The following is a 144,179-nucleotide window of genomic DNA, read 5'->3' as shown; positions in this document are numbered from 1 at the left end:
ACCAGGAGCTCCATCCGGGTCTCCCACACAGGTGGTGGGAACCCAAGCATGTGGAACATTTTCTGCTGCCTTCTAAGGTACAATAGCTGGAAACTTGATGAGAAATGGAAGTAACCAGAATTTGAACAGGAGCTCCAGTATGGGACATAGACATTATAATTGCCAACTCAGTCTTGTGCCACCTCACCCACCCCTAGCCTTGTGATCTTGAAACTGTGAAAGGAAAATAATGATGGAAACTTTAGGTGAGTGATAGGGCTATGTAAAGGGAAATAAGAGTATTCAAAGGGATAAAAGATCTTTTTATTCCTCAAATCCAGAAGTGGATTTACTATGAGGTAAATGAAGCAATTACTCCAAAACACCCCTAACACACACACACACACATCTCTTCAAAGCCTATCTCTTTAATTTCGAATTCATAATTTTGTACTCTTTTTCTTAGAAGGTCCACTAATTTTCTGGTTTCAAATCCTACCAAACCTAGATCCACTATTGCCAAAGTACTAGAATATTCTGTTGTATACATTTTTGTTTTAAAGGTGGATCTGCAGAGAGGAGAAACTAAAAGAAAGATTCTCTATCCACTGGTTCACTCTCCAACTGGCCTCAGTGGCTGGCACTTAGCTGATCCAAAGCCAGGGCCCTCTATAACTCCTACCTGTGTACAAGGCCCTAAGGCCTTGGGCAATCTTCCTCTGCTTTCCCAGCCCATATGCAGGGAGCTGGGTTGGGAAGTGGAGCAACAAGGACCTGATCGAGCACCGTTGTGCTGCCCCTCTGATGACTTTTTAAATGTCTTTAGCTAAGATGATCTGATTCAGGGTTGGTATTGTGGCGTGGCAAATAAAGCTACCGTTTGTGACACCAGCATCCCTTGTTGAGTTCTGGATGCTCCACTTCCAATCCAGCTTCCTGACAATGTGCTTGGAAAATCTGTGGAAGACAGCCCAAATGCTTGAGCTACTGTACCCACCCATTTGAAAAACCCTGAAGAAGCTCCAGGTTGCAATCCAGCCCAGTTCTGGCCTATTTAACCATTTGATGAGTGAACCAGCAGATGGAAGATCTCTATCTCACCATTCATCTCTCTCTATATAACTCTGCATTTCAAATAAATAAATCTTAAGGGAAAAAAAAGGAAGGTGACCTAATTTTAGCTCACGTGTTAACGAGGTGTGGAGAAATGCCTGCAAGCACGCTGCTAAACTTATTTCCTTCAGCCCAGGGCACCAAACATCACACCTTCTTGGGCCCCACACACCTGACACCACACTCCAGGTGTGCAAAAGAATTTGTAGAACAGTTGAGTAGCATTGAGTGTCCATGGAAAGCTGAAGGTCTCCCTGTTTCCTTATTCATGAAGCAGTTGAGAGAAAGCTGTTGGAGAATGCTATGATGCCTGACAGAAAGGATACTCTTCACTTAAATAAATGGTCCCAGAGGAGCCTTGAACTCCTGCCAGGTCTACCTCAAAGGATGACTCTGGGTTGACAGAGTGAGAAAGAGGACTCTGTCTCCCTGCCTTGAAAACATGCAGCAGCAGAATTGGCTGTACAACAAAAGGAAATAAATAGGGTGAGTGATTCATAAATCCCTAGGACAGGAATGGCAAACTGGTCTGGCACTCCAAATGATAAGAAAGAGAATTTGAGACCAGGTGTCACGATCTGGCAATTCTGCTTTTGGGTAGAGTCTCAGATAAAGATAGGGGCTTCAACTGATACCTGAATGCCTGTGTTCATAACAGCCTTGCACAGAATAGCCAAAAGGTAGAAGCCACCCAAGTGTCCATGGACAGGCAAAACTATGAGCAAAATTCAGTGCATACATACAACAGAATATTATTCAAAAATATTATTCAAAAAGCATTGAAAAGATAGCACAAGCTTACTATACCTTTGCAGAGCCGCCTGCAATGTTTAAAGGGGTCAGAGTTTCAGTATTGCAAGTGGAGAAGAATTCTGGAGACCGCCTGTGGTAATGGTTGCACAACAGTGCGAACGCACTTCATGTCATTGACCTGGACACTTAAAAAGATCAACATGGCAAATGTTACGTGCTGTGTTTTTTACTACAACAAAAAAATACCAATTGGTGCCAAAAAAAGAAAAGTCCAGTGGTGACCAGGGATCAGAGAGTATTTCTCTATTTTGCCAATATCTTAAATGACACAGCCTTAAAATTGGATGCTTGTTCTGTATCTATTGTGTAGTATAGATGTGAGTTATTTGCAAGTCTAAATAATAACTGAGGACTTATTGCCTGCCAGGAACTGTTAAGATACATTATTTTCATGTCCAAAGTTGTATTGTGAGGATAGTACCATTATGATGATCATTTCATGTCTCAGAAAACAGAGGCTTTGAAAATCTAAGCCTTTTGACCATGGCCACTAGGTTAATGAGCAGTCCACCCAAGACATGACCTTGGGTTTATTAACTTGTGCCACATCAGTTATTGTTTTTGTTCACTGCAAAGCTTGAGTTTTGTGTTATATAATCAAAACGTTTGTGGTTGGCTTTGTTTTATAAGTTGAATACTCATTTAAGCAGTTCCTAAGAACAGAAATCTGAATTAGGAGAATTGAAATGGCATTTACATGCCCAGAGACTGTCGGACTTATGTAACACTTCCTGCAGAATTATACCTTTAGAAAATGCCTTGGCAAGTAGTCCCTCCCCTTAAATGTAGAATTGGAGTCCACAAGTTTAAATCTTGAGGTAAAGGAGGCTGAAAAAACAACTAGTAACATCAAGCAAATCTGCCTTTTCAAACACTCCTCTACAATAACCTGAAAAATACCACCTTATATTTTCTGGGGGTTAGGCGCTATGTTGTAGCTTAGCTAGTAAAGTCTTCTGCTGCAATGCCACCCCATATGGGTGCGGGGTTGACTCCCAGCTCTTCCATTTCCCATTAGCTCCCTGCTAATGCCTGGGAAAGCAATGGGGGATAGTCCAAGTGCTTGGGACCCTGTACCCACTTGGGAGCCCAGGATGAAGCTCCTGGCTTCTGATGTTGGCCTGGCACAGCCCTGGTTGTTCTAACCATTTGGGGAGTGAGCCAATGGATGAAAGATCTCTCTCCATCTCTCTGTCTCTCCTTCGCTGTAATTCTTAGAAATAAATAAATTTTAAAAATTAAATTTTTTTCTCAAACTTGATCATTGTAACTCCTGAACTGTTATTCAGTATTACTTTTTTAAAAGAGACATAAATTGGGCACAATATTGGAACCAATCAATAAATTCAGAAACAACATTCACATGGTTAACAGAAATCCATGTTCCCCCAATGGCTGAGACAGATTCCTTATTATATTTGCTTCTCAGATGTGTGTTTTACTTTGTGTGCCTATGACATCACAGCTACAAGCTGGTGGGTGAGCTTATGCCATGGCCTCACCCAGTGTCACATTCCAATGTGACAGAAAAGATCTTCTAAAGAAAATGAGATCATTACAGCAAAAAGAAACTAGAGTGTCATCAGCATAGCACCTGAGACGTTTCTGGAAGATGTGAAACAGACAGAGCACACCAGAGTACATATCTTTCCAAAGGGACCGGGGAAAGCCCCATACTTCATCAACAGTGCAGTGAAGGGCTGTGGGGCAATCACCAGTGGCTTCATTAAGGAACTGGATTCCGTGCCTTGGGACAGCTGGGTCCCTTTCCTGTGACCTGTGTAAATAGAGCTTGGCAGCTGAGACTGTTGCCCGCAGGTTACCAGCCAGGGCACAGCCCTTCCAACAGCCAGCCACTCCTTAGAGAGAGTTTCCAGCAAGGGTCTGGAAGCCTAAGGGAAGACAAGAAAGACACCTTGAATCTCTACCATGAGCTCAGAGGAAAATGATCCTAAAAATTCAAAATGCATCTCCACCTCCACTCCCTCCACCTGAAACTCTGGGCTTTGTCAGGCTGCTTGCTCACTTGTTTCACACAGGAAACCCTACGGGAAGCCTTCCTGTGCTCAAGTCCCACCTATTTGCACAGAACAATCATTCCAGGCAAGGGGAAAACTTCCTGGAGAAGCAAATATAAATAGTTGAAGAGAAAATCTGCACATATTACTCATACTAAATCAAACTGTGTTTACCTTTAAATTAAGTCATAGGAAGAGACAATAGGGAACAATAGATTTGCACCAAAAAAGAAGGGAAAACTTTACACAAATAGAGTAACTGATGCGCAAAACTAAAGTTTATCAAAGCAGAGGAAGAGAATTTTTGCTTGCGCTTTTAAATTTTGTTTATCCAAAAGACAGAGGGACAGAGAGAAGAAAGGAGAGAAGTCTTCTGGTTCATTTCTCTGGTTCATTTCCCAAATGGTTGCAACTGTCAGGTCTGGGTGAGGCCAAAGTCAGGAGCCAGGAACTCCATTTGGGTCTCCTATGTAGGTCATAGGATCTTAAGCACTTGAACTATCTTTTGCTGCCTTCCCAGGTGCATTAGCAGGAAGCTAGATCTACAGTAGAGCAGCCAGGACTCTGATATGGCACACTGTGACACAACTCCAGCCAAGAGAAATTTGATTTTAAAGATCTCTCTCTCTCTTTAAAGATTTATTTATTTGAACTGTAAAGACAATTTTACAGAGAGAAGAGGAGACAGAAAGTCTTCTATCCTCTGGTTCACTCCCAAAATGACTGTAATGGCCAGAGCTCAGCTGATTCGAAACCAGGAGCCAGGAGCTTACTCTTAAGTCTCCCATGTAGGAGACTCCCACATGGCTTTGGTCCCTTCTCCACTGCTGTTCCCAAGCCACAAGGAGGGAGCTGGATGGGAAGCAGAGAAGCTGGGACATGAACCAGGGCTCTATGAGATGTGGCACTTGAAGGTAGAGGATTAGCCAGTTGAACAAATGCATAAGCCCCAAGATTTCTTTATTTGAAAGTCAGAGTTACAGAGAGAGAAATCTACTAGTTCATTCCCCAAATGGTTGCAACTGCCAGGGCTGGGTCAAACAAAGCCACAAGCCTAGAATTCCATCTGGGTTTCCCATGTGGATGACAGGAGCCCAAACACTTAACAGGTAGCTGGATCAGAAGTGAAGCACCTGGGACACTTATTTGATCAGCCATATACAAATTAATTCCATTCTTGACATCTGCTTAAAAGGGTCTTTCTTTCTTTTCTTTCTTTTCTTTCTTTTTTTCTTTCTTTCTTTCTTCCTTCCTTCCTTCCTTTTTCTTTCTTTCTTTCTTTTTTCCTCTCTTTCTTTCTTTCTTCCTTTCTTTCCTTCTTTTTCTTTCTTAAACATTTATTATTTACCTGAATGACAGTGATTGAGAAAGAAATACCTCCTATCTGCTATTTTATCCCCTGAATTCCCACAGCAGGAAGTGCAATGCCACACCAAACCTAGGGACCAGGAAATCCACCTGGGTCGTCCCTGTCATGACAGGAGCCTAAGTGCTTGGACCATGATCTGCTGCAACCTAGATGTGTGAACACAACGTTGCAGTTCAAGCATGGAATTGCCCGGATTTGAAACAACACTCTTACGGGATGGGTTGACGCAAGCGGTAGTTCAAATCATCTCACACTACTCATCTAAGGAAAGGTAATGTTTAAAATAATACCAGTGAAAATGTTAATTAGGCTCATCAAAGGGATTTATAATTGGTGCAATCCTAAGAAAATTACTTTTGCTGTGAAAAGTAGCAATCAGGGAACATGAAAGAGTTCTTGGAAATTAAAAAAATATATTGAAGGAATTGTAAAATTATTATGTAGACACAAGTGAAAACCAACTTGGAGGCTCAGCGTGATGGCTCAGTGGCTAAATCCTCACCATGCAAGTGCCAGAAACCCATATGGGTGCTAATTGGTGCCTTGGCTGTTTCACTTCCCTTGCAGCTCCTTGCTTACAGCCTGGGAAAGCAGTAGAGAATGATCTAAACCCTTGAGACCCTCAACTCGCATGGGACACCCCGAAGAAACTCCTGGCTCCTGGCTTTGGATCAGCTCAGCTCCAGCTGCTGCAAGCACATGGGAAATGAACCAGAGGATGGAAAATCTTTTCGTATCTCCTTCTGTCTGTAAATCTGCCTGTCCAAGAAAAATAAATAAATTTTTAGAAAAATGATTTGGTATCTGGAAGATAAACTTAGAGGATTTACATGACCAAAAATCTAAGAGAAAATTAAGATACACAGAAGTTAAATCTGGGAAATCTGATATCTGGTTTGAAAAGAAGTTTTAGAAGGCACAGGGGAATGCAGAGCAAAGTAATAATTCTACTAATAATAAAATAAAATTTCCTTGCATTAAATATTTAGATGATTGAAATTTTTACCATTTAGTAAGTAAGAAGGTAGGGACTAGAGGGGAGACATACCTAAGATCCTGGTAAAATATTGATATTCCAAGGACAAGAAGAAAATTCTAAGGTCAAAAAAGAGGGAGAATAGATATCAGCATTTAACACACAAAGTTGTCTTGGCCTTCAATTCCAGCATCCTGTATGAGCCCTGGTTTGTGTCCCAGCTACTCCACTTCTGATCCAGTTTACTGTTCATGATCTGGGAAAGCAGCTGAGGATGGACCAAGTACCCTTAGGGGGAGGGCACTCAGATGGCATCTCAGGTTGTTCGCTTCAGCCTGGCCAAGCCTTGCTTGTCATGGCTATTTGGTGTGTGAACCAGCAGATGGAAAATCTCTCACTTCCTCTCCATATATGTACGTATGTATGTGTGTATGTCCGTATATATGCATATCTCTCTCCGTATAAGTGTATCTATAAATATATATATATATTTATAACTTTGCCTAAAGCTAATAAGCATTTTTTAAAAAGAAAATACTCTCTGTGTCCCCTCTCTTAACTCTGATTTTCAAATGCATTAATAAGTCTTTAAAAATAAGACAAAAACAGGGCCTGTCATGAAAGTTCAATGGCTAAATACTCCCCTTGTAAACTCCAGGATCCCCCATAGGCACTGATTCATGTCCTGGATGACCCACTTCCCATCTAGCTCCCTGCTTATGGCCTGGGGAAGCAGTGGGGTTGGTCCAAAAAAGCTCCGGCTCCAGACTTTAGATCGGTGCAGCTCTGGCTGATGCAGACATTTGGGGAATGAAACAAAGGATGCAAAATCTTTCTCTCTGTCTTTCCTCCCATAATTCTGATCTGCATTTCCAATAAAAACAAGTAGATCTTAAAAAATAAAATAAGCAAAAACAAAGAAGACCCATCTTGTGGCCAGCAAGTAAGGCCGCCACCTACAACACCCATAGTGACACTGATTTGTGTCTTGCATGATCTATTTCTGAACCAGCTCCCTGAAATGGCCTGGGTAAAGCAGCAGTTGATGGCTTACACGTCTGAAGCCCTATTCCCACATGGGACACCCAGGAAAACCTCCTGATTCCGGCTCCTTGCTTCAGCCTGGTTTCAGCCTGGCTGAGCACTGGTCATTGTGGCCTTTTAAGGAGTGAACCACGAAATGGAAGGCCTCTTTCTTTGTCTCTTCCTCTCTGTGTAACTCTGACTTTCAAATAAATAAGTAAATATTAAAAATAAATAATTAATAAAGAGAAGAAGAAGAATGGGTTTGGCACAATAGCCTAGTGCCTAAAGTCCTGGTCACCTTGCATGCGCCGAGATCCCACGTGGGCACCAGTTCGTATCCCGACTGCTTCACTTCCCTTCCAGCTTCCCTGCTTGTGGCCTGGAAAAGCAGTAGAGGATGGGCCCCTGCCCCTGCCTGGGAGACGTAGAAGAGGCTCCTGGCTTTGGATTGGCTCAGCTCTGGCTGTTGCAACCACTTGGGAAGTGCACCAGTGGAGGGAAGATCTTTCTGTTTCTCCTTCTCTCTGTAAATCTGACTTTCTAATAAAAATAAACAAATCTTTAAAGAATAATTAATAATAATTGATTGTTATTCTTTTTTCTAGTAGCACTGAAGATAACCAGCAGAAGATAACTCATTAGTTTAACAAATGCATATTAAAAGTGTTGTATGCTAGATGTTGTTCTTTTTTATATATATAAGCTAGTGTGTGGTTTTCCTTTCTTTTTTTTTAAGATTTATTTATTTATTGAAAAGTCAGATATACAGAGAAGAGGAGAGACAGAGAGGAAGATCTTCTGTCCGATGATTCACTCCCCAAGTGAGTGCAATGGTCGATGCTATGCCGATCCAAAGCCAGGATCCAGGAACTTCTTCCAGGTATCCCACTCAGGTGCAGGGTCTCAATGCTATGGGCCATCCTCGACTGCTTTCCCAGGCCACAAGCAGGGAGCTGGATGGGACGTGGGGCTGCTGGGATTAGAACCGGCGCCCATATGGGACCCTGGCGCGTTCAAGGCAAGGACTTTAGCCGCTAGGCCACGCCGCTGGACCCCTAGACGTTGTTCTTGACCTTAGGGATACAACTGTGAATCAAAAATTTTGTCCTCTTGGGTATTCTTTTTTATCTTTTCTTTAAAAGATTTTTTTTTTAATTGCAAAGTCAGATATACAGAGAGGAGGAGAGATAGAAAGATCTTCCGTCCAATGACTCACTCTCCAAGTGACCGCAATGGCAGAGCTGAGCTTATCTGAAGCCAGGAGCCTCTTCCGGGCTTCCCACGTGGGTGCTGGGTCCCAAGGCCTTGGGCCATCCTCGACTGCTTTCCCAGGCCACAAGCAGGGAGCTGGATGGGTTGCAGGGCCACCAGGATTAGAACCGGCGCCCATATGGGATCCTGGCTCATTCAAGGTGAGGACTTTTTAACCACTAGGCCACCACCCCAGGCCCTTTTATTTTATCTTTATTTTTTTTTTAAAGATTTATTTTTATTATTTTTTCATTGGAAAGGCGGATATACAGAGAGGAGAGACAGAGAGGAAGATCTTCCGTCCGATGATTCACTCCCCAAGTGAGCGCAACGGGCCGATACTATGCCGATCCGAAGCCAGGAGCCTCTTCTGGGTCTCCCACGCGGGTGCAGGGTCCCAAAGCCTTGGGCCGTTCTCGTCCTCGACTGCTTTCCCGGGCCACAGGCAGGGAGCTGGAAGGGAAGCGGGGCTGCCGGGATTAGAACCGGCGCCCATATGGGATCCCGGGCGTGCTAGGCGAGGACTTAACCACTTGCGCCACCGCGCCGGGCCCTATTTTATCTTTAAAGTATTTATTTAATTAAAAGACAGTTACAGAGAGGTAGAGAGAGTTCTTCTACCCAGCAATTCACTCCCCAAATGATTTCAAGGCAAGGGCCCAGCCAAGTCAAAGCCAGGAGTCAGGAACTCCAGCTCATTTTCCACATGGGTAACAGGGGCTCTAGTACATGGGCCACCTTCCACTGCTCTCCCAGACATGTTAGCAGGAAACTAGATTAGCATTGGAGCAGTTGGGACTCGAATGGTTGCTCATTTGCGATGCTGCATGGCAGGTGGTGGTTTAACCTGCTCCACCACAATGTCTGATCATATGTTCTTCTTGGTAGAATGACCTCAGGAGCAAAAATGAATCCTGGAATGCTAAGCCTGGGAAAAGCTGTCAGTTCACGTTTGAGATAACATTTGAGCTTTCAAGAATCCAGACGGCTTACTTTTCATATGAAACAAAAATTCAAATAATTAGTCTGACATGTTACGCCCAACCCAAGAAAGAAAACAAGTAACGTCATCTGTGATCTAGAAGAAGTGTAGAATCCAGAAAAGGAAGAAAAGAAGGAAGGCAGGAGATAAGGAGGGAGGCAAGCAGGAGGGGAAGAAGAGAGGAAGCAGAATCTGTGAGTCCTCGTAGTTTATAAGAATGTCATTCGAGCTGAAATTTTTCAATTAAATATGATTACACGTTCTTCCAAATGAGAGTGAATTCACTCAGCTCTTAATTACTGGCTCTTCTAGGAGAGCCACATGCCTAGTACCAAGCTGAGTGCTCTATTTGGCTACCACTTTTATTCGACAGAGACTAAATCATAGCTGCAGAGTGGAGTGAGTTTTTTTAAAGATTTACTTTATTTTTATTGGAAAGGTAGATTTACAGAGAGAAGGAGAGATAGAAAGATCTTCTATCTTCTGACTCACTCCCCAAATGATCGAAACAGCCAAAACTGAGCTGATTTGAAGCAGCCAGAAGCCAGGAGCTTCTTCTAGACCTTTCACATAGGTGTACAGGCCCCAGACGCTCAAGGGTCGCCTTCTGCTGCTTTCTCGGGCCATAAGTGGAACCAGTGCTCATATGGGATCTCGGTGCTTGTGAGGAGAGGATTAGCCAATTGATCCATTGTGCCAGGTCCAGAATGGAATGTTATAATGTAATAAACCATTTATATGTACACATCCATACTATATATCATACATAGATACTGTATGAGTACATATCTCTCAATTGTATGTGTATGTATACACACATATATGTAACGTACATACACTGTACAACATAAAATGCAATGTCAACAGTAGCAGTTAGAACAGTACCTATTTCTGAAGACCAGGCCTGGATGGAATGGAGCAAAGATACTCACATGTAAACACCAACGGGAACAAAAAGAGTCCATGTGCTCGGAGTTTGGCACAGTGGTTAAGATGCCACTTGACATGCCTGCATCCTTCATGCACAACAGCTGTTGCTTCAAGTACTTGGGCCCCTGTCACCTCCATAGAAGATCTAGATTGAGTTTTGGGCTCGTGACTTCAACACGGCCCAGCCCCAGTTACTGTGGGCATCTGTGGAGTAAATCAGCAGATGAAAGATCTCTCTCTCTGTTTCTGTCTCTTTGCCTTTCAAAATGTGTGTGTATGTGTGTGTGTGTGTGTGTGTGTGTGATCGAAAGACAAGACACTTAAGTCTTGGCTGCTATCTGTCCTCAACACTTAGCCAAAGGCTGACAGTTTTTACAAAATGTGTTTTAGGCTAAATAATTTAGCATATTAATTACATTTTTTAGGCTCGAAAGACAAAGTAAAACCATCTCAATAGCTCCATGCTGATTTTGAAATTACGAGAAAGTCTGCAGATACTGTGTGTCCTAACCTTTTTGACTCTTCAAAGGACTCAGTATTGTTCAACTAGATTTTGAACTTTTCAGAGAAGGAATTTGTCACTGTGGATTACTCATCTGTCAAGCCAGAATAAAATGTGGTTTTGTCTGAGGCGACCTTCTTCAGCTGTGGATATTCACAGAGGCTGGAAATGCTGCATCACAGACAACAGGGCACAGGTCAGGAGCTTCTGTCCAGCGCTGTCCCCAGCCGGCGCAGCAGTCACAAACCACCCTCTTGGTCCTTAGTCCCTTCATTTGTAGGGTTGAGACAATTTAAGCCTCTTCACCACTTCACATCGTCCCTGTGAGAAACAAAAGGATAAATCACATGAAAGTTCTTAGAAACATTACAAAAGTGCTATGAGATGACAATGCAGTGTTCTTTGGATCATAGCATTTTAAAGTTAGAAACTACCTAGTCAAATTAGTTCACGGTTCCTTTTTCCTAGTCTGTGACTTGCTCGGAGTCACTCCACATATCACTATTAGTCTTACAATAGAAGTTGATCGAAGTTATGTCCGTCTGAACTTTATCCTTTTCTCCACTCACGAACGATCATGAGCTATTCATTCTGGGAGGAACTTCGCCAATCACCTCTAATTATCTTGTTTTAAGCATGAAGCAATAGCACCCAAAGAGGATAACTGGTCCAAGATAAACACAGGGCACAGAACTCAGACCTTGCAATGGAACTTGGATTTACAGATTCCTAGGCACACAGTCCTTTCCCATGTCGTTGGTGAAGCAAGAAAGGAACACCAACTATGGAAAGGCACAGTTAATAAATGTATATGGCCCTGGCCAGATTGTACAATTTTATTCTTTTTGTTACTATGGAAAGATTTGGTTCTCCTCCAAAAGCAATCACACAACAAAAGAAGTAGCGAAAATGTAAAAATAAAAGAAAGACCTTTCAATTTAAAAAATTAAAAAGTAATAATGCTCAAAAAGTGTGTCAATATATGCAGTCAATTCTATTCTTTGAACAAAACTAAGATTTTAATGTTATAAATCAGAATCAATTACCAATGCTTCAGTAAAGCTTGATATTATTTAGTCCTTAATAGAGAAACCCTGAAAGAGAAACAGATTTTAAGTAGTAATACGGGCTTTTAAGAATTAATTTGACAGGCAGAGAAAGTGAGCGAGCATACTCCGATGTACTGGTTCTCTCTTCCAATGCCCTCAAAATACCAGTTGGGACAGGTCAAGGCAAAAGCCAGGAGCCAATAATGCAATGCAGCCTTCCCACGGGGAGGGGCAGGGAGAAACCCAATTGCTTAAACCAACACCATTGCCCTCCAGGTGCACATTAGCAGGAAACTGGAGTTAGAAGCCAGGAATCAAACCCTGGCTTATAGAAGTTTTAACTGCTAGACTAAATGCCTGACCCAGAACACAGGGCTTAAATCAATCATGAATTCAAATTCCAGATCCACCTTTTCTACATACAAAAATCTAGAGATGCACTTGAATTCCTTATGTGTGTTTCCTCTGCATTATGGCAATAGCATTTGCTTCATAGAATTGCTTTGAAAATTAAAAAGTCATATACTAGAGGTCATTGCCATGGCATGTGAGCTAAATGTCTAGCATCCCATATGGATACATACTGCTTAAAGTCCCTACTGCTCCTCTTTCAATCCAGCTCTCTGCTCATGGCCTGGTAAGGCAACAGAGAATGAATCAAGTCCTTGGGACCCTGCACCCACTTGGGAGACCTGGACGAAGCTCCACAATCCTGGCTTCTGATTGTCTCAAACCACTGCAGCCATTAGGGGAGTAAGCCAGTGGATGGGCAATCTCTCTCTCTCTCTCTCTCTTTCTCTCTCTTCTTCTTTCTGTAACTGTGCCTTTCAAATAACAATCCCTTCGTATAATGCTACAAATGGGACCACTCAATGTTATCACTTGATATATTCACAGATGGAGAAACAAGAGCTAACAACAACCATTTGCTCAAGATTGTTGAGCTTGGGAAACATTGGAGCCAGAATGGAACAGCGTTTCTTCTCTTTCTGCAATTTCTGCCACACTGCACTCTTTCTCCCAACTCAGCACTTCATTAACTCATCTTCACATTAAAACTTCTTCTCCACCCCACCGCCCGATTCTACTAAAAGCTCCAGCTCTTTCCAGCACCAAAAGGGAGATTATTTTCCTAAGTGGGACAGCTCTTTGAGCCAGTTTCAGAGCTTATGCCCTCTAACAGGCTGCATCTCTTTTGAGCTGCCAAAGGTAGTCACCTGACTCTTAGGAGTTCACAGATCCCATGTGCTGGGTCCATGCTGAGGGGCAGGCTGCCCATCTGTGTCACACAGCCCTCCATTGTACTCCTCTCCCTGCTTGCTGGCCCTGACCCACGCCCCGGCAGGGAGGCACATGCCTCTGCACCCTTCCCCCATCTTTTTCTGGCAGGAGTGGGAAGGCCTTTTCTTTGCTACATTCTCTTGTCTAAATACTGACCCTTCAGGACTTAAACTCCCCTCCAGCACCCTTCATTCTTCTCAGGGGCCTCCTGCAAATATGACCCTCCCCCTTTCCTAGAAGTTAGAACATCCTGCCTTTTTACCTTTGTTTCTCTCCCAGCCAGGCATGGACTGGCATGGCATTCACACTCCATAAGTGCTTGCTGAACTTGGGAGGAAGGGAAATAAGCAGCAAGGAAAGGAGGGAAGAGAGAGGAAGGGAGAGACGGACAGTTTCAGTTGTCACTCTAGAGTTCCTGAAACAGCCATAACAAAGAGGTCAGCCTACTAGCTCAAAAACATTTCAGCAATATCCATTTATTTTTTATCTACACATCTCTGTAAAAGTATTGACCAAAGAACAAATGTCTTCCATTTAAGGCTTGGAAATCACATTAAATTTTAAGGGAGAGAGAACAGAAAATGAAAAAATAAATTTTGGGCTTGGGCCATGAAAGCCAAGTTGACGGAGTCCAAGATGAGGCCATGGAAAGGGCAATGGCTAATTTCAATGAGTCAGTTTGGCTGGGCTAAGGGATGTTCAGGTAGCTGATGTGGCACTATTTCTGGGTGTGTCTCGGAGGTGTTGCTGGAAGAGCTCAGCATTTGAGCCCCTGGACTGAGTAAACAAGCTCCACCTTCCACTGTGCTGATGGGCACTTCTAATCCCTGGAAGAACCGGGTGCAATAAACCCACAGAACAAGCCCAAGTGTGCTGTCTGTTTTTGAGCTCAGACGCCTGTCTTCTTCTGTCCTGGGACACTGGTGCTCCTAGTTCCCAGGATTTGGACTCCAGCTGAGTGACTTTCCTGGTTCTTTCACCTGCAGGTGGCTGTCTTGGTACTTCCCAACCGCCATAATTGGGTAAGCTAATTCCCATGATAAAAGTCCTCTTGTGTCATCTTTGGGAATCTCTGGGAATTGGTTCCTGTACCCTCCAAACAACAACATCCACCATGCTCAAGTCTCTTATATAAATGGCAAAGTATTTGCACATAAGCTGTTTAATTCTACTTTACATCATCTATACTACATTTAATAAGTAATATGATGTTAATATTATATAAAAACCTGTTTTGTTTAGGATAATAAAACAATCAATGCAAATGTAAAATAATGGTCCTGATTTTCAGTTTGAAAGACAGAGGCAGAAAGAAAGAGTTCCCATTTGACTCATTCCCCAAATGTCTGCAGTTGCTAGGGCTGGGCCAGGCCAAAACTAGGTCCAGGATCTCAATCCTGATGCCCCATGAGATGAGAGGAACCCAATCACTTGAACCATGACTTGATGCTTCTCAGGGTCTGTGTTAGCAGAACGCTGGAGTCAGGAGCTGGAGCTAATTTGAAACTCATGTGCTCTAATACAGAAATGTGAGCATGTTAACCACTAGGACACATACCTGCCTCTATTATTATTATTATTATTATTATTGGTATTCTCCATCTCTGGTTGGCTGTACCTGAAGATGTAGAACTGACTGCATATCCTATTAGATCATTCTCCCTAGGTGATCCTAACAGGAAGCACAAAAGTTTATTTAGATAACTATCTCTAAGTTCCTATGTGAATTATTTTCAGGTTTACTAATATGGAGATAATTCTAAAGGACATTAGCCTTACAGAGTAGTCATGCACAATAAATACAATGCAATGTAAACAGGTTTTTTTAAAGATCTATGGCAGTTACTATTACTATCTGAATTTTCACAACCTTAAAGGCCTAGATTCAATTGTTGACTCAATTATTTGAATTTTTTGGTATGTTTTCTTGAATGTCTCAATTAATACCTTCAGAATTCCTGACTTTCAGCCATCCAGTCATTCATGCCCATTAATTCTGTTTCTGAAATGGTAGAATCTGTTCCTGGTCTTTCTGTTCCCACTGTGGCTCCTCTCCATAATTCTCATTTAAGTACAAGAGTCCCCTAATATTTATGACTACCTCTTTGGACAATCTTTCTCCACTATGTCTACTATATCTTGAACATTTATGTAAATTTAGAATGTCCATGCCATATGTCAATGAGAGCGTACAAAAGCCCTTTTTTTTTGGCTGCAACAATATTGGTTATATCCAATAGTCTCTCTTCTTTAGCCTCTTAGCTTTCTGTTCCTGTTCTTATTACTGGGTACAGATTCTTTTTGTTTCTATCACCTAGATGCACATGGTTTTCTTTCATTTCCTCCATTCTTTCTCTCTTATCTGACACCATTCTTACTCATACATTCCATATATCTGCATCTGTGGGTAAAGACTGTTTTCATTGCCCTGTTTTGTTCACAATTGACTCATTCTAGTCTTTCCATAAAGCCCAGGCAAAATCTGTCATTCAAGTGATTATTCCAAAATTCAAATTATAGCCTGGTAGCCTCTAGTGCCAGTGCCAACAACAGAATGCCATTGTGATTATTCAAGGTTTTGTGACTTGGATGACTAAGAAGCACAAAGAATCTTTGGCAGGAAGGGTTGTGGGGAGGAAAACAGAAGTTTGATTTTTTTGGAAGCGTCCACCGTCGGAATGGAAGGTGACCTGGGAGAGAGTGACCAAGCTGTCCAGGCAGACCATGGAGTTTATGTGGTGAAGCCAAACAATGTGGGTCAGTGGTTTCAGCCGCCAAACCAGAAGTTATTGGCAGGGTCATGGAGGCAGAGATGTAGTGGTGGTTAGCCAGGATGGTAATAATTACACTGTTCATGTTTCCACTTTCATGGGCACACATTTAATCCTGCTTGGCAACTCCATTCATCCCTTCAACAAACAGATACCCTGTGCCAGACACAATGTTAGTCACTGGGTACCCATGGAAAAGGAAGGCAGCCATCAACACCTTGGCAAGCTGTTAAACAGCTTAGTAGGTACTGTTCTTGACCCATTGCACCACAACTGCCACCTTTATCTTTTAAAAGATTTATTTGAAAGACAGAGTACAAAGACAAAGAGAGACAGAATGATATTCCATCTGCTGGTGTACTCCCCAAATGGCCTTAACAGTAAAGGCCAAAGCCAGGAGCCTGGAACTCCATCCAGGTCTCCCACATGGATGCTAGAGACTCAAGTACCCAGGTCATCCTCTACTGCTTTCCCAGAAGTGGAACAGCTAAGACTCAAACTGGTGCTCATATAGGAGGTGACTTAACCTGCTATGCCAGAAAGCTGGCCCCTCCCATTATTCTTTATTGTCATGTCAACATTAGAATAGGTTTTTGAACCAACAGATGTGGCTTCTGGCCAGTGCATTTATTCAAAATATTCCTCAGATGTGCCTCAAATATGCAACCAAGATAACATCAAAGGCCTTTATGAAGGAATAATGCTCAGGGATAATGATAGTGTTTTGATAAATGATATCTTTCACAGGAAAATTACACACTTTTGTGGTTTCTGGGTGCCTTAAATTTTCCAGGCATTTTCTCCAACTGACAGAACCTGTATAGTCAGCTCAAAAAAGAAAAAAAAAATCCCAAACTGGGATTTGGAAGAGTTAATCATTACAGTACAGTTTCAGTAATATACAATAGGTTTATGTTAATTAGTCTGGAGTCCTTGGTGACCTAAAATGAAGTAATTACATTTTATAGACCTTGCTTCTCACAGCAGGATTGGCAGCAAAAGAAAATGTCTCCCAAGAAGAAATTATTTTATATCACTAAGTATCAGCATCCACGAAAAAGAACACTTGCATAAATAAAGAGGCATGTCATTTTTATGGCTTGGAAGGCATCCATTGTAAATATGTCAGTGCTCCCTAAAGCTCATCTGAAAGTTGAGTACAAACAAACAAAAATTTTGACCATTTATTTTTGACAAAAGAAAATTAAACTTTTTTGAAAGGATAAAAGTAAGTAAGAATAATTCAATGGATCCTAAACACCAAACAGCAATAGGAAAAAAATTTGCCAAATATTTAAATATTCAAAATGGTTGGAACTGTATAGGTGACTAGCCAGGAGCCAGGAGCACATGGGTATCTTGGAGACTCCATTTCTTGAACTGCCACTGCTGTCTCCAGGGTGTGTATTAGCAGGAAAATGGAATCAGAAACCAGTGCTGGGAATTCAGCTTGCATACTGAGCATAAGACACAAGCATCTTGGGCCTGGTGCAATAGCATAGCAGCTAAAGTCCTCACCTTGAATGCACCAGGATCCCATATGGGCACCGGTTCTAACCTTGCCTGCCCCTCTTCCCATCCAGCTCCCTGCCTGTGGCCTGGGAAAGCAGTCGAGGATGGCCCAAAGCCTTGGGACCCTGCAACCGCATGGGAGACCTGGAAGAAGCTCCTGGCTCCTAGCTTCGGATTGGCTCAGCTCCAGCTGTGTGGCCACTTAAGGAGTGAATCATAGGACGGAAGTTCTTCCTCTCTCTCTCTCCTCCTCTCTGTATATCTGCCTTTCTAATAAAAATAAATAAATCTTTAAAAAAAAATACACAAGCATCTTAACTGTCAGCTTTAGGGCCTGTGTGGTTTTGAAGTTGAGGAGGCCTTGAATCCCGACATTTGGCAATGCAAGCAGGCGATGTCCCCACCTCCAAGGGAGGAAGTCCCCACTGAGAATGGTCTGGCCGAGACGGAGCACACTGTCTTACTCCCGGAGCCGGCAAGACTCATGTTCCCTAAGTCCACGCGTACAGCCTGTGAGTGACTGAAGCATGAACTGCTCAGGTCTGGTCCTCAGAGAAGCCTTCCCTGGGATAAAGACACTACCAGTCCTAGGATGTCTGTGTTGTCCACCCAGTTATAGAGGTAACCTTGAGGCACACTTGAGAAGGAAAATTGTCAAGGGACAGAAGCAACTGCTCTGATTGTCCATCTTGCTGGCAGGAGAAAGAGCCTTAGATTTCAGAATCCAGGAGAAAAAGCTTTTGCTTTGGGAACGCATGAGCAATTTTACTGAAATGGAATGTGAAACTCTTTGGTGCTTCTTGGTAAACACAAAAAGGGTTTGAATGCAGTCCTGGTAATTAATTCAGAAGAATTGCAGCATAATAGTGTCAGAAGGGTGATGCCTGGATACTACGTCTCATACTCCGTGGTCAGTGTTGGAGCCAGTGGAGGACGCAGGTAGCACAGCACAGGCAGTGCTGCTGCTGAGGGCTCTGTCCCTCTGAAACAAAGGTTGGAGTGGCCCAAAGAAGCAAGAACCCCATTCAGCTAAAGTCAAGGATCACTTCTAGGGATTCAAAGATAATATAAATGTATTTGGACTTATAAATCCAGGAAGCCAACAGATTCATTACGACTTGTCAATATGTCCACCATTTTAAGCACAAGATCTGCTCATGGTTCAGAAGATATGGCTGCTTGTCCACCCAAGGTCTGCGGAGATGTCTAGGTCATCTGCTGTTCTTCATCTTTCTCCTCCTGTTGCCTCCCTCACCCCCTGTCCCCTGTCCCTTGGGAATCTGCGCTATTCTCATTGTTTCTGCTCTAGGATTCTACACCGTTTCCTACTCCTTTAGTAACCCCCTCTCCTTCCACTTGCCCCTGGAGATGCTCCAGCGCTCCCTCCTGCTATGACTGCTCACCCACTACTGCAAAAGCTCCCAAAGCCTCGCATCTAACAGAATAAACCAGCCCCTGCTCCCAAGGCGCAGCCCCATACACCCTCCAGTTTCACATCCACAGACTCAACCAATTGCCAATCAAGCACTTTTGAATTTTATTTTTGATAATGTTTACATAACTGAGGATACATGCTCAAATGGACCACTGATTATGGAGGGAAAGGTTAAGGAATGGAGGAAAGTGGATGAGACCATTGTTTCAAATTTTCTTTTTCTTCTTCCTGTAACTGGACGAAGGGTGGATAGAAGGGGAGAAGCTGCACCCAGTCTCCCAACCACATCAGTACCCAGGGACAAGGGACTGCCACTCCATGTCATCCCAGGGTCCCAGATGTCAAGCATGCTACAAGGGTTCTGTTCAACTGGTTTTGATAGTACTAAAATGCTGTTGATTTCATTGCTCCAAGGATGAGGAAATCTTTCCAAAGTCCATTGGCTGACATAGTCTACCTTAGAGTCTCCATTTGCCCAGATACTGCTGTCAGCACTTGGCTGGGAGAGTTGTCCAACTTGTTCTGCCCTCCATAATCTGCTATGGTACTAGATGTCCTCTGCAGGCCCCAATGGACTGCTGTATCTCCCATGTGTATCTGGGCATGCTGTCCATGGCACCATCTTCAGCAACTGAGGAGTTCCAGTTCTGACACACACATTCCACAGTCAGACTGTAGATTCTGCAATTTTTCCCCATGCTTGGAGTTCTGAGTCCAGCAGTTCAGTTGGGGAATCCCCAAAGAAACTTCAACTGATGTGATCCCAGACCTAACTCCTGTGTGTGCCAGCCAGTATTGGGTCTAGCTCAGTTTGTCATCCATATCCCCTATACACACATTTGTAGTTGCAGTCACCTGGTCAGTTCTGTCTCCAGCCCCATCTCTTATGTGAACCAATGGATGCTGCAGCCCAGCCTAACACTGCCCACCACACACTCAGCCCTCATATACACCAACAGGAACTGCGATCTAGTTGGAGCAACTCCCAATATCCCTCAGCCCATCCTACACCCACCCTGGCTCCCATAAGCCTAACCCAGTCTGGCATACCCCAGACCCAGTGCACACCCATTGCAGGATATACTGCAGCCATGTCCAGATCAGTTTGCTGCCCCCATTCCAGCTCCTGTGCTCACCCAGGGGAACCACAATCCAGCCAGTTCCTCCTCTTAGCTCCCTAAACAGGCCTGTTCCCATCCACAGATCTTGTGCATGCCAGTGGTTATTCTGACCCAGCCCAGCATAGCCCATCCCCCATCTTGGACTTTACCATTGGATGCTGCAGCCTGGCCTGGCATGTCCTGTCCCTAGTCCAAACTCTTGTTGGTGGGTGCTGTAGCCTCTCCCTGCTCAGTCTGCCCATCCCTGGCTTTCAAGTAAACCGGTAAGTGTGATAGCCTAGCTTAGCATCATGGCCCACACTTCATTCTAGCTCAAGCACATGCCAGTATACTAAGGTTTGGCTCATCCCTTGCCTAGTCCATCCTCCAGCCCAGAACCAATCCACTTGCTGCTGTGTCTGGCCTGATCAATATCCAAGCCTGAATCACATGCTCACCAGTAGGAGCTACAGCCCACTAGGGAAGTTTCCAAAGTTCCTGCACCAGCCCACTCCCAGACACAGGTCTCACATGTGCCAGTAGGTGCTAAGCCCTTACCCAGCATAGTCTGACCCCTCTGTCTCTGTCTTTGTATATGTTGCTGGATATGTGGCCCAGTCACCAGGGACCCAAGCTCCTGGCATATACGCTGCTGTGAGCCCTTACCCCTTACCCTCCCCAGCCCTTAAGATCCAAGTACATTCACAGCTCTTCAAGCACAGTCCACCAGTACACCACGCCAGCATGCTCACCTAAGGGTCTCCTTCCCCCATCTCCCCCTCCCCCTGCCAGGTATCAAGCACCTGTGGAAATCCCCAGGCTTGCTCTGCCTGCTGGGCGTGAGCCCCCACGTCCCCACATGACCCTGCCAACATTATCCCCCAGACCTCCTGCAGGCCCACACCCCCACGCCCCCATGAGGCCACCCTTCCTAGTGGAAGCCAGGCACTCCAACAAATATTTCTTTCTTTAATGTGCTCAATATGTATAGACTTCCGTTTGCCATTAGTCCCTAAATCGTATAGTACAATAATTAATTACAGTCTTTATGTTGTATTATGTATGAAATAACCTAGACATAATTTAAAGAGTATGAGGGTATGTGCACAGGTTATATACAGATATTACATCATTTATATATGTCATCCTTGGGCTTGGATATTTACAATGAGGGGGAGGTCTGGAAGCAATGCCCTGTGGATACTGAAGGACAACTGTACCTGTAATATTTTGTTGGCACTAAAAATTTACTTTTTTTTCTTTCAATTTCACAGATCCACTTTTAAGATCCCAGGGCTTGGCTGTAGTACAGCCATTAAGCAGCCATCCACAATATTGGCTATCCCATATGACAATAGTTTGAGATCTAGCTGCTCAACTTCTGATCCAGCTCCCTGTTGACACACCTAGGAAAACAGCAGACCGTAGCCCAATACTTGGGCGCTTACCATCCAGATGGCAGACCCAGATGACTCAGCGTGGGCTTCAGCTGCAGTGGCTATTTGGGCAGTGAATCAGCAGATGGAAGATCATTATCTATCTATCTATCCATCCATCTATCTACCCATCTCTCTCTGTTCCTCCCTTTCTCTCTATAACTCTGAATTTTAAATATATGAAAACATAAATCTTCAGGGCTTAGCACTGTGGCATAATGGATAAAGTTGCTGCCTGCAGTCCCAGCATTCTATATGAGCACAAGTTCAAGTCCCAGCTGCTCCACTTCTGATCCCACTTCATACTGATGTGCCTGGGAAAGCAACAGAAGATAGCCCAAGTGCTTGGGCCCTGCACCCATGTAGGACACCTGGCAGAAGCTCCTGGCTCCTGACTTCCGATCTATCCAGCTCCAGTCACTGTGGCTGTTTGGGCAATGAAGCAGTGGATAGAATACATTCTCCTCTCCCTCTCTCATTTTCTCTCCCCCTCTGTAATTCTGCCTTTGAAATAAACATTTTCTTTCAAAATAAGTAAATAAACCATTTTTAAAAGTCTGAAGGTATTAAGCATGGGACATGTTAAATGATGCTTGTGGAGCGAATCAGTGAGTCACCAGTGTTGGAGGCGGCAGTAGTGACAAGAATGAGTAAATTTCAGAAGCCACAAACTTTAAATGCACCAAATATGACTCTAATTTTATGCTACCCTAGATATCCAAAACTTGTATTCAAAAGTACCCAGAAGGAGCTGGAGCTAATTCTGTTTTCTGGAACAGAATAAAACATAACCATTTGTGAGACCCAATATTTAGGGAAGGATGGTTGGCTAGTTTCCAGGCCTGTGGATCCAAAAATATCAGTGTAAACCCAATCAGTGCTTTTCTAATGGACCAGGCTTATATTACTCTCCTCTTTTCACTCTAAGAGCCAGAGGAACTGGGGCCCGCTGGCATGGCCTAGTGGCTAAAGTCCTCACCTGGAACACACCAGGATCCCATATGAGCACCAGTTCTAATCCCGGCAGCTCCACTTCACATCCAGTTCTCAGCTTGTGGTCTGGGAAAGCAGTGGTCTGGGAATGCAGGAGGGCCCAAAGCCTTGGGACTCTGCACCTGTGTGGGAGACCTGGATCCAGCCATTGCGCTCACTTGGGGAGTAAATCATCGGATGGAAGATCTTTCACTGTCTCTCCTCCTCTCTGTATATCTGACTTTCCAATAAAAATAAAATAAATCTTCAAAAAAAAAAAAAAAGAGCCAGAGGAAGACACACAAGCCCACAACACTAATCCTTGATGCATTTTTCAGTCCCTGCAGCTCCAGTGAGAATTGAGTCATGACGGAGGTAAGTAATGTGGCTGTGTGCCATTACTGCTGCTTTTTATTACAAACCAATCCCTCACACACCAAGTTCTTCCTCTGACACGTCCCTAACATTTTTTCCTAGGTATGATAAATTTGCTTGGTAAACACATTATAAATTAACAGCTGGTAGATTCTAGGAAATTTCCATTTCCTTTCTGTTTTCCGACTCTCTTTCAGGAGGTCCACTTTAATCCCTCTGTCACAGCAGAAGTGTTTTGACTGAGGTATCTGTGAGCTTTCCAAGCAACCCGTGTTTCCTCCTGGGTTTATTTGAATCATTGTTCTATGTGGCCGGCCTGCCTAATGGTGATCATGATTCCACTGGGCAGGTGGTTACCCGTGTCCAGCATTCCGCACTGTGGAGTTACTCACTGAGCTATGTACTCAAAGCAGCTTAGGTGATACATTGAACTACATAAAAGTGTTTGGAATGATAGAAGCTATTTTATGCACTAAGGTTATAATTTGCCAAATGTTGCTTAGTGATCTGAAAAAAAAAATGCTGTGTTTTTCATGGGATTTCATTTGCTTCCAGGAAATCAGGCAAAGGAGGTAGAGGGAAAAGGAAAGACAACTAAGCTGATGTGAACAAACTGGCTGTCTTATTCTTACCTTCCCTAAAATCAATACTATTTTCTAAGTGCATGAACGAAAGTAGGAAACAAGCTTAAAGGTGCAGGCTGAGCTCGCTGAACACTGAAATGCTTCAAGATGGGCTAACGGCAGATACTGTTTCCAACTCATGACTTCTCCCAAAGTAGATTTTTTTTTACATTCGCAGTCACAGTTATAGCCTGCATGTACTCTAACTTGGAGGTTACCAAGTATCCAACACTTCTTGTGTATGCTTACATTGTAGTTTTGAAACACATTTGCTGTTTTAAACTTAGAATGTCGATGCTTATCATAATAAGTATGATTCTTTTATGACTTTATCAAACATCTTCCCACACCACCATATACTCTACAACCTCAAGGGAAGCCCATAGGCATTATTTCAATCCCTTTGAAACAGTCTGAACAGAACAGAGTGTTCCAGAAGTTTCTATGGAGCATTCACTAGGCCAGACAACTAAAATCAAATGTTAACCAAAAAAGTGACATCACCTTTGCTTTCAATATTCTAATATTCAATATTTTATTATACTTGGGTGAATTTTATATACCTGTGTGTATAAATATTTCTTATTAATATTTTCTCAGTGGCTTCCTGTGACACTGAGAATAAAGCCCTCACCTTTTCCTATGAGGCTCTATGTGATCTGCTATTTGGTTGCCTCTCTAATCCCATTCTTCGTACTATCCTTGGCGCTTTCTCCGTACATTGACACCCTGAAAGCCTCAGCACTGTGTCTCTCTGCTCAGAATGTGGTTCATCTAAATATCAGCATGGCTCCTTGCTTTAGTTCATACATGCTTCCATGTAACTACCACATCATCAGAGAGATCTCCCTTCATGCTTCACGACCCAGTATAAAATAGCCCTACAGTGTCTTTATCCTCTTGGCTTGCTTTATTTTTCTTCCAGGTCTTAGTTCTCTCTGACTTTATATTGTGTGTGTGTGTGTGTGTGTGTGTGATGTGTTTCTCCTCTTGGGAAGTAAAACTCCAGGTTTTCAGAACCTGTGTCTCACTTGCTCTTAAAGCTTCAAAAGCTTAGAAGAATGACGATACCTGGCACATTTTAGGTAAATATCAAATACTGGTTGCCTAAAAAAGTGTGGAAGTAAAATTACAGTAAGATATTATACAGGCGATATATGAGTTCATATATTTCGAGGCAGTGAGGGACATATATATGCACTCTGATTAACTTCTTTAAACCAAAAGACAGCAACACAAATGGAGAGAGTTCCGTGACACTGTCAAGACGGCTGCATTCCCTCCTTCTGAGCTGATCCATTGGTGGCAGGTAGAAAAGCCCTAGTGAAAAAAAGTGTTTTTGCATGTATAGTTTGGTTTTACTTTTTCCCAGAGAAATGTGACCAGCAATATCTCATTTATCTATGTAACAGATATGCTAAGTAGTTTGACAAGAGAGATGAAAGGGGAAGGAATAATACCAGTCTTGTCTCAGAAAAAAGCAATGAAATGGAGAAGTCCTGTGGCATTTTCACTGTGATAGCGATGGAGTTTGATGTGTAATTGATCTTCCTAACTCATCTCTGCTTCCAGGACCTGAGATAGGGGAGGAGGGTGAGAGAAGTGTCTGTATATCCATCTAGAGGAGATACATTTTCTCTTAACTCAATTTTTTTTTTTTTTTTTTTTTAGTATTGTAAAGGCAGATTTACAGAAAGGAGAGACAGAAATCTGATCTTCTGTCTGCTGGTTCACTCCCTGAGCGGCCACAACGGCCAAAGCTGAGCCAACCTGAGGCCAGGAACCCACTCTGGGTCTGGGTGCACAATCCCAAGGCTTGGGCCATACGCTACTGCTTATCCAGGCCACAAGCAAAGAGCTGGATGGGAGGTGGAGCAGTCAGGACATGAACTGGTGCCCATGTGGGATCCCAGCATGCGCAAAGCATGGATTTAGTTACTGGGTCATCACACCAGGCCTTTCTCAACTCTAACCATCACCTAAAATAATGATTGTGACACCCTTAAGGTCTGCAGTTGAAGCAGTAGGAATGGTGTGGAAGGAATGGGCCAATAAATACCTGTTGGCATGATAATTTGTTGGTAAGAGAAGAGGGTACAATTAACAGTGTTTTCTTTAAAAAGATTTATTTATTTGAAAGACAGCAACACACATGCAAACACAGATTTACTTTTTTTAAAAAATTTATTTTATTTATATGAAAGGCAGAGTGACACAAAGAAAAAAAATATCCTCCACGCACTGGCTCACTACCTAAATGGCTATTACAATGGGGGCTGGAGCAGACAGGAGCCAAAACCAGGAACTCCATCTGGGCCTCCAAGGTGGGTAGCAGGTGTCCAAGTACTTAAGCCATTCTCTGCCTTCACAGGCTAACCAGCAATAAGCTGTATCCAAAGCAGAGCAACTGGAAACCAAACCACCACTCTGACAATGGATCCAGTATGCAGGCAGTAGTCTTTCTGCACCACAACATCTGTCCAAGAAGGCTTTAAAATATTTTATTTATTTGATAGGCAGAGGCACAGAAAGATAGAAGGAGAGACAGAAAGATCTTGACTCTGCTGGCTCACTCCCCAAATGGCCGTCATGTCTAGGGTTGAGCCAAGCTGAAGCCAGGCGCCAGAAGCTTCTTCCAGGTCTCCCATATGAGTGCACAGCCCCAAGCACTTGGGCTATCTTCTACTGTTTTCCCAGTCAAAACTGGAGCAGGGAAAACTTGAATTTGCATCCATATGGGATGCCGGCATTGCAGATGGCCAGCCCCAAGAAAACAAGTAGTGTGTGTGTGTGTGTGTGTGTGTGTGCACGCACACTTTTATGAGGGTACTTCAAAATTCTGTGGAAAGGAGAATTTAAAGCTAAGTTTATTTTGGTGTATAGTTTTCTCATAATGTATTTTTCTATGAGCTTTTCAAAAACTTACCTATTCACATGCATACACAGTATGGGTCTAATAATTTCAACCTATGTAAAGAAAACAAACTTAGTGGAGAGCATGAAATAATTGTAATTATGGAATTTAGTAGAGAAATGACTGCCTTTACCCTAATCTCTGTGCATTTACTGTCACTAGCCTTTATTAGGTAGTTCTTGTTTAGGGTGTTGGCTTTGCTTCAAAAATATAGTATAAAGGAGCTGTGTCTGCCAAGTGCAGCGTGACTGACACATCAGATTGGATTGTGTAACTTGCATTGTCCAGATATTTGGCAAGTTCAGAATAACAGAAGCAAAGTGGTGTGCACTGAGCTTGGAGGTGGCCATGTCCCAAATCCTTTGTAGGTATGAGTGATTCACAGAGGAACACAAAGTGTGCTGCACCCAATGAGGGCACAATTCCTGAAGAATCCTTTGTGCGCCTTCCTTTGCGAAGTTGTGAGTCCCAGGTCCTTAGGTGTGTTTTATCTTCTCTATGTCAGCCAGTCTGACTTCTCTCCCATTTCTCTCCTATTTTTTTCAGCATTTTTTAACCTGTGGCTACATTCTCCCTTCTCTTAAGCGCAACAGATCTTTCTTGCCTGTGACATTACTGGGTTCTTACCTTCCCCACCAAGACACTGTAACTATGTCTTAAGCTGCTAGAATACAAGTACTCAGATATCAGGTTGAACATTTATTCTGCCTTGTTTTCAACTCATCAGGAAACAATGGGGGGATTATAGAAGATAAGGTTGAATGACTACTTAGAAGCCATTTCTAAACCTCCTATCCATCCACGTGTCTCAGTGTACAGGCTGAAAGCAAAAGATATGTTTTCTGTTTTTCTTTGTATCCAAAGGTGTTCCCCAGGATTGGAATTGGGAAATTCTGGCCAAAAGACATAACTGAAGTTTTTTGGCCAGAGAAGGAGGGTTCTGACAAAGCTTCTGCTTCTCTGAGAAAAACATAGCAAAACAAAACAGACAAGACTGACGGCGCTCCTTCTCCTCTAGCCTGTCCTTTATCTCTTGAGCACAGAACTGATGGCTAGATTCGAAGGGCCAGCTTGTCACCATGACAGGAAGGTTAGGAGAGGCAGAGATAAATGTACCCTGACTTCACTGAGCCTGAGAACCAAAACTCACAAACCGTCTACAGGGAAACTTCCTGCTAAGTGAGAAGATCACCCTCTATCTCCTCAAGTAACTGGAGTGGGTTTTTCTGTTATTTTCAGGTAAAGGAAAATCTAAATAATGCAGTTCCTTCCTTATCACACCGCAGAGGCCCTTAGAGTTAGGACTTCTTGGTTACTGTGGAAGAGTTAAGATGATTTTTATGTTTTGTATTGTTTGCTTTATTTATTTATTTTATTTTTAGTTGAGAGGCAGAGACAGGAATTTCATCGGCTGGTTCACTCCCCAGATGTCTACAATGATAGGCACTAGGCCAGTCAGGAGCCAAGAACTTGATCCAGGTTTCCTATGTGCAATGACGTGGAACAAACTTTTTGGGCCATCACTGCTGACTCTCAGAGTTTGAATGAGCAGGAAGATTAAGTCAGGAAAAGAATTCAGATATTCCAATATGGAACAGCAGCATGTTCACTGGCATCTGAACTAATAGGCGGAATACCTAATCTGCTGTTACTTTTAAACTGAGGTTAAGGGGAGGGTATTACTGAATTACCCAAGAATCTCAAATATAGGAAGGCTGAGGACCAATTAGATGCTACGAGGGCCAGCACTGTGGTATAGCATGTAAAGCTGTGACTTGCAATGCCAGCATTCCATATGGATGCTGACTTCCCTCCCTCAAGTTGCTCTACTTCCAATCCAGTTCCCTGCTAGTGGGCTGGGAAAGCAATGGAGGATAGCCCAAGTGCTTGGGCTGCTGCACCCATGTGGGAGACCCAGAAAAAGATCCTGGTTCCCTAAACACGTTCTTTTCTCTTCTTGAATTCATCGCTGGCTCATGAACTACACAATAGCATCATTTTACCCAAGAGACTTTTATGTTTTCTTTTTGTCACCCATGCATTGGTTATTCAGTGGTATGTTTTTTCGACTACATGGTGTTTTAATTTTGTTGTTGCTGTTGTTGTTATGTTCTAATTTATACCGGTTGTTGACCTTTTTTGTGGCTTCTCATTCAAGGTTAGGTATAGTGATGGAGTAATAGAAACTACCATATCCAGAGGTGGATGTGCAATATGCATTTCTGCTTCCAAATCAAACATGAACTCCCAATGAAACTGTTGGAAATGTGAATTCAATGGGATGCTGGACTGTCTAGCATTGTCTGTACCAGCAATGTTGGGGCACACCTAAAAAAATGGAATCATAACTTATTATGAAAACTATACTACTGTAGCAACATGGGGAAAATCAATTGGGGGGTGGGATTTTGGAGGGACTAAAATTCTAGTCTCTTTGAAATTGTACCATAAAATTCAAAAATTCAAAATAAAAATTTAACAACAACAACAGCAAAAAGATCCTGGTTCTTGGCCTGTGGGAAGTGAATCAGCAGATGGAAAGACCAATTTCTTTACCTTTCTCTGTGAACTCATCTTTCACATAACGAATAAATAAATATGTAAATAATAAAAAAGATTGCACAAATGTTGAGGCCTCGAGTGGTTCTTTCCCCAGGGCCTGAGAGAGGGCAGGATGCAAGAGGGTTGTTGCCTGGATTTCCATGGCTGAGGCCTTCTGGGTAGAGGTGGAGCCCCCTGTGGGGACACAAATCAGCGTCCCTATGGGATGCCAGTCCAGCAGGTGTAGATTTAACCTACTATCCCCATGTGGCAGCTCTGATAAAATGTTTTTAAATGTTTATTTTAATCTCTTTGAAGTGCAGGCTGAGACAGAGTTGGGCCAGCCTGAAGACAGGAGACCAGAGCTCCACTGGATTTTCATATAGGGGGGAAGACCCCAAGGAATTGAGCCATTATCTGTTGACTTCCAGGATGCAGCAGCAAGAAACTGGACGGGGATGGAATGGAATAGAGAGGACTCAAATAAGCATCGCATGATGGAATACAAGCAAGTGGCGACTTAACATGCAGTATCACAATACTCATTCCCCTAGTTTTTCCTCTTTGGGAACTTTTTTTTGGTATTTTCACACATGTGTATGTATTCATGACATTTATATTCATATATATTTACTTATCTAAAATCTTTATATAATATTCTGACTCCTATATATTGTATGACATCATTCTTAAATGTAAACATGATTCAAAACATATTTTGATGACTCCTATGAATCAGACCTTTTGTGATCTGTGTCTAGATCCATAAAAATGATCAATGTAGTGAACTAAAAGTCAAATATGCAGGGAAAAGCATGTAGCATCCTGAAACCCTGAAAATAAACTTTTAGGGCCTGGCACAGTAGCCTTGTTTTGCATATACCAGAATCCCACATGGGCGCTGGTTCATATCCCACACTACTTGTGGCCGGGAAAAGCAATGGAGGATGGACCAGAGCCTTGGTACCCTGCGCCCGTGTGTTTGACCCAGAAGAAGCTCCTGGCTTCAGATCAGCTCAGCTCCGGCCATTGTGGCTACTTGGGCAGTGAACCAGTGGATGGAAGATTTTTCTTTCTCTCTGTAAATCTGACCTTCCAATAAAAATAAATCCTTAAAAAGAAAAATACACTTCTAGACAACAAATGGGATGTTTCATGAAGCTTAGTTTTAAACTACCACCAAAAGTGCAGCATAAGTAAAATTTATGGAAAAGCCAAAGTCTCCCTCATAATCTGCCTTCATGTTTCTCAGTTTCTGGAATGAGAGCAATTCCTTTGGGATATAACTAAAGTAGAAATTAAATAACATCTAACATGCCTTGCTTGTAGTGGTGGCAGGTGGCTGATATATAATTCAGATTCATTTGCATGTATTTATTTGTGGTTTATGTTTCAGTTTCACTTCTATATGTCTTTGTAACTTATTACTCTTACCACAAAGATAATATACATGAGAAAAGGCCGTTATATATTTTTTAAAGGCCATGTCCTAAATTAATATTTCCATGAAGTTTCCAGATTTAAACTAATTTTTTCAAGATTTTTTTTTTTTTGCCCTTGCCATTTTGTGGAAGTTTGTGTTAATGAGGCCAATGTTATAGATGAATATAATTTTCAATAGGCCCATGTTTCAAGTTTTACTTCCTGGGCTCCCTCACCAGTCTTACATAATCACTACTGCACTTCCAAAACCAGCTTAAAGCCTATTGACATGGGCTCAGGAGACAAGGAATTCTTTCAGTATACAAAGATTAGCCTTGTCAACTGTCCCTAGTCCTGCCCCCCAAACAAAAGCCATGACCTAAACTAACAGCAGGGCTATGTGCTCACTCTAGCCTAGCACATAGAAGAATTTCTGATTGTTTCTTTCCACCCCACCTTGGAGGGGTTATGTCACTTCCCCCAAAGAGTGTCCTAAAGAGGAGACCTACAGAGTATAAGAATCCTAGAGGGGAGGTGGCTGTTTGTGGTTAGGTTGTCTCTTGGGATGTGTATGTTCTATGTCAGAGGGCCTGGTGAGAGTCCCAGCTCCTCCACTTCTGATTTAGTGTCCTGCCAGTGGGCACTCTGGGCAGCAATTGGTCCCTGCACCTATGTATGAGACCTGGATTGAGTCCTGAGCTCCTGAGTCCTAGCTGTTGTACACATCTGGAGAGTGAGCCAGCAGATGGAAGATCTCTCTGTTTCTCTGCTTGCTGAATAAATAAAGTGTTTGTTTTTGTTCTTGTTTTTAATACTGAGTATGGGCTCGGCATGGCAGCCAAGTAACTAAAGTCCTTGCCTTGCACGTGCCAGGATCCCATAAGGTGCACTGGTTCTAATCCCGGCAGTCCTGGGACCCTGCACCCATGTGGGAGACCCAGAAGAAACTCCTGGCTCCTGGCTTCAGATTGGCTCCGCACCGACCATTACGGCTACTTGTGGAGTGAAACTGCAGATGGAAGTTCTTCCTCTCTGTCTCTTCTTCACTCCATAAATCTGACTTTCCAATAAAAATAAATAAATCTTTTTAAAAAAAAATATTGAGTATTACCAGAATAATACAGAGTGGTTTATCACAGGCAAAGGGCAGGAAGAGGGAAGGCTACAACAAGATGTTAGAGCACTGGTGCTTAGTAACCAGGGGCTCTCTTTTCGGTCTGCTTTCATGCGCTAAATGTGTTCTTTCCTCGTCTTTTTGTACCTCTTTTGCTATACTCCTTCCCCAGTAAGTTTCACTTAAGCCCTGGGGATGAGCTTCTACAAAGTCCTAGTTTGGGCTTTTGTTTTTGCTCAAAAAGGAGCTCTCTGGTGGCTATCAGAATGATCTTGAGAAACAAAACTGTCCTCCAACTGCCAGTTAGGAACGAAAGGTATATGCGTCAGCTTCTTACTTCTTGCCTCTCTAAGGGAGATCTCCGGGCAGGCTGCCTTAGGAGGACAAGAGGCTTGCTCTGGCTTTTGGTTCTGGAGGTACAAGGCCCAAAGAGCATGACACAGGCATTGACAAGTGTCCCACAGCTCCCAGCTGTAGCATGTAATGAAATGATGAAGCCTGCATGTTCATGTCCGTGTGTATTAATCCATTCTCTCTCTCTCTTTCTCTCTCTCTCCCCAGTAAAGCTACCAAGATTAAGCCATGGGGATTGGACTCTAAATAACCTAATCTAATCACTCACCAAAGACTCCACCTCTATGCACTACAGTAGGATTAAATTTCTACTCTCTTAATACTATTAATTTATGAATTTTGGGCTTCAACTCCTGCCTGAGTTGGAGGTACTTAATCACACTTAAGCCATAGCAAAATGGAAATAGGAAAACCAGAAAATAACACATGAACTCCTGGGGTATAACCTTCCCACAGGAATCTCCCGCTTCCTTCACTGTGGGCTCCTTCTACTCAGCTCTTTAACACAGTTAAGCCTTGGTTTAATCTAACACCTCCCTTGACCCTTCATCTCTCTCACATTACTCTTTCCCAACTTATTCCTTCCCTTTGGTTTTTCAAGTGACATATCTACAACAGTGACCTTCAAACTGGGATACAGGCATGCCTTTAAAGTTTCTCAGAACTTTGAGATTCTCAGTTTAATCTGAGTGCGTCCATATAACCTCATTTCATGTTTCAGGGAGTCATGGTTTACCAGCTAATACCCACCCTCACTTCCACTTGATACCCCGAAGAGGGCTGTGAATTTAACTGATGCTGTCATTCTGCAACTCCAGCTGTGTGTTTCAAGTTCACTAACAGCGAGCCTGTGGTTACAAGAAGTGAGATTATTTCAAAGTTGGTATAACAATTCTATGGTTTTAAGACCATGAGTGTGAACAAAAGTTTAAGAACTAGAGTTTGTCATTTTTCTTCTCTACATGATCCAGTGTCCTGGGAAGAACCCATAATGTTCAAGTGTAGCAGCTGCATGGGTTCCCTCAGCACTCACTTAATTGGTATTACATTGCAATTAACCATAGGTAACAACTTAATTGTAATGTTGCTTTATTCATGGGTTGCTAGCATATAATTCCCATTAGCATAAAGTGCAGTATTTTACTCAACTTCCCAAACCCATCTTTTAGCATCTATTGGCTGGGGCAATTTCAGATACCAGTTCTGCAAGGGACTGAATTCCTGTCAGTAATTTGAACTGAAAAGATTTAAAAGAATTATTCATGGTAAATAAAATTGAGTGAACTACAAAGAGGGACCAAAAGGAACTTGAAAGTGTTGATAAATACCTACTAGAACAAAATGAAGCTATTGCCTGAAGGTGAGAGAAGAATAAGCAATGATGGAACAAGGGACTTAGGACGGTCCATTGCCAGACTTGTACAGAGAGAGCAAAGCTGCCACAGAAATGCCCACTGTGCAGGGCAAAGAAACTTGGCAGGAGGAGCTGGCCTTGACTCAGCCTGCAGAGGGGACTCAACATCCCTGGAAGAGGTGGGTGGAACAGAGATGATCTATGGGAGCAAGCCAAAGAAGAATGTGTCTTGAAGTAAGACACAGAAAGTGATGACTGCTACTTTTAAAAATAAACTCATTCGTGTATTTATTGTACTTCCAAGGCTTGTTACAAAATAAGCTATTTTTAAATTAACTTCTGATATCACATTGTCTTCAAGGCAGTAATTCAGGTTGGCCAATACAAATGGCATTACAGTTAAAATGTGAATAATCACCCACTAGCATACAGTAAGTTATATTTCCCTTTGCTATTCTCTTCCTGTCAAAAAAAAAATTAAGAGTGGACTTGAGACCTAGAGAAAAATATGTCCACCTTAACGAGAAAAGAAAAATAGATGTTATATTCAAAACAGATGATATAGGTTTTATAATCAGGTTCTTTAGTAGCTTAAAAAAAAGTCCCCATATAGCTGACACCTTCCAAAAGGTGAAGCTTAACTCTCATTCCCTCCAATGCAGGCTGGACTTCATTTTACCTAAAAATAGGACTTGATGGAAATGATAGAGTGCAACCTCCCAAGCACGGACAAAAAAAGCATTGCCTCTTTCATCACTTGCTCTTTGGACCACTCTGAGGGAGGCCAGCCAGTGTGGCATAAGGACACTCAGCAGCCTGTGGAGAGGTCCACCTGAGAAGGCACGTAGCCTCCAGCCCCCCGTCAGCACTGCACGACTGTCACCTGGGAGCAGATGCTCTGGCCGTAGGCAACCTTGACTGCAGCTGTGTAAGCTACCCTAAGCCAGAACCACCAGATAAGTCACTCCACAATCCCTGACTCCCAGAAGCTATGAGAATAATTTAAGCTTCCAAATTTGGGGACAAGCTGTCTAGGAACAGACAATGAATGCAAGAAAATACAGTAGTGTCAGGAGGACACAGGACTCTGTAGGAGTCTGTTTACTGTGCAAACGTGAGACATTATTCACACAAGAAACGTCATACCCAAAGCAGAAATCATAAACATGACTAGAAACCACATATACATACACACCCTAAATATGTCCTGCTTGATACATTGTTTGCAATATCATCGATGCCATTTTTCTTCATTAGTGGTAAATATATAAAATATAAAATGCACTATCATACACATTTCTAAGTGTAAAATCTGGTAAAGCATTTTCACCAGTGAATTTGTTGTGCAACAATTCTCAGAACTTGTTCATCTTGCAAAACTGAAATTGCATATCCATTAAGCAATTTCTCATTTCCTCCAAACCCTGGCCCCTGGCAATCAGCATTCTATTTTCTATCTCTATGGATCTGACTGTTTGTTGTATATGGCTCATCGAAATGGAATCCTACAGCTTTTCTTTCTGTGACTTGACTTTACGTCATACCCCAAGTTCATCTGTGTTGTAATTAATAACAATAAACTGAATTATATTTCCTCATATGTATTAGTATATTTTGCTTACACTGGTATTCAAGTAGGTCTTCAAAGTTCCAAGTTTGTTTTTAAAGATTTATTTCTTTTTATTGAAAAGGGGAGGAGAGACAGAGAGAAAGATCCTCAATCCACTGGTTTATTACAGTAATTTACAATGGCTGCAATGGCTAGAGTTAAGCTGATCTGAAGCCAGAAGTCAGGAGCTTCTTCTGGGTCTCCCACACAGGTGCAGGGACCCAAAGTTTGGGCCCTCCCACACTACTTTACCAGACCACAAATAGGGAACTGGATGGGAAATGAAGCAGCCAGGACATGAACTGGCACCCAAATGGGATGCCAGCACTTGCCAGAGGAGGATTAGCCAATTGAGCCATCATGTCAGCTCTTCAAAATTCTATTCTCAATTCCTTTGTTTATATCTAGGAATGGAATTGTTGGATCATACAATAATTCTACTTTTAATTTTTTGAGGAATCACTATTCTGTTTTGCATACTGGCTATAATTTTATATTCCCACTAACCATGTACAAAGGTTTTCCTGTTAACGAATACTTGTTTTCTTCCTGAACAGTAGCCATCCTAAGGAGTGTGTGGCAAAGTATCATCCTATTGTATTTTATGATGTGTAGTTCAAAAGTGAATCTGTAGTAAGAAGAAAAGTCATTGAATTGTAAATTAAGCTACTTTCATAAATATTTAGGTGAACTAAATGCATGAGTGATTGAAAAGACATTTGATGATTCCATTTTCATTTCCTGGTAGGGATTGCTCTCTCCAAGGCGTTGGTGTCTGATATAGGGAAAAGAGTACAACATATTGGAGAACACTTAAGGTGTGCAAGGCATCAGGCTCTCCCCAGCCCAAATGCCCTGCTCACAGTTGTTCACACTTGTCCTTTTGTCAAGCCCAGCCCAAAGCAGACAGGGATTTTGGTGATAACCAAAGACGTTTAGGATAGGAAACTGCCCACTGGGAATCCTAAGTTTGAAACTCTGATATTGAAGTGACATATAGCACTGTGGCTCTTGTTTCTACAACTGATGTCTAACCGTCTACTAGCTTCCCTGGGCCACAAATAAGGCCATTTGCATGTGAACACCTTACAGTTAACCTGAGCGTGTCTCTTAAACTTGGTACATGTCTCAGTCTATGTTCAGAGCCATGAGAAACAGCTAGGTCTGTAGTTTATCAGTCACTTTGCTTTTCATTTGCCCTGACATTTCGCTTGGGATATAAGAGATCTCATTGTTTGTTGAAAAACAAAACAAAACAAAACAAAACCCAATTGATGTCCTGTCTCCAGCCACTGTGACCGTCTCAGTTTGGCCATCTCCGCCTCACTGGCAGCTCCGTTCTCCCCACCACCAATGCCTGTTATCCATGGACTCCAGCAGCCTTGGCTGCTCTTGCCGTTGAATTCACCTCAGAGGTGTGCTGGGCCATGCCATCTATCACCCAGGCTGTCACCATTCTCTGCCATTTCTGCCTCAGTAACTGTCAAGTTTCCCTACCCACATCCACCACTCTCCGAGCAGCAGTCACAAGCCCTGTCAGCAGCCCATGTGGCCATCTCCACAGCCTTCAGGAGCTCTGGCCTACTGTTTAGTAGAATAGAAGAATGACCTTTCTTTCCCCTTCACCAGACAAAGATGAAGTTATTCAAGTCTGAGGATTTGTCTTGCACCAGATAACTATGTTTCAGACACTAGATTTAGCAAAAGTAAACTACATAATGAAAGTTCTTAAATTGGAATAGTAATTTTTTTAAAGATTTATTTATTGGAAAGTCAGATATACAGAGAGGAGGAGAGTCAGAGAAAAAAATCTTCTGTTCGATGATTCACTCCCCAAGTGAGTGCAATGACTGGTGCTATGCCCATCCGGGTATCCCACATGGGTGCAGGGTTCCAAGGCTTTGGGCCGTCCTCGACTGCTTTCCCAGGCCACAAGCAGAGAGCTGGATGGGAAGTGGAGCTACTGGGATTAGAATCGGCGCCCATATGGGATCCTGGGGCGTTAAAGGAGAGAACTTTAACTGATAGGCCATGCTGCCGGGTCCAAAAATAAAATCTTAAAAAAAATAACTTCTAAAGGAAAGGAAATGCATGATTGAATGGTAACACTACACGTAGGAGCAGAATTTTTCAATGACTGGAGCTTACCAGCCCTAAGGTTCCTTCAAGCAATCTCTGTACATAGGCAAAACAAGAACTCCTTCAATTTGATCCAACAGATACAAGTTTGCCTCTTGGAATTCTGAGAGAGGCATAATTTATTATTAGGCCTTCTCCACTGTGCCTGGTGTTACAGAGCTCAAAAATCCCTGGACCAACTTCTGCAGAGAGAAAATGTTGCTTCAACTGTTTGCATATATGAGGGAGGGAACATAGGCTGAAGAGGAAGAGGCTTGAGTGATGTCATTTTAACTTTTAATCAAGCCTCCCTCCTGTGTTCAGTCTTACCAGGTTACTAAGGGTCGCAAACCTAAATATCTCAGAAACTCACACAACTACTGTGGTTCTTGTTACTTCTCTGTTTTGTTACTCAGATAACTTTTTAAAGTGGTCAGCCTATCATATATGCCCAAAAGTCACTTTTTTTTTCTATTCTTTACTTTATGACCTTTCCTATTTTGGTATCAAATATTTATTTGTGTGTGTGACTGGAGATGAGCACATGAGAGGAATCTCATTAAATCTGCCTGAATAACAGAGCCTCATTTGCTCACAGAGCAAGTCGCACATCCTGTGTTTACTGAGTATCCATTCCTTTCCTCTTGCTTGTAACCCACAAGGGAGTATACTTTAACATTTATGAACCAGAAATGCTATCACAAAAACTGTAACTCTTCTCTGGGTCTTAAAAGAAGAGAGGAAGTTTTTGAAGCACAGGAAATGATATGTGATATTGCATAGAAATATGAAAACAGATGAAAAGCAGAAAATTATATAGAACATGAAAATAAGGTTTAAGACCCTAAAGGTTATTTTATGACATTCACAAAAAAAATTGAACTTCATAAGTAAGGCAGCTAGGTCATAGTATGATAAGCTCAGTCTAACGGCTAAGGAGATGTATGTATGCGGGTCACTGGAGTGACATTAGAGGTAAGGTCTTACTCCAACACTGGCATCTCAAACTGGCACCAGTTTGTGCTCCTGCTGTTCTACCTTCTTTTTTTTTTTAAGATTTATTTATTTTTATTGCAAAGTCAGATATACAGAGAGGAGGAGAGACAGAAAGGAAGATCTTCTATCCGATGATTCCCTCCTCAAGTGAGCACAACAGCCAGTACTGAGCCAAACCATAGCCAGGAACCAGGAACTTCCCCCAGGTCTCCCAGGCAGGTGCAGGATCCCTAGGCTTTGGACCATCCTTGACTGCGTTCTAGGCCACAAACAGGAGCTGGATGGGAAGTGGGGTTGCTGGAATTAGAACTGGTGCCTATATGGAATCCCAGCTGGTATGTTCAACGGGGGCACCTTAGCTGCTAGGCTACCATGCCAGGCCCACTGTTCCATTTTCTTTTCTTTTCTTTCTTTCTTTCAAGATTTATTTATTTATTTTTATTGCAAAGTCAGATATACAGAGAGGAGGAGAAACAGAGAGAAAGATCTTCCATCTGATGATTCACTCCCCAAGCAGCTACAACGGCCGGTGCTATGTCCATCCGAAGCCAGGAGCCAATAATATTCCTCCAGGTCTCCCACATGGGTACAGGGTCCCAAGACTTTGAGCTGTCCTCAACTGCTTTCCCAGGCCACAAGCAGGGAGCTGGACGGGAAGTGGAGCTGCCAGGATCAGAACCGGCACCCACATGGGATTTTGGTATGTTCAAGACGAGGACTTTAGCTGCTAGGCCATTGTGCCAGGCCCCACTGGTCCATTTTCAATCCAGGTTCCTGGTAATTACCTAGGAAAACAGAGAAAGATGGCACAAATGGTTGGGCCCTTGCTCCCTGTATGCGAGACCCATGGCCATGATGGCCATGTGAGTTATGTCTCTTTCTGCTTCTCTGACTTCCAAAATAAACAAATAATTTTTTTTAAATCACTACACAGACTCAAAAGCAGATTTGAGAAGGCAGAAGGATGTATCAGTGAACTTCAAACAGAACAGAAAATACTTAGTCTGAAAAGAAAAAAAGCCTTGAATGCCTATGAAATAGCATTAACTATGTAATAAGAGTCCCAGAAAGAGCAGAAAGACAAAAAAACATTGAAGAAACAATGGTCCAATTTTTCTCAAATTTGATGAAAATCATAGATCTACAGAGCAAAAGAATAAACTGGCATAAACAACAACAAAATCTCACATCTACATCAAGAGCAAATCTTGAAAGAAAAAAATGGACAAAAATTTTTTTTCTAAATACATGCATCTTTATGATTTTTAGATTCAAACTTGCGAATATATTCAATATAAAAGATTGTGGAATCACATATAATTTAGCAGGTTCAAGTCCCAGATGCTCCACTTGTGATCCAGCTCCCTGCTATTGTCCCTGTGGAAGCAACAAAATATGGTCCAGGTGTTGGTGCCCCATACCCACATGGAGCAGAGCTCCAGCCTCCTGCTTTGGCCTCACCCAACCCCAGCATCTGTGGCCATTCAGGGAATAAACCAACAGATGGAAAACGTCCCTGTCTCACTTTTTGTCACATCCCTGTCTTACTTTTTGTAACTCTACCTTTCAAATCAAGCAACAAATCCTTTTTTTTTTTTTTTAAAGAAAAGTGTTTCTAGAGACAAAGAACATTTCACAACATTAAAAAGATCAACATATCTGGACAAATTTATAATTAGGAATGGATATATACCTGAAAATAAGCCTTGAATATATAAAGTAAAAACTGTCTCACTTAAAAGCAATACTTAGTAGAAGTAAATGAAATGTTAGGCATCTGTCTCACAGTAAATAGAACTAGACAAAAAAAAGTAATGAGGATACAGAAAACATGAACAGAACCACCAACCAATTTGGCCTTTGTGATAGAGCAAGAACACTCAACTCCTGAGGAACAGCAGCATGCCTGTTATTGGCAATGTGCCTGGAACACTGTTCAGTAGAGATTATTTGCTAAGACAAGTATCAATGAATGTAAATGATTGAAATCCTACAAAGTATGTCATTTAGCCACAATAGAATCAAAGTAAAATCAGTATCAGAAGGAACTTCAAGTAATCTCCTAATACTTAGAAACTGAACAACATGCTTTTTTTTTTTTTGCTTTTATTTTCTTTCTGTGTGTGTGATTTTTCTTTTAATTTTTATTTTTTATGAAACAGTTCTTTAGGCTCAGGGATTTCTTCTTCCACCCTTCCCAATTATCCTTTCCCCCTATTTTTTCCTTTATATTGAAACAATAGTATAGTCCTTCAATTACAGTCACAAATCTTCTTCTACTTAGATGTATGTGACGTTGTAGGTATAGACCGGGATAGAAAATCCAGCACTCTATGAATAGTCAAGATACAGCTAGCAGTTTAGGAATCCATCTTTTTTTTAAAGATTTATTTATTTTTCTTTTTATTGGAAAGGCAGGAGCCAAGAGCTTCATTGGGATCTCTTGTATGGGTGCAAGAGCCCAAACTCTTAGGCCATCATCTTCTGCTGCTTTCCCAGGCACATTAGTAGAGAGCTGCATTGGAAGTGGAGCAGCTGGAATTCAAACTCAAAAGCTGCTGGCTTTTTAGGCCACGCCTTAACCCGTTGTACCACAATGCCAGCACCTGTTTCCTTATTCTCAATTTCTCTATGCTTTAATCGTTATTTTTGCTTTCTTTCTATATTGTGGGTTTGATTCACTCTTTAATTTTAACTTCTTTTCTCTTCCCATTTGAAGATAATTTATTGCTCAATAAATCCATAAAGATCAAAGCTTGTAGATTGTCTAGTCCAGACTGAATGGCTGGGGGAGAACATGTGCTAGTAGCAACATCTGTTCACAGACACTCAGAAAGCAGATCCTCCAGACTCCAGCTTCTGGGGACACCTGCTCATGCAACCTAGTCCAGCTACTGGAAAAGTTACAGAGGCTTTTGGGAGAATTTCTTCTTCTCTATTTTCTTTTGGTTTTTTCCTCATATAAAAAATGAAACTTTCAACTCATTTCTGAAATGTAATTGGGTCAACGAATTAATTTTGCTGTGCTTTTCCTTTACACAAAACTTCAGATTCAAATCGATACTTCTCTAATTACATTTTTCTTTTCTTAGCTTTGTGCAGTGGCAGTATCATAGCCAATGAGGTTTATCTGAGGCGCGATTATTGCTAATTGAAAACATTTTTTTTCTTTTTAAAATTTTATTTATTTGAAAGTCAGAGTTAGAGGGAGAAGAAGACACAGAGAAAGGGAGGCCTTCCATCCACCAGTTTACTCCCCAAATGGCCACAATGGCCAGATCAAAGCCAGAAATCAGGAGTTTCTGTAAGATCCCTCAAGTAGATACAGGGGGCCCAAATACTTGGGCCATGCTTTGCTGCTCTTTCAGGCCATTTGCAGGGGGAGAATCAGAAGTGGAGCAGCTGGGAATTGAACCAGCATCCACACGGGATGCCAGCACTGCAGGCAGTGGCTTTTACGCACTAAGCCACAGTCCTGCCTCTGGCATTTTCTTCTCTGTTCTGAGTACCTGAAGTTGCTGTTGGTCTTCTCTCTGCTTTGCTATAGAGTTGAAAAGTTCGGAACATTAATATTCTTCACAGTTGTGGTTTCTGCTTCCTTTGCACGTTGTTCAACAAGCTCAATTAAACCACCAACTGTTGTCTTAAACAGGTCAATTTTGTCCACAAAGGTCCTACACTCATCCTTTAGCATAGCAGTCTGTTGGGTAACCTCTGGGTTCAACACTCACAGCTTGTTCGGCTCATCAAAGTGTAGTCCTGCGTCCTCCAACAAACTAAGACTTGAAGGAAACTTCCTTAATTTATGAATGGCATTTATAAAAATGTAGCTGGGGGCAGACACAAAGGATTAAGGTGCCCTGCATTAAGTGCACTGCATTAAGGTGCTTGGGATTAAATCCCACCTCTGTTACCACTCTAACTTCCTGTTAATGTGCCCAGAAAGCAGCAGGTGATGATCCAAGAACTTGAGTTCCTACACCTGTGTGGGAGACCTAGCTGCAGTTCCTGTCTTCTGGCTTTGACCTGACCCAGCCCTGGCAGTTGCAGGCATTTGAGGAGTGAACCAGCTGAGAGAAGATCTCTCTCTTTCTTCTTATCCCCCAACCCTCAGATTGTGCAAAAAATAAGACTTTAAAGCAACACAGTGAATGTGATACTTGATGGCACATAAAGTAGGAAGAAGGGAGTAAGGGAAAAGAAAGAGAAACTCGAAAAAGGGGGCGGGGGCGAAAAATAAATGTTTTTAAGTTGATCAAATACTATTCCTTGAAGTGATGCTGAGTGAAGTGGTTTGAGAAGCAGAAAAGGGGCCAATGTTGTGCAACCTGCACTACTGCTTCCTATATGGGCACAAGTTTGAGGGTCTGATATTCCACTTTGCACCCAGCTTGCTGCTAATGTTCATGCCTAGAAAAACAGCAGAACACGCTAATGTCCTTGGGCCCGTCTTGAGTATGTGGGAGACCAAGAAGCAGCTCTGGGCTCCCAGCTGCTGGCTTTGGATTGGTTTAGTTCCAGCTGTTGTGATCATTTGAGGATTGAACCAGCAGATCTCCATCCGTCTCTCTTGCTCTCTCTCTCTCTCCCTGGGTCTCCCTTTCTCTGTGTGTGCAACATTGACTTTCAAATAAATAAACAATAAATCTTTTTAAAAGCAGAAACAATAGATCTTTTGGGAGACCAAGAAATTATGATAACTTTTTCAACCCATAGTTCTACGCTGAGACTGGAAAATAAAGTATGGTAGATAAGAAAAGGGAGAGAAGGGAAAGCTATGGGTAAATGAACAAAATACATTTTTAACAGTATTTATTTATTTTGATTGGATAGGCAGATATACAGAGAGGCAGAGAGGAAGATCTTGTGTCTGATGATTCACTCCACAAGCAATTGCAACACCAGAGCAGAGCCAATCCCAAGCCAGGAGCCAGAAGCTTTTTCTGAGTCTCCCACACATGTGTAGGGTCCCAAGGTTTTGGGCTGTCCTCAACTGCTTTCCCAGGCCACAAGCAGGGAACTGGAAGGGAAGTGGGGCTTCCGGGATTAGAACCGGCGCGCATATGGGCTCCTGGCATGTTCACGGCTTGGATTTAGCCGCTAGGTTACTGTGCTGGGCCCTCTTTACTTCTTTATAGTGGCTGTGGTAATAAGAAAGACACCAGTTCTGTGTGTATGAATGTGTATCAGCCACTATAACTTCTTGGTGTTTTTATTGGAACTTGATTGGCACAACTGATACAATTCATTTAAAGTTACTCATGACGAGGGAAGATCCCTGAGTGATGAGTTGTCTTAGCAACTCTGTTATAAGTTGGTGGAAATGGCAATTGACTTGGCGATTGACTTGTTAGGAATTTGGACTCAATATGCTTCCATCTTAGCCAGCTGTGCTGAAACTGGAAAATGTCATCAAACAGGAAATTGAATTGCCCAGCACAGGATGTATGTTTGCAAAGAGAAAAAGAGAAGGTGACTACTGCTAGTCCTTTGAGGGAGACAAGTTTTGGGGCCAGGGACAACTGAGCTACATAACACAAACCCAGAATATGGCTTAGAGTAAAATACACGGTGGCCTAGTGGCTAAAGTCCTCGCTTTGAACGTGCCAGGGATCCTATATGGGCAGCTCCACTTCCCATCCAGCTCCCTACTTGTGGCCTGTGAAAGCAGTCGAGGATGGCCCAAGGCTTTGGGACCCTGCACCCGTGTGAGGGACCCGGAGGAGGTTCCTGGCTCCTGGCTTCGGATTGGCATAGCACCGGCTGTTGCGTTCACTTGGGGAGTGAATCATCAGACAGATCTTTTTCTCTGTTTTTCCTCCTCTCTGTATATCTGACTTTGTAATAAAAATAAATAAATCTTTTTAAAAAAAGTAAAATGGAGAGGGTACAGCATCAAATGCAGTGGAAAATGAGAAAATGAGCCAAGGGTTTTGACCCATGCCCCCATATGAGAGATTCAGAAGAAGCTCCTAGTTTGCTGGTTTTCAACTGGCCTAGCCCCAACCTTTGGGGCCAATTGGGGAATGAACCAAAGAATGAAATCTCTCTCCCTTTATCTCTCTTGCTGTTTCCTGTTGTCTCTCTGCCTTTCAAATAAAAATGAATAGCTCTTAAAAAAAAAAAAAAGAAGAAGAAGAAAAAGAAACTGTGCTATAACCATAATTTGGTAGATGTAACCTCAAAAAGCTATTTCAGGATTTTCATTAGGTAAACTGAGCAAGTGGAGAAGACAAGGGTTAAAGCAAAAGTAGCATTTCTCAGGACAGCTACCAAGACAGTCATCAGAGCTGAAGCCCGCTGCCGGAAGACCGCAGCAGAACCGCCACAGTGCAGAGAAAACAGGCTGAATTTTTTTTTTTTTTTTGGCTCTTTCTTTTTTTAAAGAAAATCAGAGAACCAAAAGTGTGGTAGTTCTGTGATAAGGACAATCAATGATGCCTCTGAGTTAGCACCAAAGAGCTAGGTAAGGGCAAGTGTCAGGGAATGGACACTGAAGACTGTTCCAGAAGGAATCAAAAATCCTTCTGAGTTTGCAGCACAGATCCTTTTGTTGCAAAGTAATATGGAGGCAGAAATTGGAGCAGCGGAGCCCAAATTCCACCCCATCAGCCCAGACAGTGTGGGAGCCAGTAAAAATAACTGGAGCTGGACAGACTGCCAATCCAACCAGGAGAGAACAAGATCGTGGTGAGACTGTGATTACAAAAAAAAAAGAATCTGGGATTTATAAAACTATCCATTTCTATTCTCTCTCATCTCTGCTTTCTTCCTTCCTTTTTTTAAATTCCAGCTTAGTCCCAGTTGAACTGACAGGAAAATTGACTTATTTGCCACACCTACAGCAGGATAAATAATGGAATTGGCCCTGGCATATAAGGTGGAGAATGTGAGGTTGGGAGGAAAGGGAGGCAGTGGCATGGGGGAGGCCAATACCTTGCTCCCTGATGGATTCCTACCTTATCTTTGCTCTTTTCCCTGAAGTCTGTACTTGCACAGCAGTTTTGGCCTTGAGGTGAAAGAGGTTGTTAGACTTCTCATTGTGAGGGCAGGAGAAACAAATAAAGGATTGCCTCTAAGGAATTGTGGAATGTTTATTATCTTAAAGAAAGCATTTGTCCTCTCCCATAGGGGAAATCCTGTCATCTTATCTTAACACTCCCTCCCTGATCCAAGCATTCTCCCTTGCCTTATTGTAAAGCAAGCAGGACCTGACCACCGGATGGCCAGTCTGTGGGCGTCCATCCAGGAGCGATGGCCGAGTTCAACACCAACGCCTACAACTGCTCCAATGATTAAAATGACCTTGAAACCATGCCTTCTTGTCTGATCCTTGCTCCGATTCCTGCCTTGTCATTTCCTTTCCAGGGAGCAGGATGTCTGATGCTGCAGAGGTCATATCCACAGATGAGGAGTTCTATTTCTAGGATGCTGAGAAGCCACGGGCCACCTGGCTGGCTTTACGGACACAAAGGGGGTGGAGACTTTCATGATCTTGCAAATTACCAATAAATCAAAAGAATTTTTAAAACTTTTCTTATTAAAAAAAGTATATATGTGAATATATATATATACATACACTTTATTTCTTTAAAATTTTATACATGATCTTGTTAATGTCATCTGCAGAATCTACACAAATAAAATCTGACATTAACAAAAATTCATTATGATTTTCTGTGACAAATAAATGCTTTACAATTTTGCTTTCTCTGTTTACTTTTTTTCTGTTGCTTACTTTTAAAAAAATTACTTATTTGAAAGGAGTTATAGAGAAGGATAGAGAACAAGCCCTTCCAGGCCTGGCAGCATGGCCTAACAGCTAAAGTTCTCACCTTGAGTGTGCTGGCATCCCATATGGGCACCGGTTCTAATCCTGGCAGCTCCACTTCCCGTCCAGCTCCCTGCTTGTGGCCTGGGAAAGCAGTCAAGGACAGCCCAAAACCTTGGGACTCTGCACCTGTGTGGGATACCTGGAAGAAGTTCCTGGCTCCCGGCACAGCACTGGCCCTTGGGTTCACTTGGAGAGTGATTCAACCTATGTAAGATCTTCCTCTATTTATAAAATTAAATAAATCTTTAAAAAAAAAGAACAAGGTCTTCCATTCACTGGTTCATTCCCCAAAGACCTCTCTGCAAGGAGCCAGGAGTATGTCAGCCCAAAAACAGGACCCAGGAGTTTCCTCTAGGTCTCCCACAAGGATGCGGGGGCCCAAGCACCTGGGCCACCCCCTTACCCTGCTTTCCAGGCACATTAGCAAGCAGCTGAATAGAAAGTGGAATAGCCTATTTGGAATTTAGGCATTGCAGGCAAAAGCTTTCACAATGCTAGCCCTACCTGCTGCTTACTTTTCAAAATAGTTCTCCAAGGTAAATTTAGTAACAGAATGGCTGGCTTAGGTCTTTTTTTTTTTTAAGTTTATTTTTATTACAAAGTCAGATATACAGAAAGGAAGATCTTCTGTCCGATGATTCACTCCCCAAGTGCACGTAATGGCTGGTGCTGAGCCAATCCGAAGCCAGAAGCCAGGAACTTCTTTCCAGGTCTCCCACTTGGGTGCAGGGTCCCAAGGCTTTGGGCCGTCCTTGACTGCTTTCACAGGCCACAAGCAGGGAGCTGGATGGGAAGTGGGGATCCAAGCACACTCAAGGCGAGGACTTTAGCTGCTAGGCCACTTCACCAGACCCTGCTTCAGGGCTTTGTCTTCCTATTGTCACTGGTCTTTAAAACCTTGTCTGTGATACACGCTCAGTTACCCAAACCAAAAGCAAACATACTCATAAACTTATATATGATAAAAATTGAGCTGATATTGTCTTTGTTTCATTAGCTCACATTTGGAGACTTGTGAAAATGTAGTTTAGTGGGCTTAGAGAATTAGAAAATAGTCTTCAGAACTGCAAGATTTTGTAATTAAAATACAAAAATATATTTTGCTAAAACGAACTTGTAATATTTCTACACCTGTGTGGTGTAGAAATTAGGTAGAGAAACATCAAAACACACAATGAAAGCCTCACCTTTAGTGAAACTAAGTTGGCACTGGAATTGTATGCAAGTTAATTTCTGAATGAAACCAGGTCCTTTTTGGTTTTAAAATGATATCACATTATATGGCACAGTCCCTAACTCTGTCTGCAAGAAAGGTGTTTTTCTAAATATGAATTCCTTGAGGTAAAGAAAAATAATCCTTTTAGTAATAGAAAATACTTATTTTTAATGAAACTGAAAAGCACTCATTAAATCAAAGAATCAAGAAGATAGCTACAGCAAAATAGTTTTTTTTTTTTTTTCTAAAATAATGTGGCTCTACGGAGTTTTAAAACTTACAAATAGTGGAAGTTTACCAACCATTGGTCAACATTGGAAATTTCTAGGAAAGTATGTTTAATAAATAAATGAATTGTTAGTTTAGACAACTGGAATGAGTTTCGAAGCCAGACTTTTGATAAATGGCAGAGGCCCCCATGCCTGGTAAGGGCCAGTCTGACAGCAATCTGCAGTGACAACAAACAGAACAATGAAGGTCTATTATCTTCGAGTTCACAGAGGAGCAACCTGGCCACTTGCCAGACAAGTGCAAACTATGTCAGTGTTTATCACACAAACCCAGGGATTTTTCCAAATAATAGTAAATGAGGTGGGGTTCTTCTCTCTTTTTTTAAAGTAAAAGGATTTCCTGACACTCTGTCTAGAAGTTGAGATAGTATCTTTGTGTATTTTTACAAAAGGGTACAACATGCACCTAGGATAAGAAAAAAAACAAAGAGACAATGGCATTTGCGTATCAGCTTTGTGATTTGTAGACGACGGCAGAATTCTGTTCTCAATGGTTTTCTTTTAATTTTGTTAGCCTGCATCAAAACTGACTTTACTACAGTCCAAATGCCCTGAAACGTGATTTGTGATGCTACCCAATAACAAATGCAGTGGCCCATGCTCCCTGTTCGGCAGACAGGCTTACACTCCTTCAAAGGAAAGTGGCACAGGCAACGATCTCAACCACCCAATCACCAGCAGCCTGGAACACAAGGGTCTCTCTCTCTCTCTCTCAAACACACACACACTCACACACACACACACACACACACACACACACACACACACACACACACACACACACACAGAGGAACCGCTCCCCCAGCCGTTGTAGTAATTGCAGCTTAATTATTTCCAATTTTAACTGTCCCAATTGTCAGAATAAAATAAAATTAACAATCTGCAGGGCTGGTTTTAAAGAGAAAATATTTCCCAAGCTCAAATCAGCTGATTGTACTAATTTTTTAAAAATTTTAAATTAATTTATTTGAAAGAGTTACAAAGATGGAGGCAGAGAAAAAGAGAGAGGTCTTCTATCCGCTGACTCATTCCCCAAATGGCCTCAAAGCTGGAGAGGTAATCCAGTCCAAAGTCAGGAGTCAAGAGCTTACTCCTGGTCTCCCACACAGTTGAGGGGCCCAAGCATTGAGCCACCTCCCCCTGCTTTCCCAGGCACAGTAGTGAGCAGCTGGATTGGAAATGGAGTAGCTGGGACTCCAAGCGGCACCCATATGGACTGCTATTGTTACAGGTGGCTTTGCTAAATAGGCCACAGTACCAGCCCCCTCTGATTCTGTTTATTGCGGAGATTGTAACTTCTACTAATTAGAAAGAAATTCACTGACAAATCTTTAAATGAAAATTAAAATATGATCTTACAGTCTTGAGGGAAATTTTTTAAATTATGCTAAAATGATTGCTGAAACTTCAAATAACAGGGAAATGACTCAGCAGATGAAATAGATTTCTGTCTCTTTTCTTACCCTCAACACACATTTGGAATAAATTTATCTAAAAGAAATTTCAAATAGTGACTTAAACAAACATATTCTCAGCAAAATATGTATAGTAGACAATTCTTTCAATGTGGTAAAGAACACCAGTAAAAATCTTCGAGCTAACATCAATTGTACTCAACAGAAAACTGAATGCTTTTATCCTAAAATTGAATATAATACAAAGGTATCTGTTTTTGCATTGCACTGAATATCTTCTACAATAGAGCAAGGGGGGTGGGAGGCACACAGATTGGAAAGGAAAACTAAAACTTTGTATTTTCAGGCAAAATGGAAGCCTACAGAATATCCTAAGCAATGAAACACTCACCAAAAAAGTTAACAATTTAGCAGAGCAATGCTGCCAGATGTAAGTTCAATATGTAAAACCTATCATCCTTCTGAACTTGAAATTTAGGAATAATAATAAAAAAACAATACTTAGGCTGGTGCCACAGAATAATAGGTTTAGCTTCCATCTGTGGTATTGGCAGCCAATAAGGACACCAGTTTGAGTCCTGGCTGCTCTACCTCCCATCTAGTCCCTGATAATGAGCTTGGGAAAGCAGAGGATGGTCTCGGTCCTTAGGTACCCACATGGGAGACACAAGAGAAGCTCCAGGCTCCTGGCTTTGAACTCATCCAGCTCCAACCACTTGACAGTGAACCAGTAGATAGAAGCTCTGTTTCTCATTCTGTAAATCTGTCTTTCAAATAAAAATAAATAAATCTTTAAAAAATGACTGGACAGATATTTCAACACGTTAAGCCACTTGGGAACCCACATCCCCTATTAGAAGGCCTGGGATCAAATTCTTCCTCTATGTCAGATACATTTGCCTGCTAATGATCCTTTGAGAGAGCAGACGATGGTTCTTAGGTTCCTGCTGTCCATGTGGGAAACCAGGATGGAGTACCTGACCCCTAATTTTGGTATGAGCCAACACTGGTTGTTGCAGGCATTTGGAAAATGATTCAGAAGTCAGAAGATCTCTCTGTCTCTCTCCTCCTTTCCCTTTCATTTCTGTTATTCTCTTCCTCTCTGTCACTTGGCCTTTCAAATAAAATGAATAAATAAATAAATAAATAAAGCAATATTATTTACAATATTTTCAGAAATACAAAATGCTTATAATGCATCTTGTTTTGTTATTCTCATAAACATGCTAATAGTTTTTCTTCTGCTGATATAAAAAGTTCTCTACTGTGAATAATTTCTGTTTCTGATACACTGCCAAGCAAAAATTTTGTGAGATGTTTAAGGCATAGCCTGTGAAACAAATGGCCAATTCATTTTTCCTGTTTAGCTTAATGATTTATTAAGGTTTTCAGTGGAATCAGTCACTTGGTTAGGACTGACAAGAACTTAGCTATAAATATTAAGTTTGATTTTACAGACTATAAATAATTAAAACAGTAAAGAGTCATTCAGGGATCTAGAGTCTAGATAGATTTCCTGTTTTTAACTGTTTCCTATGAGGGACAAACCTAAGCCACATGGCATTATGTGATAGACCTTCATCTCTATGTTCTCTATAGAAGCCTGAATTGTCTGGGTCTTTATTAGATAATCCTGACCTCTGCCCAACTGATTGATGGTCCAGCACCAAAGAATGATATAGCCTTAGTTTGTGAAACGTCAGGCCTGTAGCTCCTAAGAGATCAGGCCAGGGCCAAGGTCCACAGGCCCAATGCTGTATCAGCTTTCAGGGAGCTATTTAGGAAGAAAAATGGTAAGAAACAGACACAATCTTACACTGAGGCCAAACAGTAAATAAATATACCATAAGTGAGGGCTACAGGAAACTCCTCAAAAAGAAGTGTTTCAGAATGTGATTTAGATATTGCAGTATGTCAAGAAAATGTGTTCAAATTGTGAAGGGGAGTACTGAAATGATACATGCAAGGACTTACCAGTAGTGGTGCTTGGCATTTTACAGGTGATAATGAAAGTTTGCTGAGTGAACAAACGGTTCTGATCTAGCATTGCTGAAAGATCAGCGGAGACCAAAACAACTTCAACCAAGGAAAGAGCTTGGGTTCCGATGCCATGCTCAGAATAACCTTCGATATTTTCTGGGTGAAGAAGGAAAATATGAATGTGAATGTGAGCAGTCCAAACTTCTTTCGCATTTAATAGATCATACTTCTCTCTGCTGTTCTTGTTCTTTCCCATATAAACTTATAGAGTAGATTGGATGGGGAGGAAGAGAAATGTCTTCCTTATCAAAGAAAGCAGTCTGAGACAGCTCCAACCCTGGGAGTAAATTACAAATGAAGGAATGGGATTGCCTGGGTCCAACTCTTATCAAAATCATGGGTCAATGGGGAAATGGAATGTCTTCAGAGGCCAAGAACTCTGAAGTTACCCACCCCTATTTGGATCTACCACATTGGATGGAAGAAGCCCAAATCCTGCCTTGCAGGATCCAAGTCATCTGAACGACAACCAGGAGCACTGAGCGGTCCGTAGAAACAGAAGAGCAGTAAACTTCCTTCAGGACTAGGGAGAAGAGCTTTCTCTGGTCCTTGCCTGGTTCCGAATTTGGGTCCCCACCCTCACTGGCAATGACCATCAAGATCGCACCAGAAACCCCTCAAAACTAACAAACAAACAAACAAACAAAAACTAGAATAGATAGAGAACAACAAGGAAAGCTTAGAAACAGACAGGAAATGGTCAGTGGGGATGCACTTATAACTCACTGGGTGGGACACAAAGATTAGTTACTCCTCCTTAGGGTATTGAAGATTTCTCAACACATCCCTCCTAAAACTGTTCACCTAAACTGTTGACATATGTCTTGTTAGAGTTATATAGTTAGACTACCCGAAAAACAGCCAGGCTCAGCAAAAATCATACTTCAATGCTATAAACTGCTAAATGCTAAAATTAAAACAGACATGAGACAGCTGAATAGTAATCTATAGCCATTTTAAGGTGTATAGTTGTATCTAAACTAATAATTGAAATGTCAATGTAGAAGTCACAGGATGTGGTTCAGAACTTGCATTCTTTTTTTTTTTTTCTCTTTTAACATATTAGTTACTCAATACCATGTCAACTAATTCCATAATGTTATAAATTGTTACTGATGTAATGTCGGGGCTTTTAATTGATCGGGATGATACTCTGCCGGCTCTACCTTCAGACCAGAGATGGTCTCCCCAAGAAACCGTTGAACTTATCTGGACATAAGATGCTGGACTTTATACTTGGTAGATGCTTGCAATGCAAGAATCTCAACTGAATTTGAACTGTGGTAATGCAACAAGGTGGAGAAATCCACCATGGGGTGGGTTTGGGGGATGGAATCCTAGGGCCTATAAAACTGTGTCACATAATGCAATGTAATCAATTAAAAATACATATATATATATATATATATATATACATTAAAAAATAATGGGTCAAAGAGAAAAAGGAATGTCGGAAAGCCTGACCTACTTACATTGACATTCCAGGAAAAAAAGGGAGTATGCGTGTAGCGATCCCACTTTTCGGGGTCCTTACAAGTTGGAAATTTCCCTGTGATGCTATTTTAATTTTAAACATAATTTTCCTTTTCTGTCAGCTGCACACTCAAATATACACTCAAATAGGGTCATTTTATGACAGAGAGACAAGGAAGATAGGGAGGAAAACAAAATGATTGTTTCAAAGACAGAAGAAATTCAGGTGGGTATGTGGGGGTGATGCAAGAAGTGAATCAGACTTGGGTCTTCGGGGAAAAAAAGAAAAACAGAGAGACCAGCCTGGGTAGTTGGTATGCCTTCGAGCACTTGCAAGAAGTGGGACATGTGCCACCCAAGGCACTCCTACTTTCTAGGCGAGACTCACCAGGGACTTACTGGCTTTGCCAGTGGGCTTAACCCAGTCATAGAGGAGTATCACTGAGACTGCCAAAGTTCACTACAGCAGGTGGCTCTTGGTGCTACTTTACATCTTTCAACTTTCGACAGTAATTCAAAACTGTTGAACTATCAAAACCTCTTGAGCAGGACCCCCGAGAGCATGCCCCACATTGGGGACCCTGAGGCAATGTGGGTGGCTGTCCTCCATCCCAGGGTGCAGGGGCGTTTGGCAGGCTGAGTGTGGCTTCTCTCCTTATCCACACCTACTTCTCCAAGATACAAGAAGGAAAAAAAGAGAATGTGGAGATGGTAACCTCAACCACCTTCCTATAGCCTTTGACCCTTATCACCCTGATCAATTATGTAAAATTCATCAAAAATAAAAATTTAAAAATAAAAATTTAAAAATTGAAAATTGAAAAATAGCATTAAAGTACAAGCTTCTCTTGATGCAAAATGCTTTGAAATCAATGCATAAATATAAAATATTAAATATTAAACCTGATTGTGGGGGGGTAAAGATTTATTTATCTTTATTACAAAGTCAGATATACAGAGAGGAGGAGAAGCAGAGAGGAAGATTTTCTGTCCATTGATCCACTCCCCAAGCAGCCGCAATGTTTGGCTGGAGCTGAGCCAATCTGAAGGCAGGAGCCTGGAGCCTCTTCTGGATCTCCCACTCAGATATAGGGTCCAAAGGCTTTGGGCCATCCTTGACTGCTTTACCAGGCCACAAGCAGGGAGCTGGAAGGGGAGCAGGCTTGCCGGTATTAGAACCGGTGCCCATATGAGATCCTGGCTGATACAAGGTGAGGACTGTAGCCACTGGGCTAATGTGCTGAGCACTGATTGCTTTGTTTTATTTTGTTTTGTTTTTCTTTTAAGATTTACTTATTTTTATTGGAAAGTCAGATTACAGAGAGAAGGGGAGATAAGGGAAAGAGCTTCCACATTCTGGTTCACTCTCTGATGCCAGGAGGCAGGAGCCAGGAGCCTCCTATGGTTCTCCCATGCAGGTGCAGAGTCCCAAGGCTTTGGACCATCCTAGCTGCTTTCCCAGGCCACAATCAGGGAGATGGATGGGAAGCAGAGTAGCCAAGACATGAACCAGTACACATATGAGGCTGGCGCTTGCAGGAAGATTAACCATCTGAGCTAACACTCTGGGCCCTCCCTGATTAAGTGTTCTAAAAAGAATGGGAATGTTCTGTTTGTCTGCATTCCTCCTCCTGGCTTTATTGTGAATGTGATGCCTGGAACTGGGGTAGCAATTTATGGCTATGCTTGGCAAGTTACATGTTGAAGGTGGTAGGGCACAAAATAGTAGGAGTTGGGGCTCCTGATGATTGGAAAAATACCATATCAGCTCTAGTCTGACTATCGGGATATTATTTTAAAGAAGAAATTAATTTCTATCCTGGAAACAACTATTATTTTGGCCTTTCTGTCACTTTGTGCTGACCTCTATCCTTATTGTTTAAGTAGGAAATTGGCTTTCTATAGGAATGAAGTGAGTGGGCAGGAAGAAAACAAACATCAAGTGGCATTGTGTGGCATTTCATATGGTTGCACTGGAGTTATAACCCAGCCTTGTCCAAATAAAGGCAATATTTTTGTCATTGCATTTTGCCATCTCTCATAAATGTTAATTCTGTAAGCCAGTTATTCTGTGACTTGATCATGCTTGGGTTAACACAATATTGACATTCCACAGTAGCATAGCAAAAGCAAATACAATACTTCACTGGTCAGTAGCTTGGCTTGTCATGGCTTCCCATTTGCATTAACATATACAGTTATCGTAGTATTGATTATGGTCCTCTTAAGCTTTCTAAGCAGACCTTAGGGAGAACATCCTATGAAGAATGGGTTTGTGAGGGCCTAAGCACTGGGCTGGTGTCCAGTCATGAAGCTCGTTGTCATCCTGGCTGAGACGTGGTGGAAAGAAGTGGTGATTTAGAAGACTGGAAGATAAGGGGACTACAACTTGATGACTTACAGAAAGGGAAAGCTGAATGTGTCCATGACTCCTCCTGGGTTTCTAGAATGGGTAATTGGTTAGAAGATGTCTTCTCCAGGGTCCCAGTGCAGTGGCCTAACAACTAAAATCCTCGCCTTGAACGTGCCCAGGATCCCATATGAGCACCAGTTCTAATCCCAGCAGCTCCACTTCCCATCCAGCTCCCTGCTTGTGGTCTGAGAAAGCAGTCAAGACGTCCCAAAGCCTTGGGACCCTGCACTCACGTGGGAGACCTGGAAGAAGCTCCAGGCTCCTAGCTACGAATCAAGTGACCAGCTGTGCGGTCACTTGAGGAGTGACTCAGTGGATGGAAGATTTTTCTCTCTCTTTCCTTCTCTGTGGATTTGACTTTCCAATAAAAATAAATAAATCTTAAAAAAAAAAAAGAAGAAGATGTCTCTTCAAGCTGTGGTGGAATATAAATGGGGTGGGCAGGGCTGGTAGAAGTTTAGTGGAGATGATTATCCCCATCCATGTGTTGGCAGTGAAAATCTGGGCAAGAAGAGACGCTAAGGTGAACTAAGTCAGCCAGTGGATTCTGAAGAGATTTCATCATGCTTGGAATGGTGAGATCGGCAGTAATTCAGAACTGTTGAACTATCTAAACCACTTGAGCAGTGCCCTTGGAGCATGCCCCACACTGGGGACCCTGGGATGGTTGAGAGGATGGGTGGACTTCTCCCTTTGTCTTTCCCCTTCCCCCAGATATAGAAAGAAAAGAAAAATGCGGAAACAATGGTCCTATCTACTTTCCTTGACCCTTTGTGCCCTAATCAACTATGTAAAGATCATTAAAAAAAGGAAAAAAAGATTCCTATACATTAAAGATTTCCTTGGTATGCTCCTACAATTTGTGGCAAAACAAAACAAAACAAAACAACTATTGTTGATGGGATAGTAATAATGATGGAGAAGATATTCGGTGGTCTTTTTGGTTCTCTTCTGGTCCTGAAATCTGTGATGTCTTAAAATAATATTCGGGCAAGGCACAGTAGGTATAACACTTGGCCTCTTCTAACCTGGTTTGTAAGTTAGTTACAGAGTAGCCCATAAGTTTATTATTGCAGAATAGCTCATAAGCCACCTAGTAACTTACTAGACTTGGGAATTGAGCCAAGGATATAGATTCCCTCACTTAGACTCTTTCCAATCTGTTTATTACCTCTGAAATTTTATTGCTGCTTATCACAAACTAAATTGGTTTTATTATACAAGCAAAGAGGATTAAGTAATAACTTTCACCCAGTCTTCCTTGAAGACTAATATGCTCATATCTTTGACCACATTACGAATTATGTACTTAAGCAATTTGATCTTAGATAGGCAGAGAATAAAAGTAGGAGTAGGCCTGTGGTTTCCTGACTTAGTTTAGAGAAATTAGCCATCAAACCCATATTGACTGCACTGAAATTGTATATCTCAAATCAGCAATTACATGGGTATGACTTACTAGACATACAAAGCAACTGATAAGATAGTTGTATTTACTTTGTCTATTTTCACTGAGGGTTATTACATAGGTGAACACATTGGGACATGCTCTTTTTTTTTCTCCCAAAGACTTATTATTTGAAAAGCTGAATTACAGAGAGAAAGGAGAAACAAAGAGAAAGATGCTCCATCCATTGATTCACTCTCTAAATACCACAATGAGCTGGGGTCACTGCTAGAAGCCTGAAATTCCATCAGGGTCTCCCATGTGGGTTGAAAGGGCCTGAGTATTTGCACTGTCTTCTGCTGCCTCCCCAGGTGTGTTAGCAGAAAGCTGGATCAGAAGCAGAACAATTGGGACATTAGTCAGTAATCTGACATCGCAGGTGGAGGTTTTACCTATTGTGCCACAACGCTTGTCCCATTAATATGTTCTTAAACGTGCAAGTCAATGTGAATAGTATAAATTTTCAAGGTCCCTAATAGGAAATTCTTGTGTATTTTTATGTTTGCATTTAACATTTTCTTTTAAAAACTGTATGTCATTTTTTGGATTTAAAAAAAAATGAATACATTCTGATGAAAAAAATTTTCAAATACAATGTTTTAATATCCAATGCTATTAGAAAATCCTGTCTTGAACAAAATTATATTTTCCAAAGAGTTGGAAATGAAAGTGTTGCTTCAGCATGGGATCTATGCTCATTTATTTAACAAGCATTTGACTGTCTCACTTGATGTGATTCTTATAGTTCATATAGTTCCAATTACTGAGTACACATTTGCTCTATACTGTTCACAGACAACATTTGCCTACTCAGACTTTTCTTCTTCTTCTTTTTTTTTTTCGTATACTTCTCAATTACCTTAATGGTAATCAAAGGAAATCCTGAAATCATTTTCACATCTTCTTTTTCCCCTACTAAAAGCCGATCTCCAAATCTTTTAACAGATTCTATTTTCTCTTCGCCATCACAATTTCACAACCTCATTCTCTCATAGAGAGAACTTAGAAGCAAACTGAAGCATCCCAGTTGGTGTCATCATCTACTCTCACGACCACAGATGCAAATAATTCACTTGGCTGCCAGTTTCCTACTTTAAAAAAGTCCTATTATTCCTCCTCTTAAAGTCTCTTAAGGATGGATTACTGTTCATTCAAAGATTGAGAACTCAACTTGCCTGTCTGAAACCTTTGGTTATAAATATTTTTATAGCCAACCATCATCTGACTTCTTACTCAATCTGTAAAGCTGGTTGTCAGTCTCCTAATTGTCTGTAATGAACTTCTGTTTGTCTTTTCATTGGCTCCTCCTACACCTGTCCCACCCCTCGTCTTGCTCAATAGAGTTAGTAGTGTCCCTTGACAGTAGGATTTTTGTTAACTGCAGCTGTCATTGTACAGCTTTGTTTGTCTACTTTTCTCATGATTGAGTCAGAGGGCAGGACCCAAGCCTTATTCAAATTAGCAAGAGACCTGAAACTCAAGGTTCTAAATCAAAAGTTTTCCATTTAAAAATCATTGTTTTGCAAAAATGAATTTTCTTAAAAACTTCTTAGAAGATTTATTTATTTGAAAGTTAGAGTTACAGAGAGGGAGAGACAGAGATCTCCCAGCCCCTGGTTCACTTCCCAGTTGGCCACAACAACCAGATGCTTCCTCTGAGTCTCTCATGCCACAACAGTGGTGAGTGGGGCCCAGGGATTTGGGATGTCCTCTACAGCTTTCCCAGGTACATTAGCATGGAGCTAGATTGGAAGAACAGCAGCCAGGAGTAGAACCGATGTCAAAATAGTTGGGGGCATAACCCAGTAGGTCACAGTACTGTCTTCTTTTCAAGTACTTTCAAAAGTGTTAACAAAAGTCTTGTAAGGAACATTGGAATTTCAGAATTCAGAACCAATTTATCACAGTGAAGAAGAGAAAAATTGTGGTGTTAGATTATCTTGTTTCTTTTTAAAGTATGTTATGGGCTATAGAAAACACTTCTGATTAATAAGTTTTTTTTTTAAGTAGTTTTAGCAAATATGTATGTTCACCCCTGGGAACCTCAGCTTTGGAATAAAAATGAGAAAGAAAAAAATTTTTTAAAGATTTATTTATTTTTATTGGAAACTCAGGTATACAGAAAGAAGCAGAGACAGGTTGATCTTCCATCCCCTGATTCACTTCCCAAGTGGCTGCAATGGCCAAACTTGATTCAAAGCCAAGAGCCAAAATCCTTCTCCAGATCTCCCATTTGGGTGCAGCTTTGGGCTGTCCTCAATTGCTTTCCCAGGCCACAAGCAGTGAGCTGGAAGGAAAGTGGGGCTTCTAGGATTAGAACCGGCAGCCATATGGGATCTCGATGTGTTCAAGGTGAGGACTTCAGCCACTAGGCTATTGCGCCAGGCCCAGGAAAGAAAGTTTATAATTATCTCACAGAATGCGAGAGAGATCACACCGGACCTAAATGTAGACTGTTAGGAGAAGTTTTTCTTGCCCAAGCTTGGTGACAACAGCTCCTGCTACAATCCAGGAGCCACTACACTGAGCCACCAAAGTCAGGGGTTTTTAATCTCTCATCCTCCAAGTAGATTGAAAGCCACACAGTACAAACAAATCAGATTGAAAGCCACACAGTACAAAGTTTCCAGGTTCAGGGGGCAGGAAGGGAGTTACCAAAGCCCAAAGTTTTCCTGTAGTTAATTAACTTAACCTAGTAAATAGGAGGCAGGAGGGGCCAGGTGTGTGGAACCTCCAGAGTCATTTTTTAAAATTATTGTTTAATAATCTTACTTAGTTGATTAGGGTACAAAGCGTCAAGGGCTACAGGGTGAAAGTAGGTAATACCATTGTTTCCACACCAATATTATCATTTTTCCCTGTATCTGGGGTTAGGGGAGTTACAAAGGGAAAAGCCCCACCCAACCTCCCACCCATCCCAGATCCCCAGTGGGAGGTGCGCTCCGAGGGTCCTGCTCAAACAGTTTTGCTAGTTCATCAGTTCTGGATTGCTGCCAATCTCGCAGTTACAAACGCAATGAAACCTATTCAGAGTCCACTGGCTGACAGTCTCTTCATGATTGGGATTCTAAGATCAGCAGTTCAGTTGGAGGGATCTCCAAAGAAACTTCATCTGAGATGATTCCAGACCTGATTCTTGCGTGAGTTTGCTAGAGCCATTTTTGCGCTGTCAACTGTCCTGAATGGTGCGGAAGGCAAGAGGGGCCTCTGAAGTTGGTTTCATGCCTTCTATTAACTTGAATGCCATGAGAGGAGGTAGAAAAGGCCCGTGTGGGAACTCTCAGTTTCTGCTGCTGTCCACTGTCAACCTGTCAAGCGGGTGCTAGCCATCAATCTCTGTGCCCATTACAATTAAATCTCTAGTATTAATTTCCAGTAAGTGTGCATACATGCTGGAAGGAATAAAATAGAACAATAACGTGGTGTATGTGTGTTGATTACTTTTGCAGTCAATGATAAACCTCACTCATGCCAACAAAAGTTCACCAAAAATTCTAAGAATGGTTATACTACTTTAATGTAATTAGTGATCCATATTGTAAGAAAACTCTATTACTTTGTTTATAATACTATAAAACCCTCTTGGGTTACCACTTCCACGGGAGGGCACGAAAATCAGGACAGGACTGGGGTGGAATGGGGTGTGGGACAGACTGGACTACTGCTACACATACTGGCAAAACAGGGTAGGGGGCGAGCCTGGTGGGAGTTATCGTGGATTGTTCAAACTAGGCTGCAGCTCCCACTTGTTTATGCGAGGGCTGAGTATGTGTTGGGCAGAACCAGGCTGGACTGCAACACCCATTGGTTCCAGTGGAAGTCGGGGCTGAAATCAGAACTAACCCAACGATCGCAACTACCAGCTGATCGGGGCAATGGACTGTGCCGGGCCCTGTACTTGCTAGTACAAGCAAAAATCTTGTCTGAGAACACCTCAGACAAAGTTTCTTTGGAGATCTCCCCAATTGTAATGCTGGACTCAGAACCCTAACCAAGAAAAGAGAAAAGACAGAACAGGTCAATCATCCATCTCAGCTATATGTTGGCAGCAAAATACGGAGCAAACGGAGACTGTATGATGGACTATGTCAACCAGTGGATTCTTCAAAGACCTCATAGTACTTGGAGTGGCAAGATTGGCAGCGATTCATAACGGTTGAACTATCAAAACCACTTGAGCAAGAACCTCAGAGTATACCCTACATCCGGGACCTAAGGAGGGTGGGAAATTGGGTGGGCCTTCTCTCTTAATACCCCCCTTTAAGGAAACAATATGGAAAAAATAGTCTTCCCCACTTTCCTATTGCCCTTGAACCTTTTTACCCTAATTAACTTTGTAAAGATTATAAAAAATATAATAATAAAAAAAGGAAAAAAAGAAAACTCTATTAATTTGTTTATAATATTATAAAACTAATATTGTTGAAAGAATGAAGACTGGGACAAAGAAAAAAAATAGCTACAGTAATATTACCTGAGGGAAGGGTGTGGTGGTTCACCTAGCTAGTCTTCACCTCCAAGCACCAACATCCCATATGGGTGTTAGTTTGTTTCCCAGATGCTCCACTTCCCATGCTTATGATCTGGGAAAGCAGCAGATAATGGTCCAAAGCCTTGGCAGCTTACTCCTGTGTAGGAGACCTGGTGGAAGCTCCCAGATCCTGGCTACAGATTGGTTTTTAACTCCAGCTGTTGTGGCCATTTGGGGAATGAACAAGTGGATATAAGATCTTTCTCACTAAAAGAAAAAAAAAAAAGAATCTTTCTGTTCTCCTCTCTTCCTTTTGCATCCAACCTGAGCCTCTCCCCAAGAAGTGCAGGCCAGACAACTCTGCTAAACAGCAAAGCTTATTGAGGAGGCAGGTAAACAGACCAGCTGGCTGCAGTCAGCTCTCCTTTCCTTCAGACCTTGAGGTGAAGGTTAGATGGGTTTTTGTGGAAAGAGTTATACAGTTATGGGAACCAGGTGAGTTGGGCAGCAACAGGAGGCTGCCACGGGAACAATGAGTGGACAATAGGTGGGCTATAGCAACCTCAGGAAGCCGCCATGGGGACAATGGGTGGGCTGGAGTCGCCACAGGAGACAGTCATGGGAATAACGGGAAAATAAATCCTGCAATACTGATTCCTGGAACAGAGGGTTGCTAGCAGTGTATGTTACTCCTTGTGATCTGGCTCAAAAAGCAGGACAATGGCAAAGCATTTTGTACAGGAGCAAAAAGAGCAAGTTAGCAAACTTCTGCAGGCCTGAACCAAAGTGACTCCATTTTGTGACCACATTTTATATGCCTTTCCAATAAAAATAAGTAAGTCTTAGGAAAAAAAAAATCACCTAAAGACAACTGCAGTTACCAAGTCTTCTTTTGTAACCCTTCATATTAAAACAAAACAACAAAAACTATTTGTAATCATACTACAGACAGTTTCATATTTTCCCCCACCTAATGTTGTAAAATCTTGCCACATTGCTCTATAAACTATGTAAACATTTGTTATAAAAAATGTTATTGAGTACATATGGCTGATTTGTAGATGTTTACCTTATAGATACCTCAATTTTGCATTCATAAATAATACTGTGATGCTTAGTTTATGAATACACATTCATTGTATTTCAGAGCATCTGTTTCAGAAGGAATTACAGATTTAGGATTACAGATTTGTTAAAAAGATTTATTTATTTTTATTGCTAAGTCTGATATACAGAGAGGAGGAGAGTCAGAGAGGAAGTTCTTTCACCTGATGATTCACTCCCCAAGATAGAGTGCAATGGCTGGTGCTGCACCAATTCAAAGCCAGGAGCCAGGAACTTCCTCCAGGTCTCCCACGTGAGTGCAGGGTCCCAAGGCTTTGGGCTGTCCTTGACTGCTTTCCCAGGTCACAAGCAGGGAGCTGGATGGGAAGTGGAGCTGCTGGAATTAGAACCAGCATTCATATGGGTTCCTGACATGTTCAAGGCAAGGACTTTAGCCCCTAGGCCACCGTGCCAGGCCAAGGATTACAGATTCTAAGACTTATGAACATTTTAAAAAAGGATTATTTATTTGAAAGGCAGAGTTAGAGAGGAATACCTTATATCTGTTGGTTCACTCCCCAAATGGTGTCAACAGTCAGAGCAGGGCTGGTTGAGAGCCAAAAGAACAAGGAGCTTCTTTCGGGTCTCCAATGTAGATGCAGGAACTCAACCACTTTGGACCATCCACTGCTGCTTTCCCAGGCCATTGACAGACAGCTGAATCAGAAGTGGAACCAAGTGAGATGTTAGGACCACAGGCAGGGACTTCACCTGTTATGCTACTACACAGGCCTCATGAACATTTTTTTTTAAAGATTTATTTATTTTTATTGGAAATGCAGACGTCCAGAGAGGAGGAGAGACAGACAGGAAGATCTTCTGTCCAATGACTCACTCCCCAAGTGACTGCAATGGCTGCAGTGGCTGGAGCCAGGAGCTCTTCCAGGTCTCCCATGCAGGGGCAGGGTCCCAAGGCTTCAGGGTGTCCTCGACTGCTTTCCCAGGACACAAGGGAGCTGGATGGGAAGCAGGGCTGCTGGGATTAGAACCAGTGACCATATGGGATCCCAGCACGAGGAAGGTGAGGACCTTAACCACTACACTATCGTGCTAGGCCCGTCATGAACATTCTTAAAGATTGAGTCACAACTCTAAATCATGTTTGAAAGCTTATTAGTTTGCACTCCCATTCACAATGAGTGTACCCTTTTAATCTCACCAGTTTTGAATATTATCTTTTTTCTTAAATATTTATTAATACCACAGCTGCCTGAGATATAATTTCTGGTCTGTGCCATTGCATAGGATTAAGTCATAGCTTTCTAATCAAGTGCATTTGGGTTAGCCACAGCTCTGCCACTTCCTGGCCATATCACAATGAGTACATTATTTAACCTTTTTCTAAAAAGCAAATTAATTAATTAATTAGAATTATACAGTGAGTTGGGGATGGGAGGGGGAGAAAGAGAGATCTTCCATTTGCTGGTTCATTCCTAAATGGCTACTTGGCCAATCCAAAGCCAGGAGCCGGAGCTTTATCTGAGTCTTCCATTTGGATGGCAGGGACCCCAACATCTGGCCCATCTTCTGCTGCTTTTCCCAGGCCATTAGCAGGATGCTGAATTGGAAGTGAAGCAGGCAGGGCTTGAACTGGCACCTCTATGGAATGCTGACGTCAGAGGTAGCAGGCAATGCTGATTATGCTACAGCCATTTTGAAGCTCACTGGTTTAAAAAAGAAAAATCAATGAATCTTGTTTACTACCGATACTAGATTGTTGTAATCATGACAGGAGACAGTAAATTAAAAGTATTGCAGGGGCTAGCATCGTGGCACAGCACTAAAGCCGCAGACTGCAATGCCCTCATCCTGTCCAGGGACTGGTTCAAGCCCTAGCGAATGGTGGCCATCTGGGGCTGAATCAGCTGATGGAAGGTCTCTGTTTCCAACAAACAAATCTTTTTAAAGGAGCTTAGCAGGTGACCAACCTGCCAGGTGACTCCTTCATTTCCAAGAGTGAACGTGCCTGTACATAATTTTGATTAGAGAGCTATTTAGGTATTTACCTAAATCTTCCTTGCCTGCAGCCTGAGAGTAATCTCTTGGTGGTCTGTAAACATCACATAAACCTGTTTGGTTACAAAGCACACACCTGGTTCCCATCCTTGAGGAATTTGCTACTTAAAGATCTTGGAGGTTAACCCCGAGTCCCTGGGGGAGTTTAATTGTCAGCAAGGTCTCAAAAGGGTAAGGGGTGAAAATTCACTCCAGAGGAAGCTTAAGGAGTCAGCTGGAGGGAGGGTTCCTGGAGAAGCCAGCCTCTCGGGCGAAAAACAGTTAAGTACGTCCTTGAGTTTTGTTATTGGAATTCTAAAGTTTGTTCACAAAAGATACACTTAAATAGAACACACCGCAAACAGGGCGAGCCTGGGTGCCTGTTGGTACTCTCAAGGCAAAGTTTGACTTTTGGAATCCCAAGAGAAAACACGCTGAGAGGAGGCAGCGGGGAGTAGGTGATCCACTGATCCACGACCCCGTAGTTAATCTAATCCCAGACAGCAACTGAAGAGGCGGTGGGGAATAAGGGGACACACTGTGATCGCACGACTCTCCCAATCCGGAATAATTTAGAGTTGCCTGCCCTCCTTCCAACAGCGCAAGAATGTCATCCATAACAGCAAAACCATCACACATCCTTGTTGTTTGGATTAAAAACTGTACTTGCGATTGGCGCTATAGCCACGGTGGTTTGGGTGGGTGGGGTTTAAAAAAACCGTCCCTGAAAAAGCTAGTTCCCCCCCCCCCCCGGTTGGTTAAAAACCCAGCAATACAAATTTTAACCGTTCTGCATCGCGGGTAGGCCCGATCTCCTTGTCCCGGTCCAGGACCTTCGAGGCTGACGGCCGAGGGAACTCCTGGAGGCGGCGGGACCGCCCTCAGCGAGTCGGCTGGCACCAGCGGGAGTTTCAAGTTTCCACGCGCGGGGGAGGCGGCGGGCGCGCTCCGTGCTCCCCGGGCTGGGCACTCCGTTCCCCCTCAGCCGCAAGGCTTGGCCCGAGCCCGGCCCTCCCGGGAAGGGGCTCGCCGCCTTCTCTCGGGGTTCCCAGGCCCACACAGCCTGGCCGCTCGGGTGTCTCCGTCCCACCTCACTCCCCGGTGGGGGGAGGACCGCGACCCCCCGACGCCCGAACCCGGAGCCCGAGCCCGGAGCGAGGCTGCTGGCCCGGAGCCTGCGGGCCGGCTGGGGCGGGGCGGGGCGGGGCGGCCGTGAGGAGGCTCGGCGGCGTTGGCGCTCAGGCCGCGGCGCGGGGCCGGGCGGCCGGCAGGGGGAGGCGGGGGGCGCGGGCCGGCCCCGCCTTCCCCCGAGGAGGCGCCGGGCGGCCATATTGCGGAGCTGTCTGCGGTGGTGTTGGTGGTGCTGGTGGCAGCGGCGGCGGCGGCGGCGGCGCCTCCTCTTCGTCTTCCGCGGCCCAGCGCTCGCACCGCTGTCTCCGCTTCTCAGTCGTAGCCGCGCCGCCGGGTGCCGCCGCGCAGTGCCCACTCCGCACGCCGGGCGGCCGGGAGCCGCTGCCTCTCGGAGGGTAAGGCGCCGGTGCTCGCTCGCTCGCTCTCCCCCTTCCCCCACTCCCCCGCCGCTGGGCTCGGCCGGAGACGCTGAGGTGGCGGCGAGAAGTTGCGGGGCCCGAGCTGCCGCCCTGGGCCTTGGGCAAGCTCTTCACCTCCGCGCCCCGCTGGCCGAGGTGTCGCCGTGGGTGAACGGCCGGGGCGCGGCCGAGGCCGCTCCGGGGGCAGGTGGGCACCTCCAGGCCCACCCCGAACGGGTGGTGGGGTCGCTGCCCGAACGTGCCCGCACCGGGCCAAAGTCGAGCCGCATTCGCGGCGTTTCTGGCTCCCGGCGGGGTTTGGAGTAGTGAACCTTCGGCGTCGGGCCTCGTCGGTCTGTTCCCGCCGCCTGGACCTGGGCCCCGGTTCCGGCTGGCCCGGGCCCCGAGGGGAGTTGGAAGCGTGGGCAGAATTTGTGTTTTTGCAGGGAAGGGAAGGGGGCGTTTATTTAGAACTTCGGCCTTCCGTCTGAAAGTAAGGGTGTTGAATTACTAGAGAGCGTGCGTTGCGCCCCAGCGGCGGAGGGGTGTTGCAGTACGGGGTTTGGGGCGCCGGCCGCTCCCGCCGCCCGCACCCGGGAGGCCCGTCCGCCCCGCGGCGCGCTACCTGCTGCTGCCGCCCTGGTCCCCCGCCGCCCTCAACTTTTCTCCCGCTCCGGGCAACGCCGCGTCTGCTCGGTCAGACCCCACCAGACAAGTTAAATTCCCCCCTTCTCCTTCGGAGGGCTCCAGACGCAGTTCCCGGTCGAACTTTGAAAGGGACCAGTACATTATTCTTTCAGACTCAGCAGCGCGCACCAATTCCTGTGTAGATTAAATACTTCCAGTGGGTTCCTCCCCTCCCCCTTCCTTAATGAGATTGAAAACGTGTTAAAACGCAGCTTGGTCATGAATGCGTTGTAGAACACCGTAGATGTTTGGGAAGGAATGTTACTAGCTCGACGTTGTGGCACGGAGACGAGCGTGTAGAAGTCCGAGAGATTAGGGCTTGTTTGATAAAGGAGCACTTTGACAGGAACGTGACCATCTATTGTTGATGGAGCATACATTTTTTTTTTTTAGAACACCAAACATTGTTTTATGATGGACGGCGTTAAGAAGGAACAATTGCCCTGTTCATTTGGCTAGATAAATAATGGCTTAATCTGTTTGCCCAAACTGCATGATTGGATCTGAAGATGGTGCTATTTGGGATCAGTTGTTTTAACTTTGGGATTTCTTTTGCTTTTCTCCGTGTGCTTTACCTTTCAACCGCTTACACCAATTTACTCCAAAATGCGTAACAGTCCTTTTCAGGCTAACGGTGTGTTGGAAAAAGTGCACTTTTATTTCTTTGCTTAAGCGACTTTTTTCCCTTCAAACTACATTCATAAGAACTGACTCTCCATACAGCGGGCTTTTTGGCTTTACCTGCGTGAGGCAGCATTTGAGTATGGCGTTTAAGTATCGTCTGATTCTCCCCCTTGTGGCTCGTGTGTGGTGTGTTCTTCGTCGCTGTGTTTCTGCACATGGAGGAACATGCAGCAGAGTCTCAGAAATATTTTGTAGGATAGGCTTGATTAACTTTGCTGTAGGGGAAATAAATTGAGTCTGTTCCCTTGGAAGCTGTGGCTACTTAACTGTTAATTAGACTGATTCTCTTGCAATGATAAAAAAAAAATTGAGAGCCCATTGGTTTGTCTTCCTCTTGCTAACAGTCTCTTGGAGATAGGGAACAAGTGTGTGTGTTGTGTCACTCTAAAAGCAGGGTTGGATTTTGTTGTGCATTTTTATTTTTGGTAGGCTGTTGAAATGAACATCTCTTTATGTTTTTATTCTACTTTTACTTCCCAACATTTCAATATTTACTACATGTGAGCTAATGTGTTAGTTTGCAGTGCTTGATGTAATAGTCTGATGGTGTTATTTTTAATGTAATGCCTTTTGACCTATGCTATTTAAAAATGGGGGCAAATCTTAGCACGTATTTTCTATATGGAGAAAAAGGTTCTGTTAAGGTTGTGAAGACTGCATTGTGCTGGGGGAGCATGTGTGCGTGGGGCGCACTGCCGTGAAGTCCAGCAGGTACCTGCTTCCTGGCTGGCTTGGCACTCCAGGCTACCAGAGCTGGGAAGCTCTGCCTCACAGGCCCCCTGCAGTGCAGAATGCAGCCAGGCTGGGCTGGCTGTGGACTCCCCTAAGTTACTTCGAATCTCGTGGCTGGTCTTACTGATTGGCCAAAGGCTGTTGGTGGGAGCAGCTTTGGGAGGGGAGGTGTCCTCTAGGTTCCAGCCTGTTTTAAAGAAACCCTACCTTTCCTTGTCACTTAAGTTCTGATGTATTTCTTCATATTCACTGTGAATATGTACTTGAGAATGTATTTTCAAACTATGGAAGTAATAAAGTAAAAAAGTCCAGGAGGTCATGAAGAGAAAAGTCCTCTTTCCCTAGAATCCTCCAGCCCTTTCTTTCCCCAGCCTTGTTAATCATAGGTGATTGCTGTTAGCAGTTCAGTCTGTGTAGAAGATAACATTTAAGCAAGGGTGAACAGAAACTTTGTATTCCTTGTGATTTTTTAAAATTCAGTTTGCTAAAATGAAGTTAAATTGTAACAAACATTGAATGGATATTTATTGCTTGTATTAAACAGGGAACAGATCACATTTCTCACATTTTCATCATTTGAAAGAAGTCACACAGTGGAATTTACTAATTCTCAAAATTGTGTATGTATACATACAGATTTTCTTTTTTCCCTTTTTAGAAGATTTTAATTTTGTTTGAAAAACAGAAAGGAACAGAGTTCCATCAGTCAGCTGGTTCACTTCCTGACTGGTCTGCAGTGGTCAGGGCTGGGCCAGACTGAACCCAGGAGCAAGGTGCTTTTTCTGGGTCTCCCATGAGAGTGCAGAGTCCCAAGTACTTGGGCCATCCTCTGCTCCTTTCCCAGACATATTATCAGGGAGCTGGATTTGAAATGGAGCAGCCAGGATGCTCCTAAGGAAATGCTGTCTGAACCATGATCACCGTATGAAGTTGACTTTTCATTTTCTTTGTAGAGTGTGTAGTATATAAACAACAGTGATAAATGGTGTTCTTTCAAAAAATGATGATTGGGGTAATATGACATGTCCATATGGTAATATTCAGATATGTATATCTTTTATCAGGATTTTTCATATGATTTTACTCTCCCGTTTGTTCCATTTAACTGTGGACTTTAGTGTTGTTCATACAGGTTAGGGATTGTATAGGACTTCCTGGATAGTGATTATGTATAAAAATTCTTGCAAATTCACTAATTTAAGATACTTTTACTTAATAGATGGATACATTTTGTATGGAAGTATATTTTTCTGTTGCAATATAAGTGGCCTTTTAGCCACTTTAGTTCTAAATTATGAATTTTAAATTATAATTTATGTGTAATTAGACTTTTTCCACTAAGTGATCTAGTGATAAGAAAATGCTGGTGACTTTTCTGTGCAGTTTATGTATTTGAAATAAGGGGCAATTTTGGAATCCTTGATGTAAGAAAGATGAGTTCTTTACTGTTGGCCATTAGAGCAGGGGTCAGTACTGTGTTGGCTGGTAGGCCAAGTCCAGCCTGCCTGTCTGTTTTTAGCTGATGGTTTATCAGAAAGCTTACTCACACATTCCCGTGTATTTACATATAATGGCAGTCTATGTGGTTTACAAAACCATAACTAAATTTTTAAAAAATTAATTTATTTTGGAAAGGCTTATTTACATAGAGAGGGATAGATGGAGATATCCTTCATCCGCTGGCTCACTCCTCAAATGTCTAATGGTCAGAGTTGAGCTGAATCAAAGCCAGGAGTCTCTTCTTTGAGCTGAATCAAAGCCAGGAGTCTCTTCTAGGTCTTCAGTGTGGGTGCAGGGTCCCAAGGTCTCCTCTCTTCCCCAGGCCACAAACAGGGAGCTGGATGGGAAAGCAGAGCAGCTGGGACACAAGCTGGCATCCATATAAGATGCTGGTACTCGCAGGTAGATTAGCCTGTTGAACAATTTCTCTGGCACCAAATAAATTAAAAAAAATTTTTTTTGTAAAATTTATTTTTATTTGAAAGGCAGTGTCAGAGGGAAAAAGATTTTTTTTTCATTTGCTGTTTCATACCCCAAATGTGGACAGCAGTAAGGTCTGGGCTAGGAAGTAGCCTGGAGGCTGGGACCCGGTACTTTGGCTGTTAACCCTGCCTTCCCAGATGCACTGGCTGGAACCTGAGTCAGCAGTGGAGGAACTCTGACTCAAGCCGTGCTCTGGTATGGGGAGTGAACATCCTAAACAGTGGCCTAACTGGCTGTGCCACAATACAGGTGTTTTAACATAGAAATATTGTAACATTAATATTTATTCTTTGACTCTTTATAGGAAGTTTGCTAGCCTCTAATTCAGAGAAACCATTCTGCTGAAAGAATATTTTAGATAGTATTAATGAGGTGCCATGTTATTTATTGTTCTGCTAAGCTTATGGAACTTAAAAAATTATGAACTTCCATATCAGTATTATGAACTTCCGTATCAGTAATTGATAAAAATGTTTTCCTGAGTTATAGGCAATTTCTACAGACTTCAGGGCTTTAAAAGTGCCTTTTGAATTTATGAAGTTTGTTAAGCTGAAATGGCTGTAGGTAAATTTGAAATGAGCATCTCCAGTTTTGGGTCCTTACATTATTTAAGGTGGTTTGGTTGCAAATAGCAGATAATTCTCAAACTCAGTTACACAGTAAAAAGATTTAATGTCTTCTCTAATGAAGTCCGAGGGCCCAAGAATAGTTCAGGTATGGCATCAGACACTGCTCTCTGTATGCCTCTGTCCTGTGATCTTCCCCATTAGCTTCATGCTAAAACTGCCTTCCTCTTGTGCCAGCTTAAAAATAAATAAATCTTTCTTTAAAAATTTTAGCAGGTATCAAAAATTTTCACCAGCAGATGGAAGACTTCTCTCTTCTCACTCAAGAAAGTTTGGCTTTCAAGTGAAAATAGATATATCAAGGTCTTGTTGATTCTGGCCTCCACCCAAGATCAGATGCAAGATTGATCTGTTACATGTAGGCATACACAGTTTTTATAAATTTTTTGAGTTTGGGGGCTGATAAAATAGCTCACCTGTCTAGTCCTCCACTTCTAAGCGCCAGCTGTCCCATTATTGCTGTTAGTTTGTGTCCCAGCTGCTCCACTTCCATCCTGCTCCATGCTGTGGCCTGGGAAAAGAGTGGAGGTTGGTCCAAAGGTGCTGCAGTGTTGTGAGAGACCTGGAAGAAGCTCCTGGCTTTGGGTCGGCTCACCTCCAGCTGTTGTGGCCATTTGGGGAGTGAACCAGCAGATGGAAGGCATCTCTCTGTCCTTCCTTCTCTCTTTGTAAAATCTGCCTTTCCCATGAAAATAAATAAATCTTTAAAAATGTGCATTTATGTCATCTTTGTTACAATTTTAGTTAAATTATGAGGTGAAAAAATATTGGTACCTGCTAAAATTCTTTTTTAAAGATTTCTTTATTTAGAAGGCACATTTATAGAAAGCAGAGACAGAGAAAGATCTTCCATCCACTGGTTCACTCTCCAAGTGTTGCTTCATTGGAGCTTAGCTGCCCTGAAGTCAGAAGCCTATTCCAAATCTCCCACGTAGGTGCAGGATTCCAAGGTTTTGGGCCATTCCCTGCTGCTTTCCCAGGCCACTTGCTGGGAGCTGGATGAGAAGTAGAGCAGCCAGGACAGGAAGCAGTGCCCATATGGGATACTGGCACTTGAAGGTGGAGGATTAGCCAATTAGAGCAGGAGTCCAGTTGTATTTGTTAATAATTGTGGGCTAAATCCATCCTGCCAGTTTTGGTAAATAAAGTTTTATTTGAAAACATAATAGCTAATTTGCTTCTGTATATCACCTGTGGCTGTTTTTGTGTTAGAATAGTCAAGTTGTCATAACTCCAGTATGGACTGCCGAAGCCTAAAATGTTCACTGACCTAGCCCTTTATAGAAAGAATTTGAAAACGTCAGTCATACATTCTGACAGTTGCCACAGTGTGGAAAGAAGAGTAAAATACTAAGCAGGTCACCAGGGCAGGATGTACCATGTTTATCGTCAAGAGCTACAAGGACTGTTGCAGGGCGTATGTATACGCAGGAATTAAATACAACTGTGTGTTTATCAATCGTTTACGTGTCTCTTCTTTCTGTAAATTAACTGAATGTGTGTGTATATGCATATATATTTATATATATACATATACTTAAAATTTATTTACTTGAAAGAGATGGAGATATCTTCATCCCTAGATGGGGCTGCAGTGGTCAGAGCTGGGCTAGGCTGAAGCCAGGAGCCATGATCTTCAATGTATCCCCATGTGGGGTAGATGAAGGAAAAAGCTGTGGTTCTTTGACTTTTTAAAAAAGATTTGTTTTATTGGAAAGGCAGATTTCCAGAGAGAAGGAGAAAGATCTTTAGTCTACTGGTTCACTCCCCAAGTGGCCACAATGGCCAGAGTTGAGCAGAGCCAGGAGCCAGGAGCTTCTTCTGGGTCCCTCACACTGGTGCAGGGTCACAGGCTTTGGACCATCTTCTACTGCTTTCCCAGGCCACAAGCAGGAAACTGGGTGGGAAGCCGCACCCATATCAGACCCTTAAGGCAAGGATTTAGCCACTCAGCCATTGTGCTGGGCCCAGAATCTATTGCATTCTGGGGTATATTAAACTTTGTTAGCGTTTTTAAGGACTCTTGACATGTAAGCTGTATATAGGTTCTAGACTTAGAAAAAATACAAACTGAGTTTAATGAGAAAAGTATATATATGCATGTATATGTCTATATAAAAGAAAGCTTACTAATGTGTAATAACATTATGGTTGTTACATACGTCAGGTTATCTTTTTAAAATTTCATGTAATTGTTAAATGATTAATAACAAGTTTTGGGTAGAAGAACCTGAAGTTGAACTTGGAAATGCAGTTGTGAAAATACTGTAAAATTTTTAAATTTTATGTTACTATTTATTACAGAGATGAGGGAGTTGCAGAGCCATGTGGACCTCTGATTAGAATGGAGAAGATTGGGGAGTTGTGATAGGAAAGATAAATGTTTCAATTTTCCCTGGTGTGTGTGTGTGTGTGTATGGCAGGCAGGGGAATGGAAAGCTTTTCTCAAGTTCATGTTGGCTGTCTCTTCATTGTTGGTTATTACCATCATTTTACAACAATAAAAAAGGGAACAACATACAAATTAAATAATTATTGCACATAAGCCTAATTCACCAAAAAAAAAAAAATAAGCAAGCAATTAAGGCTGAACTGTGAGCCAGGTATTATTCTGTATTCTCAAAAGTAGGATTTGACTGTCTAGAAAATTAGAAGTTTAAATGGTTTTTATAGGAATAGAACTCCCTTACGGCTTATTGACTGTGTGAAAGAACATTGTCTAATTTTAAAGATATTTAAGAAATACTGACTTTGTTCTGTTTTGAAAAGAAGGTATAATATATGGTGCTGTGACATATATGAAATATAGAATTATTTTATGAGAATTCCTCAGGTTAATTTGATTCTTTGCTCCTTTCCTGCTACCTAGGTGGCTTATAAGAATTTTTTAGTTTTCCATTTTTCAAAAGATTTATTTGTTTATCGTATTTTTATTAAGGTAGATTTAACACAGAATGAAAGAGCTCTTCCATCTGCTGGTTCACTCCTCCAAATGAGCACAATTGCCAGGGCTGAGCCAGACCCGAGCCACGTGCCTGGCAGTCCGCCCGTGTCTGCTGTGTTGGCAGCAGGACCTAAGCACTTGAGTGATCTTCTGTTGCCTTCCTAGGTGCTGTAGCAGGGGAGCTGGATCGGACTTAGAGGCTGCTGGGTCTCGAACCAGCACTCATGGGCAATGCCCATGCTGCAGGCAGTGACTTAACCATATGAGCTGTTACACTGGCCTGCTTTTCCATTTTTAAACATATATACATTGCCTGGCATTATTTAGCTAAAAGTGCTTTGTTTATTAAATCTAGTATTAACAGTGATGCATATGCATAGTTATTAAAGATTTTAAGTCTAGGAATTTTGAATTTTGTCTTTACACATTTTCTGTTACAAATGTAGGTGGAAGTAACATCAGTGTAGTAACAGACTTTCCAAAAGATTATGTGTATTTTATTTTATTTTAAAGATTTGTCTATGTTTGAAAGGCAAAGTTAGAGGAGAGACAGAAAAGGTCTTGGCTAGTTCGCACCTTAAATGCTGCCATGCCTGGAGCTGAGCCAATGCCAGACATCCACTTCTTTCCTAGGCTGTAAGCAGGGAGCGGGATGGGAAGTGAACAGCCAGGACACCAGCTGGTGCTGCCCATGTGGGAAGCTGGTGCCATGGGGTGGAGGCTTAGCATACTATATTGGCATTTTGGTTCTCTGTGTTTTCATAAAATAGTAACTTTTGTCCCCAAATGACACTTATCATCGCTTAGTTATTAGATCCACTTATAGATACTCTAACACATGAATAAAGTACCAGATATATTACTGTTTCATAAATTTGTATTTATATTTTAATAATGTCTTTCATTATAATTGATTTCTTTGACAATTTTATATATCATGTGTTTTAAAAATACTGTCCTAGGAACATATAGGCTTAGGATGCTCTGTGGCTGTTGTTACTGTATTGAATTGACAACCAGAATTACCTTATTTAGTTTGTACTTGTTTTTTTGAATAAACACATGTTGAACAGCAAACCTTGTGTGTTTAAGATTTATTTATTTGAGTGGCAGAGTTAAGAGAGGAAGAGAAACAGCGGTCTTACACACGCTGCTTCACACCCCTGGATCTGGTCTGTTCTAAAGCCAGGAGCCAGGAGCTGCTTCGGGTTTCCCATGTTGGTAACAGACCCAAGCCCTTACCTCCTGCTTTCTCAGGTGTAACTAGCGGAGCGTCTGGGATGCCATTGCGATAGGCAGCTGCTTTACTTACCATGCCACAGTGCTGGCCCCTGTCTAATTCTGTGTGTTAGTGAAACTTATTAACTAGAAATAGATTCAATGGTAAATCTTAATATCTTTTTGGTGAGATTTTAAAAATTAAGTTAAAAGGATTGCTAAGCATTTAGATAACAGGGGAATGTCTGTCTGTTCCCACCCACCTTGGAAATAAATACATGCATCTTGGAAAAAAAATAAACCGGTGCGATACCGTAATGGTTAAGGTCCTCTCCTTGAACGCCCGAGATCCCATATGGGTGCGAGTTCTAATCCTGGCAGCTCCACTTCCCATCCAGCTCCCTGCTTGTGGCCTGGGAAAGCAGTCGAGAATAGCCCAAAGCTTTGGGACCCTGCACCCACATGGGAGACCCGGAAGAAGTCCTGGCTCCTGGCTTTGGATCAGCGCAGCACTAGCCATTGTGGTCACTTGGGGAGTGAATCATCGGGCAGAAGATCTTCCTCTCTCTCTTCTCCTCTCTGTATATCTGCCGTTCCAATAAAAATAAATCTTTAGACCATTCTTTTCATTTTTTTTTTTAAAGAATTGTAATGTCATTTTCAGTAAAGTATGAAGAGTGGGCAATTCTTCAAGCACAAAACTTTCCGAGATTTAGCTTTAATAAAACCCCTCGAACAGGAGAGAATAACTGTACTGTAGACCAGTGTGCATGAAGTCTGGGTGTTATATAAACTAATTGTTGCACACTTCTGAAATCTACAACCCCAGCAGATATATAAAAACATTTAGAGATGGGGGTTAAAAATAATCCTTCACACATAAGGTAACTGTTAACTTTGGAAAAAATATTTTAGAGATACATTTCTTGTATTTGAACTGCGAGTTTCATGGAGAGGGACACACAGCTCTTCCCAACATGGGGCTGCAATGGCCCCTCTGGGCCTGTGTGAAGCTGGGAGCCAGGAGCTTCCTTTGGGTCTCTCATGTGATGCAAGTCCCAAGGACTTGGGTCATCCTCCACTGCTTCCTTGGGTCATGGGCAGGGAGCTGGATGGGAAGCAGAGCACATGGAACTGGTGCCCGAATGGGATGCTGGTGCTGCAGGTGGAGATTTAGACTGATCCTGCCACAGCCTGGTTCCTGTCAATTTCTAAATGAAGCTGGTTCTGATAAAGTATGTCTTTAGAGAAAAGATAAAAATCCTAGCCTTTATTTGGTGCTGGTATTTAATGAATACGAAACTTCAGGAATTCAGCAAACTCAACATGCTTGAATTTTTTTAACCTGCCTTGTTGCCCTGGCACCAATAAATTACTTTTTCCTGTAGTGTAATCGCTTTAGCTTAGTTTGTATAGTTTGGCATATAATTAATACTCAGTTTTTTCCTTTGTTTTTCCTTATTGATAAGACAGCTGCTGCATGATTTAGAAGAAGCCCATGACTTAGTTTGATGAGAGGAAGCCCACCTAAGTACCTGTTAACTTCTCCAGGGTGTGGCTGTAGGAATTGATAAGGTAATGGAATAGAAATCAAGCAGTTAATGTAACAGAACAGGGGCTGGCATTGTGCCATGATGGTTAAGGCACTGTCTGCGATGCGTGCATCCATTTTGGGCACTGGCTGGAGTCCTGTGTGCTCAAATTACTTAACTACCAGCGAATGTGCCCAGGAAGGCAATTGGAAGATGGCTCAAGTCTTTGGGCTGCTCTATCCATGTGGGGAATCCAGAGGAGGCTCTTCATTTTGGGATGGCCTAGTCCTGGTTGTTAAAGCCATTTGAGGATTGAACCAGATAATGGAAGAGCTCACTGTCTTTCAAATAAAATGAAAAAATTTTAGCTGGTCTGGGATAAGAACAATCCTTATCTGGTAGGCGCATGCTGGAAATAGCTTCACAAGGATTGGTGTGATCTAAAACTCAACTGAGAGCTGGCTGGGCTCCTGCCTAGGAGTATGTTAGTGACTGGAACTTTGAAGCGATAGTGGACTGAGTTCAATGATTTTAAAGAGGCATAAAATCCAGGGATTAAAGGATTCAAAACAATTTATAAAATACCATGATATTAAAAAGAAAACTTTAAAAAATGATTTTATTTGTAAGTCAGAGTTAGGGACTGGGCAGTAGGGGGAGATCGTCCATCTGCTGATACACTTTTCAGATGGTCGCATGGCCGGAGATGGGCCAGCCTACAGTCAGGAGCTTCATCTGGGTCACCCACACGGGGGGCAGGAACCCATGTGCACTTGGACCATCTTCCTTTGCTTTTCCCAGATATGAGCAGAGAGCCAGTACAAGTCACACAGAGCTGAGCTGTTGTAGCATATTGGGCTAGTCTTTGATGCTGGCTGGTGGGACAGGATCTGGGTTTACAGAAGAACTGGTGTGATCAGCATGTTATGCCAACATATATGGTACTCATTGCTCTGTTGGGCTTTTCCCCACTCCTCTTTTGAGAGTTATTTGTGGTCTTTACTTGGTTCACTGGAGTAGGGAGGCTTATCTTTATGTGCTCCTGGATATGTTCCTCTTTGCACAGAATTTGCAAAGCAGTTGCATCACATGTGATTGTATGCTGTTGTCAGAACACACTCTCAAGGGCTGTGGTCCATGAGATCGGAGATCCTGAGGTGTCAGAAACCAACTGGACATGAAAGGATGCTGCCCATCGAGGCCTCAAGTCATTGGTGGGACGGAGAGTAGATATGATTAGGGCAGGGTTTCTAGGGGGTTCTTGCCTGTGGGACTTGGAAGGGACACAGGCAGCAACACTCCTCATTGACACCCTGTATAAGGACCCCAGTCCACAGGCAGCTTGGGCACCTTTGATCCCAGGACTTCTGGCCAGACTGGCTATTGTGCAGTAGGGTCACAAGGTCCCCTGCCCATATGTCATCTCTGGCATCTAAGCCTGGACCTTCATCTCCTGTCTTCTCCAGAAAGGAAGGGAAGGAGGGAGGGAAAAACTAAAAAAAGTTTTTTTAAAACTTAAAAAGGAGGGAGGAAAAAATGAGAAGTTTTTAGTGGGAGAATTTATAGAAATAATAACTCAGTCACTGAGGCTTTGAACTAATAGACTGGTGAAAAAGCTTAAAAACAACTGGACAGAAGTAGTGATTAGAAGATTGCTCAGTTAGAGAAAATATGGCATAGATCAGAGAATGAAGTGTCCAATGTTTATCTAGTAAGAATTGCAGAGTGAAGAGTGGAGAAGAGGCAATGGCTGATAGTTTTCTAGAATTCAAGAAAATCAGTCTTTGAGATAGAGGTGGTTACTAAATTTTGAGTACGATAAAGCAAAACTGAAGAATAGCAAAGAAATGATATTGACAGCACCTTCTGTTTTAAAGATTTACTTAAGCGTCAGCATTTAAGCCTCTGCCACCAACATCCTGTATGGGCACTGGCTGATCCACTTTCAGTTCAGCCCGCTGCTAATGCACCAGGGAAAGCAACACAAGATGGCCAAAGTGCTTAGGTTCCTGCACCCATGTTAAAAACCTGAAGATACCCCGTGCTTCTGGCTTCTGCCTACCCCAATCCTGACCATTGTGGCCATTTTGGGAGTGAATCGGCAGACAGAAGATTTCTTTGTAACTGCCTCTGTCATCTCTTTAACTTTGCTGTCTTCCTCTCTGAAACTCTGCCTTGCAAATAAATGAAAAGTAAACCCCAAAGATTGACTTAATTATTTGAAAGGTAGAGCTAGCAGGGAGGGAGAATCAGAGAGATACATCTTTGATCTGTAGGTTCATTCCTCAACTGTCTGCAGTGGCTAGGGTTGGGCTAGGCCGCATCTAGGAGCTGGAACTCTCCATCCTAAGCATTTGAGGCCATCCTATCCTCTCCTTTCCCAGGCATTAGTCTAGACAGCATTCACATGGAATGTTCGTGTTGTAGGCGGCAACCCCAGTCAAGCAACTCTAAACCCAGATCTTCATGTGAAAACATAGCATACTATAAATTTAAATACTGGCAGTTGACAAGAAGAAATTAAAATAGATGAGTTGAGAAAGCATAGTCTGTCAAATTGACTGAAATAGCCAATATGAATAGTAAGACAACAGACAAACATTAAAAGTTGATTTGATCGGACCCGGTGGCATGGCCTAGCAGCTAAAGTCCTCACCTTGAATGCGTCAGGATCCCATATGGGCGCCAGTTCTAATCCCGGCAGCTCCACTTCCCATCCAGCTCCCTGCTGGTGGCCTGGGAAAGCAGTTGAGGACGGCCGAAAGCTTTGGGACCCTGCACCCGTGTGGAAGACCCGGAAGAAGTTCCTGGATCCTGGCTTCAGATCGGGATAGCATCAGCCATTGCACTCACTTGGGGAGTGAATCATTGGACAGAAGATCTTCGTCTCCGTCTCTCCTCCTCTCTGTATATCTGACTTTCCAATAAATAAATAAATCTTTAAAAAAGTTGATTTGATCAACTGCAGATAATTATTTTCAGTTATGTCTGAGATAGTAAAAAAATACATTACCAAATTCTGTACATATATCAAATCTTCTTGAATTAGTTGACCATTATACAGAAAGCCTAGAAACAAATAGGGCAGAACTTTGTCCTCTGGACTAATTCTTTTGGAAAACTTTTTTTTTTTTTTGAAGATTTGTCTATTTTTTCTTTGAAAGGCAGAATCATGGTAAGAGAGAGAAATCGTCTGTTGGTTCACTCCCCAGATGACTGCAATGGCCACAGCTGGGCAGGTCTGAAGCCAGGAGCTTCACATTCCTTTAGGGGCCAAAGGACTTGGGCCATCCTCTGCTGTTTTCCTAGGCCATCAACAGGGAGTTGGATGAGAAGTGAAGCAGCCAGGACTTGAACTGGGTGCCCTTATAGGATGTTGACACTACAGGCAGAAGCTTAGTGTACTCCACAGGGCCAGCCCTAAAACCAGTTTTTTAAGATTGATTTTTTACTTATTTTGAAAGGCAGAGTTTTAGGGAAAGAGGAGACAGGCTCCTATCTGCTGGTGTGTTCCCCAGATGGTTGCAGTGGCCAAGCTGGGTCAGGCAAAGCCAGGAGCTGCTTCCTGGTTTCCCATTGGGGTGCAGGGGCCCTGCTGCTCCACTTCTGATCTAGCTCCCTACCAAGGTCCTTGGGAAAGCAGTGGAAAATGGCCCGAGTCTTGGGCTCCTGCACCCACGTGGGTGACCCAGAAGAAACTATGTTCCTGACTTTAGACTGGCCCAGCTCTGGCTATTGAGACCATTTAGGAAGTGAACCAGCTGGATGGAAGATTTCTCTGTCTCTTCTCTATAATCTGCTTTTTAAATAGAAATACATCTCTTAAAATATTGTTAAAAGAAAAGACACGTTTTCTTAAATCCTTTAGTTCATGTGAATTTGGAAAGAACATAGGGTCATCTTGTAAGTTGAAAAACAAAAAAACATATCTAGAAAAGATCTGTTTTGAAAAATAAAACTTAAACAATAGTCCATGAGTTACAGTATGGATATTTTAAAAATTCCTGCGGTACAGAAGTCAGAAGAATGGAGAATCTTAGCTTTTGTAAATGAAAAGTTGTGGTGTGGGGTAGTAGTATTTTGCTCTTTAAAGATTAAAAAAAAATTTTTTTTAGTTAAAAGGCAGAATTGGATAGTTAAAAGGCAGAATTGGGGAGAGAAGGAAAAAACAGGTCAACATAACCAAAAACTGATTTTTAGAGCAATAAATTAGACAAACCTTCAGCACACAGTAATGGGAATGAAGAGGGTTATAGCATCAGATAGCATAGCAATTCAAAAATGAGTGAAAATGACTACTGTACATAACTTTCATAAAATAATATAGGTCATCCAGATTTGGAGAATAGTCATGGGCCACATTAGGTTTGGGATAATCCTTTAGGTGTGGAGCAAGTCAAATTAGCCAAGCCAGTCTGGGTCTGGAGATTTGGGGGTTACTAAATGACTAAATAAGCGGTATGCAAGGCGGATCAGTTTGGAGTCTGTTTTAATCAAGGTGGGAAATGAATGGTAGCGGTTTGAATGGTGGCAGTGGTAGTTGGGATGAAAAGGTTACAGAATTTTGAAAATTGGGGTGAAATTGATAAAAGTGTATATACTGGCTTTGTAGATTGTAACTTTACTTGCTGCACCACACCAGTTGTAGCACCTAGATTTTGGAGTGGATTCTTCTTGTTGCAGATTTGTTGTCTTTGAGTGACGATACACAATTTAATATTGGTCTCAAAGGCAGTTGGTGAGTAGCATGCAGGTTGTTGGTGTGCAGAACTATATTTTCCATACCTTAAGTTATTAAGTTCATTTGTTTTTGACTTCACATATTTAATGTTTGAAAAGGGGGGCTATTCTTTATTTTTAAAAAGCTTTGTAGATTACATTAACTAGAATCACCTTTTGTCTTTGGCAGTACCAAAAAGAGACTGAAAAGCATTCCTGAGCTTAACTCTTTAGAATCTGGATGCTCTGTTTTACATCTTATTTTTAGTATTGTTTACGCAGTTGAGAGGGATGCAAGCTGCTGTGGGCCTCTGATCAGGGTGGGCAGGGTCAGCTATGGAGGAAGGTAGGGGACACATGTTTCACTTTTTTTTTTCTTCTCCTGTATCCATTGGGTAGAGGGTGGGAAGAGAGCTGCCCCTTGCTGTCAAGCTATATCAGCACCTGGGGAGGGGAGACAGCACTGGATGATGCCCCAGAGACCCTGATGTGGGGAAGTGTTTCTGGATTGGTTTTGGGTAACCCTGAGATGAGTATGAACACTCTTTACTGTCCCTTTCTTAACACAGATGGGTACCGGAGTGAACCGGACTTAAGGTGCCTCGGGATGTGTGTGTGTGTGTGTGTGTTTAATTAAGTAAACATATTTGGCAGACCAACGAACTTTATGGTATGTGGCTTGAGGTGTATGATATTTTAAATGTCAGATTTTAAGTTTTTTAGGGAGTATGAAGTGCTAGAAGGCATTGAAAATTAAAATAAATGGCTTCCATGTTTGAATAAATTTCAAAATATTTTAGCTTCATATAATGTAGATAATAAAAACCTTTCAAAAGCATAATATGTAAATTGTACTTTCTTTTTTACAGGAGGTGATAACAGAATTCATAGAAGTAAAGAATTGTTAAAAACGGTAACAAAAAGGAAAGAAAAATGCCGAAACCAGTAAGTATATCTTTGACTTTTTAAAAAAAATATTTATTTTTATTGGAAAGGCAGATAGAGAGGAGGAGAGAGAGAGGAGGAAGATCTTCCATCCGATGATTCACTCCCCAAGCGGCTGTAATGGCTGGAGCTGAGCCAATCCGAAGCCAGAAGCCAGGAGCCTCCTCCGGATCCTCTACTGCTTTCTCAGGCCACAGGCAGGGAGTTGGATGGGAAGTGGGGCTGCTGGGATTAGAACCGGCACCCATATGGGTTCCCGGCCTGTTAAAGGCGAGGGCTTTAACTGCTATGCTATCACGCCAGTCCCATCTTTTGACTTTTGATGCTATTTAAAGTAAGGTGTTGTTAAGATTAAGTCCTTTTGGGAGCAAGGCAAATTATTAACTTGGTTTTTAAGTTCGTATTAAGGTAAAGTTTTTAGAAGAAAAATGCACTGTACAGTGATTTACTTTACTCCTGTGTTCACCATTTATTTCCCTTTATTTGAAAGTTGGGGAGAGGAGAGTCAGACATACATAGAGTTGTCCTGGTTGAGTCCTGAAATGCCTGCAGTGGCTAGGGCTAGACCAGACAGAAGCCAAGAAGTTAGGGTTCAGTCTGAGCCATCTCATAGGTTGTCAGGGACCCTGCTACTAAGACATCACTGCTGCCTTCTCAGTTTGTTGGCAGGAAGCTGGAAGCCAACTGGGGACGCAAACCCAGGCATTTTAACATAGGATGCTGACCTCTCCAGTGGGGTCTTAAACTGCTATGTCAGAAGCCCGTTCCACTGTTATTTTAGATTAATGCTCAAGCGTAGCATGATTGTAGTATAGTTAAGTCATGAGCTCTGGGGCTGATGCTGTGGGACAGTGGGATAAACCACAACCTGTGACCCCAATATCCTTTGAAGTGCCAGTTGGTGTCCCGGATGCTCCACTTCTGATCCAACTCTCTGCCAATGTGCCTGACAAATCAGTGGAATGTGGTCCAAGAGCTTGGGCCCCTGCCACCTGCATGAGAGACCGGATGGAGTTCTAGGTTGTTGGCTTCAGCGTGGCCCAGTCCTCAGCCATTGTGGCCATTTAGGAAGTAAATCAGTGAAGAGAATTGTTCCTGTGTGTTTTCTCAGCAGCTCTCTTTCAGATGAGTGAATGAATATATATATATGTGTGTGCGTGTGTATATCTTTTTTTTCCTTTCTTAATTTGGGGGTTCTGAGGTTGAGCAGTTGTAGTACATGGTTCTGCCGCTGAATCCAGTGACCTTAGTTGATCTGTTTTTTCACTGCAATTTTCTCACATAGAGTAAGGATACACTTGATGGTTATTCAGGAGAATATGGTGAAGATTAGAAGAATCTGGTCCACATTCAGTGCTCCATAAGGGTACTTTATTATTAAACAAGAGGAATTGATTAGACGACTGGGAGATCCAGGCTTTACTAATTTTCTCATAATTGTAGTTTTCATGGTTATGAGATTGCTGCCATTACAAAGCCTTAAGATTGCTTACTTGTGCTCATTTTATAGTTGTAGAATTATGTGGTTCTTCACTAAGGTTTATTAATGTTTTGTTTTTTTTTAAGGATTTATTTATTTATTGGAAAGTCAGATATACAGAGAGGAGGAGAGACAGAGAGGAAGATCTTCTGTCCGATGATTCACTCCCCAAGTGAGCACAATGGCTGATGCTATCCCGATCTGAAGCCAGAATCCAGGAACTTCTTCCGGGTCTTCCACACGGGTGCAGGGTCCCAAAGCTTTTGGCTGTCCTCAACTGCTTTCCCAGGCCACAAGCAGGGAGCTGGATGGGAAGTGGAGCTGCTGGGATTAGAACTGGCGCCCATATGGGATCCTGGGTGTTCAAGGCGAGGACTTTAGCTGCTAGGCCATGCTGCCGGGCCCTATTAATGTTTTCTTTATTTAATAAAATGGGGTACTTCTTCAGAAGTTGAAAAAAAAATTTACTTGAAAGAGAGATCTTCTATCTTGATACCCCAAAATCCACACTGGTAAAGGCTGGGCCAAAAGCAAGGAGCCAGGAGCTTCATGCAGGTCTTCTGCATGCAGAGCAGGGGCCTACACTTGGGCCATTTTCTGCTTTTCTCAGGCCATTAGGAAGGCGCTGGGTTGGAAGCGGAGCAGCTGGGATGTGAACAGGTGCCCACATGTGTGCTGGCTTTGCCAGTGCCGGCTTTACCCTCCACACCAGAAAGCCTCTTCTTAGATATGTTTCTCTTACCCAGTTACTTTAAAAACAGATTTAGTTACTTTTATTAGAAAGGTAGATTTATAGAGAGGAGGAGAGACAGAAGGATCTTCTGTCTGCTTGTTTGCTCCTCAAGTAGCTGCAGCAATTAAAGTTTAGCTGACAAGCCAGGAGCTCCCAAAGCTTTGGGCTGTCCTCTACTGCTTTCCTAGGCAATAAGCAGAGAGCTGGATGGAAAATGGAGCAGCTGGGACATGACTGGCACCTTTATGGGTTGCTGGGCTTAAAGGTGGAGGATTAGCCACTTGAGCCAAAGCGCTGCCCCATCCCAATATATTTCTAAAGAAAAATTGTTAGTAACTATTATTTTCTGGTATGGGTCATTACTTTGGAATGACTAAAAGACCTAGCTTGTAAAAAAGTATGTATTATTGGGGAAAGAGTAGAAGTTAAAAAAAGTAGAAGACATAAAGTTTACAAAGAAAGAAGTGCAATTTTCTATTTATAGTTGACATGATTTAGAAAAGTTTAATGAAACTACAAAACTGTAACTCATAACTAAATTAGGCAAAATTGTCAGGCACAGGATATATTATGAAAGATTTTTTTTTACACGTATCAACGTTTGAAAAATGAATAGCATTGGTAACAGCTTCAAAACCATAAAATACTTAGAAATAAACAAACCAGCACTGTACTTGACTTCACTGAAAGTTTGCTGTATAAGGGGTGGGTGTGGTGCAGCGGGCTAAGCTGGCTATTCTGCTGCGGGTCCAGCTTGCTGGAAGCAGCACATGATGGCCAGGTGCTCCTAGCCACCCCGGCAGGAGATGCAGGTGAGGCATCTGAGTCAAAGCTGCCTCAGGTCTGGAGGTTTTGGGTAGAGAACCAACTTTTGGAGGATCTCTCTTTGTCTCTCTATCAGTCTGTCTTTTGAGTAGATGAAAAAAGCTTTTTTTTTTTTAAGAATTAGAGATTTAAAGGCTAGGATGGGAGTTTTGGGCCTGGCAGTGTACAGCAGGCTAAATTGCTGCTTTATGAGCTTTATGATGGTAGTTTGAGTCTTGGCTGCTTCACTTCTGATCGGGCTCTCCTACGAATGCTCCTGGGAAAGCAATGAAAGATGGCCCAAGTACTTGGGGCCCCTGCATGCATGTTGGAGACCTGGAAGATGCTCCTGGTTCCTGGCTTTGGACCAGCTCAGCTCTAACTGTTGTGGACATTTGGGGAGTGAACCAGATAGCAGATCTCTCTCTTTCTCTCTCTACCTCTGCCTTCCAAGTAAAAATTTAAAAATGAAAGAAAAAAATTAATAAAAACTTAAAAGATGTCAGTTATGCCCAGATATGGGTACATTTAACTTAATTCCAGTGAATTGAAACCCAGTTGCTTTTGGTTAAAATTGATGAACTGATTCTAAAATGTAGGTAGAAATTTTTAAAAATTAGATGGAGTTAGCTAAAGCAATCTTTTCTTTAAAAAGATTATTTTTATTTGAAAGGCATATTTACAGAGAGGGGAGACAGAGATCGTCCACTAACTGGTTCATGCCGCAAATGGCTGCAGTGGTCAGAGCTGGTCCAACGTGAAGCAGAGCCAGGAGCTTCTTCCACAGGTCTCACAAGGGTGTAGGGGTCCAAGGACCTGAGCCGTCCTCATCTACTTTCTCAGTCCATAAGCAGAGAGTTGGATAGGCAGTAGAGCAGTCGGGACAAGAACTGCTGCCCAAGTGGTTGCCTTGAAAGTGGAGGATTAGCTGGCTACATCCAAGTGTGTTGGCCCTAGCTAAGGCAGTCTTGTTTTTGTTTTGTTTGGCTTTGTTTTTGTTTGACTTTTATTTTAGGATAGTTTTTATTGATTAATTGTTTTCCATGATACAGTTTTGGAGGTAAGGGTTCATCCTTCCATCTCTCCCATCTTTCCTTCCTTTCTTCCATTTTCCCCTTCTGCCATTTTCTCTCATAGAGCAATCTTCAAACAAAAACCAAAACCAAAAAAATAAAAGTTGCAGATTGGCACCCTGGTACAGTGAGATAAGCCACAGTCTGAAATGCTGATGTCCTGTATGGTAGGGGATGAAGTCTTGGCTGTTCTTCCCCCCCAGGCTCTTTGCTGATGAGTGAGGGATGACCCAAGTGCCTAGACGTCTGCTCCCCCGTGGGAGTCCTCAGTGGAGTTCCAGGCTCCTTCCAGGCTTTCTGACCCTTGGGGCCATTTGGAATTGAGCCACTGGATGGAAGATGCCTCTCTCTGTCTCTTTCTCTGTTTCTTTGACTCTCTGCAATTCTGCCTTTCAGATATATAAATAAATCTTTAAAAAAAAAAAGGTACTGAAGATGTGCAAATTTTAAAATAAAGTTGATGAAGAATGCATGAGCTTTAATTAGCATTTTAGCTTCAGTTATTTGCATGTTAATATTTTAAATTGGTCAAACAAACCTTTAGCAATGAAAAAAAGTTGGAAAATGTGTATCCTGGATTTCAGTATTTAATTCTCAAACTACAAAAACACAACATTGTGATATTGGAGAAGGGTGGACAGAATCAGTGGAAAGAGAAACATGCCCACCTATACATAGGTTAGATTCTGGGTCTCCCATGTGGCGTCAGGGGCCCAAACACTTGCACCATTCTCTGCTGCTTTCCCAGGCGCTTTAGAAGGGAGCTGGATCAGAAGTGGAGCAGAAGGGACATGAACTGGTACCCATACAGGATGGTGACATCATAGATGATGGCTTTACCTGCTTTTTACTTGCCTCAAGCATAAACTTTTCTAATGGGTCATAAACCTAAATACAAAATCCCAAACTACAGAAGTTGTAGAAGAAAGCAGAGGGAAAAAAGAATTTGTAACCCTCCAATAGGCAACATTTCTTAGTTTACAACATCATCCAAGTTAAGAATATGTACTCTGAAAGATAACAGAAAAAAAAATGAAAAGTGAAAACAGAATGAGAGATTATCATAATATTAAGCTCGTTTGTAGTTTGATAGTGGATAACTTAGTTGTAATTGAAAGTACAGTTGATTTGATAACAAATTTTTTAATTAACTCGAATTATTGTTAAGATCAAATGAAAGGACTTTAAATTTTTATTTTGTGTGAAAGGCAGACAGACAGATCTACCTACTGATTCACTCAAATGCCTTTTCCAGAAGGTACAGAAAAGGCTGGACCTGGAGTTCAGCCACTTGGGCTGCCCACATTCCACAGTGAAATATCAGTTTGAGTTCTGGCTCCTCTGCTTCCTATGCAGCTTCTTGCTATTGCAAGTGCTTGGGGGTACTGCCACTCGTGTGGGAGACCCAGATGGAATTCTGGTGTCTAGACTTCAGCCTGTCCCTGCCCTATGTTGGTCGGCTTTTCATCAGTGTAGTAGGTACCAGAGAGGAGCTATTTATTCAGGAGGCTTTCTTTGGCTCATAATTTTGGACCTTCACTGTCAAGATTGGGTGGCCCCAGTGGTCTGGCATCTCTTGAGGGCAACAGAGGAGGGGGGTCACATGGTGTGGGAAGCTGAGGGGGAGCAGTAGGCCCAATCTGGCTTTTATGCCAGGACTACCTTCCATGGGCATGCTTTTGTGACTTAAAGCTAGATATACTTAGCTGGGCCCACTTCCTAGATACCATAATTGGATCAATCTATCCACTGTTACTGTAAGACTTTGGGGACCAAACCTTAATGACTCGGGTCCCTTGGAGGGCACCCAAACTAATACCGAAACTGTAACAATAAGGCCTGTTAAATTTTTGAGGTATTTAATGAGAAAATTATTTACACAAGAACATTGGTAACTAAAATGGAGTCCAGGCTGCATGTTTGAGATGATGTTTAGCATGCCTGGGTTTGAGTCCTGGCTCTGCTTAGGAGTCCAGCTTCCTGCAGGTGATGGCCCAAGTAGTTAGATTACTGCTCTCACATCTCCCCTCCAAGACTCATTCCCAGTGCCTGGCTCCAGCTCCTGCAAACACATAGGGAATGAATCAGTAGGTGATGGGACATGAACTGGTACCCATACAGGATGGTGACATCATAGATGATGGCTTTACCTGATGATGGCTTTACTGTCTCTCCACTGCTATCACTCTGCCTTTCAGATAAGTAAATAAAATGGAGTCTGGCAAATGAAGGACTGTAGATAAATGCTTTTTATAAAGGATATATTTGCAACATGAATGAAAGTAACTACTAGATTTTTGTGTTGAAAGACATGCGAGAGTTAAAGTTACGGAGAAAATTCTTTGATCGTCAAAAATTAGGATCAATGTGTCCTTAACCAAGTAATGAAAACGCTTGAATTTCTATACAGATGAACACAGTATCTCTAGTAAAAGAGCTATACGATGGCCCGATGTGGCAACCTAGTGGGTAAAGTCCTCACCTTGCATTTGCCGGGATCCCATATGGGTGCTGGTTCTAATCCCAGCAGCCCTGCTTCCCACCCAGCTCCCTGCCTGTGGCCTGGGAAAGCAGTCAAGGATGGCCCAAAGCCTTGGGACCCTGCACCCACGTGGGAGACCTGGAAGAGGCTCCTGGCTTCAGATGGGTGCAGCTCCAGCCGTTGTGGCCGCTTGGGGAGTGAATCATCGGACATCATCCTCTGTCTCTCCTCCTCTCTATATCTGACTTTCCAATAAAAATAAAATAATTTTTTTTTTTTTTAAAAAAGGGCTGTGTAAGAAAGCCCATAGCATAGTGCTTAGTATACATATAAGTTTATAATAGATGTTTTTAAATGAGAATTTCTTAAGATCTCTGTATTTCAAATAGATTTGTTTCCTGTGAGTAAAACTGAACTTTATCTCTACTTCTAATGAAAAATATTATAAATCAAATAAAATAATTATTTCAAGTGTATTAAACAATTTTCTTACCGATTTTCCTTTTGTGTTTTTAATAGATCAATGTAAGAGTAACGACGATGGATGCTGAGCTGGAATTTGCCATCCAGCCAAATACAACTGGCAAACAACTTTTTGATCAGGTATTGTTTAACCTCCTGAAGTATGAAACTTTTTGACAGGATAGTGTGGATTCTCTGACGTTCTTTATGTTCTTCTGTGTTTAATAAACTGTCATGCAACATTGTTTTCATCCGTAAGTTTCCCACAGTATGCAATCAAATGTCTTGAGTAACTCTAGGGATATTCTTTCTCATTCCTACATTTGTCCTTAATAGGGCTCCTGAAAGTAGCTAACAGTGTTGATTTGATATCTGCTATTAAAGTCATCGTGACGGTGACAAAAGGCATTAGATGTTACAGTATGTAGTTCTTGAACAGAATGGGTGGAGATCCTAGACAGCATCGGAGGAGCAAAGGCAAGGGGAATTACAAACTATGAGGAGACAAGTAGTAAGAATTTGATGTCATAGGCTTATAATAGGTTAAGGATCTTGAACTACAAATCTTTTTTTTTCCTCAGTTTTAGTGCAAATTAAGAGCCCGCTTTGGAGCATTAAAGAGAAAAAAATCCAAAAAGTCAGTGCTAAGAAACCATTTCCAGGATTATGATTTAATTGTGTAGACCTACTTGAGACCTTCTGTATTTTAATATTTGATCTTCCAAGTAATGCTGTTCTGTAATGTTGCAAGTAGACGAGTTTTACTGTGAAAAGTAAGATACTGATACCTGCAGATGAAGTAAGAAAGTGAAGAGGCAATTATAAAGAGAGCAAGGGGTCCTTTTTAAAAATAATTTTTTGAAAAATTTTTTGAAGGAGTTATAGAAGGAGAGACAGATGGGGTCTTCCATCCAGGTGTACTCCCCAGATGGCTGCAGGGAACAGTGCTGGGCAGTCCAAAACCAGGAGGCAGGAACTTCATCCAGGGCTGCCACATTGGGTATCAGCGTCCCAGACACTTGGGACATATTCTGCCCTTACCTGGGAACTGGGTTAGAAGTGGAACAGCCAGGATATGAGCTGTATAGGATGGCAGCATCTTAGGTGGGGGCTTTACTGTTACTCCACAACACTAACCCCTACAAAGCCTATCTTACTTGAATGTGAATAGAATTAACATTTATTGTACTTTATAGTAAACTGAAATGTTATTTACAGTAAATTAAATGTTTGTGAGATAGCTAGACTCTAATTAGCAAATGAGTTTGTTTTGGTAGTAGTGTGTACTGAGAGAAAATACTTCAGTGTCTGGCAAAGTAAAATTACTTTCATTTGAATGTAATAAAAAAAATGAGATTTATTAGGGTGCAGTAATAGTAGGTGGGGGCTCTGGAGCCGCACTGACTTGGCAGACTTACCTGTAGCCATTTCACTTTGGACAAATTAATCTCTGTCTGAATTTTCTCATTTGTATAATTAGGATGATAACGTTACTGCTTCATTGACTTGTGAGAATTAAATGAGAATCCATATAAAAGTATTTAGAATAGAACTTAATAATTTTCATATAAATACCTGCTATCAAGTATACACTCATACAATCATACTGTAATGAAGACCTAGATTACTGAGTATTCGTCACTTGATCTTAGCCAAAAGGCCGAGAAGTGGTGTTCTTAACTGATAGGTGCACTTTTTGGCAGTTCCTTACTTGCTCTTCTGTTTCTTGAGAACTTATCTTGAGCCTAAAAGCAAGGATCTAAAACCAGGCTTTATCATGGGTATAGGGCATTCCTGTGATAGGCTCAGAAGCTGGCAGCAGACTGGATCCTCTGAAATGGGAATACATGGCTTCATACCCACCATGGGGAACTACTAGGGTGCAAGAAGTGACTGAGTTGTGTGTGTGTGTAACATATTTTTGTATAAAGGGTCATATAGAGCTCTTCTATCTGCTGGTTCACCCCCTGAAGCAGATGATCAGTGGTTAGAGCTGGGCCAGTCTGAAGCCTGAGCCCAGAGTGTTTCCAGGTCTTTCACTTGGGTACAGGGGCCCAATGACTTGGACCATCTTCAGCTGTTTTCCTGGGTGCCTTAGCAGAAAGCTGGGTTGGAAGTGGAGCATCCAGGACTGGAACCATTGCCATATGCTGATATGGTAGAAGGTGGCTTAACCTGCTGCACCATATTGTCAGTTCCATTTGTATTTTTATGTTTCCCAAATTCTTTTTAAAATTTGTGATTGTTAATGTATTAACATGATAGTTTGTCCGTCATTCATGACATTGTAGGTGTATACACTGGTAGAAAGTCCAGCATCCTAATGTTAGGATATATTTAACAGTTTCATTGGCAGTTCATTTTTTTTGTTCAGGAGTAGATACATACTGCAATATATCTTTTTTTTTTTTTTATTATTATTATTTTTTTTTATTGTTGCTTACATTATATTATGTAGTACAGTTTTATAGGCGCTGGGGATCCCCCCCACCCCTCCCATTCCCCTCCCCCCATGGTGGATTCCTCCACCTTGTTGCATAACCATAGTTCAAGTTCAGTTGAGATTCATTGCTTGCAAACACATGCCTAGCATAAAGTTCAGCGTCTTATTGTCCAGATAAGTTCAGTGGCCTCTTGGGGAGACCTTCTATGGTCTGAAGATAGGTCTAACAGAGTAAAGATCCAGTCAGTTAAAAGCCCCAACAAGGCCTCAGTATCATTATACAACATTATGGAATTAATTGACATAGTATTGGGTAAACTATATGTTAAAAATAATGCAAGTTCCATTCTTCGAAACATCTGGGTTGAGACAGTATCAATGACAGGTTCGGAAAATAACAAACAACCAAACAAAAAATTACAAGTTAAATCAAGGCAAACATGTGGTATCTAATCTTTTGGGATTCGCTCATTTCCCTTAGCATTATAGTTTCCAGTTGTGCCCATTTAGCCACAAAGAACTGCATTTTGTTTTTTTTAATAGCTGAGTAGTATTCCATGGAGTAGATGAACCAAAGCTTTCTTATCCAATCTTCTGCTGATGGGCATTTCGGTTGCTTCCATGTTTTCGCAATTACTGATTGTGCTGCAATGAACATGGGGATGCATGTTGGTTTGTCGTAAAACAGGTGTTTTGGATATATTCCTAGGAGTGCTATTGCTGAGTCATATGGTATGCAGATTTTGAGTTGTTTGAGTGTTCTCCAGACTGATTTCCATAAAGGCTGTACCAATTTGCAGCTCCACCAGCAGTGGAGTAGGGTTCCTTTTTCCCCGCATCCTCGCCAGCAAGCGTCGTTGGTGTTCTTGTTTATGTGGGCCAATCTTACTGGTGTTAGGTGGTACCTCATCGATGTTTTAATTTGGATTTCCCTTATTGCTAGGGAGCTGGAACATTTTTTCATATGTTTGTTTGCCATTTGGACTTGTTCCTTTGTGAAATGTTTGCCCATTTCCCGTGCCCATTTCTTGAGTGGCTTGTTTGTTTTGGTTTTTTGGTTGTTTTGAAATTCTTTGTATATCCTGGAAATTAGCCCCCTATCGCCTATATCGTGTGCAAAGATCTTCTCCCACTCTGTGGGTTGCTTTTTTACTTTGTTGATTGTTTCCCTTGCTGTACAGAAGCTTCTTAGTTTGATGAGGTCCCATTTGTTTATTCTGTTCTCAACTGCTATTGCTTTTGGTGTCCTTCTTAGAAAGTTGGTACCTACTCCTAGGTCTTGCAGGGTATTTCCTACATTTTCTTGCAAGAGTTTGAAGGTTTCTGGATGTAGGTTTAGGTCTTTTATCCATGTAGATTGGATCTTAGTGTATGGTGATAGATGTGGGTCTATCTTTTTGTTTCTACAGGCTATCAGCCAGTTGTCCCAACAACATTTACTAAAGAGTCCTTCCCACTTGCTTAAGCTGTCATTGGTCTTTTTGTCAAAGATTAATTGGCTGTATCTGTGTGGATTCCCTTTTGGTGCTTCTATTCTGTTCCATTGATCTTCCTTTCTGTCTTTGTGCCAGTACCAGGCTGTTTTGATAACCACTGCTCTATAGTATGTCCAGAGGTCCGGGATTGTGATTCCCCCTGCTAATTTCTTATTTTTCAGGATGGTTCTAGCTATTCGTGGTTTTTTGTGTTTCCAGATGAACTTTTGAATCATTGTATCCAGTTCCGTGAAGAATGTTTTGGGCAATTTGATTGGAATTGCGTTGAAAATGTATATTGCTTGTGGTAGTATAGACATTTTAATGATATTGATTTTGCCTATCCAGGAGCACGGGATGTTATTCCATCTTTTGAGGTTTTGTTCAATTTCCTTTTTAAATAGTTTGTAGTTTTCTTCGAATAGGTCTCCTACACTTTTGGTTAGATTTATTCCCAAATACTTCATACTTCTCTCTGCTATTTTGAATGGTATCCTGTTGGTTAGATCTTCTTCCATCTTGGTGTTATTTGCGTACACTATGGCTGTTGATTTTCGTTCGTTAATTTTGTACCCCGCCACTCTGCCAAACTCTCGTATAAGTTCTAGCAGTTTCTGTATTGAGTCTCCTGGTTTTTCTATGTATAGGATTATGTCATCTGCATATAGTGAAAGCTTGACTTCTTCGTTTCCTATACGTATGCCTTTGATTTCTTTTTCTTGTCTTATGGCCTCTGCAAGTACCTCTAGGACTATGTTGAATAGCAGTGGTGATAGTGGGCACCCTTGTCTTGTTCCAGATCTCAGTGGGAAGGGTTCTAGCTTTTCTCCATTCAGTATGATACTGGCGTTGGGTTTTTCATAAATTGCTTTAATTATGTTGTGGATTTTCCCATCTATGCCTACTTTGGCTAGAGTTTTTAGCATGAAGAGGTGTTGGATTTTGTCAAAAGCTTTTTCTGCATCTTGCAATATATCTTTACTTTGTAGTATACTTACGTATTTTGCGTGAAGGTTGCCTGATATCAGAGAGAATATATGGTGTTTGTCTTTTTGAAATTGGTTTATTTCACTGATTATAATGATCTCTAAATTGGGGCCATTTTGTTGTAAACGGTAGGAAAACTTCTATTTGAAAGGCAGAGTGACAGAGAGGGAGAGACAGCTCTCCTATCCACTGGGCACAGGAGCAAGGCATGTCTTCTGGGTCTCATGTGTGCAGGGCCCCAAGGATTCAGGTCATCCTCCACTGCTTTGCCAAGTGCTAAGCAGGGAGCTGAATTAGAAGTGGAATTGCTAGAATTTGATGTGATGCTGGCAACACATGCTGTTGATTAAACAGTTATGCTGCAGACCAAAACTATGGAATATTTTAATATTCAAAAATGTCTGTCACTTAAGATTTGGTGCTCAAGCAGATGCTTAGTCTGGTGGCAGAGTGCCCACATCCTGTGTTGGAATCTTTGGTTTTGTTTCCTGACCCCAACTTCGTGATAGTGTAGACCCGCTGAAGAAGCAGTGTTAGCAAGTAATTGAATTTCTGCCATCTACATAGGAGATCTGGATTGTGTTTCTGGTTCCTTGCTTTGGCTCTGGACATTTGATGGAACAAATTTAGCATGGAGCTGGATTGGAAGCTGGGTAGCTGGGAAAGAAACTGGCACCCATGTGGGATGCTAGACTGTGGGCAGTGGCTTAACTCACTACTTCACACCTCTGGCTCCCGGCTGCTCATTCTGATCCATCTCCCTGCTGACGGCCTGTGTCACCCCCGTGGGAGCCCAGATGAAGCTCCTGCTTGTTTTGACCTGGCGCAGCCCTGGTCATTGCTAACATCTGGACAGTGAGTCAGTAGGTGGAAGACCTCCCTGTCTGTCTCTGCCTCTCTCTTTGTAACTTGGACTTTGAAATGAATAAAGGAGTCTTTAAAAATGGATTAAAAGGATTGAAATAACTACAAAATTAAGTGTAAGAAGGAAACTTTAATTTAGAAAAGACTTTTATAGCAAACGGATACACATATGTTTTATTCTTTTTAAAGTATATGAACATGTAGTTATAATGTGAATGTTGAATTGAAATTGGCTTTTTTTTCTTTTTGGTAGGTGGTGAAGACAGTTGGTTTGCGTGAAGTCTGGTTTTTTGGGCTGCAGTATGTAGACAGCAAAGGTTATTCTACATGGCTTAAACTAAATAAAAAGGTAAAATATGCATGAAGATGTTAAGCTAGCATTCAGGTTGGTTGGTACTAGAAAAACTTAGGGGTTTTACTGATTGTAAGGCTTCTTTGGCTGTTATTTATGTAATCGTTAAGAGGTACATGTTTCAATACAAATAGACCATCTTCAAAGACAAAGTAGTTGTCCTCTTTGAATACCTAGCACATAAGAAAATTATTATTTTTAATTAAAACAATGTTTAAATTTTTAAAAATTTTAACAATTTTTTTAAAAATTTCATTTATTTTTATTAGAAAGTGAGGTTTACAGTTAAAAGGAGAGTGAGAAAGATCTTCCGTCCGCTGGTTCCCTCCCCAAGTGGCTACAGTGGTTGGAGCTGAGCTGATCTGAAGCCAGGAGCTTCCTTCCTGGTCTCCCACATGGGTGCAGGGTCCCAAGGCTTTGGGCCATCCTCAACTGCTTTCCCAGGCCACCAGCAGGGAGCTGGATGGGAGGCAGAGCAGCTGGGATAAGAACTGGCACCCATGTAGGATCCCAACTGATGCAAGGTGAGGACTTTAGCCACTGGGCTACTGTGCCGGCCCTATTTATTTTTTAAGCTTTTAAAATTTCTATTGGAAAGGCAGATTTACCAAGAGAAAGAGAAAAACCTTCCTTTGGTGGGTCACTTCCCAAACAGCTCGAAGTACCAAAGCTGAGCTGATTTGAAACCAGGAGCTAGGAGGCTTTTTCTTGGTCTCTCATGGCAATGCTTTGAGCCATCTTCCTCTGCTTTCCTGGGCCACAAGCAGGGAGCTGGATGGCAAGTGGAGCAGCTGGGACATGAGCCAGTGCTCATATGGGGGGATGCCAGCGCTTGCAAGTGAAGGATTAGTTAAGTTGAGACATTGTGCATGCACAAGGAAATATTATTTTAAAGCAAGTATGACATGTGGTATATATCTCAGTACTTTGATCTTGATTTGCATATCTGTAGGGTAAGCTTTTTAAGACTATGAAGGGAAGTTTTCAGTGTTAGAAATGAGATATATTTACAGGTCATGTTCATCAGTATAGACTTTTTTTATGTTTATAGATTTAGAATCTTTTTCATTTGCTACTTTCTTCCAAAAGCAGCTTGATATGACGAGATTGAATTGTGAAATGTGTTTTTGGTTAAACTTAAAATTACTATTGCAGGTCACCCAGCAAGATGTTAAAAAAGAAAATCCATTACAGTTCAAATTTAGAGCTAAATTCTTCCCTGAAGATGTTTCTGAGGAATTAATTCAAGAAATAACCCAGAGACTTTTCTTCTTGCAAGTTAAAGAAGCCATCTTAAACGATGAGATCTATTGTCCACCAGAAACTGCAGTTCTTCTGGCTTCCTATGCTGTTCAGGCCAAGTATGGAGATTATAATAAAGAGATTCATAAACCGGGCTACCTGGCTAATGACAGACTCCTGCCTCAACGGTAAGTGAAATATGCCTTCATGTTATATTCACCAAGAGATAGCTTCTAGAAGTTTGTAAATCAAACGTTGCCATCTGCATCAGAGTGTATACTTTAAAAATTATAGCCTAGGTTTCCCATTTGACTACCACATTTTCTTCAATTAATAGATTTTAGTGGTAATGTATGTGGGATAGATTAAAAGTTGCCATGATCTGAAGGAGGAGGCGTTTTTGATACCCTCCTTCTATATGAAATGGCTGAACAGAAAAAAAGTATAACCTGGCAGGTCTGTTGATTGATGTGTTTGTTTAGAGTTGATGCATATCACGCCCTTCCAGTCGCCCAACCTCAGTAGTTAATGGAGGAAGCGATGGCTTGGGCATGGGGGAAAGATTTAACTGTTGCTGCTAGGAAACAGTTCTAACACTGGCAAATATATGCTTAGTGTGTGAATAAGGAGTGGTTGTCTATATTTCCTCTGCAGATATAAGGGTCAAGTTTTCAAAAAAATTTTAGACTACTCTTCAGACTCATAAGCTATTACTCTAATGGAGCATCATGCTTCCCCTGAAACAGCTGTTTTGAAATATGGCTTAGGAAACAATTAGAAGATGTAGGCTTTTTTAAAAAAAAGATTTCTTTTTATTACAAAGTCAGATATACAGAGAGAAGGAGAAACAGGAAGATCTTCTGTCCGATGGTTCACTCCCCAAGTGAGCGCAACGGCCGATGCTATGCCGATCTGAAGCCAGGATCCAGGAACTTCTTCCAGGTCTCCCACACGGGTGCAGAGACCCAAGGCTTTTGGGCTAAACTTGGCTGCTTTCCCAGGCCACAAGCAGGGAGCTGGATGGGAAATGGGGCTGCCGGGATTAGAACTGGTGCCCTATGGGATCCCAGCGCATTCAAGGCGACGACTTCAGCTTTTAGGCAACCACGCTGGGCCCCATATAGGCTTTTAAGTACAGATTTACATGATCTTAGGTCCACAGCCTAAAATCTCTGATCCTTCATATTTAAATGCAGAGTTAGCATAATAATAATTATCTGTTTTCCTTCCAGTTTTTTTATTACACTTCGTGAATCTGGTTTTCATTTTAAACTGTCATAAATGTTATTTGGTAGTACTACCTGTGAAACTTAGAGAATTTAAAATCAGAAACTACATTAAAATATATATATATATATTTTAATTTAGATTTTGGTAGCTCACATTTGTGATGCTAGAAAGTATATTGAAATACTTCTATTAGAACCTATAGAAGGTTTTTCTTAGTTTCCTAGGAAAATCTTGACTCTCAGGACTGATGTTACAGATGATAAAATCATTACCTGTGCTTCTGACATTGTGTATAGATCTCAATTCAAAACCCAAATGCTTGGGCCCAGTGTGGTAGCCTAGTGGCTGATGTCCTTGCCTTGCCTGCCCTGGGATCCCACATGGGTGCCGGTTTGTATCCCAGCTGTTCCACTTCCCTTTTAGCTCTCTGCTTATGGACTGTGAGGGTGGTAGGGGACAACCCAAACCGCCGTAGGAGACCTGGAAGGAGCTCCTGGCTCCTGGCTTCGGATCAGCTCTGCTCTGTTGTGGCCACTTGGGGAATGAATCAGTAGACGGAAAATCTTCCTCTCTGTTTCTCCCTCTCTCTGTAAATCTGACTTTCTAATAAAAATAAGTCTTAAAAACAACAACAGTTGCTCCACTTGCAATCTAGCTCATTGCTAATGTGCCTGGGAAAAGTGCTTGGGCTTTCATGGGAGAGGTGAGTAAGAAGCTCCCGACTCCTGGCTTTGGTCTGCCCTGGAGCTAGTTTTGGCAGCCATTTGGGCAGTAAACCAACAGACAGAAGGTCTGTGTCTGCTTTCTGCATAACTCTGACTTTATAATAAGTAAGTGTTTAAAAAAATTCCTGAATTTCACAATTCCTGTTCATATACAAAACTGTATATTGTTATGTTAAAATTTCAGTTTTATACTATTTTCTTTTTCATAGCTAATATTGAGAAAGAATTCATTTTTATTAAGTTTAATTTGTTTATAGACTAATTTTGACTATTGCGTTACCTGTTGATTTTTTTTGGTTTGTTTTTTAGTATTTATTTGAAAGGCTTGGGGGAGAGAGAAAGAAACAAACCAATAGGCACACATCTATCCGTACATCTCCAGCCACTGGTTTACTCCCCAAATGGCCGGAGTTGGGCTGGTCTCAAGCCGGGAGCCAGGAACCACTTCTGGGTTTCCCACCTAGGTAACAGGCACTGAAGCACATGGCCCATTTGCTACTGAAGTGGGGTACCCAGGATGCTGTCACCCTAACGTGGGATTCTAGTATCGCAGGTGTCCATTGCACTGGATCCATTTACTTACTTATTTTGGCTAACCTAGCAGTACTGAGGAACCACTTATTTTGGCTAACCTAGCAGCACTGAGGAACCACTAAGTACAGTAGCTTTAATTACAGTGATAATATCTCAGAATCATGTGAATTGTCACCAAGGGTCAGAGAGGTAACTGTTAGGCTGTTTTTCTGAGTTTGTTTCCTGTTGCTGTAAGAGAACACCTGACACTGGGACCAGCATGGTGATGCTGCAGGATGATCCTCTCTGGAGCACCACCGTCCTGTTTGGGCACTGGCTGCTCCGCTTCTGATCCAGCTGCCTGATTATATGCCTGGGAGGGTGGCAGTGGTTGGGCCACTGCACCCACATGGAGGAAACTCCTCGCTCCCAGATCCAGACTGGCTCAGCTTTAGCCATTGAGACCGTTTGGGGAGTAAACCAGTGGATGAAAGATTTCTGTGTCTCTGCCCCTCTCTGTAACAGTTCCAAGTAAAATAAATTAATCTTTTTTTTTTTTTTAATACTGGAAGGTATTTCTTTCTTCTTCTTCTTCTTCTTCTTTTTTTTTTTTTAAGATTTATTTTATTTTTATTGGAAAGGCGGATATACAGCGAGGAGAGACAGAGAGGAAGATCTTCTGTCTGATGATTCACTCCCCAAGTGAGTGCAACGGCCGATGCTATGCCGATCCAAAGCCAGGAGCTTCTTCCAGGTCTCCTGCGCGGGTACAGGGTCCCAAAGCTTTGGGCCGTCCTTGACTGCTTTCCCGGGCCACAAGCAGGGAGCTGGATGGGAAGCGGGGCCGCTGGGATTAGAACCGGTGCCCATATGGGATTCTGGGCGTGCAAGGCGAGGACTTAACCACTGCACCATCGCACCAGGCCCAATTAATCTATTTTTTAAAAAGCTTAGTTTTAGTGAGAATTCAGATTTACAATGAGGAGAGACAGAAAGATCTTCCCTGCTGGTTCACTCCCCAGGTGACCTCACTGGCTGGAGCTGAGCCAATCCAAAGCTTCTTCCGGGTCTCCCACCTGGGTAAAGGGTCCCAAGGCTTTAGGCTATGTTCCATTGCTTTTCCAGGTCACAATTAGGGAGGTGTATTGGAAGTGGGACAGCCAGGACCCAAATGGCACCAATAAAGGATCCTGGAGCATGCAACGCGAAGACTTAAGCCACTAGGCTACCACGCTAGGCACTATTTTTCCTTTTAAAAAATGTTTATTTTCTCTTGTTTTTGGAGGATGTCTAGATGGGCCAGCTGCATCTGGTTTGCTTCTGGAGGGCCTGTCTCATGCGTCTGTGTAGAAGAGAGGAGAGAAAAGGGGCCAGATGATTTCTCATAGCTTACTCTGCAAAACTAGCCCAATCTGCCAAGAAGTAATGCAGTTGTGCAGGAGAGGCATTTAATCCCTCTTAAAACTCTCAGTGCCACCTTCATTCAGTATGCGTTCTGATGCAGATAAACTCTACTCAGACCATGAACTGTTCTTCTGGTTTTGTTATTGCAACATCACCCCTTGTTTAGATTTCCTGAAGCACTGAATTGGGTAACCAAATGACTAGTACAGTGAATTTCATTTCAGATAAGGATCAGTTTTTGTTGTTAATTGAGATACAATTTAGGTATATTAAAATATAGATAAGGTTTTGAAATCCAAACATGTGATCCATTTTCAAGATGTTGTCCATAAAAGAATAAGCTTTTTCTGAAGTATAATATTGGTTATTGTTCTTTCATAGAGATAGACCATATTGTAGTAATTGGCTTACGTTTAATAATCAGGATTAAAAAACACCCTGGAACACTAGGATCAAACTAATTCTAATTTGCAGGTCTCTTGTTACTTTAGAGTTAATAATTTATTACAGAGGACTAGACTAAGCTTAAAAGAGACATAGGCATCTTCATTAATTGTAAATCAAAAAATTATTCATCTGAAGAAAATAGCTTCACAGTGATTGGTTTATCCGATAAATGAAATAGGGCACACTGCCACTCAGTGTCCACCTGTGCAGGAAGGGGATGGGTAACCAGAAGCTGTGCGCTGATGAGAAATGAACATTGCTTCTGAAGAACGCTGATTTTTGTATGAAAACCCCCTGCAGGGGTCTGGTCTCACACTGTGGTCCAGCTGGCTGTGATGTGCTCATCAGTGCTGTTATGCGCTATGTTTTCCTTTGAAGAGCAAGATTTACAAAGTTTTACATGCTGGCTTTTTTTTTTTTTTCTTGTTTAAAGGTTTTTTTATACGAAAGAGTTAAAGAGGGAGGGAGAAACAAGATCTTTTATCTGCTGATTCACCCCCTGCATGATAGCAATGACCAGAGCTGAGCTGAGCTGATCCAAAGCCCGTAACCAGGAGCTTCTTCCAGCTCTCCTGCTTGGGTGTGGGAGCTCAAGTACTTGGGCCACTCTGGTACTTTTTAGTAGAGCTGGATTGAAAGTGAAGCAGACAGGTTCTGAACCAGTGTTTCTATGGAATGTCAGCTTTACCCCCTATGCCACATCCCCAGCCTGTAGATTTCCATTTTTAAAAAGATTTATTTATTTGAAAGGCAAAGTTACAGAGAGAGAGACTGACCAAGACAGAGATGTCTTCCATCCTGAATGGCCACAACTGCCAGGGCTTGCACTACACCAAAGTCAGGAGCTCCGTCTAAGTCTCACAAGTGGCTGGTAGGAAGCAAAGCACTGGACCATCTTTTGCTGTTTTCCCAGGGTCATCAGCAGGGGGCTAGATGAGAAGTGGAGTAGCTGGGACCCAAATGTGTGCCCGTGTGGGATGCCCACATGCGATTGCCCATGTCTCAGGCAGCATTCTTACCTGTTATCACCACAGTGGTTTTTTCTACATCCCAGCATTCTGAGTGATTGATGGGTGATTGGTAATACCTTTGATCAAGATAGGGAGAAAAGTTTGAATTAAGTTTTGAATTAGTGAGTTTGAAATACATACAGTAGAACCAGGAGAGATAGCAGTATTCATTGGCATCTGTGGGCCCAGGTTTTTTTCTTTTTGTTTTTCAAAGATTGATTTCTTTCTATTTGAAAGGCAGATTTAAAGAGAGAGGAGAAGAGACGGAAAGAGAACTCTGTCACCTGCGGGTTCACACCACAAGTGGCCTTGGCTGCTAGACCTGGACCAGTCTGAAGCCAGGAGCTTGGAGCTTCGTTGGGGTCTGTCATGTGGCTACAGGGGTCCAAGGACTTGGGCCATTTTTCCCCTGCTTTCTCAGGAGCAATAGCTCAGCTGGACAAAGTGGAATTCAAACCAGCGCCCATATGTGATGCTGACACCATAGGCAGAGGCTTAATTTACTATGCCATGGTATGAGTTCCTGGGTCCATTTTTTTTTTTTTTAAGATTTTGCTTTGTTTTTATTGCAAAGACAGATACAGCGAAGAAGAGACAAAGATCTTCCACCTGCTGGTTCATTCCCCAAGTGGCCACAGCGGCTGGAGCTGTGTCAATCCAGAGCCAGTTGCTTCCTTCCTGGTCTCCCACGTGGGTACAGTGTCCCAAGGGTGATTCTCTAATGCTTTCCCAGACAAGGGAAAGGAAGCTGGAAGGGAAATGGAGCAGCCAGAACATGAACCAGCACCCATATGGGATCCTGGCACATGCAAGGCGAGCACTTTAGCCACTAGGCTACTGCACCAGGCCCCTGGAGCCATATTTTTTTAGAGCATTGTGTGCTAGAGATTTAGTGGAGAGTACTCAGGAAACAGATGATAACACATTGGAAAGAGGCCTGAAAGTATATGTGAGAAAAAACCCCTAGAGCAGTGTTTGAACCTTAACCTGCGGTTTTTTTTTTATTATTATTATTTAAAAGTTTTATTTTAAAGAAAGGGAAAGACAAAGAAAATGTCAGCTTCCATCGCCTGGTTCACTCCCTCAGTGGCTGTGGGTGCTGAGCCAGACAGTGTCGAGGCTAGGAGCCCAGAGCGCCATCCAGTCTTGCGTGTGGGTGGCAGGGACCCACGCACTTGGGCCATCTTCTGCCTCCTTGAGCACATTCACAGGCACAGCAATCAGAAGAAGCAGGGCTACCAGAGCCTCAGCTGGGGACTGTGATGGATGCCACTGCTACAAGTGGTGACTTAACCCCCATGCCACAACCGTGGCCCCTGAACCTCTACTTACGAGTGCAGAGGAGACAGCCTTTGAAGACTGCTGCAGGGGGAAAGTGGAACAATTCAGGAATGATACTAGATAATACCTTTGGAAAATAAGGGAAGATAATGCCTCCAGTATGTGAATGATCAGCACTGACAATACAAATAGGTTGAGCATAGGACAACTAAATTTAGTGTGTTGGGATAAGGAGATTGATAGTGAAGCAATTCCACAGTATTGGAGTTTGAAGACGGTGTATGGTTGTTTTCAGCTATAGGAATTAAGGTTAGTGGGCAGGCTATACTGTCCTTAAAAGATGCTTGGCTCCAAAAAGGGGGAAAGTTCTAGATTCATTCTTTACAGGGTGGTAGTGGAGTAATTGCTGGTTTTAATCATCTTATTCACTGTAGATTATTCAGTATTTCCTCACTGCTGGCCGTGGCCATGTCCAGGTGAGCAGCTGGCTACATTAGGTTATTCCTGGGGGGCTGACTTCATGACTCATCATGAGCCCCTGGTCCATACAGTAAGAGAATATACAGGCCAGAAAAGGGTGGAGCCCTGGCTGTCCTCGTGAGAAGACAAGATTTTTCTCCCCACAAGCAAGAGCTGGAAGGAGCCTGCATAAAGGAGCGATGCTGTCGTAGGAATATAATGTTTTGTCTGAGATCCAAGGAAGCTAAATAATTCAAACAGAAGATTCCTCTAATATTCTTTTATTCTCAGGAAATCTGAGTTTTACTCAGTTTTTTGCATAGTAAGATAACGTTTGTTGAAGGCTTATTTATTTAACGGACAGAGTGGCAGAGAAGGAGACAGAACCACCTTCAGTTTGTTGGCTCCCCAGATGAGTGCAGCAGCAGGTGCTGCTACGGCTGGAGAAGCCAGGAGCCAAGGGCCCCGGCCTGGTGTTTGACACAGTGGCATTACTTGGAGCATCTTTTGCTGCCTTCCAAGGTGCCGGAGCGGGAAGTTGGGTCATTAGAGGATCCTGGGACTCTCTAACAGTCACTCTGCCGCAATGCCAGCTCCGCGGTCAAACTGCAGATATTGCTGTCAGTAAGATAAGGTCTGGGAAGTAACCAGTAAAGAAAGGTGGGTAGTTAATTATATGACCCAAAGAAAAATCTGTGCATAAAATCATAATCTGTGCAGTTATTCTAAGTTGATCTGGTTGATGTGGTGTCAAACAGTAGTAGAAAACATACTTATGGGCCCGGTGCCATAGCCTAGTGCCTAAATCCTCACTTGCATGTACTGGAACCCCTTATGGGCTCTGTTTGTGTCCTCACTGTTCCACTTCCCATCCAACTCCCTGCTTGGGTCCTGGGAACGTAGTCAAGGTTAGCTAGGAGCCTTGGGACTCTGCACCTGAGTGGGAGACCAGGAAGGAAGCGTCTGGTTCTTGGCTTTGGATTGGCTCAGCAACAGCCGTCATGGCCACTTGAAGAATGAACCAGTGGATGGACGATCTTTCTGTAAATCTCCCTTTCCAATAAAAATAAATCTTAAAATGCTTATTTATATTTATTTATGTTAAAGCAAGGAACATTAGTAGGATAGACAACTTACAGGCTCTTGGGTGTTCACTAATACTTACTAGAAGTATTACCTTCATAAAAATGTAGTTAGCAAAAGTAAATTACATAGAATTTTTTTTTTGAAAGATTTATTTATTTATTGGAAAGTCAGATATACAGAGAGGAGGAGAGACAGAGAGAAAGATCTTTCGTCCAATGATTCACTCCCCAAGTGAGCGCAACAGCCGGTGCTATGCCGATCCGAAGCCAGGATCCAGGAACTTCCTCCGGTCTCCCACACGGGTGCAGGGTCCCAAGGCTTTGGGCCATCCTCGACTGCTTTCCCAGGCCACAAGCAGGGAGCTGGATGGGAAGTGGAGCTGCCGGGATTAGAACCGGCGCCCATATGGGATCCCGGTATGTTCAAGGTAAGGACTTTAGCTGCTAGGCCACTGCGCCGGGCCCAGTTATAAGAATTAGTAACTCTTGGGCCCGGCGCGGTGGCGCAAGTGGTTAAAGGTCCTCGCCTTGCACGCCCGGGATCCCATATGGGCGCCGGTTCTAATCCCGGCAGCCCCGCTTCCCTTCCAGCTCCCTGCCTGTGGCCCGGGAAAGCAGTCGAGGACGGCCCAAAGCTTTGGGAACCTGCACCCGCGTGGGAGACCCAGAAGAGGCTCCTGGCTTCGGATCGGCATAGTATCGGCCCGTTGCGCTCACTTGGGGAGTGAATCATCGGACGGAAGATCTTCCTCTCTGTCTCTCCTCTCTGTATATCCGCCTCTCCAATAAAAAAATAATAAAAATAAATCTTTAAAAAAAAAAAAAAGAATTAGTAACTCTGTTGTGAGACATGATGGCTTACTGACTAAATTCTCACCTTGAACATGCCAAGATGTCCTGTGGGTGCTGGTTCCCGTCCTGGCTGTTCCACTTCCCATCCAGCTCCCTGCTTGTGGCCTGGGAAAGCAGTTGAGGACGGCCCAAGGCCTTGAGACCCTGCACCTGCTTGGGAGATCCAGAAGAAGCTCCAGGCTCCTGGCTTCAGATTGGCTCAGTTACGGCCATTGAGGCCACTTGGGGAGTGAATTAGCAGACAGAAGATATTTATCTCTGTATCTCCTACTTTGTAAATCTACCTTTTCAAGAAAAATAAAATCTTAAAAAACTCTAGAATGCTGGTTTTTAGTCTTTTATTTTTCTATTAATAGTGAAAAGTCAATTTTTGTGTAAGTTTTGTCACTTCAAACATTTGAATTTGTATAAACGCTATCATAACTTGTTTGTATTTTAAATAAGATTCTTGGAAATATTATATTTTGAGGTAATTATATATTTACATGCATTTGTGAAAAATACTTAATCTTAAGTGTCGTTGTCCTAGCTTTCTTTTGTGGTAACGTCTTGTATGACCATGGCATTGTATCATAATGACATTGATCCAGTCCACATGTCCCAGGAAAGTATGTAACAATTTCATCACATGGATTTTGTGTGACAACCACAACAGTCCAACCGCTTAAGGAATTCTGTGTGTGTTTTTTTAAAACTTTTTCCATTTTTTTATGATATTGTTAATCTTTACATAGTTGATTAGGGTAGAAAAGATTCAAGGGCTTCAAGAAAGTGAGCAAGACGATTATTTGCACATTGTTTCCTTCATGTATTTGAGGAAAAGGGGATTATAAGGGAGAAGCCCCACCCAGTGTCCCACCCACCCCAGGTCCCTGTTGCGGGGCATGCTCCGACGGGCCAGCTCAAGTGATTACGATAGTTCAACAGCCATGAATCACCACCAGTCTCGTCGCTCCAAGCACAGGAGGTTGTTGAAGAATGCACTGATCGACATAGTCCATCTTAATTTTTTTCCTTCTAGGGTTTTGGAACAACACAAACTGACAAAAGAGCAGTGGGAGGAAAGAATACAGAACTGGCATGAAGAACATCGAGGAATGCTGAGGTATCTGGGAGGTTATTTCCTCTATTGTATGCATAAATATGAAACACTAAATTTTATGTTTGATGTTTACATAGTTGACAAGGAGGCATGCCCCTGAGGACACTGATAGGGTGGGGAGGATTGTGTATGGGGGAAGGAGGGTGGGACAAATGCTTCCAGTTCTCCTTGAGAAGCACTAAATTTTAATGCAAGGTGTTTTTTGGAATGTTGTTTGATTTGGGGCATTCCACCTACATATTACACTTAGCTTTTTTTCAACAGGGAAGATTCTATGATGGAATACCTGAAGATTGCACAGGATCTGGAAATGTATGGAGTAAATTATTTTGAAATAAAAAATAAAAAGGGAACCGAACTCTGGCTAGGTGTTGATGCTCTGGGTCTGAATATTTATGAGCATGATGACAAGTAAGTAAATTAGATGCACAGTGAACTAGTGATTATTTCTGTGGCCTTAAATGACTAGCAACTTCTGTCCTGTTTGTAAAAATCCTACTCGATCACCTTGATGTTTTAGGAGCTTGGTTAGTGGCCACGGGGACTTGAAGGTACTGTTTTCAGCACTTTGTACTTTGTTTACTCCTCTGTGAATTTATCAAATGATTTGCTTTTACTTGATATGTATTTATAAAAATTTGAATATATTAATTGTATTTGTTTTCAACAAAGAACTTATAGAAATAATCATAAAACTCTGTTCTTTGAAAAAGATCTAGTTATATAAACTCAGAATAGACTCAAACTCATTTAAAAGTCTTTCAGAATTAATTTAGGTGATGTAATTTTTTTTTTTGTTGTTGCTTTCAAATTTTTAAGTGATATAGAGAGTCATTCTATGTGTTCCATAGGTAAAGTTCTAAGAAGACGACCACGCCCATGTTCTCTCTTGGTATCCCCCTTTGCTCTCTATTCAGTAGTGCTTGCACACACATAATTTAAATCCACTCCAGCGACTTGATCTCTTGTAAGGAGAAGTTAGTAACAGTTTGTTCCATCTGTCAGCCAAGAATCATTATGTCCTTGTTAAAATATAGAATAAATGGGCTGAAATGAAAGTCTGTAAGAAATTTGGAATGCTGGGAGCATGAAGTTAGTACATGTATGTTTATTGTATTTAGGAGACATTTTTTGTAAGCCTCCTATATGTTGCAGTTTGCTTTGAATATTTTTGAACATGAGTAAAATAGAACATCTATATTATGCATAGTGAACACTATATTTTTGGTCAGATATTTATTACATGATTGATCAATATTGTACCCATATGCTGTGAATATAATTGATGTACAGATACATACATATAGAACACTTTAATGAGACTTTTTTAAAAAGATTTATTTTTATTGGAAAGTCACATATAGAGAGAGGAGGAGACAGAGAGGAAGATCTTCCATCTGATGATTCACTCTCCAAATGGCTGCAATGGCCAGAGCTGAGCCAGTCTGAAGCCAGGAGCCTCTTCTGAGTCTCCCACATGGGTACAGGGTTCCAAGGCTTTGGGCTGTCCTCAACTGCTTTCCCAGGCCACAAGCAGGGAGCTGGATGGGAAGTAGCACTGCTGAATTAGAACTGGCACCCATATGGGATTGTGGCACGTGCAAGACGAGGACTTTAGCCACTAGGCTACCATGCCAGGCCCCCTGAATCAGATTCTTACAGCACTTATTAGGAATAATATGTATGGATGTCTTTTAAATTATTTATCATGCCACATAAACATCCAAATCTATGGTAGTAAAGCCTTCTCCTATGAATTATTCTTCACTCTAAGCCAACTTCAGAATTTTTAAAAATAAAATAGACATTTCAAAGAATAAAAGAACATTTTGCTGCAGTCAAGTTTGTATTACAAAGCTAGGTAGAATGTTATTCAAAATTTTTTGAGATTTTTATTACAAAATCAGATATACAGAGAGGAAGATCTTCCATCGGATGATTCACTCCCCAAGTGAGTGCAACGGCCGGTGCTATGCTGATCCAGAGCCAGGAGCTTCTTCCGGGTCTCCCACGAGGGTGCAGGGTCCCAAAGCTTTGGGCTGTCCTTGACTGCTTTCCCAGGCCACAGGCAGGGAGCTGGGTGGGAAGTGGAGCTGCTGGGGTTAGACCAGCGCCCATATGGGATCCCGGCGCATTCAAGGCGAGGACTTTAGCTGCTAGGCCACGATGGCGGACCCTGAAATTTTTGAAAAGCAAAAATTAGTATGATTTTTTGTTATGTACTAGAACATTTTCTGTCCAAAATCATTCTAATAGTTTCCAGGCTCGCTTGGATTGTTGGGAGAAGTTATGTGAAGCTTTATAGTAGAGAGTATCACTTGCGTTCCTGCAGCATCCTTTTTAAGCACCTTACTGGATTTATCTTAGTGGTCATTAGAGGACAGTACAGCACACAGACACTGAATATAAAAGTGTTTTATGTAAAAAAGTGCTATAGTACCTTGCCTGCTTAAGAACGAAAAGGCATAGGGGCCCAGTGCCATAGTGTAGTGGTTAAATCCTCACCTTGCATATACTGGGGTCCCCTATGGGTGCTGGTTCATGTCCCAGCTGCTGCACTTTCCATCCAGCTCCCTGCTTGTGAACGGTGAAAGCAGTAGAGATAGCCCAAAGCCTTGGAAGCCTCCAGCTGTGTGAGAGACCCAGAAGAGGCTCCTAACCCTTGCTTGGGGATGAACCAGCGGACAAAAGATCTTTGTCTCTCCTTCCTTTATAGCTGCCTTTCCAAAACAAACAAACAAAAAACAATCTTGAAGAGAACAAAAGGATTATAAAGAGAAATTTCTGCTGTCACGAGAACATTTTTTTTGTCCAGCATAAGTAGCATATGTGTTACTTATCATCTCTCCCTTTTTGTTGAAGTAATAATTTACTTAAAAAGGCTTACTTATTTCAAAAGCAAAGTGAGCAAGAGAGAGAGACACTTCTTGTCTGCTAGGCTTCAGTGATCCCAGGCTAGGCCACGGTTTAGCCTGTATTCTGGAATTCCAAGATCCTGTATCTGCTGCCTACTTGGCAGGGCCTGAGTCTCAGGTTCACCAGCGGGTAGCTGGATGGGGAGCACAGTAGCTGGTACTATAGCTGACCCTCTTCAGTCAGGTGGGCAAGTGCCAGATTAACTTGTGTAACCCTGGCCGCAGCACTTCTGTATTTGATGGAAAATCTACACTTGGTCTTAGCCAAAAGGCCAAGAAGTGATTGATGGGAAATCTGAAATAGTACAATACCTGGAAGAGAGGATCACTCACATCTGACTAACTCTGCTTTGTATGTGGCTCGTAAAATGGGAGGCAACTGCTCTGTACTCCTGGATAGTGAATTCTAGTTCTATTGTGTATTCAAAAATTTGAGATAGAATTCACATTTTAAAATTGGTCCCTTTAAAAATTTTTAATTTACTGAAAATTCAGTGTTTTTAGTATGTGTACAGATACTAAAACATCAGTTTTAAAGAGGGACTTTTAAAATGTTTGGTTCTATCTCAATATAGAGAAGCTTTTGTAAAAGCCTTCCCTCCCCCCGCCACTTCCTTCTGAAACATATTTCAACTGATAGTTGTAGTAGCTTTAATTTAAACCAAGTGAAAAGTAAAAGCAGCTAGTGCAAACTCCCAGGAAATTAGTACCATACTCTTTAACCAGGTAGTTTATATTAGGTAATTTCAGTAAGGCAATTCAATGCTTTTATGGTTCATAACATAGTAATGAAATCTTTGAGCAGTTACTTGTTTTCTGTAATACAGTTATCCAGTTTCTCCCTGGAAGGATACTGTCAACCCTGTTAAATACTGTTTTTTGAAATTTGAACTCTTAAATTAAGCATTCAGCCAAATTGTCCCAGAAAGCTGAAAAATTTTTTTCTATTGTTCCTGCCTTTAATAATTAAAAGAGATATTTTCTCTCTTTCTCTTTTTAAGGTTAACACCTAAAATTGGTTTTCCCTGGAGTGAAATCAGAAATATTTCATTTAATGACAAAAAATTTGTTATAAAGCCAATTGACAAAAAGGCACCTGTAAGTAAAAATAAATAATAAACAAATGTGCTTTATGTTAATTCCCTCTTTAACTGTACGTACTTGAGGAATGGTACTGTTCAGTATTCCATGACATTGAGGAGCACAGTCCTTAGACATCTATTTGTAGCGTTCTGCTCTCTGAGCTTTTTTAATTTATAACTTGAAGCCTTGAACTTGAAAAATGTTTTTAAGATCAATTTTTAAAGGTGCAGTGTTGAGAATACTACTTACTGTCTTAGAAAAAGAGGAAAGATGAGAAAAATGTTTTTTGGTTAAATACTTGGCAGGCATGAATAGTGGAGCAGTTTTACATTAGTGGCAGAATACAGATAGAGTTAATTCTTCCAGGGTGTGAGGAACATAGTAAAGAACATTTGATTGTATTGAAAGTCAAGAATTAGACTCCACAAAACTGGTGGTGCATGTAAAGGTGAGGAAATAGTTAACTACCTCTAGTTACCTGTGATCTGACATTAGAATTTATACCTCATAATGACATTTAGTACAGAATATTATACCCTTGAGGAGGGTTTTTAGTTTGTTACTGCTTTATTTCAGGATTTTGTTTTTTATGCACCTCGTTTGAGAATCAATAAGCGGATTTTGGCCTTATGTATGGGAAACCATGAGCTGTATATGCGCAGAAGGAAGCCCGACACGATTGAAGTACAGCAGATGAAGGCTCAGGCTAGAGAGGAGAAACACCAGAAGCAGCTGGAAAGGTATGGAATCTGTGCCAGATGAAGTCCACTTTACGACTCTCTTAAAATGCACACTTTGCCTGATTTCTTTGTAGGGCAAAATAATAACTGTCCTTTACTAAAATGAGTATGTGTGATTTTCAAAATACTTGGCAGACACTTCTGAGAAAATAGCTTTTCGTGATTTAATGCATAACCCTTGGAGTGTATTTGCTTCTCACTAATCAATAAAGTTTTGATATTGCAGTTTGACATTTCCTTTGGGATTTTAGGTTCCAGTAATTTTCCAGGGTAAGAATGCTGAATGTTGATCTTGGGAACAGTGTCAGTGCCACTGTGGAGCTTGCCTGAAGATGCTGCGCCGAGTGGAGCACTAATACTTACCGGATACAGTCCTGATTTTAACTGTGATCCCCTTAGACTTGACAGACACTGCTAAGAATATTAAATTGAGAATCTTGGGTGGAATGTTTTAAAGATTTTTTATTTTTATTGGAAAGTCAGATATAAAAAGAGTCAGAGAGGAAGATCTTCCATCCAATGAGTCATTCCCCAAGTGGGTCCAATGGCTGGAGCAGCGCTGATCCGAAGCCAGGAGCTCAGATGCTCCCCTGGGTCTCCCACGCAGGTGCAGTTAACTGCTTTCACAGGCTACAAGCAGGGAGCTAGATGAGAAGCGGGGCTGCTGGGATTAGAACCATATAGTATTCTAGTGTGTACAAGGGAGGACTTCAGCCACTAGGCTACCTCACCAGGCCCACAAGCTTCATTTTTAGAAGTTTTCGAGACTAGTTTTTCAGAAAACAACAACAAAAAATCCTGTTGTAATTAAGAAATATGAGATCCTATAGAAACAAAATTGAGATGCTGTTAATGTTTTTCCTTTTATTCAAGATTATTAATTTGAAAGAGTTAGAGAAAGGGGAATAGATCTTCCATCCACTGGTTCACTGTACAAATATCCACAACGGCTAGCCTGAAGCCAGGAACTTGCTGTGGGTCTCCCATGTGGGTGCAGAGGCTCAAGCACTTGAGCCATCTCTTGCTGCTTTTACCAGGCGCGTTGCCAGGGAGTTGGATTGGAAGTGGAGCAGCTGGGTATTGAACTTGTGTCCATATGGGATGTCAACACTGCAGGTGGTGGCTTTACTTGCTATCCCACACTGCCATCCCCTGCAGTTTTTTAAACATTGTGAATGAAAGAAGGTTTCTGTCTAAAAATTTAGATAAATTCTCTGCTAGATGGTATTTTAAAAATATTTATTATTTGATAGACAGATTTATAGAAAGAAATCTTCCACCCATTAAATGACTCCCCAAATGGTTGTAATGGCTGAAGCCAAGCCAATTCAAAGCCAGAATCCAAGAGTTTTGGGTCTCCCTTTTGGGTGCAGGGTCCCAAGGCTCTGGGCCATCCTCCCCTGCTTTCCCAGGCCGTACATAGAGAGCTTGATGGGAAGTAGAGCAACCAGGACACAAACTGGCACTCATGGGATGCCGGCACTTGCAGTCAGAGGATTAACCTTTGAGCTACTACACTAGTCCCTAGATAGCATTGTATTATACTCTTAGTATTTGTATCTGATGATTTTTATGTCCTGTGTAATTCAGATACTTTTACTTAAAAAATTAGTTTTATTATTCTAGTTTATTAGTTTTATTTATTAGTTTTATTATAAGTGAATAACAAAATGTTTTTTAGATGAGCATGGAACTTGTTAGTAATTTCTGTTCTCACCATTAAAGATATTAATTTGGATTATTACTTAGGGCCCTGTTGTATTAAACTCTCATTTGACTAGATGATACTGTAGTTCTAGTCTTAGGCAGTTAAGATATTATTTATTGTGCTTCAGTTTTTATATATTCTTACCCATCAGAGCCTTTTAGTTACCTCTCTCACAAGCAAAACTAAGTTTGTTAAGGTCTTTTACTATCAGTTATATAAACATGTAATTGATCTGCAATTGATTTACCTTGTGTTCATCACTATATTATGTCTCAGTTCTTCTGCTTGCTCATTATATTGACATTATTGATCCTCTTTTCAAAAATTTATGTGAAATTTTATTTTATATATGAAACATACAGAGAGAGAAAGGGATTCCCCATGCAGTGGTTTGCTCCCCAGTTGGTAACAGTGGAACTCTGCCTGGCTTTCTCACATGGTGGCAGGGGCCCAAACACTAGGCCGTCTTCTGCTGTTTTCCCAGACTTGAACTGGTGCCTTTGTGGGATGCTGGGGTTTGAAGTAGCAGCTAAACCCTCCAGTGATTTTGTTGTTGTTATTGTTGAATATTAAAGCATAATCAATTAAGTGCCAGAAATGAAATTATAATTAGTTTACTAAACAACAATTATTCACACTGAAGTGGAAGTGGTCTGAATATTGATTTAAACTTACTAGGTAGAAATACAATGTTTGAAGTGTTCAGTTTATTTTTATGCTCCCATTATAGAGTCTATCTAGGGTATGGGTAGGTGTTTGATGAATGAGTATTTTAAAAATCTTACCAGATTCACAGCAGATAAAGCCACAAGACTAAGCATTCATCCCCTCCAAGTGTTTTTGATGATTTCAGCATCAGACCCTAGTGTCGCTCTAATGGAACATTGAAAAATAAACATGTCACCTTGTAATCTAGATGTAAATGGGCACTGCCAGAGAAGTTAAACTAGTATGATTTATGCTTTTACTTTAAGGAACTTTGTGGGCTTCATGACATAGTGGAGGGCTGCTGCTAATGTAAGGAATGTATTTAAGGTTACTGTTACAGGGCCAACATGTAGTTTCTGTAAGTTTGTTCTGTATGTAAATGGCAAGACTCTCGATTGCTTTTCTCCGCTGTCAGGTCTGCCTAAAGAATATGCTTTGTATGTGAGGAGTATACTTGACAAAGACTTCACTGCTGCTTGTAGACGCTCTTTCAAATTGCTCTGAAAAATAATCAGCGGTTATAGCCCTATGATAAATACATTGAGATTCACTACACTGGTATATACATACCTGAATGGGTTTTTTGTTTTTGGCTGTTATGATTAGCTTTTTATTTAATTTTTAAAAAGATTTATTTATTTTTATTGGGGAATGAGATATACAGAGAGGAGGAGAGACAGAGAGGAAGATCTTCCGTCCACTGTTTCACTTCTCTAGTGGCTGCAGTGGCCCGTGCTGCCCTGATCCAAAGCCAGGAGTTTGTTCTGGGTCTCCCAAGCAGGTGCAGGTTCCCAAAGCTTTGGGCCGTCCTTGACTGCTTTCCCAGACCACAAACAGGGAGCTGGATGGGAAGCAGGGCCGCCAGGATATGAACTGGCACCCACATGAGATCCCGGTGCATGTAAGGCGAGGAGACTTTAGTCACTAGGCTACTACGTTAGGCCCATTTTTTAAAATTTTTAATTAGTTTGTTTATTAAAGTTGCCAGTATGGTTGCAAATAAGCTGATTTATTGGAAAGGCAGATTTATAGAGAGGACAGAAATGTCTTGCATCTGCTCAGTCATTCCCCACATGGTCATAATGTCTAGAGCTGAATCATTCTGAAGCCAGGAGCTTTTTTTTGGGCACCCCACACAAAGTCCCAATGATTTAGGCCATTTTTTCACTGCTTTCCCAGGTCACAAACAGGGAGCTGGATGGGATGTGCAGCAGCCAGGACACAAATTGGTGCCCATATGGGATGCTGCACTTGCAGGCAGAGGTAGCCAGTTGAACCATTGAGGTGGCCCAATGTTCAATAAGTTTTTAATAGATTCTGTGTAGTTTCTTGGTAAAATTCTAATAATGATATTCTTCCTTTAGCACCTTGTCAATTTCTGTCTTAAGTTTTTGGATAACATTTTAGATTTACATTATTGTACTCCTGTATTCTAAACTAAAATGTAATGAATGGTGCAGTTGTACTTTAGCTGATTCACAATTAGCACTTTGGTTTCACGTAAGTATTTCAGTTAATTTGTAATAATGCAATTTCTTTTAAGGGCACAGTTAGAGAATGAAAAGAAGAAAAGAGAAATAGCAGAAAAAGAAAAGGAAAGAATAGAACGTGAGAAAGAGGAACTAATGGAACGTCTAAGGCAAATTGAAGAACAAACACTGAAAGCCCAAAAAGGTACACGTTTCTTTTTGATAGTAAATTCAGAGTTATTGCTTAGCTGTCGGATGGTACTTCCTTACTAGTATTACACTGTACTGATGCATTCAGTTGCCAGATCATTACTTCATGGACTCCTGTAATGCTTTTTTATTTAATTGGATGAGTAAATACTTCTCATTTTTATTCTACACATTTTAAATGGTTGCATACATTTTTATTCTTTAGGGGTGAGTATTCCCGTAAGGAAGATTTCACTTTAGTGGATTAGAAAATACACAACACATGGACATACTGTTGATAATTTATAGGGGAGGGGGATATATGTGGAGGAACTTATCTCTTGAGCACTATGATAAGCAGAATGCTACATTGGATTTATAGTGTGATTTCTGTTCTGTAAATCCCAGCACCTGCTAATTTGTCATAGCAAATACAACAAGCAGAATTACTGAAAACACTGAAGTGTGTTTCCTAAGCAATAGAATCTCAGGGAGTCACATGAAATCTGTAGTGCTTACCCCTGTCAGCTTGTAGAAAGTATGATTTGGTTCCATTGGAAATAGCTAGCAGTTGGTAGCCAGTGGTAAAGGAAGAAAGATTGTTGTACATCTGGAAACTGATTGATCACAAACCTTCAGAAACTTAATAGTAAGAGGGAAAAAAAAAAACCCCAGAAAAATTCTGGGTTTTATTCTGACTTAGTAGGAGCGTCAGTTCTTATGGATGTGAAAGTCTGAGAAACAAGAGATCAAAGGCAGGGACTAGTGCTGTGGCATAACTGGTAAAGCTGCCTCCTGCGACACAGGCTTGAGTCCTGGCTGTTCCATGTGGAATCCAGCTTCCTGCTAATGCGCCTGGCAGAGTAGTGGATGTACCCATGTGGGAGACCTAGAAAAATCTCATGGCTTTGAACCAGTTCAGCTCTAACCGTTGGCAGCCATTTGTTTGCAGGCCACAGTTCACAGGTAGAACTTGTTTCTAGCATTGTAGGTGCCTTTTTCACCCATTAAAATAAACATTGATGAGTGCCTACTTAGTGCTCTATCCTAGGAATACAGATATGTAGTGTAACACAAATGCAGAAAAATATTAAATGAGACAGCCGTACTGAGCACTGTGTGAATGGTAGAAGAACATTTAGACCAAGAAAGCAGTAAAAATTGATCATACTAATGTATGCTTAAAAGGGACAGTTTAAAATTAGAACTGTATCACTAATGTTTTTAAAGAAAAGTTTGTTATAGCACTTTACCTAGAATCATTTCTAAGAGAATAGTCATTTACTGAATTTTCAATCTTATTTATTTAGGATTTAAAACGGGGAAGATAGAACATAAAGACTGTAGAACATCCCTATCAAGACAATTTCAAATCAGTCATCTTAAGGCCAAGGAAATCTAACTTGCTTTTGTGTTTTCCAATAAAGCTTTCCCAGGCTGACCTAAAGTCCACTTGCTTGTCTTGTAATTTATGCTGACTTCTCATTCAAAAGCAGTAACTTTGGCTAGATGTAAGTTATATAAGCTATAATTTTTCATTTAAGCAAAAATTTTACAGTTTATTTTCACTTGATTTTTAAACTGAAGCCATTATTTTATATTTCTTTTGTTTTTCATTTCTATAATGTCACTGTTAAACTGTTTTGAAAGGCAGAATTAAAGCGAGAGAGATTTTTCATCTCTGGTTTACTCCCAGAATGTCTGCAGTGATTGGGGCTGGGCCAGGCCAAAGCCTATAATTCTGACAGTTCTGAAGTTATAACATTGGTTCAATAATATTTGAGCTACAGCATAGCCTGACCTATTTCAGTTACTATTTCAAAAAATTTTAGATACCCTTATTCAGGAAAATGGTCATAGGAATGAATAAAGATTTAGCAATCTCTTGTATTCTGAATGCTTAATTAAGCAAAAAAAATATATATATGTATATATTTTTTTAATGTTCCAGGTACTGGGGATTAGTATTGAAAGACCGTTCCAGTGTTTATGGACCTTACTTTAGCTAGAAGCGTGTCCCACATGGGTGCAGAGGCCCAAGAACTTGGCCTTTGTCCACTGCTTTTCCAACCACACTAGCAGGCAGCTGGATCCAACGTGGAGCAGCTAGCACATGAACCAGTGCCCATATGTGATTCTGGTATTGCAGGCAAGGGCTTAACATAATACGCCACGATGCTGGCCTCGGGACCTTACATCTTACTAAGGGAAGATAGTGATTGCAAACTCCCATCTCCTGCCCTGCTCGTTAAATGTGAGGAACTGGAAACTCTATCCATCACTCACTGCCTTCCTATACAGTAGCAGGAAGCTAGACACAGGAGTGGATGCAGGACTCTAACCTGATACTCACGTGGGGTACAAACACGCAGAGATGAGGCTTCACTGCCACACCAGACACCTGCCGGGACAGTGGTACTTTAGGAGAGAAGCTACTTTTTCATTTGAATGGCAAATAACTTCTAGGTGTGTGGCTCATTGGACGTTTACAAAATGCTCTGGTTATGGGCATTAAGAGAATGTACCAGTAATTAGAAATTTTGTCTCTCTGCCTTCCAAATAAAATAAATTTTCAAAGTAAATATCAGACTCCACATGCTTTCTGTGCCAGCTACTCAACAGTGGCATTGCAGTGTGAAAAACAGCTCACCCCATCCCCTCATGGGGATGAAGGAACTGTTCTGATACATTTCATGTGCCAGACACAAAAATATTGGGAGCTGGCATTGTGGTGCAGCGAGTTAATCTGCCACTTGCAAAGGCAGTATGCTGTACTGGAGTGCCGGTTTGAGTCCTGCTGTTTGCTCCAGCTTCCTGCTATTATACCTGGGAAGGCAGTGGAAGACTGCCCAACTGCCTGGGCCCCGGCTTTGCCTTGCCCCAGGCCTGGTTGTTGCTCTTTGGGGAGTGAACCTAAAAGTGGAAGTGCTCTTTTCCCTCATCTCTGTTCTGCCTTTCAGATGAATGAATACCAACATATACATATTTGTACCAGGACTTGGTTGGGTTTTATACTTAGGGCATGCCATTGTTTACTAATTCCTGTTCTCAGTCAACTATAAAAGAAAGAAATAGGGAAGTCATTTATGTGTTATATAATTATTCACAACTTTCCATTCTAGAATGGACAAATTCAGTTGTGGTTCACATTTAAGAAAATTTAGACTTGAAAATATGCCTCAGTAGCATTAGCTATCATTTTTCAGGTTATTATGACAAAGTTGATAGAAACTAATTATTCTAAAATTTAACTTTGTAATCCATACTGCTTCAATTTGTTATACTACAGAACTCTTTCAGTTGTGAGAAAATAAAGCATTGTGCTTTTGTTGCAAAATCTAACACAAAATTGAGTATCTAAATGTATTGTTAAGTGACAATAAATATACTCATGTTAGCTACATCTTGCAAAAGTAAAGCGATCTTCCCATGAAGTTGACTCCTTGGTGCTCCCTCCCTCCCCAGGCCCCTGACAGGTGCCAGCTCACGTTGTTACTGATTTTAATTACCATAAGTGAAATCATACAGTGTTTGTCTTTCTGTGACTAGTTCATTTTACTTACTCTAATATTCACCCATGTTACAGCATCTGTCAGAATTTCCTCCTTAGGATCTGCACACCACACTTTGCTTCAGTGTTCATTTTCATTGGATGCTTCAGTTATTTGTACATGTTCATAGTAGTCAATGATGTTACCATGAATCTTGGTATGCCGCTATCAAACAAAGATTTGAGAGGGTAGGAGAGCTTCTGTCAACTGGTTCTCTCCTCCAAATCATTACAGTTGCCAGGACTGGGCGAGTCTAAAGCTAGGAGCCTAAACTCCATCTGGATCTCCCACGTGGGTGCAGGGGTTAAAACCCTAGAGCCACGTTCTCACAAGCCATTAGCACGGGACTAGCCGGAGTAGGTGGAACACTAAATGGTGCCCAGGTGGGATGCCAGCTTCACCTGTTCTCTTGATTTCAGTTCTTCAAAATGAATGATAAAGCCATGAGCTTTGTGCACTTTCTTAAAAGTTTGTTTGGCTTGATTTTTTTGGATATTAATTAAACAGTGAATTTTAACATGAAAAAAAACCTAGAATTTAGCATGGTAGCATCAGTGCTGTACACAATTCATCTTTGTAATGGAATAGTTTCACAGAATTTCTGTGCTGTTTTAATAATAACTTAAAACTTAACTGAATTTGGTTTTTTTTTTCCCTCCCGCCCCTTTACATCCTAATTTTTAATTACTTCAAACCAGGGAAAGAAAAGCTTGTGCATTTCTTTTAGCTGTGAAACAGAATGGCATAAGTTTTAAATTTTGCCTCTATGAATTATATTAGGGAAAGTCAGTCTTTTTAGGATACTTTACATTCTTAACAGATGGCACTGTTGGCTTCTATCATAGAACCAACATAGGGTTGAATAAGAATTGTCCAGATAATGTTTAAATTAGTACTTTTAAACTCCTTTAAAATCTTTGCTTGTTATTCAAATGACACTTTACTATTCACATCATTGGAATAAGAATTTTATGCTTTACAACTTTAAGGTTAACATTCATATTAGCTCCAAATATTACTTGTCCTCCTGAGTGTGTTATCAGTGACATAATTTTCAATCATTGATACCAAAATTACTATTCAGGGAGAGGGTCTCCTAATCTGGAATCTGGATTTAATACAGAATGTGCTTCCATAATCCAAAACTTCCAAATTACTTTTCTCTAACTCAGTATGATGCCAGAGGTGGAAAATTGTACATGTGACATCAACTGAGGGTTAAACAAAAGAGATGCCACTGAAAGTACTGTGCAAAATTATCTTCAGACTATGTATATAAGAATAAAGTAATTCTGTGTTTAGATTTGGTCCTGTCCCTGAGATAACTTATGTGCAAGTCCCCTAAAATCCAGGGTCAGGTGCTTATGGTTCCAGAGTTTTGTTGTATAATAAGGGATATTCGATCAGTATTAATCTGGATACATTTTAGAATGTGTTATATATAGATTGCTGAAACATGGAAATTTGTTTCCCAGAGTCAAAATTGTTCCTGTGCAGGAATTTGACTTGTGGAGATTTTGCATTTTTAACTTAACAGAGATTTCTTTTTTATGGTAAACTCAGATATACAGAGAGGAGGAGAGACAGAGAGGAAGATCTTCCATCCGATGATTCACTCCCCAAGTGACTGCAATGGCTGGAGCTGCGCCAATCTGAAGCCAGGAGCTCTTCCGGGTCTCCCATGTGGGTGCAGGGTTCCAAGGCTTTGGGCCGTCCTCAACTGCTTTCCCAGGCCACAAGCAGGTTGCTGGATGGGAAGTGGGGCTGCTGGGATTAGAACTGGCACCCATATGGGATCCTGGCATGTTCAAGGTGAAGACTTCAGCCACTAGGCCACTGCGCTGGGCCCAAGTTAACAGATTTTTGAAATCCCCAGGTTTCTGCCAAGTTACAAATGAGATTATACATGTAGTTACATATGTGTTAACTTTTAAAAACTGTAGAGATTCTTTGTACTATTCTGGCTTTCTTTATAGTGAGACTCTTTGTTAATTAATCATTTTGGGGGGCACTTAACGTTTCACAGAACTAGAAGAACAAACTCGAAAAGCTCTAGAGCTGGACCAGGAACGAAAGCGAGCGAAAGAAGAAGCAGAACGCCTTGACAAGGAGCGGCGAGCTGCCGAAGAGGCCAAGTCAGCCATAGCGAAACAAGCTGCTGACCAGATGAAGAATCAGGAACAGCTAGTAAGGAGCTGCCCTAGTTCTGTCTAGCTGCCCTAGTTCTGTAAAGCACGTGCTTGGAGTGAACCTTACAAACTACATGTTTTCTGTAAAGCACAACTGAGTAAAGTGGGGATAATCTAAACATTTATATACCTGTTCCCAAAACCCTTAACAAATAAACTCTTCAGAGCATTTTTTTTTTTTACACCTTACAAATAGGCCTACTGCCAACAAGATTCTGAATCTGAACAGGTTCGGCAATAACCCAAATGGAATCTTTTGCTTTAGAAGAACTGATGCAATGTAACCTGGTTCCTAAAAAGAAAACTAGATATCAGGCTTGTTTGAAAATTTTTTTGATATAGTAGACTTGGAAATTACTGACACTTCAGAGGTGCTGGAATCAAGTACCTCAGTGCTCTTGAAAAGAGGGATGATATTAGTTAAGGACTTATTGCAGAATCAGGCGAGATCATTTGACTAAAGGCTCTTTAGCTGTAGAGCCACCTTATCATTGTAATTCCTGCTTTTGTAGACTTCAGTACGTGGCTCATTCATTGATAAAAGTACGAAGTAGCTAAGTTTCACATTTTAAGATCCTGCTGTTGAACCAGGATTGATGCATCTACAGAATAAAAATCTTACCACTTTTCCTCCGGTCAGCTAGTATCACAGGACCTACTAGAAGATAGTAGAAGATACATGTATTGGCTTTTTTAAAATGGAAAGTTACCTAGCCCAAGCACCGTGCAGTTAGTTGGTCTAGCAGTTTGACTCTGCTTGGGACACCTGCATCCAGTCAGAGAGCCTGGGTGGACATCCCTGCTCCACACCCAGCGATGCTAACACATACCATGGGTGGCAGCTTAAGTGGTTGAGTTACTGGCACTCCAGCTGAGATGTTGATTAAATTCCCAGCTGCTGACCCTGGGCCTTTGCAGCCATTTTGATAGTGTAAGTAGGACTCCATCTTCTTGCTCTACCCCACTGGCCATCATTTCCTCCTTCACAAGTAAAAATGTACAAATATATCCAGAATCCCGAGTTTGTATGTTAAAATGATGTTGACTCAACCTGTCAATCTAAGTAATTGTATTTTTTATTTAAGGCAGCGGAACTTGCTGAATTCACTGCCAAGATTGCACTTCTGGAAGAAGCCAAGAAGAAAAAGGAAGAGGAAGCAACTGAGTGGCAGCACAAAGTAATCATTTATTTGTTCATTTGGCATCCTTTAGTTAATAGTTATTTTGTACTTAGCTATATGACTACTTTCAGAGAAGAATAAACATAAAAGCAAATGTAAATTAAGTTTGGACAAAACAGAAAAAGTGATTTTCTATTGGAATTTAAGATGAACTTTACTGCAGTGTTTTGAGGGACTGAACGTGCTGGACAGCAAGTTGAATCTGTATGTGTGTCTAGACTTGAGGATAACCTTTAAGTGACGAAAATCTAAGATTTAGATGTGTTGGAGCCTGGCAGTGTGGTGTGGTCAGCTAAGCTGCCAGTATCGCATGAGTGATGGGTAGGGTTCTGGTTGCTTGGCTTCTGATCCAACACCTGGGAAAGCAGCCTACAGAAGATAGCCAAGTTTGTGTGATAGCTTACTAAGCTAATCCTTGACCTGCAAGAACTGGCATCCCATAGGCGCTGTTTCATGTCCTGGCTGCTCCACCGCCCATCTAGCTCTCTGCCTGTGGTCTGGAAAAGCAGTCGAGGATGGCGCAAAGCCTTGGGACCTTGTACCCCCGTGGAAGACCCAAGAGAGGCATCTGGTTTCAGATTGGCCCAGCTCTGGCCTTTGTGGTCATTTGGGGAGTGAACTAACAGATAGATTTTGTCTCTCCTTTTCTCTGCAAATCTGCCTTTTCGATGAAAATGCATCTTTCTTTAAAAAAAATGTTCCAAGTGGTTGGGCACCTGCCACTGGCATGGGAGACCTGGATGGAATTCCTGGAATTCCTGACTCCTGAATACAACCAGGTCCAGTACTTTGTGGCTTTTTGAGGAAATGAACTGATGGTTTTAACTTGCTGTGCTGCTTGTAACAACACCTTTGAAATGTGTAAATATTACAAAAGGAATTTGTAATTATCAGTTACAATTAGGTAACTGATAAGTTACATAAAAGTTGGGGCAAGGCAGTAGGGAGGACATATAGTCAAAGATTTCAAAACAGGAATTGTAACAAAATCAAAACTGACTTTGTTTAACAAGAAAAATTAGTTGCAGTTCAATGTGAAGAACAGCATGGGAGAGTATATTTCTTCCATTTTAAATTATGTTTTGTTTTCAGTTGCTTGAGTAGTCTTCATACTGACTTGCATAGTGGCTGCACAAGTCTACCGTCCCACTAGCAGTCTAGGAGGACCTTTCTTCCCCACATCCTCACCAGCAGGTGTTGATGGTAGTTTTCTGTACGTGGACCATTCTCACTGGAGTTAAGCAGAATCTTAGTGTTTATTTGAATTTCCCTTATTAGGGAGCTTGAGCATTTTTTCATGTCTGTTAGCCATTTGGATTTGTTCCTTTGAAAAAATGCTCATTTCCATCACCCATTTCTTGACTGGCTTGTTTGTTTTGTTGTTATGGTTATTCTGGAGTTCTTTGTATATTCTGGATATTATCCCCCATCTTTTGAGTGCAAAGATTTTGAAGGTTGGATTCTTAATTGAAATACTCAAACTGAAGAGGCAGTAACGAGAATACAGAGTAATGCTAAGAGTGGACATTGTATGGTAGACTGAGAAGGGTATAGCACTAGATGATTGAATGTGTGCTCGAGGGGTACAATGATGATTCTGGAATTTTTGTTTAAGATTGACTTATCTGAATTGTGGACAGGATAGACACACAGAGAGCTTTCATCCTTTGGTTCACTTCTGAAATGGTTGTGCTGGCTGGGGCTGAGCCAGGTTAGGCTAATGCCAGGAGGTCGGGCCTTTAACTTCTGTTTTGCTGAGTTGCATTGGCAAGGAGCTGGAGCAGAAGTGCAGCATCTGGTACTTGAACCAGTGCTCATATGGGATCCTAGAGCTACAAGTTGTGACTAAACCTACTGTGCCTTCAATTAATGTTTAGTTGCAGGAATAGGACATATGAGATTACTAGTAATGCACTCAAATGATACATAATTGTGATTTTTTCATAAGTGAATGTGTTCAATATAGATAATGGCTTTCATTTTCTTAATTGAAATTTTATCCACCTGTGTGTTTTAGTGCTTCAAAAAGAAGGAAACCGCCATTGAAGTTTTGAAATTAGTGTACCTTCATGCTATTGCTTCTGTGTTTTCATTTCATGCAATACTAGATTATACTCAAAACTTCTGTTGGCCCAAAAATCTGAGATAGCTGATCTTCCAAACCAGTATTAAAAGTAGGACTCCCCTAAGTTTCTTTTACTTGTGACACCTTTCTTTTTTATGAGGTGGATTTATTAAAGGGCCCTGGGAGTGTTACTTGGTTACTTCTTACACTGTCATTCAGCTTATTCCTTGATTCCTAATTTTCCCTGTAAATTGTAATCACTTATACCTAGAAGGATGAATAATTTGAAATAACGTTTTAGCTACAGTCAATTATAGATGAGACTTTTACATAATGTTATTAAAACTAGAGCAATTTTGAGAGTAAAACAGTGTTATTACACAGGACAGCAGTGACCGCAGGGCTATCCTAGGCACATCAGGATAATGTGGTTATTGAGATTACTGGCAACCCTGGTTATTTTACCTTGTATCACATTGGAAGATACTTTACTAACCCGCTGTCTTTTGTTTGTTTGTTTGTTTTAAGATTTATTTATTTTTATTGCAAAGGCAGATATACAGAGAGGAAGATCTTCCATCCAATGAATCACTCCCCAAGTGGCCGCAATGGCCAGTGCTGTACTAATCAAAAGCCAGGAGCCAGGAACTTCCTTCTGGGTCTCCCACGTGGGTGCAGGGTCCCAATGCTCTGGGCTGTCCTTGACTGCTTTCCCAGGCCACAAGCAGGGAGCTGGATGGGAAGTAGAGCTGCTGGCACCCATATGGGATCCTGGCGTGTTCAAGGCGAGGACTTTAGCTGCTAGGCCACTGTGCCGGGCCCAACCCACTGTTAATTTTCACTGAAAATGGTTTACTTTAGTTGTATGTGTTCCACCATTGTCTGGTTATATTTTTCCCTAGTTGCTCATAGCTGATCTATTGAATGTTGTATTTTTAATAAGGAAGCGAGAGATTATTTATATGTGGATTCATTTCTGCAAGAGGCCACCGATTTCAGGGCCTGGGATTCTCTCTAGGTCTCCAATAAGGGTAGCAAAGACCCCAAAACATCTGAGCCCTCTTGTGTTGCCATCCCATGCACATAGGCTTGGAAGCAGAACAGTGGAGATTTTAACTGATGCTGTTTGGAGATGGCAGCAGCTTAACGTGCTGGACTACAACATACTACAAGACTCCACTCTGCTGGTGGCATTTTCATATGAATGTCCACATCCTGTCAAATGTAATAGTTCTAGCAGCAATTGATAATCTTCGCCAGAATTAATAATTTTACTGGGGTTTGCAAAATAAAAAAATGTTTTCACTTTATAGCATTCCATGAAAACTGGTTTTTCATTATTCTGAAATGAAGGTATATTTTTTATTACCATATTTACAAGTAAGTTGTTTATATATGTATTTTCAATATTCAGGCTTTTGCAGCCCAGGAAGACTTGGAAAAAACCAAAGAAGAGTTAAAAACTGTGATGTCAGCGCCCCCTCCACCTCCACCACCACCAGTCATTGCTCCAACGGAAAATGAACATGATGAACACGATGAGAATAATGCTGAGGCCAGTGCTGAATTATCCAACGAAGGGGTGATGAACCACAGAAGTGAGGAAGAACGCGTAACAGAAACACAGAAAAATGAGCGTGTTAAAAAACAGCTCCAGGTATTTAACGATTAGTTATAAATCTTTGTCTCTAAACCTGGTTGGCCTTGTGACTGGTGTGTCCTATAGTCATGTTATTTCTCTTTGTCCATTGCATAATCTCATTAGCAAATATGTTAGCTTTATCTAATCAGGCCTTAACTAGTGAGTTGTTTAATTATAGCTTGACACATTTAAGAGGTAGGATGTATTGTAAAAATGTGTTACAAGGACAGTTTTGTGTGTACTGACTATACTAATATTTCAGTTCCTGGAAGGGACTATCTAATTCAAATTATTCTTTTTGATATGGAAATAGCAAGAGGTCAGTTTAGATCAGAATAGGAAATTATTTCTGAGAATGGTCTAATTGGTGAAATCTTTAGGAAGATCAGAAAGCATAGTGATAGAATTGGCATATTAAGACTTAAAGCAAGCTTCTCATGCTGTACATTCTAGATTGTTACTAACATTATAATGTGTGTTTTGGGATGTTTAAAGTCATTTCAACTATTGGATGAGGAAGCAAGGGAATCTAGAATAGTCAACAGAATACTGGGGTTTTTAAAAGCAAAAATGAAAGGTAATGTTATTCCTCCTTTACCTCTACCCTTAATCCTACATATTTCATAAAGAAATAATGCATTTAAAAATTTCCCGTGTAGTTATGCAACTTTTATGAATTTAAGAGTCATGCTTTCTTTTTTTAAATATAGGCATTAAGTTCAGAATTAGCCCAAGCCAGAGATGAAACTAAGAAAACACAAAATGATGTTCTTCACGCCGAGAACGTTAAAGCAGGCCGTGACAAGTACAAGACTCTGCGACAGATTCGACAAGGCAATACAAAGCAGCGTATTGATGAGTTTGAAGCAATGTGAGAGCTGTTCGTTTGCATACGTGTTCCTCATAAGCTGAACCACCATCAGAGAAAAGCAGGCCTTTGCAGATGTGATGGAATGCATCCCACCTTGCCAAAGCACTTAATACCAGTTTGACTGTGGTGGCTAACAAATTTAAGGGGAGCTCTTCAGCATTAAGGCAGTGTGATGTCATGATTGGTTTTCTTTCAGGGCAGGGAGTGGAGAACAGTGATTTGTTGCCTCCTTTCATATTTTCCATTTTCCATTTTTTTCCTGTTAAATTAACACTAATTATCATGTCCGAATGTGTATGTGTGGTTTGAACATTTTGTACATTTTAAAGCATAATGGTGTTTACATAGAGCTGTTTTCTCTTGCCCCTTCTGTATTTTTAACCTGCATGCATTTCCACATTCTCACGCCCACATTTTTCAGTGTGCCTTTTTCATAATCTGCCATGATAGATCATTGGCAATGCTTAAAATGATGGCAGTAGAGTGCAGTCTGATCATTGTATAGGCGATGGCTGTGGATAATACTGTAGTGTGCAGCTAATTTGCAGTCTTGGATATTTGCTTAATTACCGTCATCTAACAGCAGAACCAAGTGGCATTTGTTTCCTGTAGTTCCCTCATGGTTTTCCTTGCCTGCTGCTTCAGAAGTGTAGACAACAGGTTCTTTAGGATAGTTTCTGGAAAAAACACTGGGAGATTTAGAAAATTACTTTTCATTTTTTTTTTTTAAGAAAATCAAATGTTTAATAAAAAACACATAAACTTGCTGGTAGTTTATTTTGTTCACTAAGAAAATCCCTTTCCATTTCTGGAAAGGCACCATGTGAAAACCCCCACCCAGGAAGGGAACAGGGCCACTACCTCACTGTTAGACCTGTGCTGGCTTTGTCAAACATGAGTGTGTACACTGTTCATACTGCACAGTGATAGACTCGATCGTGAAGCACTGCTCACAAGATCTCATTTTCTTTCAGAATACCTGAGTGCTAAATTGCCCTTGTTGAGCTGAACTGCGGGACTCTGATTTGTATTAAAATTAAAAGCTTTCACTGGTGTACTATCTTCCTGGAGGAGTAATGTGTGCTGTATGTGAGTGTCTGAGAGAAATTACCTTTGTAGCATAAGAATGTTGTTTTCTGGTGTCAGTTACATAATCATACTTGATTTTGATTTCTAAATCAGTTTATTTTCAAAAGCAAATCTGGTTCATATTTTAGAAACTTGTAGATTAATATCAATTATGTCTTATTGAAGATATTCTTCCAATTAAAAATATTCTGATTTTTTTCCCCTTGGTAAGGTTCCTAGATTTGAAGTTACAGAGAGCCTTGTTTTCTCTGTGTGGTTCAGCTACTTTTCCATTGGTATTATGCACATTTATCTGTTAAAATTGCCATTTTATTAAACATTTTTTCATGCACAGTAGATTGACATTGTGTCTAAAAAAAAGTCTTGTGCTTTGTTTTGCTGACTTTAAAAGGATTAATCTGGGCAGACATGAAAAGGAAAGCTGCATTTAATATATATTTCTGACTCTACAAGACAAAAGATAACTGGATAACTTAAAGTGACTGTTGTACAGAGGTGGTCCCACATGATTCAAAACCATAGCATATTTTTATCAGTAGTACATCGGGGCACAGATAATGGATTCCACTGCTCAGACTTAAGTTCCACTTTCCAGAACATTCAGCATTGCCATAATAGGTGAAAACCTGGACTTCCACTTGTCTTGTTCCCCTGTGTGCGTTACCATTGCTACACCAGTTTGATACAGTGTTGAAAAATTACCAGTTATATTTGCTGTTTATAATCTATTTGTAGATTAGAATTAAAATGGATTAAATCCATTTTTAAAGCTGTATGGATTTTTCTAAGCCATTTGGTTTTCTTAGTAATTACAAAACAACTATAACTTTTATCATTAGCAGTTGAAAACATGTTTATAGCATTGTAAAAATACACTAATGAATATCTGGTAAATTCCAGTAGGCTTTTACCATTAGCATAATTTTGTGTTGTACAATTAAATTACATCTCTAATTTTGGATAATATTCATGGGTTAACAATAAAGTGAGAAAAACTCATGCCTTTAAGGTCCACTGTTGTTATTTCATATGGATTTCTTGTATTTTCCCTGAGAATTATAATCAGTCATAATTTGAATTCACATCTTAATCCGAGAAGTGGATATGAAATATTTTAGACTAGTAGTAGATTGATGCCTGCCCTAAATGACAACCATTTGGTTTGGAAATAGTAATTAATTCTGTGGTAAAACCAACTGTCAACAGAAGGTGATAGAAGAATTCTAATCATTGCTTTTAAAGCAGTGTATAGTTTGTCTTTATAAAGATGCTGTTTCACTGCTGTAAATTCCTTTCACTATTAAAATTCTAGTATTCTTTGAAGAACTACATGCTGAAGTGCATTTATTTAATGCATATTTTCAACCTACATTACAGAGCAGTTACCATAAATTTATATTAACTGCCTTTCTGAAAATGTAATTACTAGCTTTTATAATACTCTTCTTAAAGAATAAATCAATACTAAAAATAGGAAAAGTTGGTGTGTTCTTGGTTTGTAGTAATACTTAACTGTCACCTTGTTTCTGTTCTCAAGGGCAGACCGGTGCCGTCAAAAGAATTTTTATATACATTTTTTTAGAACTAGGAATGCCACTTTGACTTCTGGAACTCAGTTTTATCATCATTAGAAAAGTGTTCATGGTGTAATAACTAAAAACAATTCTTACCACATTATATCCCAGTTGCTGTCACCTTGTTGCTTGGTGAATAAGCCTAAAACCCAAAAGCACCCATTTTGTATATGCACAGTAACCACTTATCTTTTATTTAAAGTTAAGGCTTTAAATAAAATTAAGAAATCATTAATGCTATTACCTTACTGAATGGATAAATCTTAGATATTGGTAAGGAGGGAAAAAGTTCAGTGTGGAGCTGCCTAAATGAGAAGCATGTTTACAGTTTTTACCATATTTTAATTGGCTGTATCCCATATAGTGACAGCATTCTAGCACATTTCAAGAATTCAGTGGATTCTACAGATGTTTTTCAAACTCTCAAAAGTGTTCTAGCAATTCAGTTCCTTCTAATACCAGTAGGTAGGGAAAAAATACTCAAAACACTGTTCCATATGTCAGCGGTAATCACCATATCATGTAATCACCTTTTTAAAAATTAATTTTAACTCCCACATTTTGTTATTAGACCATCTTGTATATCTGTCAAGATTCAGAGCTGCTATTTGCCCTGTGGGAAGATCTTGACACCCTAGTTTTATCTCCTAAATATTTGATCTCCCTTAAAATTATTTCACACAAGAGTTTGTTTCTGATTTGGGTTTGCACATGTTCCCTTAGGAACAGAAGTTATTTACGCATTATTTCTTGCATTTAGCATTACAGTTCTGCAGGACTGAGATAGTTAGCACATGCCACATAACCTCAAGTTTGAGCTAATACTTGGTGACATAGGGCTCTTCATTGAATCAGCCCTGTTTAACATATCTGAGGTTTTAAAATCAGTTACTGTAACTGCTGGCCCTTTGTTTTGGCCTGTCTTAATGGACTTTCAAGCATTGTCTTAGTTAACAATGGAATATATTTTTAAATGTTAGTGCTATGTTGCTGATGTTACCTGTATGCCCAGATTCCTCCGTGCGTCACAGCTCAGCCAGCTGCTCCCATGCATGATTTTTTTTTTTTACTCCACATGTTCTTCTGTTAATGATCATTTACAAATTTGAATTCATTTTGGTATTTATGCATGTCTGTTTCTAAACATAGTAATACTGATTTTATTATAAATCATAACAACCAAATGCTTATATTCTTATTGGTAACAGGAGATCATATTGGTAAAGGGATCGTAAAAGGGTTACGATCTCTCGAGGTTGAGATTCGATGATTATCCTTGGAAAAATTCCTATTGATGAAACAAAGTATATGAAGTTCTTGCACTGTGTTATATACTGTATAACATGATCTCTATCCCTTCTGCTTTTTTCAACTATTTTTTTTCAACATTTTACAATAAGATGTTTTAATCTTATTTCATAGAATCATAATTTTTTTATGCTTAAAAAAAAGAGGTAGGAGAAACTTAAGACTTTAGTTCTTCTAGCTCAAAGTTGTATAATTAATGAAACTACCACAACACAAGACAGAACAGCGACAGGAAACTGTGAGCACTCAGGACCGATTTCTCGAATATGCCTGTTTTCTCAAAAATTGTCCTCTCACAGGTGCAGATTACATAGTGGTTAATAAAGATATCCTTAAGGAAGGTTTGTAATTTCTGAAGTTTTGCTAATGCTTATTAGGACTTACTCTTGCTTTCACCTCGAACAAACAAATCTAATATCTGGTGGTACCTGCAAGAGGCTTAATGGAGTTTGGGCTTTCAGGGAAGTCTACCCATTGTGGCAAAGTGTGTGTAGCATAACTATCATTTCAGTCCTTGTCAAGTCCATCTGCCTTAAGTGCGTTCAGTATTGTGCAGCTATCATCATGCTGTGGAACTTTGCATCCTTCCTCCCCGGTCCCTCATAAAAGGCCATTCTACTCTGTTGATTTAAGATGTCTAGGTATGTCATCAGAGTAGATTGGCAACTTAATGTCCTTGGTATCTAATGGTGAAATGGTATCTCATTCTGGTTTTGATTTGCATTTCCCACATCATGAAAGGTATTGGGCATCTTTTCATATACTATTTGCATTTGTACATCTTTGGAGAAATGTCTCAGAGGATTCCCAATTTGGGGATTCAGGATTTTTTTAAAGATGTTTTGAGAGGCACAGTGACAGGATGAGTCAGAGGTCTCTTCTTTCTATAGCTTAATTCCTTGTATGCTTGCAATAGCTAGGGTTAGGCCAGGCAGAGGCCAGAAACCAGGAACTCCATCTGGCTTTCCCACGTGGGTGGCAGGAACCCAAGTATCCACTGCCATTATCTGCTGCCTTCCGGGTACATTAGCAAGAAATTCTGTCTTAAGTGCTGAGTGGCCTGAACTCGAATCGGGCACCTCATGTAGGAACTGGCCTTCTCAAGGTCCAGTCTTTTCCAACTGAATAGAGTTAGAAAGTTCATCTAACACAGGATCGGAGTTGCTGTATCCTGACTAGCATGATAAACAGCAGGTTTGGTCAGTTCCTGTGGAGCCCAGGCCCTGTGCCGAGATGGTTTTGTCTGATTTATGGCTTTGGGGAAGGCACAGCTACAGAACAGGACAGTAACTCAGCCTTTACCCCAAAAAGCATCCTTGTAGCATTGTGTGGGTCTATGAAAGTATACAAAAATGTACACTCATTAGCCTGAGAAAAGGCTGCGGCTACAGTTGGGGACCAAGTTAAGACTTCGACACCTAGGTATAAGTTGCTCTTGTGTTGGCTGCATGTAAGTATACTTTTTCTTACTTCCTATGTCACCTGTTAGGACTCTAAAACCTCTTCTTTAATAACCTTTTGGGGATGAGTTTTGTGTGTTCCCTCCGCCCTTTTTTTTAAGGTTTACTTTATTTGAAAGAGTTACAGATAGAGGGAGAGCTCATCTGTCTGCTGGTTCACTCCCCGGAGTGCCTGGGTTGAGTCCTGGCTGCACTGGGCTGTGCCCTGATAGACAAGAAGCTGGCTTAGGTGGCAGGGTCCCTTCCAGGCACGGGCGGCCTGGCAGTCAGCCCTGACTTGCATGCAGCTACAGAGTCAGCCAGCTGATGGAAAGTCTTGTCAGCCTCTATTTAAAAAAAAAATTTTTTTTTTTGCTTTGGCAGTTATAAAATGAAATAATTGTCATTTATCAATTTTATGTGTAGGTTAAAATAACCTGAGATATGGCTATTTTGTAAACACTTGAGTACCAGACAATCTAAGGTCTACAATTAGAAGTCAGAACTTAAATCTGGATATAGTTTAATGTACTGGGCAGCAGTGCCTTCCAGTATAAACTTATTTTCAGGTTATTTGAACAACATGAATTTGGAGGGCAGACAGCGTATCATTAATCTTAAGTCTTGAGAGGTTGTTGGTATGGAAGTGTCCTCACGCATTAGGCTTTAAGCATGATTTACATTATTGGTATCTTGCGAACAGGTAAGGAATTGTTCTGTGCCATCTCATACATAAGCCATTGTGTATTATTAAACGTTAGACCATTACAGCACCTTCATTTTCCCCTTTTGCCACACTAAATTTTAAGTGTGGCCTACAGAGACCAGGAAAGCTTGAGCCTGATGTGGCTCCTGTTTCTGCTGAGCCAGCTATTCAGTCCTGCTCACTTCTGCTCTCTGGGTCTACACAGCTTGAGGCATCCTCAGCCACTCAGGACTCGGACTCTGAACCCCAGTCTAGAACCCAGGGATGCTTGCTCACATTTTCCTTCCTTTTGAGCATGTTTTCTCACAGAAAATGTTTAGATCTACATTTTTAAAAATTTTCAGAGCAGATTACATACAAGACCAGTCTGATTGCATGCGATTGTTACATTATAGGTAAAAGTAGCACACTGCATGTGTTTTGTATTCCCACATCAGGTTTGAATTCTGACATGACTTCTAGTTCTGTGACAACTCAACCATCTGATTTTTTCTTTTAAATTTGGGAGACAGGGCATTGTCCCAACAGCTGGCTCACTCCCCCAAATGCCAAGACTGATGGGCTAGGCCCCCACCAGAAGCTGGGCACTCACTCTAAGTCTCCCACATGGATGGCAGGATTTGAATTTCCCCCCGCCACCATCTGCTGCCTCCCCAGTTCTGCAGTGGCTGGAAGCCAGAATCAAAAGCAGAGTGTGCCCAACTGCCTAGGAGATCACAGGGAATGTGAATGCCCTCGGAGGCCAAGAACTCTGTCAGTCATTTCCTATTGGATTTCCCACATGGGATGGTAGCAGCCCAAAACCCTCACAGGGTCTGGTGACATCGGAACTACAGCCAGGAGCCCTAGGTGGCACTCAGATAAAGGGACTGTAAATTTCCTTCTGGACTCAGGAGAGGAGCTTTCTCTGGTCCTTATCTAGTTCCAGCCTTGGCTCCCAGGCCTCTCTTACACTGATTGCTTGTGAGCCCCAAAATTAGTTCAGACAGACACAGACTAATAAAGGTCAGCTAGCTGATAATCACTCAGCTTGTACCTTACTGATCAGGCTTCCCATTTAGCTTTTCAGATACACGCTGATATACAAAGTCTGGAACAGCCAGGGAAAAGGCCAACTAGCCTATAATCTCTCAGCCTATACTTACTGGTCAGACTCCCTATTTGCTTCTCTTGGACTTTACTAGGCAGGATGTAGAGTTAAATTCTAACTCACTGAGCTGTTGGGGATTTCCTTGCTCATCTGCCTAAAACTTTTCTATTCTTCAATTGTTAAAATACAAAGTTCTGTAAAACCGTGCTTAATCACTATATACTGCAAAGTTTGAATTGTGGCTTAACCTTTTGTCCTTTTTTTTTTTAAATCATGTCTTGGCACTCTACAGTATCATGGATACTGAAGTGTAAATCCTGGTCCTTTAGTTTCCACTTTGAACGCCGTGTATTCACATGGGAGGCTTTCACCGTGAACCTCGCGAAAGGCGTCGCTGACCATGTTTGGAGTATTTACCAGGCTCTGCACCAAGTATGTGGACCTGAAGACATAGTCTGTCCTAAGCTGTAAATACTTTGTGCTTTACTCTCATTAGAGTATTTTGTGTGTGTCTATTTGGCTAAGTGAGGTTCCCTCATCATTCCCTTACCTGGAGCATACCCAGGCTCAGTACCATCCTTGGCTGCTAGTGACGGTGTCGTGTCACTGCTTGAGCTGGGACATGGATGCTGAAAACTAAAGTCTCCAGCCAAAATGTCAACATCCAAATTCAGGCACATATCAGACTGCACACCTCTCCTCTGATGCCCAGTGAGCACGTCTAACAACATCTACACCATCCCACTTGCTGCTGCCTCTGTCCTTCCCTTCTCAGTTATGAATACCAAGTCCATTCCTCCAGTTCCATAAGCCTTTTACTATGTCCATGACTTGTTTCCCATAACCAACACCTAATTGTTAAAATACAGCTCAATATTTCTAGCCCGGCACAACAGCCTAGCAGCTAAAGTCCTCGCCTTGAATACACCAGTATCCCACGTGGGTGCCAGTTCTAATCCCAGCAGCCCTGCTTCCCATCCAGCTCCATGCTTGTGGCCTGGGAAAGCAGTTGAGGACAGCGCAAAACCTTGAGACCTTGCACCCCCGTGGGAGACCTGGTGGAAGTTCCTGGCTCCTGGCTTCAGACTGGCTCAGCTCCGGCTGTGGTGGTCACTTGGGGAGTGAATCAATGGATGGAAGATCTTCCTTTCTGTCTCTCCTCTTTGTATATCAGACTTCACAATAAAAATAAATAAATCTTTAAAAAAAAGATAGCTTAATATTCAAAATACAGGACAGATCCAGAATTGACTTCAGATGTCCTCCACAGCTGTCGTCCTGTTTGAGCCTCAGGACTACTGGGATTCTGTTTAGTTCTTTCTTGACGTTTTACAGTTTTAAGATGGCAGCTCTAAACAGATAAGTCAGATCACGTCCCTTTCATTCGGCATGCCCTAGGTATCCCCTCTCAGCAAAAGCAGTGTGTCCCTCAGAGTCACTTACAACCTAACAGGTTCTTTTGGATGTCATCTACCGGTAGCTGCTCTCATTAACTTGAGAGCACACTGACTTCCTTTGTTCTCTTTAATCCAGCCACTCCAACTCCTGGTGCCCCGCTGGAGGTGCTTTTACCCAGGGATCTTTGTCAGTGAGGCCTGAGCTGCCTCCATGATAGATATTAAATATTACCTCCATGAGCCCTTTTCCAACCAAATTACCCGAAAATCTCATTTGCCGCAGTGTTCCTTGTTCACACTCTCGTTTTCCTCTATGGCATTTACCATCTAGCACTCTACATTTTTCCTGCTTGTTTGTTACCTGTCTCTTTAGAGTATAAGTTCCATGAGAGCAAGGATTTTACTATTTTCAAAACGAATGTATGTTTAGTTAATAGTATAGCTTTGGAAGGTATCTAGAGATATGTTTAAGTTAAAATAAAACTGCTTTTAATTGCAGTTGTGATATATCAGCTACTTCAAAAAGCTCAGGAAAATTTCTGCAGGCCAAATATCTATTTATACACAAATATATACTATATGTATTTTCTTTACACAAAGGTATTTTGTTGATAATGTAAAATATATAACTGCATATATTCATGAATACATAACATATGTATTGGGCCTGCAGAATATAGCATTGCGAGTGGCCCACTGAGTACCAGTTTATCATATTTACTTTCAAGTGTTCCAGGTAGAACAGCAGCATGTGCGAAGCCGTTGAGGGCAGAGGGAGTTTGACTTGCTCATGGAAAATGAGGCGGTAGGCACAGAGCCGAGTGGACCCAACTGAGAAGGCGGAGTGGAAAGAGGCCAGGCCACAAGCAGCTTTCTCAGTCATGGTAAGAAGGCTGCAGGATCCAGGCCAAGTGTCCTGATTTGACCCCAGGGGACAAAAACATGCCTGCCAGATTATAGCTAAGAAAAGGGAAGACACATAAAGCAGGCACTGAGCTGTCGGGACAGCAGTGCAGGGACAGAAGGCCGGCCACAACCGTTTATATTCCACCATCAAGCCCAGAGCTTGGGCTGCATAGGGCTCCATCTGCTGGAGGAAGCAGTGCCCTTCCCTACTGGACACTAGAATGTTATGCAGGCCTGCAGGTGTCCTTCAAGGTAGGTGCTTTGTTCTGCTTTGCAGTTCTGAAACCTGTATGGACCGCAGGGCAGGGTCTGCATGTGATGTTGACTTTCTTAGAGGCGGAAGTTTTTCCAATTTAAAGCCAATTGAGAAATGTGTACACGCTCTTGGAAGACTCTCATCTACGTAATACAAAGGGATGTTTCCATTAATTTAGAGGCCAAAGGAAAGATGCTTCAAATATTGACTGTAAGTTTAGTACAAGTACCAGTGACCTGGAGCTCAAACCCATTGAATCCAGGCCCATTCAGCTGTACCATGTGGGACAATGGGGCCAATCTGTCCAGAGCTCGGCTCTTATTCTCAGGATGAGGTGGGTAAAGTCAAAATACAGGATTTGCTCATGCATGGAAAGTCTTTTAAGACTTGAAATCAAGAATAATCTAGTGCAGGAGTGCTTAGAGAACTAAAGGAAAAGGAGAGAGGAGAAGCAGAGATACATGTCGACAGAAATAGGAGGTGCTGAATACAATACTCCAGGAACCCAGGGACCCAGTCTATAGAACATTCAGGAGGCTGGGCATCAGAGGGCAGAGAGCTGCTGCCCACCTGGCGTGTTGCAGGAAAGGGCAGAGACCAGGGAGGGAGGTGGTGAGTGTGTCTGAGAGGGAATGCCAGGAATGGGACCAGGTGTGGGGTTCAAGCAAACTGCCCGAGTCAACCTCTGGAGGAAGAAAATGCCAGTTTGTCAGAACTGGACGCCACTGAGTATTTAGTTAGAACTCATCAGGGTTTTTGTTGACGTAGAATATCTCGAAGAGAGGGAGAGAAGGCGGCACTGCTCATCTCATTCCCCAGATCCTCTAGGCGACTTACTACATTTACTTTGCAGGTAGAAATGGGTCTGACTGAATTTTCCTTATGAGTCTTTATTAGACTTGACTGTGGAATTAAAGTGCAGGTTGAATTTTTAAGAAAATCACCATAGTTGCCCACCCTTAGCCTATAGGTTAGTAGATCCTGATTGTCAAATGAGAGCATGGGTTGGCAAACTGAAGGTCTAAGCCAAAATGCTACATGTTTTTGAGCCTGTGGGCCAAACTGCCTGTCCCAGAGCCACCTCTGCTGCTGTGTACCAATGTGGCTCCGTGCGTCTGAGCGAACCTGCCTACCTATGCTCTTATAAAACTGTGTCTACAGACACTTAAAACAGAATTTCAGGATTTTTTCATATCATGAAATAACCGCCTTTGGATTTTTTTTTTTAAAAAGCATGGAAAAAACAAACCCATGGGCAAGGGAACTTCAAAAAGTCTATGGACAACTGGAATTAAAAGACCAGTCTGCTTAGGGCAAGGGCATTTGAAATCCATGCATAGGTTTTCTTGCAGTCCACATTCTGCAGGAGCCCTTGAAGACCTTCAGGTACAAGGAGAATCTCTGAATCTACCAGCTCAAGGTAAGCTAAAATAAGTGTAAACCAGAATTGTTCTTTCAAAGACAGGAAAAAGTCCCATAAACATAAGGAAAATCCTCACCTACGCCAATACAAAAAAAAAATACAAATTAAAAACACCTTGAAGTACTGTCTGAAACTATTAAACTGGCAACAATTAAAAAGGCAAATGATGGCCAATGTGAAGTTGTGGCTGTATCCTTTGGGAACTAGTTTGACGGCAAAGTTGGAGATGTGCAGCCCCTGAAACTAGGGTCTAGGTGTCTACTGTCTAAACTGCTCATGCGCACTGGAAGATGGTATCTGACACTTTTAGAATCATTTACTTGAGAATCAAAGACAGGGCTCCCTCTCTGCCCCGATTCTCTCCTCAAAGGCTTGCAGCAGCCAGAGGCCAAGGCCCGTCTCTGGAAACTCAATCCAGACCTCACAGGGTGGCAGGAACCCACGACTGAGGCCACTCGGCACTGTTGCAAGTGCATTCGCAAGTCACCAAGCAGGAACGGAGCAGGTACTGCGGTTGGTGCAAGCACCTCAGCCACCAGGCCCGACGCCTGCTCCAGCTATGCCGTTCATAAGACTCAAAGTACCAAAAACATTCAAGGTCATCGTGGGAATGCACACGTGTCATTGCATTCAAAGACCACGACAGCATTCATCAAAATGCGTAGGTCTGTGTGCAACGAAACCATGAGGGTTTTTCCAGAAGTTCATAGAAAATAGAACTAAAAGTTTATTTTGGTGCAAAACAAAACACCTTGTAATTCATGACTTTTTTTTTTTTTTTACATTTTCCATGATGTTTTGAAGATTCTGCGTTAGCATGGATTCCACAATTTTAGCACCAACACTTTAACGTGCTCTGCATAAACTTTTTGAAGTTCACTCATTCTGATCAGTTTAGATACATAAATGTGTTGTAGATATCATCTTCCATGTTGTGCAGACTTTTTACCTGTTTATGGTTTATGAATTAAAACTAAGTTTTATGCTATTTTATAAATCATTCTGTGATTTGTGGAGATTTTTTTTCCTGCATGTATTTTTGTTTAAAAAATTATTCTCTCTCTTGAGATCATGAAGATATTCTATTTATTCTTCTAACAGGCTTGTATTTTAAAATTTCTCCTAAATTTTTTTTTTTACTATTTTTACATTCACTCTTGAGCTACCAATAATTTGCATGATATAAAGTATGGATCTGATTTTCCCTATGTGTATGAACAGTTGTTGAGCATTTTAACAGTTCATTCCTCCTTAACTGAATTCCTGTTTAACAATAGGTATCTCACTCTGACAGGGACCAACGTCCCATCTGCTGGTTCACTCACACAAGGGCTCCCACGTGGGTGGCAGGCCCAACCACTGAGCTATTACCTACTGCCTCCCATTCTATGCAGTAGCAGGAAGTTGAAATTCGAACTGAGCCTGGCACAATGGCTTTTTTTAGCGAATCCACCCATTCAAGCACTGGGATCCCACATGGGCGCTGCTGCTCCATGTCCCAGCTGCTCCATTTCCCAACTTGCACCCTTCTTGTGACAGTGGAGGACGGCCCAAGGCCTTGAGACCCTGCATCTGCATGGGAGACCTGGAGGAGGCTTAAGGCTCCTGGCTCCTGATCGGCTTGGCTCTGGCTGCTGCAGCCATTTGGGGAGTGAACCGGTGGGTGGAAGTTCTGTCTCTCCTTTGCTCTGTAAATCTGATCTGCTTTTCCAATAAAAATAAAATCACTTAAAAAAAAAAGAAAATGGAACTGGAATTTGAACCCAGGTCCTTCCTACCTGTATGCAGGCATCACAACAGGTGTTTTAAGTGCTGTACCAAATACCCACTGGAACTTTCTAATGAGCTTTAGTATCTGGCTGAGTTGTCTTTAAGTTTCTCATTCTTGTTTTTTATAATAAATTCCTGCTTAACTTTGGGCCTTTGTCTATCTTCAGAAATTTCAGATTTTAAATTGTGTGATAAGAACTTGGTGTGATAAAAAGGAGCATTGGTTAGAAATAGTTTGGCGGGGGCTGGCAACACAAGCTAAGCCTCCGCCTGTGGCACCAGCATCCAGCCCATGTGGGTGCTGGTTCTAGCCCCGGCTGCTCCACTTCCAATTAGCTCCCTGTTGGTGGCCTGAAAAAACACTGGAAGATGGCCTAAGTCCTTGAGCCCCTACACCTTTGTGGAAAACATGGAAGGAGCGCCAGGTCTCAGACCAGCCCAGTTCTAGGTTTGGAGAGTGAACTATTGGATGGAAGATCGCCCTTTCTCTCTGCCTCTCTCGGTAATTCTGCCTTAAAAAAAAAAAAGAAAAAAGAAATCACATCTTTGTAATATTAAACATTTCTACTGATGAATATATTTTCTTTCTCCATTTACTAAAGTAAATTTTATCAGTGGAAGTGTTTGAATTTTTCCATGAACATCATTTATTTCATCTTTAGATTTCCTAAGCATGTTACTTTTTCCCATATATATATTTTAAAGACTTACTTGAAAGAGTTAGAGGGAGAGAGCATGGGAAAGACAGATTTTCCATCCCCTGGATGGCTGCATGAGTCGGAGCTAAGCTGGTCCAAAGCTAGGAGCCAGGCGTTTAGCCCTGGTCTCCCACCTGGGTACAGGGGTCCAAAGCCTTGGGCCGTCCTCCACTGCTTCCTCAGGCCATTATCTGGGAGCTGGATCGCAAGTGGAGCAGCCAGGACTCCAGCTGGTGCTCCTGTGGGATGCTGGTGCCACGGGTAGTTGGTTTAGAGTGCCATGTCACCATGCTAGCATCACTTTTTGCTATCTAAGAGCTGCATTCGAAAACTTCCTGTGGCTGATGTAGAAAAGTTCTTGTTTTCTGACTTTAAATTTGGGAACCTTGTCTAGTTTTTACTGTTTCTGCTGGTCTGTGGGTCCGATTTTTCCATCTAGTCTGTAGATAGTGACGGTTTTCCGTTTTCTAAATCCGTATAACTTCTATTCTTTCTCTTCCCTTACTAAGCTGGTAGCTGAGATCTACAGTCCCAAGTTGAACACCAGTGCCATCTCCTTTCTGAGGGAAGAGAGAAGCTTCCAACATTCTAACAGTTTGCTGAAGATGTTTTCTCTAGGGTTTTTATCAGAGTCATGAGACTTCCTTTTATATTATACCTATTTTATTATTAGAGTAGCTCTTTATGAAAAGAGCAGTTTAAAGTATTACACTTAATTTTGATGTAAGTTAAATTGTGAGTGTGCTTTAAAAGAACTAGTAACATAGTGCGCTTGAGTTTTTGCTGATAAACTAACCTGGAGGTCCTGGGAGAACTTGGTATATATACTCAACCACTCCTGGAGTGTGCTGCCCCTCGGATTTGCCAGCGTCCATCCACTCCCCTCCAAGTGCTGCGGGCTTCAATGGAACTTGTCCAATCTTATGGCACCACCTGGTGGCCATCTTGGAAATTTCCAAATTAATTCTTTCCCTATTAGGGAAGTGTCTAGATGCAGTTTGGAATGCTGACCATCTCTTCCTCCTGTTTTCCTTCTTGTGCCTTACACTTCTCCACTTTACTTTCCCACCTTCCTTTCTTCTGCTGTTCTAAACTTTTCAGCATATTAATATTTGTCTTCCTTTTTCTGCTCCATTACATGTGTGACCTCATCTCTGAATCATAGTCAAGCTGTGTGTAGTACTGATGACACGCCCTTTGAGGCAGCCAAGGAAGTGCCAGCTGTGCCGGCCTTCCAAGCCCTTAAAAAAACAACTCCCTGTCAGAGGTTCTTAAGTTTCTACTGAATTCTTCCCAGTCTAACAGCAAGCTCACGTACTAACAATCATAAATTGGCTGAGCAAGCTCAGGTCTCAGCGAGGACACATTTGGTGCTTCTACTGCATTTTACTGCAAAGACGGAGCTTTGTGCTCTGGGTCGGATGGCCTGGGTGCAGAGTCACCATCCATCACATGCTTTTCTGGACAAACAGTGCACAGATGCCCTTTGAACAGGACCTACTTAAGTGACAGCCTGCCAGTAACGTCGGTTCTAACGGCCTGTCCATGACTATAGGCAACACAGTCAACAGTATTCTCCCCAGGTGGGAACTAACATAAACTCAGCTAGGTGAGCAGTTTCTTGATGTCCTTGCTGTCTCCAAGGACTGTAGGTGAGGCAGACTCTCACCACAAGAGGCCATTCCACTGTCTGTATTAACCCACAGGAGGCAGCAGCATTATTTTGACAATTTGCTCATCCACAGTTAGCAACCACTCATGTCCAAGCAGATCTCATAGGATGTCCTGGACCAATGAGTTTGGCAATGCCTTGGATCACTGACAGATTTTCAAATATCCAATCTGCAAGCCAGTGTTACTGACCCTTAGGAAGTCCTGCCACTTGAGACCCTTTATTCCTGTGAAAGGGATTAGCTGGTGTTACAACAGTTAGCATTGATTTACAACAGAGGTTTCAAGTTATGTCCTCATTCTCGGAGTGCGTGGAGGTTCAAAGGTGGACCGAGACAAAGGTTAAACATGATTAAGATCGTGGTGGTGGCTGGGTCAGCCCTGCACAAGCCGGGGGGGGGGGTGAGGGGGCCCCTGGTGCTCCTCACTGTTGAGCCGCCGGGGTCCGCTCTGCCCACCTGGCGTCCTGCTGTTCATTTACTAAATGCTTTCTAACGTCTTATTGTCTCTTTTGAAAGGTGGGGACCCAAACTGTATGCCTTGTTCCAGATGCGTTCATGCCAAAACAGCATCAAGCAAATGTAATAGGATGAAGAGGTGTGCTTCGCTAGGTAAGTCCAGCAGGCAGCGAGGACCGTGCCGGCCTGCCTTCACTGTGAGACCTCCTCTACCTGTCCATGGCCAAGGTGCTGGGGGCACACCGGTCCCCACCCCCCTGGGTCCCCGCCTGTCACATAGCAAACTGCAAGTCAGCAGAGCTCATCCAGACCAGCCTCTGCCACCATAGCATCTAATTCGAGCTGCCCTGCTGTCCCCAAGTCTGGACTCAAGAGTATGTGTCTGTCAGGCTCTTCTGCAATAACATCTTCCTCCAGCTCCATGCTGGAGTCAGCTAGAGTTCACGAAGGCGAGGTCCTGCCCATCATTTGAGGAAGTGCTTGCGCAAGGTGCTTGAGGATGTTCTCTGGCCATTGGAAGAACACCTTCTACAGCAGGTGTCAGAACCCGCAGGCCAAGCTCACACAGCACCCTGGGATCTGCTGGAAGGGGGGAGGGAGGAGGGAGACCCATCTATGTATATATAAATATCAATCATATATATATATATCTTAATACTCAGATGTACTTAAAAACAAAGTATTGTACATACATATAGGGTAGAAAACGTAAGAAGAAACTGGTTCATCAACCAGGCTTATGTTGCATTACATGTTGACCTCCACTTGGTACTTAAAAATCATTCTGCAGCGTGTTTACCTCTAACAGGTTCTTTCCAAATGTTTACATTTCCAGAGACTCTTATGAGCCACCTGCTTCTGAGTCAAACCGCAGCAACGCGCAGCTCTTTCAGGGTCTCCCCGTGTTCCTCCAGCCTGGTCATCGGGCCTCCCTGAGCTAAACACTCCTACCAACTCTAGCTGAATGTGGATATGTCTGAGACAAAACTAGGATCTGGGATAACCGTCTACTGTTAATTAAAATTTTGGGTGAAAACTTTTTTTGTCTATGCTCACCGAGGGCGGGACATTTTTAGACCTTGACATTGGATGACTGTGCAGCGAGGCTGACGTTTGCAGGTGTCACTCTGACATCTCATCCCCGTCAACACACGGCTTCAAAATCCCCCAGAAGAGCCGTGGCCCATTCCTTACCCTTTGTGCCCCCTGGTTTCAGGGGGTACAGCTAACTATGAATTCACAGAATGCAGCTAGTTTTATTCCTTGCATTTGAGCCCCAAATCCTTGGTTAAAACATATCCTTACTGTCCTCTGCAGGGCCACAAACGTACCCTCAGTCATCTCTAATCTATTTCCCACTGTGCAGAGATGCCGTCACAGGGCTCTTTCCATTGCCTCTGTCCTTCAACTTAAAAATGTGCCTGATGCTTTGTAATTTTTCCTCCTTGATGTTCACCATTAATTTTTTTTTTCCCTTTGGCTTTTCAACACCCAATCCTTTGAGTCAGACTGATTCTAAGGTATTGTCATCAAAGTAGGGAAAGACAAGTTTCATGCATGACTCAGCAGAAAAGTCGAGATCAAATGAAAGAACGAGGTTCTGAATGATCAGAGACGTGCTTATGATGGAACCAAGGTTGCTGGCCACGGCCACATCCTTCAGCCTGAAATGTCACATAGCTGGCAGCCCTGCAAGGACTGCTGGGCCCTTCCAGGCCGGATGGTGTCACAGACTCAAAAAAAAAAAATAGAAAAGAAAAGAAAAAAGCATAGAGCCTGCTGAGTGGCTGTCTGGCCCATTCCCTCTGTGCCCTGGGCTCCCCTAGCCCACACTCTGTCATCCTGCCCTCCTCATGCCTGGAGAATTTGGCGGGGTGGAGTGGTCCTGTGGGATGAGAGTACTGAAGGTGGTGACATCTAAAGCCAAGGGCAAGAGCTAGCTGCCTGGTCTCTTCACAACTCCCCGAAGCTTCGGGACCGGAGGGCACACAGGGTGCCCTTTAGCCCCAAAGGCTGGCCCAGCCTGCTGTGTAAGGACCAGATGCTCCTCACTACCACCATTCTGGCCTTGCCCTTTCTCTGACGCTCCAAGCTGATTTTTTTCTTTAAGAACCTGGATCATGCTTGACCTGAAAGCTGTATTGCTGGAATTGCTGAGTTGGGAGGGGAACTGGGATGGGTCACGTGAACTTGGTGTAAGGGAGGTAAACTCATTCCTGGGATACTCTGGCCCTTCGCCCACCCCCGGCTGCTCATCTATTTCTCTTGGGATTCATGTCACAAAGGGGCATGTGGATGGCGACGTGGAAGGTAGAGTGTCTACTCCACCATCTTGGGTCTCCATCG

General features: G+C 41.9%; 1 protein-coding gene, 1 non-coding gene and 2 pseudogenes across 3 annotated transcripts; 3 read left to right on the top strand and 1 right to left on the bottom strand.

Moving 5' to 3' along the window:
* Positions 1–40,917: 40,917 nt before the first annotated feature.
* On the bottom strand, positions 40,918–41,782 carry LOC121153970 (annotated as a pseudogene).
* LOC121154333 lies at positions 41,026–41,134 on the top strand (annotated as a pseudogene).
* Positions 41,783–64,982: 23,200 nt separating the features above from the next.
* Positions 64,983–141,960, top strand: RDX (radixin). Of its 2 annotated transcripts, XM_040976908.1 has the most exons (15): positions 64,986–65,159; positions 81,157–81,232; positions 88,324–88,407; positions 94,289–94,384; positions 95,543–95,817; positions 105,657–105,740; positions 106,002–106,148; positions 109,654–109,750; positions 110,312–110,475; positions 114,435–114,565; positions 120,127–120,287; positions 121,375–121,467; positions 124,950–125,192; positions 125,888–126,048; positions 141,894–141,960. In XM_040976908.1, exons 2-15 carry the CDS (start codon positions 81,221–81,223, stop codon positions 141,958–141,960), a joined length of 1,815 nt encoding a protein of 604 aa, XP_040832842.1. In that variant the 5' UTR covers positions 64,986–65,159; positions 81,157–81,220. The 2 variants fall into 2 exon arrangements, with proteins under 2 accessions (XP_040832843.1, XP_040832842.1); XM_040976909.1 differs by lacking the exon at positions 141,894–141,960 and having other exon boundaries at positions 64,983–65,159; positions 125,888–127,861.
* Positions 95,930–96,070, top strand: LOC121154355. The gene has a single exon (XR_005883497.1). It is a non-coding gene; the product is annotated as a small nucleolar RNA SNORA29 (small nucleolar RNA).
* Positions 141,961–144,179: the final 2,219 nt, after the last annotated feature.

The sequence above is a fragment of the Ochotona curzoniae genome, unplaced genomic scaffold, assembly GCF_017591425.1.
Source record: "Ochotona curzoniae isolate NIBS_2020 unplaced genomic scaffold, NIBS_Ocur_1.0 contig_2723, whole genome shotgun sequence".
NCBI lineage: Eukaryota > Metazoa > Chordata > Mammalia > Lagomorpha > Ochotonidae > Ochotona > Ochotona curzoniae.
The sequence above is the reverse complement of the archived record's forward strand: the minus strand, read 5'-3'. Positions and strand labels throughout refer to the sequence as shown.

Excerpts from the sequence above, each read along its gene's own strand:
- RDX (XM_040976908.1), top strand. Across the intron at positions 114,566-120,126 it reads AACACTGAAAGCCCAAAAAG|AACTAGAAGAACAAACTCGA; the intron begins GTACACGTTTCT and ends AACGTTTCACAG. Across the intron at positions 120,288-121,374 it reads TGAAGAATCAGGAACAGCTA|GCAGCGGAACTTGCTGAATT; the intron begins GTAAGGAGCTGC and ends TTTTTATTTAAG.